Below are 134,156 nucleotides of genomic sequence, written 5' to 3'. Positions count from 1 at the left end.
TAAGCATCTAGACACTTAAAACTTTTAAGATAAGCTACTGCAGAGAGATGGCCCAGAGTCACCCATGGAACCGAGTTTGGGGTTTTTCTTAAAAAACTAGTTTGGGTGGGGGATGGTCTGCGCCTACAGATCTGTACACAGAATCTGGCGATCATCCAGGTCATCTTATTATATTTGCCTAACAGAAAAGGGATTAGGGACGCAGGTGGCGCTGGGGTTAAACCACAGAGCCCAGGACTTGCGGGTCGGCGGTTCGAATCCCCGTGACGGGGTGAACTCCCGTTGGTCCTTGCTCCTGCCCACCTAGCAGTTTGAAAGCACGTCAAACTGCAAGTAGATAAATAGGTACTGCTCTGGCGGGAAGGTAAACAGCGTTTCCGTGCACTGCTCTGGTTCGCCAGAAGCGGCTTAGTCCTGCTGGCCTCATGACCCGGAAGCTGTACGCCGGCTCCCTCGGCCAGTAAAGAGAGATGAGCGCCGCAACCCCAGAGTTGGTCATGACTGGACCTAATGGTCAGGGGTCCCTTTACCTAACAGAAAAGGGTCAAATTTTTGCTTTTCCGGGACATCAGGGAGCCTCACCAACAGGGATTTACTTATTTGTATATAAAATTCATATTCTGCTTGAGCGGGGAGGCTGTGTGTGCCTTGAGGGCCCTCCCCAGCGGGACAGGGAGCCTGTGGGGGTGGTGGAAGGGTCACAGAGCTGGCCGGACACCCCCACCCTCTTCAGCTCCAAAGAAAGGCTGGCTGCCCCACTCACCGTCAAAGTCGATCCGGCCATCGTTGTTTTTGTCTCCGTCCTTCATGAGCTCCTCGATCTCTTCTTCAGTGACAGACTCTCCGGATAACCGGAAGATCTCCACCAGCTCCTCTGCGTCCAGGAAGCCATCGCCATTCCTGTTTTGGGGTGGGGGGAGGAGAAGTGTTGAAGGAGGCAGCCCTGAGCTCCTGATCTAAAACCATCACTGCAGTCTGATCAGAGCCAGGTGGGCACCCCAGTTTAAGAAGGCTCTCGAACGGGGGGCAGGTGACCTGCTGGGTCCCTTCCAGCTCTATGGGAACAGCTGTGGGGACGGGGTTCTCCTAAGGGGGGTTATGGCTTCTCTGCTCTCCAATCCTTGGGAAGACCAGAGAAGTACTTTGAAAGGCAAGAAAGAGTCCCTAGCCGTTTCCTGCCAGGGATGAAAGAAGAAGAAGAAGAAGAAGAATGGAGGATGAAATTAATGGACTGTGCAGAGCTAGATAAACCAACAGGAAGGATTCGAAATCTGCGGGACCAGAAACTCACAGAAGACTGGTGTAAATTTACAGACTATTTGAAAAGTAATTGTGATGATCAGACTACGTTTGTAGGTTTGCAAGAAGTTTTGTGTGGTGAATTATTGGAACTATTGCACAAATGGATAAAGGGGAGGATGGTTAGTTAAGATAATTACAGGCAATATGAATTTGCATAAGAGGTGGTCAGAACGGTGGATCATCAGAGGTGCTGACGGAAGGCTAAAAAAAGATTGTATAAGTGGTGAAGTTTTGTGGTATGATAATTTATATGTTAAAATTAATAAAAATTGTTTTTTTTTAAAAAAAGCAGTCCCTAGCAGAGAACCTTCTGCAGATCTTAAAATGCAGCCAGCTTCATGTGGGAAGAGGTGTTCCTTCAGCCTTGACACCCTAAAACAGGCCCAGAAGACAAGAAGCAATGGGTGCAAATTGTTCTCAGAGTTGATATTCTCCCTGCCAGGAAGTCTCCTGCAGAAAGCATTGCAAGAGCCAAGCTGTCTCTCCAGGAGTGGCCCAGGGTGGCACAGTGGTGCAGAGGCCACCTGCCAAAGGCGATTCAAGGAGCACCCCCCAAGCTACGCTCCTGCTTCTTTGAGGGCAGTGCCACCCTGTCTAGAACAAGATGCCCCACCAGCGCCCAGATCGGAGAGCCGATCACCCACAGAGCCTCCGTCTTGTCTGGATTCAGCTGGTTTGTTGGCTGCACAACCGGCATGTGGGGGGGGGGACCGGGCAGGAGCCCCTGCCCCACTTCTCTGGGTGGAACCATTTGTGTGTTTTGGATGGGTTGGCCTGTGGCAGACTGGGGGTGAGGGAAGGCTACCCACTGGCGTGCCAGGATGAGACTGCATGTGGCCTTCTGATTCCACACAGGCACCCCAAGGGTTGGTGACCCCCAACTCTTCCTTCCCCTCCAAGCCTGGCACCAGCTGGGCAGGGACCAAGCAGTGAAGGGACATGGTGTCTGGGCAGGAGGAGCCCCTATCCCTTGTGCTTGGCATTCGCCTAGTCAGGCTCCTCCTTCCTCAAAAGCTGCCAGTGTTTGCCGGGAGGTGAAAAAGGAGACCGGACAGAATTAGCCTCCAGGTAACAGGAGAAGAGGCAGCTTCTGTGACAACTGCAGCTCACTCTCTGTTTGGGCTCTGGGTGCGAATGCCGGCTCTGGGAAGAGCTGCAAGGGGGGAAATCTCAGTTCTGTGGTGCCCCAGCTTGGATGGTTGGCGGTGAAGGAGGTAAGGCAGGGACAACAAAGGGTGCCCACCCCTTCCTGGTTTTCAGTCTTGACCAGGGAAACTCTCCTGCTCAAATCCGCATCAACAGACCCAGAGTCCCACAGACAGAACTGATTTGCTGACTGCATCTGTAGTCCACCTTTCTCCTCCAAGGAGGTCCAGGTGGCCTACGTTGGTCTGCTCTCCATCCCACAACAACCCTGTGAGGTAGGTCAGGCTGAGAGGCAGCGACGGGCTCAAGGTCACACCCAGGGAGCTTCACAGCAGAGTAGGGGGAGGATTTGAACCCTGGTCTCCCGGGTCCTCACCCAACACTCTAACCACTATACCACACCACATTTGTCTTGACAATAAGGGTCGTTTGATGGTGGAGTGGACTCTCCTTCACTGAAGGCTCTTGTGCAGAGTGGTCACCTGCCAGGGATGCCTTAGCTGCGGTTCCTGCGCTGCAGGGGGTTAGACTAGAGGACCTTTGGGGGTCTCTTCCAGTTCTGTAGTTCTGTGACTCAGTGCCAGTCCAGCTGCCATAAGGAGCTTTGAATGGGGGTCTTGGCAGAGCATAAATATCTCTGTGTGTGACCTGAACATTGCCCCAGCTGTTCAGGCCCCTCTCCAGGCAGGAGGGGCTTCTGCTGCCCCCCCCCCATCTCGGCCTCACCTGTCAAAGATGCGGAAGCACTCGGCCAGCTCCTCCTCGCTTTTTCCCTTGGCATCCTCTTTCATCTGGCGCACCATCATGACCAAGAACTCCTCGAAGTCGATGGTTCCGCTGCCTGCAGGGAAGGTCCACGGGAGAAGGGTGAGGGCTGCCCCCTCCGGACCCCTCTCAGCCTCCCTTCACCCCCCCCCCCCGATGCAGCCCCTCCTCACCATCCTCATCCACCTCCTCTATGATGGCGTCCAGCTCCTCTTTGGTGGGCGTCTGCCCCAGCATCCTCATGACGGTGCCCAACTCCTTGGTGCTGATGTCGCCGCCCCCGTCCGCGTCAAACATGTCAAAGGCGGCTTTGAACTCTGCAGGGGGGGAGAGCGGGGGGTTAGGGGGGTGAGCCTGTCAGGAACCAGAGCAAAGTTTGGGCTGACATCCAAGTCAACTCTGAGGTTTCCCAGATTCTGCAAGCCCTGAGTGGCAGGGGGTTGGGCTGGATGACCACTAGGGGTCCCTTCTGACTACAGTTCTGTTTTCATTCTTTCTAAAGGGCCAAAGGAGGAGAGGGGGAAATGGGCTTGCCAACGGGCTAAAAAGAATCATAGGAAAACCATCTGCCCACAATGCAGACCCCTCTGCATTTTAGCCTGAAGGTGTCATTCTATGGGAAAACTCATGGAGCTTCTGCAGGTGGAATCAGCTCCTTTGGTGGGAAGGACCCCAAAAAATCAACCCCCCCCATGCATGCACACAATCCCTGCTCTGCTCAGGCAGAGAATGGAATGGAGAAGGCCCTCGATAATGCTTCAAACCTCACACAACCCACATGCCTGGCCTTTGGTGTGGACTCACTCTGACCCTTATGTTTCCCTCCCCTTATGGTCTTCATTTATCGGCTACTTTAAAATGAGGCTGCATTTTAGATTGCATTTTAACCTGTATTTTAAATTGGTCTCTCCCCCCCCCCTTTCCCCCCTATTATGTTTTTACTGTGATCTTATTGGTGTTAGCCGCCCTGATCCTGGCTCTGGCTGGGGAGGGCAGTGTATAAATAAAATTTATTATTATTATTAATTATTATTATGCAGAGGTCGGAGGGAGTCCTTGGCCAGGGGAGGTCTAGGGTGGGGAAACTGCTAAGCACAAGGTCAGAACTGCAGGGGGCAGCAGGCCCACACTTAGGGGCAGCAGCAACTGCCTCTCTGCCCTGGACCCCGAGATTCCAGGCATTCCCCTTCTGTGTGTTCAGCTGGAGATTCAGCAGCCACCCAAATGAGAGGAAGACGGTTGCTTTGTTGCAATTTAGGGGTCCATTTTGGGAGGGCTTGGCAATATTTTGGGTGCCTCCCCTCCTCCCCCACCCATCATGGGATCAGTTAATCCTCTGAGCCTCCAAAGCCACTTGTGGAATGGCTGGGCAGGGTTATTAATTCTTACTAGTCTTACATTTATATCCAACCTTTTTCTTTCTTTCTCCAAAGAGCTCAAGAGGGTCTAAATGGCTTTGCCTCCCATTTTTATCTCCACATCAACCCTGTGAGGTAGGTCAAGCCGGGAGGCAGCGACCCAAGGCCACACCCAGGGAGCTTCATGGCTGCGTAGGGAGTTGTACCAGGTCTCTTCCAGGTCCTCATGCAACACACTAACCACTATACCACACTGCCTCTCAGGATGGCAGCAAATAAAGTACTAGTTTATGACGTTTTCTGGTTACCCCACCTTCCTCCCTAGTTGGCCCACATCCAACACAGCCCCTTGGCCCCTCGGCCGAGTCAGGGTGCCCGCTGTGCCCGTGCCGCCCGGGGATGCCCCTCAACTCACCCGCGATCATTTCCTCAGTGAGGAAGGACCGGGCTTCCGCCTGCTGGTCCGTCTGCAAGGCAAGGGGAGGAAGTCACCAAGGGAGCAGAGTCTGGCCCAGCCGGGGCCATGCCCAGGGATGCCCTCCCCACTTCTGCTACCTGCAGTCCACTCTGCCATTGCTGCTGCCATCTCCTCAGGTCTTTGCTTCTCTCCCGATACTTTCTTTCCCCAGCCCACAAAAAGCCCCTTCTCTTGGCATCACCAGAAGGGGGACTGCCAGCCACTGGTGCGCCAACCCAACCTTGGCCTTGGCTTGCTCCACCTGGCATTCTGCAGGTGGCACAGCAGAAGGGGACTCACGGCACCCAACCCTCCGCGGCTGGGGTTGCTAGTGCCAGGCGCTCGCGGCAGGGGACGGGAGGAGCGCTGGGATTCCCGTTGTGGCTCCTGCATTGCGCCGGGGTTGGTCTGGATGACCCCAGGGGGTCCCTTCCGATTCCGTAAGAGCATCCCTTGCTCTCGAGAGGCAGGCGGCCCATCTCCACAAAGGCAGTTGCTCCTTGAGCAGCCCCATGGAAGGCCGCTTGCAGTGCCAAGGTCCCAGTGCCCCCTGGCAGAGGCAGTCAGCTCTGGCCCCATGTTGCGCAGCAGCCCCAGGCTCCTTTGGACTTTGCCAGGATTCCTGGGTCCTGAGAGAGGGACCTCCCGGTGGCTGGCCAGAGGAGAGGATGGTGCTCCTTGACCGCCGGGTGCTATTCTTAGCAGCGCCCCCGGCTGCCTCCTTCTAGGGTGCTCAGCAGGCCGCCAGCCAGCTGCTCCAGCACCTGTCGGCTGGCGGATTGGGTTACTCCTTCGAGCCGGGTCTTGCAGCTCAGCGGCCGGCAGGCAGGCAGGGTTCCCGGCCGGTTCTCATGACCGGTGGCTTGGCTTTCTCCACGGCCATCCGGCGCCATCCTTCGTGTCCTTGACCAGGCTTTGCGAGGGGTGCAGTGCCCCCCAGGGCAGCCCACCACCTGCCCAGATCCAAGGAGATTCCCCATTTGCCCCCATCTCTCTTCCAGCAAAACCCGCCCCCCAACACCCCGAGCCACGGTTGACCTCTCTGCCCTCCCTCTCCACGGAGGCAGTAATAAAGAAGACCCCATCCCAGCCCTCGGTCTTTTGCCTTGCCCCCTCCCAGCCCCCCCCGTCTCCCCTGCAGCCTCAGCCAAAGGGCCACTCCTGCCCTTCGGCCCCACACAGGGCAGCTCCGCCGGGAGCCGTGCTTGTGTCCTGGCCACGTCTCCCGCCACGGTCTGTGCTGGTCCTGGGCCCCGGCGCCGGCCTGTCCCATCGGACGCGCGAACAACCAGTCCATCTCACCACCTGCGCACGATCCGCGGCCCGGTCTGGCATCCCGGGAGGAGATGTGTCTCCCACCGTCCTGGGCGCCGCCGTCAAAAATGGGCACACGTGCCCATGTCTTACCATGCTTACCATGTTGGCAGGAAAGACCCCACAGCAACCCACAGAGAGAAAGAGACCCGGCGCGTCCGCTCCACTCCACTCCCCGGCGGACGATGAAAGAAAGCTTCTCCGCGGCTCCTGGCAGGGCCATTTGTACTCTGCCCGCTGGGTGGGGCCCTGCCTAGGCCCTCGGCATTGGACGCTGCCAGGAGGCGGGTCTCCGGAGAGCCAATCGCCTCCCTCCCTGCCTGCTCATTGGCCGGCGGGCCATTTTAGCCAAATTTAGCCAAGCCACTCCTGGCTGCATCCATCCTGAGCTGGAGGAGGAGGAGGCGGGGAGGGTCTGGGTGCCCTGGGGGGAGAAACCCAACACTTCCCCGAGAGAAGGATAAGGAGCTGGAGGCAGGCTGCCCAGAGACTGTACATGCCCGTCCGCTGAGCGCACCTGCCCCAGGCCAGCAGGGGGTTAAAAATAGCAGGGACAAAGCCGTGGGTGTCCTCCTCCTTCTCCAGACACAGGCATCCCATATATTGAGGATGGAGGGAGGGCTGGGAAGTCTTGAAACACAGCCTGCTCTCTTGAGTATCCTCCTGGCCCATCCGAGTGGAGGAATGGCCTGTTCTGGGAGTGGGGCTCCCCTCCTGCCCCTCCCAGGTCTGCCTAGGCTGGGGGCACCCTTCTTCTTTTGCTAAGCTGCTGGGCAGCCAAGCAGGGGAGGCCCCCCTGCTGTCACTTGTTTATAAAGGGATCCAGTTTCCTCCATGGCTCTGAGGGAAGTCGTGTGTGAAATAGGACAAGGCGAAGGCCAGAGAGCAAGGAATCTGCTGGACCCTTTCTCTCTCCTTCCCACACTTCCCAGCCTCAGTCCATGGAAGGTCACTGACCACAAGACACATCAGAAGAGCCAGAGGCCCACCTAGTCCAGCATCCTGTTAAGGGTGGCTATTATGGGAAACCAGCTAGCAGGATCTGAGCAAGAGAGCAACTGCCCTGTCCTGTGGCTCCCAGCAGTAGGGATTCAGGATCATTTCTGTGTCCAGCTGTAGAGGCAGAGCAGAGCCATCCTGGCTAGGAGCTCTCCAGAGCCTTCTCCTCGCACGTGAGTCATCCCTGCGTCCTGCAGGAAGGAGTTCCAGAGTTTAATTTCCGTCCTGCCTGAAGAAGCCCTTCCTTTCATCTGCCCAACATTCAGCTTCATGGGAGAGAAGGAGAAAAGCTTTCCTCCGCCCCATTTCTCCAGGCTGGGCATCATGTTATAAACTCCTCTGACGTCGCCAGGGACCCACGTTGTGGAACGGTCCTCTCCTGACGGAAGGGAGCAGCTGGCTGCCCCCCCCCCCGTCCGCTTCCCCTATTAATAGACATTCCTAAGGAAAGCTGCTGAGGAGGCCAGCAGAGCAGCTTCCTAAATAAGGCAGAGAAGTGGCGGGGGGGGTCTAGTCTCTCCCTCCCCCCCAATACACCTTGAACCCTCACCAGACTGAAGGCACAACAAAGGAACCTGGCAGAGTTGCAAGGTTCTGGCACCAGAGGGGATTCGCTTGTTGGCTTATTGGAAAGGCGTTTTAAAAGTTTTCAGGACTGTCAGCCCTTGTGTTCTGGAAATGCCACCTCTCCCCCCCCCCCCCCCGCTCCTGCCATGTGCCCCAGAACAGCCCCTCACACTCACACACTGCAGGGGGCTCAAGTGTCAAAGCACTGGCAGCTTCCCCATGTGGCTCCTCCGGAAAGTTTGCTTACGAAAATTCTCAGGAAGATAGTTTGCCATCTTCTCCTCCGCCTCGAAGGCACCTGGGACGACCGAAAGCCTCTCCGGAAGGGCATAGAATAGTAGAGTCGGAAGGGGCTCCAAGGACCATCCAGCCTGACCCTCTGCAATGCAGGGGTCACTGCTAAAGAATCCCTGATGGGTGGCCATCCCACCTCTGCTTACAAGCCTCAAGTGAAGGCTTGGTTCCTGAATCACAGGGGTTGGGCTAGATGACCCTTGGGTCCCTTCCAGCTCTACAATTCTATGATTCTATGCAATAGGGCCCACCACCTTCTGAGTGTTAATGGAGAAATCTGAGGGCTCCCTTGGACAAAAAACAAGGACCCCAGCCAGGAATACCAGAGCAAAACAGCAGCCAGGAGGCTTGGTCTTGATTGAAGACTGTCGTGACAGGACTCCCACCTGCCACCAGGTGGAACAAGGTGGAAGCCGCTAACTGTATCCTAGTTCTGCTGGATCTCTCAGCGGCGTTTGATACCATCGACCATAACATCCTTCTGGACCGTCTTGAGGGGCTGGGAGCTGGGGGCACTGTCATACAGTGGTTCCGCTCCTTCCTCCTGGGCCGTGTTCAGAAAGTGGTGGGGGGGGTGAGTGTTCAGACCCCTGGGCTCTCACTTGTGGGGTGCCTCAGGGTTCTGTCCTCTCCCCCATGCTTTTCAACATTTACATGCAGCCACTGGGAGAGATCATCAGGGGGTTTGGGCTGGCTGTTCATCAGTATGCGGATGATACCCAGCTCTACCTCTCTTTCAAATCAGAACAAGTGAAGGTGGTGAAGGTCCTGTGTGATTGTCTGGAGGCGGTTGGAGGATGGATGGCGGCTAATGGATTGAGGTTGAATCCTGACAAGACAGAAGTACTGTTTTGGGGGGACAGGAGGTGGGCAGGTGTGGGAGATTCCCTGGTCTTGAATGGGGTAACTGTGCCCCTGAAGGACCAGGTGCGCAGCCTGGGAGTCATTCTGGACTCACAGCTGTCCATGGAGGCACAGGTTAATTCTGTATCCAGGGCAGCTGTTTACCAGCTCCATCTGGTACGTAGGTTGAGACCCTCCCTGCCCACAGACTGTCTCGCCAGAGTGGTTCATGCTCTAGCTTGGACTACTGCAACGCGCTCTACGTGGGGCTACCTTTGAAGGTGACCCAGAAACTGCAATTAATCCAGAATGCGGCAGCTTGACTGGTGACTGGGAGTGGCTGCCGGGACGACATAACACCGGTTCTGAGAGATCTGCATTGGCTCCCAGTACATTTCCGAGCACGATTCAAAGTGTTGGTGCTGACCTTTAAAGCCCTAAACGGCCTCGGTCCAGTATACCTGAAGGAGCGTCTCCACCCCCATCGTTCTGCCCAGACACTGAGGTCCAGTGCCAAGGGCCTTCTGGCGGTTCCCTCACTGTGAGAAGCCAAGTTACAGGGAACCAGGCAGAGGGCCTTCTTGGTGGTGGCACCTGCCCTGTGGAATGCCCTCCCATCAGATGTCAAAGAGAACAACAACTACCAGACTTTTAGAAGACATCTGAAGGCAGCCCTGTTCAGGGAAGCTTTTAATGTTTGATGTATTAGAGTATTTTAATAATTTTTTTGGAAGCCACCCAGGGTGGCTGGGGAAGCCCAGCCAGATGGGCGAACAAGACCCTGATGTTGGGAAAGATGGAGGGCACAAGAAGAAGGGAATGACAGAGGACGAGATGGTTGGACAGGAGTGCCTATTTAGTCGTTTAGTCATGTTTGACTCTTCGTGACCCCCTGGACCAGAGCACGCCAGGCACTCCTGTCTTCCACTGCCTCCCAGTTTGGTCAAACTCATGCTGGCAGCTTCCAGAACACTGTCCAACCATCTCGTCCTCTGTCGTCCCCTTCTCCTTGTGCCCTCCATCTTTCCCAACATCAGGGTCTTTTCCAGGGAGTCTTCTCTTCTCATGAGGTGCTCAAAGTATTGGAGTCACAGCTTCAGGATCTGTCCTTCCAGGGAGCACTCAGGGCTGATTTCCTTCAGAATAAAGAGGTTGGATCCATGGGACTCTCAAGAGCACCATAATTCAAAAGCATCAATTCTTTGGCGATCTGCACTTTTATTCAAAATCTAGTTACATTGGACAACAATTAGAAATGGATGAAATGAAAATTTAAGATGTGACATTAAGAGGAAGAGATGGACATATGTTTGCAACAGGAGTGGGAAACCTGATATTAAGAAACTATTAAATTAAAGTAATTCAGATGGATTTGTAATAATTCGGAAAACTAATAAAAATAATATAAAAACAAAATCCAGTTTAAATGATTTAGTTTAATTTCTTGGAACTTTGAAGTGTCAGGCATAGCCCTATTGGCTTTAGCCCAAACGTAGCAGAGTTTTCCTGCACAGCGAAGAAGCTAGTTGCGGCAGTAATGACTAGTCAGCTAGACTCAGAATAACTATTTACAGGATTTATTAAAAAGGAGAAAATAAAACCAGCAGAGTTTCTGCATACAAATAAAAGCAAAATAAATCCTCTCTTTCTCTCTCTCTCAAAACCATACACAGCACTTCTACTCCTAACACACCTCACATCAAACTGAGCTAGCAATCCCTAGTTAAGAGTTGAATGCTGGTTGTTAACCAATCAGAGTAGGCAGTTTCTAGGTCAAGCTGACCTGGGCTTTCTGCCAAGAGTAAATTGACACTGCCTTGAGTTAATTGTTTGAAGCCAGAATCTGCAAGTTTCCCATGAGAATCAATTAACAGAAACTGAACATAATTAATGCAGCAAAACGGATCACTTTGGTCCAGTGATATCAGCTATTCAAGGTCTGAATAACCTCCTGAACCCCTTGACCCTTAGCTCCCCTCTAGGTCATCTCAGTGAGCCAGAGGGAACCAGCCGGGGGGGGGAGGCAGGTGTGGAAACAGCTGGATGGTCCAGTTGGGTAAGATGCCAAATGCCCCTTCCTAATCCTTGCCTTGCAAATAGTTTGCAGGGCTGACTCCACCTCAACCTCGGGCTGGTGGTTTCCCAGATGGCAACCTGACCTCCCAGGCCCCGTCCCCATTCACACAACCACATCCCAACCTGGGTTAGAAGTCTTTCCTCTTTGGCACCAAGATGGCAATGGAGTGAGCGGCGGCTGCAGGGGGCCTTCCTGGGTGAGGACTGGTCCAGGTTGCTGACCCTCCCCACACCAGTGAGATGTCCACCCTGCAGATAGCAGAAATGTATAAAAGCAGGTCAAACATATGTTAGAAATGTAAAGAAAAAGAAGGGACTTTTCATCATATGTGGTGGGAATGTAGAGAAGTTTTTTAAAAAATTGGGAAATGATATACAGTGAATTGAAAAAAAATGTTTAAAATGACATTTGGGGAAAAAAGCAGAAGCATTTTTGTTAGGGATCGTAGGACAAGAGCTGCCAAGAAAAACAAAGACTTTATTTATGTCTGCTACAACAGCAGCAAGAGTCTTGATAGGACAAGGATGGAAGAATGGGGAAATCCCAAGGAAAGAACAGTGGCAAGAAAAATTGATGAGCTATGTAGAGTTGGCTAAAATGAGATACAAACTGTGGGACAAGGACAACTGTGGCTTTAAGGAAGAATGGGAACTTTACAAATTATCTTAAAAAACACAACAAAATGAATGGACTCCTTGGCAGTTTTTGAATAAACATTCACAAATTTATTAGTTGGTTACATGATAGATAAGGTAAGGATATGTATAATTTTATAACATGCAGAGAATAATATGTGCAGAGAAATCAGAGAGAGGAGCTGAGGGGAAAAGGGGGGAAATAACGTATGTGATAATATGGTTTGATAATTTGTTATGTTGAAATTGTTTAATAAAAATATATTTTTAAAAAGAGATGTCTGCCCTGTAGGGGCTTGCAATGCTCTCCCTTTTGCACCCAAGGAACTGAGCCTGCAGCCGTCACCACTTGGCAGCTGGTGGGTTCGAAGAAGCATCCTGGCCACAGGGATGAGATTTCTGTGGATTCCAGGTGCCTCTGCAACATCTGCTTATGAAGGTGAAGGCGCTCCCAGAAGCAAGCGCCATGCTTGCAAATCCCCAGCCTCAGATTCCCCAAGGAATGGGGGCTGATGGAGCCTCCATGTCCAACAGCAGTCTATCTCAGCATACCAGTTGCTGCAGAGAAACAGGAGAAAGGCCTCCTTTGCGGGATTCCTGGAGGCGTCTCTGCTTGGTCCCTATTTGAAAGAAGAGGCTGGAATTGGCAAACCTAACTCTGAAAATTAGAGAAGAGGTAGGCTTGAAGGAGGAGTGGAAACCTTTTGTTGAAGAATTGGGGGTTTTTTTAAAAAAGAGGAGGCTGTGCTGGGCCCTGCAGGGCTCTTCTGGGGGTTGTAACTGCATTCCAAGGATACTCTCACTCAGTTTGCAGGTCTCAAAGTGACTTACAACACGGGCTCAGCACTAAAACCAGTTGCCACAAACAGGAAATAAAACGCTTAAAAACACACCCATGCAAACAGAAGAAACAGAAGCCAGATATAAAAGAACACCAATGGAAGCTGGCTAAACATGAAAGCTTGGGAGCATCCACATCAGGCCTCATCCTGCGAACCCGTGCAAAGAGGTCTGTGTCCACAGTGAAACAGGATCCGACCCGCTGGCCTCAGCCTCCTTGGAGGCCAATGACATCTCAGCAAAGCTGCATCAGAGACAAAAGCAGACGCAGAACCACTTCTGTCCCAAAAGGCCCAAAGTCACAGGCAGAACAGGCGTCACACTTGCTATCCAATCTAAAACCTCGTCTTCTTACTATTAGGTTCCCAGAACCAAGTCACTATTTCATTTTCCAGCGTCCTCTAGTGCATAAGAGCAATTTCCTGCAGAAATTCGCAGAAGTAAGAGGACTAAAAGCAAAAGCAAAACGGAAAGGAGCTTTGTGCAGAAGGAAGGTTGCGCTCCAAGAATAGTCAGGGTGCTCAGAACTGCAGCCCAGTACCTAGAAGCAGCTCCTTGGTTGATGACTCCCTCCAGACAGGGACAGGGACAGGGACAGGGATAGCGGCACACAAATGCTTGGTCTGAGCATCCGACAGACTCAGGCTGATATGAAGGGCCCTCTGGCAAGGACAGGGATACAGTCCCTTGCCCCAGGGAAGGTACCGTATTTTTCACTCCATAAGGCGCACTTTTTTCCTCCTAAAAAGTAAGGGGAAATGTCTGTGCGTCTTATGGAGCGAATGCGTGGTCCCTGGAGCCGAATGGCCCGGGGGCAAAAAGCAGATTGTGCTCTTTTTTTTAGAAAGATGGAAGGGGGTCTGAAACGAAGCCGCTGAGCAGCTGATCGGCAAGCGGTCGGAGGGAGATAAGGGACGCTAGCGATAAAGGAGGCTGCCTGGGAGGGGGGAGGTAAAAGCCCATGGATCCTCAGGATTTTTGCATTGGGTCACCCCAAATTCTCCATCAGATCACATAGCATGTCCATGGCTACAGCCTACACCAAAAAAAATAACGCACCCACTGTTTCGTGGGGCCGCAATGGCGCAAAAACGTGGTTACAAAGCACGGATCCATATGGATTCTCAGGATTTTTGCATTGGGCTAACCCAAACTCACCACTGAATCACATATCATGTCTGTGGCCACAGCACGAACCACAAAAATCATACATCCACTGTTTCGTTCAGAATATTTTTTTTCTTGTTTTCCTCCTCTGAAAACTACATGCGGCTTATGGTCAGGCACATCTTATAGAGCGAAAAATATGGTATTCCTTGCATTCAGAAGGACAGTCTTGCTTCAGCAATCTGGTTTTCCCACGACTACCTTTACCTCCACAACCTACAGGGAGACCCAACTGCCAAAGCCTCAAGGCCAAGGAAGCACACACACAGCTGGGGGGAAAGTAACACCCATTTATTTCATTAAAGCATCAGTTCAGGGTTATTCAGAGTTTGGGAGAACGTTGTCAGCAATATGCAGGTGACACTCAGTTCGACTTCTCCATCAACTAGGTATTTGGCTGATTAACATGTCATGGCCTTTAAAATGTGTTGGGGGGGTCATTGGTTTGTTTTCGTTTTATTATGTATTTTGTGTTCTCATTTTTGATTTTTTTTTCCTGTTGTGAACTGCCCTGGGATCTTTGGATAAAGGGCGGAATGGGCATAGCCAGGATTTTTGTTTGGGGGGGCAGGACTTTAGTTGGGGGGGGCTGAACCAATGTGATCAGTCAGTTAGTGAAGCATTTCTATTGTTTTACTTGATGGGGGGGCAGCTGCCCCACGTGCCCCCCTTGGCTATGCCCATGAAGGGCGGTATGCAAATCTAATAAATAATAACCAATAATAGAGTGCTCTCCAATGGCTCCTCCTCCTCCTGGAAAAGAAATACGCAGTGTAAGGAGTCTCTATGGGAGTATATTGTATTTTAAAATGGGGTATCAGAGTTGTTTTTTGTTTGTTTGTTTTTTAAGGGATGCAGGTGGCGCTGTGGGTTAAAGCACAGAGCCTAGGACTTGCTGATCAGAAGGTGGGCTGTTCGAATCCCCGTGACGGGGTGAGCTCCCGTTGCTCGGTCCCTGCTCCTGCCAATCCAGCAGTTCAAAAGCACATCAAAGTGCAAGTAGATAAATAGGTACCACTCTGGCGGGAAGGTAAACGGCATTTCCGTGCGCTGCTCTGGTTCTCCAGAAGCGGCTTAGTCCTGCTGGCCACATGACCCGGAAGCTGTACGCCGGCTCCCTCGGCCAGTAAAGCGAGATGAGCGCCGCAACCCCAGAGTCGGTCACGACTGGACCTAATGGTCAGGGGACCCTTTACCTTTTTAACCCTTGCTATATTATGAAGATTTCATTTCCCTTCACAGATGTATACAATCGGGTCATGTGGACTGGACTTACATCAGCCCTGCTCAGTGTGAAATTAATGGGCAAATGAATATCCCAAAATTTGTGCTCGCTAAGGAAAACAGGAAGGGACGCAGGTGGTGCTATGGGTTAAACCACAGAGCCTAGGACTTGCCGATCAGAAGGTAAGTGGTTTGAATCCCTGCAACGGGGTGAGCTCCCATTGCTCGGTCCCTGCTCCTGCCCACCTAGCAGTTAGAAAGCACGTCAAAGTGCAAGTAGATGAATAGGTACCACTCCGGCAGGAAGGTAAACGGCATTTCCGTGCGCTGCTCTGGTTCGCCAGAAGCAGCTTAGTCATGCTGGCCACATGACCCAGATGCTGTACGCCAGCTCCCCCGGCCAATAAAATGAGGTGAGCGCCGCAACCCCAGAGTCGGCCACGACTGGACCAAATGGTCATGGGTCCCTTTACCTTTACCTTATCAGAGTTTTTAGGGGGCTAACCAGGTTGGGATAGCTGGGATAGCAGGCTGGTTGGGTTTTGAATGTCTTATGTAGATTTTTCAATTTCGTTGTTCCGTATGGGACAAATGACAATAAAGATTATCATATCATATCGTAAATGACCTGTGGGGTGGTGCAGTTCTTCTTGTTTTAAAGGAGTTCTCCACAGGAGGAAAGGAATCTTCCACAGGGAGTTAACCCCCAGCTCTCTTGCTGTGCATTGCTCACGCCCCAATCTGCTCCCCGCTGCTTCTTTTCCACAGGAAGGAAGGAAGGAATCTTCCCCTTGCCTGGAATTTGGGCCACACCCCCTGGCCTCCTTGGCTGCAGGTGTGTTTTGAACAAGCCAGGCTGGCCCGGCCACAAACGCCAAAGGAAATCAGGCAGTCAAGCGAGTTTGATGAAGAAGGTGGGTCCTTAGCGTCGCAGAAGGGCTCTTGTCTTGTGCACCAGGGAAATCAGGTCAGAATGTGCAGGGAACATTATGTTTCCATAACCGGAACTTGCACACAGCTCAGAGTTCTTCCCAAACGCGGGCGAGATGTTCTTGTCAAAGTGCAGTCAAGCGTACACCATATTTTTCCGTGTATAATATATTTTTTCCTAAACTGTGGAAGTTTAAAATAAGGGGTCATCTTATACATGGAGAGTGCAGTGTGTTTTCTTAAGTTTGAGTCCCAAAAAATAGGGGGCATCTTATACACGGGGGCATGTTATACACAGGAAAATGCGGTAATGCTTATTTCATTCCTTTGCTACTTTTCCACTCGCAAAAAAATAATGCTCAAAGAAGCATGCAGCAAAGAAAACCGAAATGCATTTCAACACCAAACAGTGCAAAAGGAATTTCCTAATGACCTATCAAAACAACTCAACAGCAAATATAATAACATGGTGGGAAACAATACTACAGAACTATAAATGTAACAAGATTGCATAAACAACATTCAGCATCCGGTAACAAAAATAGCAAGGGAGCTTGACAGTTTCCCCTTGGTCTGGAGACAGCCCCTGCCATGCTGTCACTCACAGCCCCTCTCCTGCAGCAACTTGCAAGGCTTCTAAGGGCAGCGGGTGAGGGGAGCTGGAAACACGCCTCCTTCCTTCCTTGGAGGTTTTTAAGCAGAAGTTGGATGGGCATCTGTCAGGGATGCTTCAGCTGAGATTCCTGCATTGCAGGGGGTTGGCCTAGATGACCTTTGGGGGTCCCTTCCAGCGCTATGATTCTATGATGTCTCTCCAGTATGAGGAGCTTTACAGATTTATGTAAGAATGTTAGAAGCTCCTGGCTGCATCCTCTTCTCACGGTGGCCTAGATGTTATTTCTGGGAAACCTGCAAACAGGAATGGAGCACAAGATCCTTCTCCCTTCCTCCAGTTTCCAGCTCACCAACTGTGGAGGCACAGCAGAGCCACCCTGGCCAGGAGCCCTCCAGGGCCCTCTCCCCCTCCACGAATTTGCCTAATCCTCTTTTAAAGCCATTCAAGTTGGTGGCCCTTGAAATAAAAAAAATTAAGGTCTTAATAAATGTTCATAAATGTACCAAGCAAACACGTACATAAATATATAACCCACATGTCTGAAGCAGCACAGGAAAACAGCCCTGGAACCATTTTTTATTCCCAAACTGACCAAATGTTTTCTCTGCAAGGTCAAGGAAAAGCCTCCCCATTGTCTTTTCCTTCACAAATCCTGTCTGTGTATGAATAGGGTGAGCCTGTGACTTGGATCAGGAACTAAGTATTTATCACTACAAAGGACTGGCCAGGCTCCCCAGGGTATCCAATCAAGTAAGCATTTAACAGGTAACCTGCCAGACAGGAGGTAAAGAATGCACTCAGATTTCTGTTGTAGACCAACCTTTCTGTGATGCAGGTATGATGTTTTTGGCGGTGGTCTTGGACTCCAAGGAGGGCAATGTAAAATGTCTATATAAGGGCGGACACACCTGGGTTCTGGGTCCTCCTCCTTTCCTGCGTGTGAGGGGAGCACCCTGTTGCAACAGTTCAATAAAGATCAGACTTACTAGCTGCTTTTCTTCTCAATATTCTCTGGTTGGCCTCTGTTATTTTCTCCGACTGATGGAGAACCTGCAAAGGACTCTATAAGGGCTCTTGTGTCCCCCATAAGGGAATAAGGGCAGATTTCCATTTATTACACCCTGATGACTTGCTTGTGGAAGCAAATCCCCCAGTTTAGCTCTGTGCTGCGTGAGGAGGTCATTCCTTTTCTCTTTCCTGAATCTCCTGATGTTCGCTGGGCGCCCCTCAGTTCCCGTGTCAGGAGAAAGGGAGGAAAACTTCTCTCTGTCCACAGCAGGAATTTGAAACTTCTATCATGCGGCCTCTGGCTCACCCTTTCCCTGAACGAAAAAGTCCCAAACATGGCAACCTTTCTGCAAAGAGGAGCCACTCCGTCCCCTTATTCAGCACAGAAAGATTTGGGGGGAGGGCAGGTCTTTATGGGAAATGGAGTCTTGATAGCACAAGGATAGAAGAACGAGGAAATCTCAACAAAAGAAGAGTGGCAAGGGAAACTGATGGACTATGCAGAACTGGCTAAACAGACATATAAATTGTGAGTTACAGACAGGTAGCCGTGTTGGTCTGCCATAGTCAAAACAAAAAAAATTCCTTCCAGTAGCACCTTAAAGACCAACTAAGTTAGTTCTTGGTATGAGCTTTCGTGTGTATCTGAAGAAGTGTGCATGCACACGAAAGCTCATACCAAGAACTAACTTAGTTGGTCTTTAAGGTGCTACTGGAAGGAATTTTTTTTATATAAATTGTGAGACAAGGACAACTGTGACTTCAAAGAAGAATGGGAACTTTTTTCAAATTACCTAAAAAGACAACAAAATGAATTTGACTCCTTGGCAGGTTTTGAATAAACATACACAAATTTATTGATTGTTAATATATTAGATAGATAACATAAGGTTTTATACATTTTTAGAGTATGCAGAGAACAATATGTGATGAGAAATCAGAGAAAGGAGCTGAGGGAAGTCTTGGGGAGGGACTTGATAGGGAGGTGGGAAAGAAAAGGGGGAAAAATAATGAATATGATATGTTTTGATATTTTGATATGTTGAAATTGTTAATAAAAAAAACTTTTTAAAAATTGAGACCATTTTCCACAGGGCCAATTCCAGGTTTGAGGAGCCCTTGGCAAGATGGCCTTCGTGGGGGTCCTCTAAGTCTGCGCCCCCTCCAGAGGCTCATCTTCAGGCAGATGTTTCTTGAAGGGCACCCGAAAACCTCTTAACATGGGCTGATTTGCATGTGTCCACTGTCTCTCAAGGCGTTTCTGGCCTTTCCACAGCCATCCCAAGTGCACCCAAAACGGAGGCAGAAGTTAAGGAGGGAAGGAGGAACCAGCTGAGTGACACCTGACAGGGAGGCTGGAGGCAGGAGGAGGCCACTCGGGGACAAGGTTGTTTAACCAACAGTGAACCTCAACATTCACAAAGGAAGTTGTACCAGGTGAGTCAGATCATTGTCATTGACAGTGTAAGAGCCTGCTGGATCAGGCCAAAGCCCCTTCTGGCCAGCCCTCTGGTCTCACAGCAGCCAACTCTTCGTCTATGTTATTCCAGATGCTGTAATAAATGGAAATCTGCCCTTATTCCCTTATGGGGGACACAAGAGCCCTTATAGAGTCCTTTGCAGGTTCTCCATCGGTAGGAGAAAAGAACAGAGGCCAACCAGAGAATATTGAGAAGTAAAGCAGCTCATAAGCCTGATCTTTATTGATCTGTTGCAACAGGGTCCTCACTCACCACACGCAGGAGGGAGGAGGAACCCAGAACAATGGCACACAAGGCCTTATACAGACATTTTAAATTGCCCACCCTGGAGTCCAAGACCACCCCCAGATACATCATACCTACATCACAGAAAAGGCGGTCTACAACAAAAATCTGAGCGTCTTGTTTATCTCCTGTCTGTTAATGCTTACTTGATTGGATACCCTGGGGAGCCTGGCCAGTCTTTTGTAATGATACTTTTAGTTCCTGAGTCAGGTTACAGACATACCCTTAGACAGGATTTGTGAAGGAAAAGACAATGGGGAGGATTGTCCATTTTCCTTTGACTGCAGAGAAAACATTTGGTCAGTTTGGGAGCCAAAATGGCTTCATGGCTGTTTTCCTGCGCTGTTTCAGACATGTGGTTTATATATTTATGTACGTGTTTGCTTGGTACATTTATGAACATTTATTATATATATATAAGACCTTTTTTTATTTATTTAAATGCACATGACAACTGAAAGGGAAGGGAGAAAAGAGCTCCCCTAGCTAGTAGCCACTAGGGAGCCTTATCGTCCTCTGTGAATTTGTCCACTTCTCTTTTAAGCCATCAAGTGGGCCATCAACACCTCCTATTGGAGTTCCATGGGTTAACTAGGAGCTGTGTGAACAATCACTTTCTTTTCTCTGTCCTGAATCTTCCAATGGACAGCTTCATTGGGTGGCCACGAGTTCAAGTTCCAGAGAAGCGGACACGGAGCAATGGATCCAAACTACAAGAAAGAAGATTCCACCTAAACATTAGGAAGAACTTCCTGACAGTAAGAGCTGTTTGACAGTGGAATTTGCTGCCCAGGAGTGTGGTGGAGTCTCCTTCTTTGGAGGTCTTTAAGCAGAGGCTTGACAGCCATATGGCAGGAGTGCTCTGATGGTGTTTCCTGCTTGACAGGGGGTTGGACTCGATGGCCCTTGGGGTCTCTTCCAACTCTATGATTCTAAGTGCCGGGAAGAGAAAAACTATTCTCCAAGCACAATATTATTTATAGAGGCTCACTGGTGTACACAGGAGAAAGGGAGGTACCCTGTTGAAGTGTGGTGAGGCAGCGTGGTGTAGTGGTTAGAGCATCAGACTAAGACCTGGGAGACCAGGGTTTGAGCCTCCATCAGGGTTTGAGCCTCCAAATATTAAAAGCCTCCATGAAGCTTTTAATATTTGATGAATCATTGTATTTAATTATTTTGCTGGAAGCCACCCAGATGTGTGGGGTATAAATACTAAATAATAATAATAATAATAATAATAATAATAATAATAATAATAATAATAAAGCTCATCAGGGGTGACCTTGGGCCCTCCCTCCCTTTCAGCCTAACCTACTTCACAGGGTTCTTGTGAAGATTCATCGAGGGGGGGAGACCCTCCTGGAGCTCCTTGGAGATGGCATATAAATGCAATAAGATAAATAAATTTAGAGAAAAACAATCCAAGGTTTAGGGCACTTCGAACGACCCATTTATTGCTGCGTAGGTTTTTGTGGACGACGGTCCGGCTCCCCGCCTCCCTGCCCTCCTGCCATAAGGAAGCTTCTGCTTCTATTTTCCAGGCGTCAAGAGAGAGTGACTAATCTTAGGGACAAAACACAGGTAAGTCGCGGAAGGTGAGCAAACGCATCTCGAGCCCCGGGGGTCCCTTCTTCCCATCAGGAGCGCCCGCTTGGCCCCGGGCCTGTGGGTGCCAGGCGGCGCGCACGGCCCTGGCACTGAAATCTGTGGGTGCCCGGCCCCTTGGTGGGGATTTTGGTGGGTGCTGGGGGCACCCGGGGAATCGCGCCTGAGCTTCCAGCCCTGCGGCTCCGCGCCACGGAATTCCTTTCTTGCCTTTGCGCTGCGCCCTCGTCCCTCCCCAAATCTCAGGGCGCGTCTGTGATTCCTTCGCCCCGTCTCCAAGGGGCGCCTCGGGAAAGGGAGCCCGCCGGGGCGCACGCCTCTCCGGCTCCCGGGCGCGGGCGGCGGGGGCGGCGCTTCCTTCCCGGCGCGCGGGGGGAGCCGAGGGAGAGGCCGGCCACGGAGAGCCGGGAGGCGGCGGCTGGAGGAGGAGGAGGAGGAGGAGCCGCCGCCGCAGCCCGAGCGGCCATCGCAGGAGGAGGAGGAGGAGGAGGACGGAGACGCCGGCGCCCCCAGCCGCCTTTGCCTCCAGGTGAGCGGCGCCCGGGGACCTGCCCGCTCGCCAAGAGCCGGGGGGGGGACCGGGCGGGGGTCCCCCAGATTGGGTCCCCCAGCCGGGCTTCATCCTCGGTGGGGCGAGCTGCAAGAGCGCTTCCTCCGGGCATGTGCAGAGCGCGCATCCCTTTGCGCGCAATCTTCCTCGCCACTGGGGAGTCCCCCCCGCCGAGCCCCCGGACCTTTTTCCCGGACGGGGCCGCGGCTCGGGCCTGCCATGGGTGGGGCTGCGCCAAAGGGCCCCCGGGGCATGTGCAGAGTGCCCCCTGCCGACTGACCCTACGCGCTTTCTGGGGCGGAGGGTTTCCAGGGCAGGGCTGCGCCCCAGCGCCTTTGGCAACGCCCTGAGCTGCTGTCCAAAAAAAGTGGGGCGGGGGGTGGCTTGCACCCCCCACCCACCCTCCTGCTCCCCTGTACCTGGTGGGGGAGAGAGGGCAAGGCCCGCCCTGGCACCTGCCGCCCCAGAGCAAGATGGGCTGGGCTTTCATGTGTTTTATTTACTGTTGATGACTTTTGATACGTTGTCAGCCGCCTTGAGCATTGTTTTAACTATGGAAAGGCAGCATGCAAGTAAAACGACGATGATGGGCTGGAAGAGCCGGGCGTGCCCTGCCCCACTTGCGGATGTCCTGGGGCTGAGGCACCTTGGCATCACGTCGAGGCCCCAGGTTGCCCCTCTGGGTGCTCAGTGCCCAGCTGCTCCCTTGGGACAAGAACCGCGAAACCTCTGGGGACGGGAGGGTGCTGAGTGCCAGCCTTGTTTTGCTCTTCCTCACTGGGTGTGCATGGGACGGGCATTCTCCCATGCCAGGCAGAATGCCTCAGGCTACCTCTGGCATGCAGCTGCTCCCTCTTCTCTCCCTTCCTTCTATATCCAGTACCCTCTGCAGAGAGGCCCTCTCTCTGGCTTTCAAAACAAAGGGCAGAAAAAGCCCCTTGGCAGCATTAAGAGAAATTAAACAGTGTAAATAAATTTTGATTGATGCAAGAATACTGAATGTTTTAGTTTTTGTAAAAACGCAGGGATTTATGATATGTAAAATAAACCATGGGAAGAGAAACAAAATATATAAATTCCTTCCAGTAGCTCCTTAGAGACCAACTCAGTTTGTTATTGGTATGAGCTTTCGTGTGCATGCACACTTCTTCAGATACCTGCATGCACACGAAAGCTCATACCAATAACAAACTGACTTGGTCTCTAAGGTGCTACTGGAAGGATTTTCTTTTATTTTGTTTCGACTACGGCAGACCAACACGGCTGCCTACCTGTACATGGAAAGAGAAGTTATTGATATCCTAAAAATGTAAAAATTAGTATTTTAAATTGTCAAACAGAAACTATAATGAGAGAGAGAGAGAGAGAGAGAGAGAGAGAGAGAGAGAGAGAGAGAGAAAAGCCCCACAAACTAAAGATTCATCATCTTGTTTCATTGCATTTATATCTCCAAGGAGCTCAAGGGGGGGTGGTCCCCCCCTCTTCCCTGTTTAATCCTCGCAACAACCCAGTGAGGCGGGTCAGGCTGGGAGGCAGCGACTGGCCCCCAAGGCGAGCTTCATGGCTGTATTGGGCTTTGAGCCCTGGGCTCTCCCAAGTCCTAGTCCAACACCCTAACCGGCACGCTGCACTGGCTCTAATTATTATGGGCTTTCGAAACCACATTTTAGGGCACAGTTGCCCCTCCAAAATGGTGCACAAGGCACCATGAGAAACACAAGGGTCACAAAATATTAAAAATTAAGCAATTGTCCAGTTAAGACCACGTGACACCCCCTTAAAATGGAGCAGCAATTAACAGCCATTATTAATAAAGCAGCAGTTAATGCAGAGCAGACTGAAATGAAAATGGTTTGCATATTCTTGTCAAAAACTTCCAAAACAAGGCCGGCGGGGAGGGTTGCACAAGAGCACCATTAAGTGCAGGGCAGCTGCTGCCACCCCCACGCCCCCCTCCAGACCCTGAGCCTCACATCTGGCAGCTTGCTTTCTCCTACAGGCAAGCCGGAGCACAGGACCTCCTTGGCCGAATGCAAAAGTCCAGGCAGGCTTCTAGGGGGCGCAGGGTGGGACAGGGCAAGCTGCAGCCCTCCAGATGTTGGCTGGGCTTGATGGGAGCAGGAGCCCAAAGAACATCTGCAGGGCCACAGAAGCCTCGCCCTAAAAGAGTTCAGGGCTTGAGAAGCCAAAATTTGAGCTTTAAATTGGGTCCCAAAATGAAGGAGGCAGCCCATGTAACTGTAGAGAATTGGTGGGGCGCTTGGCTCCAACCAGCACTCTCGCTGCCATATTCCTGCTGTGGACTAGATGATCCTTGGGGGTCCCTTCCAGCTGAATCTGTGACGTTGGTGTTTCCAAACTGTCTTCCAAGGCAGAGTGTCCGGAGTGGGCACAAGGTAAATCAGGATCTGCTGGTGGACCTTTGAGGGATTAACTGAGTTCTAATAGTATAAGCATAGCAAGTAAAAACTATATGAGGTCTATTCACTTTTCACCCCGTGTTTCTTTCCCGTAAAATATGAATGCCAATTAGCTGCCTTGTCTTGAGAGTTCTGCATTCCAAATCCCTGAGCAGGTTCAAGATTGGCAATTCTCTGTGCAGATAATTCCAGTGCATGGTTTATGGAGAACAGTAGCTAACTGGATCCATTCCCCCAGAGACCTTTTTGCAGCTGGCTCTGGTTGGTGGATTGAGGAGTTCTAGCAAAACCACGGAGCAGATCCCACATGCAGGAAGTCTGTCTAGCCCTGTGTTAGAGTCACCCAGCCTGGATGCACACAGAGCAGGTATCACAGAGAGAGAGTCCTGTTTTCTCCCTGGCCACTGATTCCTGCTCTGAAAGTACCAAATCCAGGACCATCCCCAAACCATGTAACACCCCCCATGCAAGACAGGTTGCACAACTCCATCCAGATCAGTGCACCCACATTAGTGGGTCCCCCCCCCATCCATCCCTGTCATCCATCCCCAAACAGCTCCAGAAACTTCTTGTTCTGAACTTCTATCACCTCCCTGACTTAACGGCAGAAACGAGGTAGAGCTGCTGGTCACCTGCTGACAGGTGACACCGCAGCCCAGCAAACCTCCAGATGACTCACTCAGCCGTTTCCTATAGGTCACTGGCCCCTCCGCTGGGGGGCTGGGGCATTACCTAGGGGTGCCAAGAGGCGAGGGAGCAGGCACCGGAGGCGGCGATTTAAGATGCCTGCCTGCTAAGAGACTTGAAACCAGACATTGGGAACCTGCGATCCCTTCATCAAGGCTACCCACCACATTAAGAATTTACTGAACAGTCGCTACTCCGTGTGGAACCTAAGACTCTTAATCTCTCTCAGACTTTGAAAAGCTGATCTCCCTGGATCAAGTTCATCAGTTTTGTTGAATCAATTGAACTAAATTTTGTCCCAAGACAAAAGCAGCTTCAGTCTTCCCTTAGCAAGTGTTTATACTCAATATGTTTATTTTGAGATCTTTGCACTGTCTTTTCCTGCATAAGGGGGTCATCTTACGCTTTGTGGGGACAGCTTGAGGAATCTGTTAGGGTTCCTTCCTTAGCTGCTGGCCACCACAGGCCAAGAGAGCAAGAAGACTGAGGTGGGTCACAAAGGAAGTGCCACAGAATGGCCTCTGGGCCAAGACCCCATACAGGTCTTTGTCAGTCCAACCTGGAGAGCTGTCTCTGAAGTTTGTCCATGGCTGCTGCCTTACGCCACAATTTCTCTCCTTTGTGCATCCAGGTACATCTTCACCATGTTGGATGGCAACTGTGTAGTTGGTACCTAGAAGCACATGCGGTGGGGCTGCTCAAACGTGGCTGAATTTTGAAAAGAGGTGTTTGCCAAGTTCTCTTGGATAATGAAACAAACTATCACTCCCATCTTTCCACCTGGCGCTTTGGAGCCTGCATGTGGAAACAGAACGGGATTCAAAAAGCACTTACTTTGCATCTCTTAACAGCAGGCTGGGAAGACCTTTAATCTTAATAGTTTGACTTGCTAGTATTCAAGAGTTTGGCAAATGGCCCTTCTTGAGTATCTAAAAGGCAGAGTTTGGATCACTGTAAAATGTATGGCATGGTCTTACTTCTTACAGAGATATTGCAGCATGTGGAAGTTCAGTGCCATCAGAACATGCATATGTCTGGCTCATTTAGGACTATGTAGAACCTTCATACCCAATAATGATGGAACTCGCAGGCAGAGAATACTTTTATTTTCATGAATCTTTATTATTTGCGAAGGGAATCTTTGTGCGAGTCAATACTTTTACTACCCGCCTTTCAAGCTGTGCTGGGTCTTTGTACTTTGTCCTTTTGGGGTGTGACGCTTTATGGGTTTAAATCTCTGTTTTCTTTTTGTTACATTTTCACTTTTCTGTGTGTGTTGAGAAGCCAATAGTATATATAAGGAAGTGTGAAAGAGGGAAGCAGAGAAACTGGGCTCCACTGGGGAAACCCCTGCCCCATGGCGTAGGGGGGGAGGCCTGCTGAGTGACCTAACTGCCTCTTCTTCCCTGCAGGGCTCCCCCCCCCCCCGGCATCTCCATGGCCTCCCGCATCCTGCACCGCCTGCGGCATGCCCTGACGGGAGAGGGCGAGCGGGACGGGCTGGCAGGCTGCAGCTCGGAAGCAGAAGAGTTCCCAGAAAGCTCCGAGCTGGAGGATGACACCGAGGGCCTCTCCACACGGCTCAGCGGGACGCTGAGCTTCACCAGCAACGATGAGGAGGAGGAGGGAGAGGAAGAGGAGGACGAAGACATTGGCGTGGCTGGGCAAGGGCAACCCCCAGAGCCAGACCTGCTGGGCGAAGACACGGAGGACGCTGGTAGGGCCCGGCAGCAGAGGGTGGTTTGCGGGCACATGGTCAGGTGCATAGGAGAGCACTTTGGGCAGGGGCTTGAACTGCCTGAACCCGAAACAGGAAGAAGCCAAGGGGCCCTCTCCATTATTATTATTATTATTATTCCTTGCAAGTATGTCGAGGGGGAAGGGGGCAGTGCCCGTCCTGTGATGCCAGCCATGGCTCAGCCCCTTCAGAAGCAACTAGATCACTCACAGGTGTGGCGCTACGGAGCACTGTGTACGGTTCTGGTCGCCTCACCCCCAAAAGGATGCTGTAGAGTTGGAAAAGGTTCGGAGAAGGGCAGCCAAGAGGATCCAGGGGATGGAGGGACTCCCCTATGAAGGGGCTTTTTAGAGAGAAGGCAAGCAAGAGGCCACATGACAGAGGTTTGTGGAAGTGATGCTTCCACAGGGAAATCAGATAGAGAAGAGTTTGCCTTCCTCTCTCAGAACACTAGAACTCGGGTGGCTTTAAAAGTAGATTAGACAAATTCAGGGAGGAGAAAGACTTGCTTCTGAATCCCAGGAGTGGAGAGTGTGGCTCTTGTGCTCAGATCCTGCCTGTGGGTTTCCTATAATGGGCATCTGCTTGGCCACTGGGAGAAGAAGATGGCCTGATCCTGCAGGTTCTTCTTCTGTGTTTGGTCCCAGCTCTTCTCCATGCCAGAAATAGGAGTCACCAAATCTTCAGCTTGAGCTCTTGCTGACCAGGAAGCAGGGACCCCCTCCCAGAGCTTGACATCTGCTTTCTTCCTTTTCTGCCTCCCCCCCCCCCCCCGCTGCAGAGCACAGCCCCCCGACGGAGCGCAGGGGCAGCAACCTGCTCACCCGGCAGCTGCAGGAGCTCTGGAGGAAATCGCGGGGCAGCTTCGTGCCCCAGCGCCTCCTGTTCGAGGTCACCAGCGCCAACGTGGTCAGCGAGCGGAACTCCAAGTACGTGGTGAGTGAGATGGGGGTGGGGGCAAAGGAAGGAACCCCCCCAGCCTGTAAAGAACCTGGGATTGGAGGGGCAGCAAAAACAAGACAGAAGAAGGACCCAACATCTAGAGGGAGGGATATTGTAGAGAGAAGCTGCCTCTCCTGGCCTTAAGTCAGCCAAACGCCTATGGACAGGTGTTCTTGGGGTCCCCCCTGTCCCTGAGGAAGTTCCAACTCTACGACCTGGAGAAAAAAGGGGGGTCAGACTTTGCCTGCCCCACCCTCCTCTGCCTTCTCGGTGGTGGCACCCGCCCTGTGGAACACTCTCCCATCGGATGTCAAGGAAATAAACAACTATAGTGGTACCTCTGGATGCGAACGGGATCCATTCCGGAGCCCCGTTCGCATCCTGAAGTGAGCGTAAAATGCATGGGTCCCGTTTCGCCACTTCCGTGCATGACGTCATTTTGAGCATCTGTGCATGGGTGGGCAGCGAAACCCAGAAGTAACGCGCTCTGTAACTTCCAGGTCGCCGCGGAGCGCACACCAAAAATATTTAAGCTGAAGCGTATTAATCCTGAGTTATGACTGTACCTGACTTTTAGAAGACATCTGAAGGCAGCCTTGTTTAGGGAGGTTTTTAATGTTTGATGTTTTATCGTGTTTTTAATATTCTGTTGGGAGCCACCCAGAGTGGCTGGGGAAACCCAGCCAGGTAGGCAGGGTATAAATATTATTATTATTATTATTATTATTATTATTATTATTATTATTATTATGACTGGAGTTGCCTCTTCTTGCACCCGCCATGCCTTATTGGGAGGGTGGGGGGTGTCTTGTAGGGTGCCTGGCCCTGACTATTTTCTCTTTTTCCTTGTGCTGCCACGGTTTGGGCAGAAGAGCCTCAGGTAACTTCCCCTTGGCTGCTGCTGCTTCACCTGCCTGGCTTTCCCAGCCCTTTCCTTGCTGCTTGGGGATCTGTCCGCGGAAGGGGGGGGAGGTAGGCTCACGCAGCGGGAAGCCAGGGAGAGGGGCATGCCTCCCTGTTGTCTTGCTGCGGGGTGGGGAGGGGGTTACTGGATTCTCTCCCTTTCTGGGCAGCCCCTCTCACTACTGCCCCCTCCCTGTCCCACCCCCCAGCTCTACACCGTCTACCTGATCCGTGCGGGGCAGTTCGACAAAGCGCCCGCCTGCATCTCCCGCCGCTACTCTGACTTCGAGCGGCTGAACCGGCACCTGCGCCGGCGCTTCTGCGGCGACATGGCGGGTGTCTCCTTCCCCCGGAAGCGGCTGCGGCGCAACTTCACGGCCGAGACCATCGCCAAGCGCAGCCGTGCCTTCGAGCAGTTCCTGTCCCACCTGCACTCGCTGCCGGAGATCCGGCGCTCGGCCGACTACCTGGAGTTCTTCTTCCTGCGCGACCTGCAGGCGGCGCAGAGCCTGACGTGCTCTGGGAGGTACCCAGAGGCCCTGGCCACCTGGGCCAATGCCCACCAGCTGCAGGAGAGGCTGGGCGCCTGTCGCTCGGGCCACTTCCTGCTGACGCTGGCTGGGCTGGCCGTCTGCCACCAGGAGCTGGGCCAGGCCGGGGAGGCGCACGCGGCCTGCGAACGGGCCCTGTGTCTCCTGGAGGCGCAGGACAGTCACCCGCTGCTGGCCCCCTTCCTGCAGGCCCACATCCGCCTCTCCTGGGTGCTGGGCAGGGACAAGCGCCAGGCAGAGGCCCGGCTGCAGCGACTGCAGGAGGCCGGCGGAGCAGAGATGCACCCGCCCACCCTGAAGGAACTGCTCATCAAACAGCCCCTGCCCTGAGGAGGCCGGCTGGCTTCACTCTGGATCGTGGGAGGGGAGCAGCCCAGGCAGAAACCGTTGTTTTAGGGCACGGTGAACTCGTCCCTCCCGAGGACCGCCGTGCCCCCGCAAGGAACAGCCGCTGGGGCTGTTTATTTGGGGCTCCGTAGAGGAATTAGATGCCTCCCTGGCTTCTGAAAGGGACTTCTTTGTAATGCTTGAATGCCTCTAGGAGGAAAGGGATAGCAGCATCCGCCTGCCGTCTTTGTCTGACACTAATAGCTGTTACGGTGGGCAGAGGGGCACAGCTCCTCCCCCCAAGGGGAAGCCTGGGGGTCTCCAGAGGTGGGTGATGCTGTTGCTGCTAGTTGGGGTTCCAGCCTAGTGGGGAGAGGGGAGCTGAGGTCCCACCCCCAGGCTGAAAAAGGGAAGATTTTAGAGTGGATTTCAGGGAAGAGGGGCTGCCTGCTCCCGCCTCTTGCAATGGGGCAGGGTGTCAAAGGGAAATCGGGTGGAAACCAGGTCCCTCCCTCCCTCCCCTTGCAGCCTCAGGAGACCAGAGCCTGGGAGGGAGGGGCTGCCGCCCCTTTATTAGTGACAGGGAAAGCCAAGGGCCAGTCTTGTAACTCCCTTCACCCAATAAAAAGGATGCTCGTCAGTGCTTCTGTTTGTGGGTCTCTGTGCAAAAGCCTCCCAGACCAGCTGGCTTCCATCTGGCTCGAGAGCTGCTGCCGTTCCAGCATGAGGCCTGCAGGGCCCGCCCAAGTCCACGGGGGCCGCGCCTCTGAGCAGAACCGCTCTCTTCCTTGCTACAGCTTGCTGCCGGAGGGCTGCTCCTTCACACGGATGACGCCTTCCTGGGCACAGCTGGCAGCCAAGACGCCGTCCCTGCGCCACAGACGCCCGTGCACGAGGCCCCGGGACCCCCCTGCGTGTCAGAGAGAGGAGGAGGAGGGCGGTGGCTGAGGACTGACTGCTGTGACGCAGAACAGCCCTCGGGCGTCTCTTCCCCGCACAGCCCCCCCCACGCTCCCTGCCTGGCACCTACCTGCCCAGGGGCTCTCGCACTCATACAGCATCCAGTGGTCGGCCCTGAAGGGGGCGTGGAACCACATGGAGTGGTCCAGGGAGACCATGAAGCTGACCCTGTAGTGCTGGTGGGGGAAGAGGGCCGTCTGCAGGAAGGCGTAATCCGAGATGTAGGCGGCCACACAGCAATGCAGCTTCATGTCACATTCACCTGCAAAACAGACATCGCTGGCTGGAGGAGAGAGCAAGGCGCAGAGGGGCGGGTAGCAGAGAGCCTGCTGAGGGGGCAAGATGGGTGCCAGATGCCCCTGTACGAGCTGGAGAGGAGATGGTGCAGCCCTAGGCAAACATTTGGGGAGACCGAAATGATCTCCCAAAGCAATTTCCTAGGCCTCATCATTGTGCAGCAATCTCTCCAGAGACAAAGTCCCCGGGCAGGAGCCTGCGTGTTCCACACATCCCTCCCCACCCCATAATTCTCCTCCCTTACCCCAAAATGTTTGTTTGGGGTTTTTTTCTTTATAAGATTCTGTAAATTGAATACTGATCCAAGTGAAAGGATGCAGGTTCACATTGATACCTGATTTAGAGGACTTTTCTGGGCCTCAGACCAATCCCTGGGATGCTAACGGGGGGGCGGGGCGGGGCAGGTGCCGAAGAGCATACCTATGTGGCCCCTGGCTCTCACCCACAAGAGCTGCTTGGGCTCCTGCGGTCTCCGGTGGAAGAAGTCTGGGGGGTTCACTGGCTTAATCTCAATGGGAACTTCTTGGGCCAGCATCTTGTTGAGCCCTTGCCTGTATCTGTCCAGAAGGTTTGGGTCCCTTGGAAAAAAGAGCAGACACAGAAGAAATGCGTAATTGAGAGGTAAATACGGATGATTGCCAGAGAAGCTGAAGGAAGTCCAAACAGAGTTAGTGAAAATTTGGATAAGATTGTATATTTGTGTTGAAAATTAATAAAAATTATTGTAAGAAAAAAGAGCAGACGCAAGCAGTGAGCTGGCTGGGGGCACAAGGGGGGCGCCATTGCAGGCGAGCAGGGAGCCTTTGCCCACGGGTCCCAGGCAGCCTGGGAAATGTCCAGGGATGGAGCTGCAGCCCCAACACCACTGGGAGGGTCTGGAAGAAAATGGGGACAGGGACGGTCTGGAGGAAAATGTTGGGCCTCATTCTCACTTGCTCAGCCAGGCATACCAACCAACACTGGAAGAAGCAGGGCTTTTTTCCACCAGAACTCACTGGAACAAGGGAGGTGTTCATGGTGAGCTCTGGCACCAGAAAAATAGCACTGGGTAGAAGCTGTCATGGGCTAAAGGCAGAGCCCTCTCCCCTCCTGCAGTTTCCATCCTGGCTAGTCGCCATTGAGAGCCCTCGCTTCCTGATCCTCTTTCCAAGCCACCCAAGTTGGTGGCCACCACTCCCTCTTGTGGGAAGGGGTTCCACAGACTAGCCTGGCCAACCCAAGTTTGCTGGAGCTGTGGCAGATCCAGGGGAAAGTTCTGAGCTCAGTGCAGCTGCTCCAGGAAAGCCCATTGCCCTCCTGGAGTACACACTTTTCCCACATCACAACTGGCTCCCTGGGCCAGGAAGGAGCCAAGGACAAGGCTGGTAACTTCGGCCTCAGGAAGCCTTCAGCTTCTCTATGTATATCGCCAAGCGGACGGTCTTCTGGAAGAGAGGTGGGGACCCCGTGCCACTCACTGCAGGTACTTCTGGATGAGCTCTTCCTGGGTCAGCAGTTCCTCTGGAAGGGGCACGTCCGGCATGTGGAACTGGTGCTTGACGGGGCTGGGCTGGTCCTGCTGGAAGGAGGCCTGGCAAATGAGGATGGGCTTTCCATGCTGGATGGCCTTGACCGACCGCACCGAGAAGCTCTTCCCGGTGCGAGTGCGCTCCACCTGGTACAGAACTGGCACCGTGGGGTCCCCTGGAAGCAGGAAGAGCCTTCGGTCAGCTCACTTGCCGCCCCAGAAAGGGAGAGCGATGGGAGCATTATGGCTGCTATGCAAGCAAGCACTCGCTCTCTTGGTTTCTTCTCTATCTCCTTTCCCCCCCCCCCATGCCAGAGATCAAGAGCAGTGCTCAGGCAGCATCTGGGCTGTGCCCCGGAATAACACTAGGAGCATGACAGTCAAACGGGGGTGGGCACGGCTGGACTGGTGGGAGCAGCAGCAGCTTCTGAAGTGGGCAGGGACAAGGTGCAGAATTTCCTCCCTCTGCTGTTTTCAGTCCCAGTCAGACCAAAAGTGGTGATGAACTGGGTCTGATGCCACCACCCTTACAGTTGCTTTTACACTTTGTCTGCTAAGATGTGGCCTGTCTGGGCCTGGAAGGAGAAGCAGGAGCGTCCCCCGGTGGCCAACAACACACAAACCATCATCCACTAAAAGCAGCAGGCTTAAGGCAAAAAAAAAGTAGGTAGTACTTAGATGCTGCACTGAGGAATTAATGGGAATCACAGCTACAATGAGTAATTGTATTTACTGGTTTTGGGGGGGGGAGAGAGAGTAAGAACGTAAGACAAGCCTGCTGGATCAGGCCAGTGGTCCATCTACTCCAGGAGTGGAATCTGTGTGACCAGAAACAGCCTCCCTTGGGTGATTAGATGCGGAGGCCCAGTGGCCACAAAGGGCCATCTCCGTCCATTACACCTTGCCTGTGAGCTTCCTTTGGACCTTTACCTGGCCACTGGTAACACTTTGGGTGTGGTTGTGTGAGTCATCACCTTCCACTGCCAGTTCTGCAGCTTACCAGGGTCTGCTTATAAGACGCTGCTCAAGAACTCCACCCTTCCCACCCCCTCCTTTCCCAGAACCTGTTATTACCTGCTCTCACAAAGTAGCAATGCAACGAATGGACTTGCACATCCTCACTCACAGCCTTTGCAGCTGCCACCAAGGCCTGGCCCACTATCTGCCCACCGAAGAGTCGCTGTGTGACTGGCACCCAGTAGTGCCTCCCACTAGGAGAAAGACAACAAAGTGAGGTTATTTCCCAAAAGATGACACCTTTCTGTCGGCCCTGATTCCTGTTGTTTTGGGTTCTTTTAGCATACTATAGGGTGGCCTGTGGGGACAAGGTGGATAGTGTGGAGTCAAGTCAGGCCCACATAGTTCTTGTTCTCTGCATTGCAAATCAGAACCTTGCAGCCCACTCTCACAACTATCTGGGGTCAGGGCCCAGGACATTTGAATTTCTCCCAAAAGCAATTCCCAGCACGAAGCTTGGCTTGTTTTCAGAAAAGACAGGGAAGCAAGAGAACCCATTTTGTTTCTTGTGTTATTCCAGACCAAGGGCCTGTCTTTCAAAGGGCAAAGCTGTCAAAGAGACACCTGTCAAAGAGACATACTTGGGCTTTGCCACTTTGTGTGAGGTGGCCATTTTTGTTTCATTTGTTTGCAAGACAGATATTGTCAGAGCTGCCTCTCGGTCCCAGCTCACAGAGGACCAACGCCAGGCTGTGTTTATGTACAAAGGTCTTTATTGAAGTTCAGTTTCCATTTCAAAGCCGCAGCGCGCAGCTCTACGTCCTAAACCCTAGACCGGCGAAGTCCCGTCTGAGTCTCCTCCCCTCTGACACCAGTTTAATATCCTAGCCCTGCTCCACCTTTTCCGCTGCTCTCTCCTTCTCTGGGTCCTTCTGCCCGTTGGGGCATTCCCCTTTCTAGACTCCTCTGACGCTGAGTCGCTTAGCTCCTCCCCCTGCCTCCGGCGAGCTTTGGGACCCGGCCCCAATCCTCATCCTCTACGGTCCCGCGCTCCTGTACATTTGAACTTGCTTCTCGCGCCAATCCAGTGACCTTCCTCCTAACCGTTACCCTACTACTGTCACTGCTTCCCTCTTCCGGAATACTGGCCGGATCTGACCTCCCCTCCGTTGTCCGACTCTCCGATGGAGGCGTGGTCAGCCCTGCCTCGTCTTCTCTCCCTGGTGGGGAATCCACTGGCCCTGATACTTGGGACTTTTCCCCCTCACTATGCTCTGGTGGGGAAGCTGGTCCTGATTTCCAACTGCTGCTCTGGGAGTCCCTGCTCCCCCCTTGCTCCTGGGGCATTCCCCTTGGGAACCCTCTACCCCTGGCCACTGGCGTCCCCTTCTGCGAATCTTCCGATTCGCTGGAGAGACTCATGGAATCCCTTGGGCCACTGTCATATTCTCCTACGCTCCCCTCAGATTCTTCCCCTTCACTCTCCATCTCCTCTCTTCCCTGTGCCTCTCCTCCTGAGCCTCTGACAGATATGAATCCATCAGCAAGACTTTTATTACATTGTTGCCTTTGTTTTTTCTTAATGCTGTGGAAATAGAAGCACAGTCTGGCTGCTGGATCACGTGAAAGAAGGCCCATCTAGCTCACTGTCCTGTTCTCACAGAGACCCCCAACCAAAAACATTAGAGCTTCAGTGCCATTTGGTGCTGCAAGATGGGAAAAAACCTTCCAGAAACCTGGAGAAGAGAAGATTGAGATCTCAATACGATAGCCATCTTCAACTATCTGAAGGGCCATCCAATGGAAGATGGAGCAAACTTGCTTTCTGCAGGGGAGCAATCAATCGATTCAAATTGCATGAAAGGAGATTCTGAATAAACCTCAGGAAAAGCTTTCCCACAGTAAGAACGGCTTGGCAGCGGCAGGATCTCCCTTGGGAAGGTGGTGGACTCTCCTTCCTTGGAGAGCTCTGTTTAGGGAAGTTGTTTATGTTTAATGCTGTATTGTGTTTTTAATATTCGGTTGGGAGCCGCCCAGCGTGGCTGGGGAAACCAAGCCTGATTATTATTATTATAGGTTTTAAAACAGACGTTGGACAGCCCCCTGCCAGCTGAGATTCCTGCATCACAGGGGGTTGGGCTTCGGTCCAATATACCTGAAGGAGTGTCTCCACCCCCATCATTCAGCCCAGACACTGAGGTCCAGCTCTGAGGGCCTTCTGGCGGTTCCCTCGCTGCAAGAAGCCAAGTTACAGGGAACCAGGGAGAGGGCCTTCTCAGTAGTGGCACCCGCCCTGTGGAACGCCCTCCCACCAGATGTCAAAGAGAACAACAACTACCAGACTTTTAGAAGACATCTGAAGGCAGCCCTCTTTAGGGAAGCTTTTAATGTTTGATGGATTACTGTATTTTGTTGGAAGCCGCCCAGAGTGGCTGGGGAAACCCAGGCAGGTGGGCGGGGTATAAGTAATAAATAATATATTATTATGATTGTCATCACTATTATTAATGACCCTGGGGGTCCCTTCCTCCCCTACAATTCCGAGACTCTTGGTCCGCATTCCCCAACACGAAGGGCCCGGCCTGTCTGGCTCCCTCCCGCTTCCCGGCCGCCCTCCTCCGCCCCCGCTGACCGAAAGAGGTCCAAGTCCAGCGGCTCCAGGCTGAGGACGCTGGTGACCAGGACGCTGCGCAGGTCGCCCTCCTGCGAGGCCTCCTCCCCGCCCGCCTCGCCCTTCGCCTTCCGCTCGGGAGCCTCAGGCCGGCCGGTGTCCGCAGGCGACGCCATCTTGAACCGTCACCTGACAGGAGGCCGCCGGAAGTCCGCGCAGCCGAACCCGGAAGCGCTCTCTCCCTCGCTCTCTCCCATTGGCTGCGAGGGGGTGGGGAGGCGTCGCCCCGCCCACTCGCTTCCTGACGCGGCGTCCGGAAAGCGGAAGCTCCCTCTCCGGAGGCGGGTCCTGCCTCGCGATTGGCCAATCCGCTGGCCGGTCGCTGGTCTCGCGGCCTCCCCGTTGGCCGAGAGGCTGCCCATCCTGCGGCGCGGCCCCTGATTGGTGGGTCTCGGGCGAGGGGCGGGCTCCGTCCCCTGTGGGATGCCGGCGGGCCGAGCGGGTCTCCTTCTGCAGGGCGGCCTGGAGGGAAGGAGCCGGAGGGGGAGAGAGAGCGGGGCGGAGCGGGGGGCCGCCCGGCCGGGAGAGCGGAGGAGGGAGAGGGGCTCTGGCGCGGGAAGGGTTAATGGGCCACACGCTCAGGGCAGAGGGAGGCCAGGCAGGAAGGGGTTAAGCTCCCCTCCAAAAAAAACCCCCATTATTTCCCCTCTCCCCACACGAAAGAAAGAGAAATCCTTATTCCCTTTGGGTGGGACTGGGTGGATTTTGGGAGCTTCCAGGCAGGAAGGGGTTAACCCCTCCCCATTCGGAACCTTTGTTCCCTTTGGGTGGGTTGGGAAGGGGGCCTCGGGGGGGCTCCCTTCTCCCCAGCCCTCCACACCCCAGTTCTCCTGAGGGGAGATGCTCCAGGGCAGGGATGCTCCTCCGGGCCTCTGGGTAGCATCCTGACCCTTTGCCCCCCTGGGCAGCCATGGAGCTGGGCTCCTGCTTCAAGAACTACGAGGACTTCCGGGAGTGCTTCAGCACCTACAAGAAGGAGAACCGGCTCCAGTACGGCTTGCGGAGCTGCGTCTCCATCCGCTTCCACAACCGCAAGAACGGGACCAACATCCGCGAGGACGTCACGTAAGGAGGCCGGCGCTTGAGCCTCTCGGGCGGGAAGGGGGGTGCCGTTTTTAGGATTGCCGCATCTAAGATACCTTTTGGAGGGACTTCTGCTGCGGTTATGAGGGGTTGGGCTGATGGTCCAGTAGGTTTATTCTACCGCTAATCGCGTATAGTAATCCTAGAATGATAATCTCAGGGAACTGTGGCATTATCTCATTGATTCTCCTGATAATCCCATTAGCTAGGCTGCTGGGGCGATGCCTGGCCCTCTTAACGTCCCCATTCCTCTTCCATTCACCAGGTTTATGCAGGTGAAGTTTGGCTGCTCCCGGTCGAGAGACTCCAGCAAGAAGAGGAGGCAGCAGACCAGCTTGTGCCCGGCCTATTTCGTCCTGCAATACAACGAGGAAATCGACCGACTGGTGATCAGCGAGCTGAATGGCAACCACGTCCACACAGAGCCCAAGGCTTCCTTGGTCAGCTCCAATGCCCTACCTGGGACCAGGATGGCAACAAAGCTGCCTGGCCCCCCCAAAGCTCCCGGCAGCCCCCCAGCTAAGCTGCGCAGAGAGGAGCCAGCGGAGGTCGAAGCCTGTGAAAGGGACAGTGATGTGAGCGTGGAGGTTGAAGTGGACTCTGACGAGCCTCCGCTGCTCCCGCCCTCCCCTCGCAAGGAAGCTGAGGTTCCTCCTCAGGCGGGGGAAGATGGCTCCTCCAGCTCTGCTTTCGTCCAAGTCGCCGAAGTGATGAAAAACTTCCTGCGGGTGGACATGGGCTCCTTGGCCTCCATCAGCGTTGGCAGCGACCAGGACCTGGAGAGGCTGAACTTCCAGACCAGCAAGATGAGGAGCCTCTTCGTCAAGTTCCCCGAGAGCCTTCTGCTGCACCGGGTCCAGAGCAAGAAGGGCCACATCCTGTATGCTTTCCTTGTGGAGAGCAAGGAGAGGGTGGGGAAGTTGGTCCACCTTGCCATCTTGAAGGAGGACACGCAGGAGAACACGCGGAAGATGTTCTCCGTCTTCAAAGAGTTCAACCCCGAGTGGCAGAAGGTCAAGGTGGTCTTCATGGACATGTCCTTCCTCCACCGGGCCAGTTTGCAGGAGCTCTTTCCTTCGGCACAGGTCCTCCTCTCCGTCTACCACACCGTGCGGCTCCTGGAGAAGAAGCTGAAGGAGTCCCACGCGTCTTTCTCCTTCAAGTACAACTTCAAGCTGGCCCTGAAGGACGCCGTCTTCTCCACCTCCACCTCGAACCTGGACGCGTTGTCCCAGCAGGTGAGGCACGTGGTGGACCAGGACTTGTACAAGTACCTGCGGACTAACTGGTTCTCCTGCGAGATGCTCTGGTACATGCACGCCAAAAAGGGCCTCCATTCCTGCAGCACCTACATCGACAGCTTGGACCTTGTCGCTCAAAAGCTGTCCCAGCTTTTCGGCACCCAGCCGTCGCTGGAGACCAGCATCCTTCGCTTTGTGGAGTACGCCGACAGCTTCAACACCAAAGGCCTGGAGAACCTGACCCAGGGCCTGGCGGAGGACAGCCGCAGCGGCCTCATGCAGGAGCTGAAAGTCCTGGCCCGCCCCGCCGTGAGACGCAGCTCCAGTACCGCCTCGCAGCAGCAGCCATTGCCCGGGAGCGCAGCAGAGGAGCCTCCGAAGCAGTTCACCAAATACAGCCCAGCCAAGCCTGTTGCCACCATGCTGTCGGCCGTGCGGGACAGCTGCACGGACGTTGCCTACCAGCTGTGTCTGAACGAGTGGGACGTGGTGCAGAAGTCTGTCCAGCTCCTGAGCTACGCCAGGTTCAAGACCACGGTGCAGCTGCTGGAGGACACCCACCAGGTCAGCAGGGACGGCAAGAGCTGCAGCTGCTACTTCCACTGCCGCTACCAGCTGCCCTGCCGGCACATCTTGTCCATGCTGCTGGCCAACCGGGAGGTGGTGGGGGAAGCCATGGTGGGCAAGCGCTGGCAGAAGGAATACCAGCACGTTTCCGTCTTGGGGGAGAACCTTCTTGAGTTTACAGAGCCCTCCGCAGGCCCAGTGGGGGCGGCCTCAGGGGAGCGGGGGGACAAGATCCAGTCTCTCAGCAAGGAACTTGGGAACCTCTTGCTGCAGAGCGAGGGGGAGGAGCTGGAGGAGCGCACCTCCACCCTCAAGATGATTGTCAACATCTGGACTAAGTGTTGCGAGGTGCAGGGCGGGGAGGGGCCGGAGAAGAAGCCCCTCAGCGTCCGGAACGTAGGAGACCTCCCCTTTCTCTGGGTGAAAAAGGAAGAGATGGAAGAAGTTGAGGTGACTTCAGGAATGTCCAGCCCAACCGTTGAAGACGTCCAGACTTCACTGGCTTGAAATCCACGCCAGCGTGGAGTCGTGAGCAACTGGAAGCAACCTTGACTGTGTTCCGAGCCCACCGTGGTTTTTCCCAGCTAAAGAAACTCAGGGTTGCTGCTCAGTTTTGCAGCAAGAAAGCAGACTCTGTTCTGGTCCTCCTTTGGTGGCTGCTCTTAATGAGGACTTGGCGTGCAGGTGGTGGGCACAACAGTTCCTCCTGACCTGTGTGCTACAAAGGTCCCCCTTGACTGACTCTGACGCACACACACACGCATTCTCCAGGTTTTGCAGCCCACGGCTGCAGGCTTGACAATCAGGACAGGTCTCCTTCCCACGGGGGGCCTTCTCCAGGGCATCTTCCTTGCCAAACCTTTGTCCGTCGCTCTTGACTCACACGTCTTGTTTCCTCTTTGCCGTCTCCCTTGTTTTTTCTTCTTCTTCTTTAACACAGGTCATTTTAAGAGTTGGAAGGAATCCCGAGGGCCATCCCCTCCTACCTCCTGCTATGTAGGAATCTCAGCTACAGGGCAGATGGCCGTCCAACCTGAAGACCTCCGAGGAAGGAGAGCCCACCTTCCGGGGTAGTCGTGTTTGGCTGCTTCAACGTGACGTGACTCTCTGGGCCTGATGCATGCAAAGAATTGCTGTCTTGGTTCTAGCTGTATTTTTACTGTAATGCTTCTGGGGTGGAGGCTGGCCCCCCCGCCTGGCTTCAGTGGCAGGGAAAGGCGATGCTGAGTTGTTGCTTTCTTTGTTTGTCCTGAAGCCTCTCCCAGCAGGGACTAGTTTTGCTGCTATGTACTTAGACCAAATTTATTGTTGGAAATAAAAGTCTAACCGTCCTCCTTTGGTACCTGAACATACTTTTCCGTTTACCTTGTGTTTCAATTCTCCTCTCTGTTTGCTGTTAAAAAGCAAAACAAAAGACCAGGTGGCCAGGATATCCTTGTAGCCAAAACTCCAAGCAGAACTCCAAAAGTGGGTTTGTGAAGCGCACTGTTTCTCTGCCTTTTGTGAAGGTAATCAGTTCAGAAAGCTGGGGCAACAGAGCAAAGGCTTTTCATTTAAGACTCACAGACCAGTTAAAGGCCTAAACTACTGCGCTGTGGGTTAAACCACAGAGCCTAGGACTTGCCGATCAGAAGTTCGGCGGTTCGAATCCTCGGGACGGGGTGAGCTCCTGTTGCTCGGTCCCTGCTTCTGCCAACCTAGCAGTTCAAAAGCACATCAAAGTGCAAGTAGATAAATAGGTACCGCTCTGGTGAGAAGGTAAACGGCGTTTCCGTGCGCTGCTCTGGTTCGCCAGAAACGGCTTAGTCATGCTGGCCACATGACACAGAAGCTGTACGCTGGCTCCCTCGGCCAATAAAGCGAGATGAGCGCCGCAACCCCAGAGTTGGTCACGACTGGACCTAATGGTCAGGGGCCCCTTTACCTTTACTGTGTGCAACCCAGCGATGTTTGATTTGCCAGAAGGATAGAAAAGGTTTTGGGAGAGGGTGATGAGAATGTGTGGTGGTACACAATACTTTCCCCCACTCGCAGCTTCTCTGCTCTGAATTGCACCTTTAGGGGCTATATTTCTCCCACCCACCTTGGGTTTCCACTTGTGTTTGCTAGGGGAAGGTGGTTGAGGCACCCAATGTAGAGCAGAGGTGTGGGGAAATACATAAGCCCCCTCTTCTCAAGTGACGTAAAGGAACGCCTGAAGAACAGGCAAGTGAAGAAGAGTTTGGATGTGATATCCTGCTTTATCACTACCCAAAGGAGTCTCAAAGCGGCTAACATTCTCCTTTCCCTTCCTCTGTGAGGTGAGTGGGGCTGAGAGACTTCAAAGAAGTGTGACTGGCCCAAGGTCACTCAGCAGCTGCAGTTGGAGGAGCAGGGAAGCGAACCCAGTTCACCAGATTACGAGTCCACCGCTCTAACCACTACACCACACTGGCTCTGTGAATAGAGGAGACTGTTCTCACACCTTGTGCTGAGAGCCTTCCTCTCTGCTCAGCAGCAGTTCAGCCCTTCTTGGGAGTTCAGTTCTGGACATCGCAGTTGCTAATTTCAGGCCTCCTGGACTTTTAGAGGTTGCCCCTTATACCAATCGATTGTGCTCCCTCTTCCACGTGACAGCCCTCGAGACCTTTGAAGGTGGCTACCACATCTCCCCTCAGTCATCTCTAGCCTAAGCACACCCAACTGCCTCAACCGTTCCTCATCAGGCTAGGTTTCCAGACCCTTGGTCACCCTCATTAGCAGACCTCCCAGGACATTTCCGCTGCCTTAATGGCGAAGGGCTATGGATGGTTGGCAGAGCACAGGCTGGTTCAGTGTTATTTCTCTAATTTATACCCCTCCCAAAAGAACCCACAATATCTAGACAGAGAGCTGGGAGACAAACACACACACCCCACACCCGTCTGAAATCCTGGACAGCCACTGCCAGTTAGTGCATGCCAGAGGTGCCCGAATTGTGCTCCGCCAATCGCAGCTTCGTGCTGGGGGTCCATGGCGTGACTCTGAAGAGTGACACACACAGAAGCGGCTTTGTTGCTCTACGGCTGTGAGGAAACTCCTCTGAGCTGCTTGAAAGGAAGGGCTGTTTGGCTCAGAATCATGAGCACCAGAAGGCTCTTTGGAGTTTGCTGACACACACACACACTTACAATATGATAATCTTTATTGTCATTGTCCCATACAGAACAACGAAATTGAAAAATCTACATCAGACATTCAAAAACCAACAAGCCTGCTATCCCATCTATCCCAACCTGGTTAGCCCCCTGAAAACTCTGATACCCCATTTTAAAATAAATAATTTGTCCTAACAAACCCTGGCTCCCCTCCAGGGAGCTCTCAGCTGCAGCATCTGCGCGCACCGCCATCTTTGAGACCTGCATGCCAAGCCGATGGTCCAGTCCTGCGCTACGGAGACCCCTAGCCTGCCTGGAAGGATGTGGGGCTGGTCTCCCTTGGGGAAGAAGGAGGGGAAAGGAAGATGCAGCCCAGCTGAGATCTGAGAGAGGAGCCTTCCCTCTTGGGAGGGGCCAGGTGGGGGTTGCCATGGTGACCAGGACCCACCCTCCTTTGTGACCTCTCTTGCTTCTCCAAAAGCCAACCGCTTTTGGAGAAGCAAGAGTCAGTGGCACTTGGTGGCGATTAGGAGAGGAGTTTGGCTTGTTATTTTTCCGGTTTGTTATTTTGATTTGATTTATGATTTTTATTTGATTCATTTGATTTATTTGATTTTGATTTATTATTATTATTATTTTACAATAATATTTTTATTAAGTACAAATTAGAAAACATACATATTCACAACAAAAGAAAATACAAAAGAAAAGGAAAATACATCTAACCAAGGGAAAAAATTAGAGAATATTTTGTCTCTTTTCATATTTACAGTTATTTATACTTCTATAAAATGCTATTCACATTCTTGGCAGTCAAATTAACCCCCAGGGCTAATTTCCCTTTCTTTCAATAAGAAAGGGTTGAAGAGCAAACCACAAAAGTTCTGAAGAAGCGTCTGTCTTCTAGAGCAATTGGGGGAAGACTAAGCCCACCAGAAAGGCCCAAGGATGCTCAGATTGGGGACAGAAATCAGCTCCAAACTGTTGTAGACTTAGTCAGCTACTCATTCCTAGAATTAATTAAGTGAATAGAAAACCAAGAGGACGCCCTATTTGTCGATTGAATAACACAGAGAGGTGAGAGATTGTGAATGGTCATGAAAGAACTGATAAAACCAGGCTGGATGAAGAGGTCCAAAAAGCACTAACATTATTTTGCCTGAAAAGATCTCACGGATTTATGGCTTTTTCAGTTCCTTAGGATATATCATCTACTCCCTGTGTAACTCCTTGCGTCTTGGTGTCAAGCTGATTGAAGGCGGAGATGGATGCCCCCGTGGGATGCCCACAAGCTGTTATGTACTGAAGTTCTCACCCTGGGCCAGCAGGGGGAATACTGTAGATAGTTTTCACTCAGGTCCACGTCAGTTATTTTAGGTGGGAAACCCTGGGTTGTTGTTGCTACAATGTTGACAGCCGGCTGCCTATAAAAGCAGGCCGGCTGAGCTGTTTGCTGTTCAGTTTTCTGTTCCAGCTTACAAAATAAAGAGTTGCTTTGGAGAAATCGCTGTGTCGTCAGCCATGTCTACCCACTATTCAACACAAGCGGCTCTCCCCTCCCAGGGGGTTCCAGCAACTGGTATTCAGAGGCATACAGCTGTCTCCTCCTCCTCGCCCCTGCCAGACCTTCTTTTTAAGGCATCCCAAGATGATGGACGACTCAGGCTCCTGCAGCAGAGAGTTCCACTAGTTAACTGTGTGAAGGAGTCCTTGCAGAATCCTTGCCCGGTGGAGTCGGGAGGGGTCCCAGGGTCATCTAGTCCAACCCGTGCAATGCAGGTGTCTCCGCTCCCTGGGCAGCCTGGCCCGGAGCCTTCCTTGCCCGGAGGCCATTCCTCTGGGATGGGGATCAAGATCCCACTTTATCCCTTTGACACGTGTTGGGGGGCTTCCTTTGGCCCTTGCTTCCCCCCTGCATTTTGCGTCTTCCGCGCCCCGAGATCTCCAGCCGGAGGGTGCAAAGCCCATTCCAGAAAGAAAACCATGGATCAGGCACAGGCAAACTTTGCCCTCCAGATGTTTTGGGACTACAGTTCCCATCATCCCTGACCCCTGGTCCTGTGAGCTAGGGATGCTGGGAGTTGTAGTCCCAAACCAGCTGGAGGGCCTGCCATGAGCAAGAACTCAATGGGCGCCGCCACAGCGCCCTCTGCCGGGCCGCCTGGGGCGGGAAGGGCGGGCGGGTCACGTGAGCGCCGAGGGCCCGCCCCTCGCCCGGCAGAGCCCCGAACGTCACGCGTTTCCTTGGCGACGCGCTTGGTGTGGAGGCGAGGGGCGGGGCCTGGCGAGAGCGACGCGGGAGGCGGCGGCGAAGGCAAGATGGCGGCGCCCGGGGACGGTGAGGGGGCGCCGGGCGGGGGGCCAAGGCGCTAGTCCTCGGGGCGGGGGGGGGGAGAAGCGCCGCCTTGGGGGCCCGAGCCCGCCCGCCCGCCTCCTCCGCCAGTGGGGCTGCAGGGGAGAGAGAGGCTCCGCTGCAGCCGGGGAAGGAGAGGGGGGAGGAGCCCGGCTTCGCGGGGGCGCCAGGGAGAGGCTGCTGCTTCCGCTGCTGCTGCAGGTCCTCCTCCTCCTTCTACGTCTTCCTCTTCTCCTTCGTATCTTCCTCCTCTTCTTCTTTTTCTTCTGCATTGCCCTTCTTCTTCTCCTCCTACTTCTGTTGCTTCTTCTGCATTGTGCTTCTTCTTACCATGGTACCTCGGGTTACAGACACTTCAGGCTACAGACTCCGCTAACCCTGAAATAGTACCTCGGGTTAAGAACTTTGCTTCAGGATGAGAACAGAAATTGTGCAGCTGCAGCGGGAGGCCCCATTAGCTAAGTGGTGCCTCAGGTTAAGAACTGTTTCAGGTTAAGAACGGACCTCCGGAACAAATTAAGTTCTTAACCCGAGGTACCACCGTATTCTGCTTCTCCTCCTCCTCCTCCTCCTCCTCCTCCTCCTCCTCTCTGCGCTCCTCCCTGCCACCATTCCTCCTCTGCTCGCTGCTGTGGCTGCCCACCTAGAGAAATCAACTCCAAGAGGAAAGGGCACCCCACCGGTCCCCCCCCCTTGCTTTTAATGCCTCTGTGGCGGCAGCACTGGCCTGACTGGTGGGCCATCCATCCATCCGAAGTAGCTTTCACTTGTCCTGGGCAAGATGAAGCCACAGACCAATCCAGAGAGTAGTGAAGATAAGGTTCTAAGTAGGAGCCTAGGAAGCTGGCCTTCCGGGGGGGGGGCTTTATCCCCACCCAGCCCTCCCTGGGGTCAAAGCCGGGGCCTCCTGCGCACCCGCTTTTCCCACTGGGCTGCAGCGAAGCCCCTTGTGCACATTGCCCGCATGTCGTGGCAGAAGGCACTTGGCTGCCATTTGTGGCGCAGGAGGATGTGTGAATCCTGTTTGGTGCTGCTTTGTAGAATACAGTCATGTGATGCCACTGTTTTGTTCAATTTCTGTGCAGGAGGCTACGCTCTCTTCTGTATAGCTCCCAAACTTTCATATATGTAAAATAAAATAAAAAACACTTAGCCCTACAAATAGACATATAAATAGCCCAACTGAATGGATTGCCTAAGCAGCTTTGTATTTCAGCAGAAGAAATAGATGAGGCCCTGGTGACATTTTCTCCACCTTCCCGTTGCACCTCAGTGCCTCTGATGTCATTGGGAGAACAAGTTGACCTAACTGGGCCTTCTCCTGGCTCTGTGTGGTTTTCTGTTAACCAGATCCAGCTGCTTTGTGTAAACCAAAACTCTTTGTAAGCCAAGTTTGTAGAACACACTGAAAAATATAGATGTGAAGCTTGACTCTAAAAATACATTTAAAAGAAAAAAATGGGAAACACAATGGACTCCATTTTAAAAAATCCCACACAATGTGCCTTTTCCATTGCTACTGGTACAGCATCTTCACTCTCTTTGGTGGGTTAAAAATGTTGAATTTGTCACCTTCTAGATCTCATAAGAAGATCCCTTTACACACCAAAACAGAAGCACCAATCGGGAGAACTGACTTGGCTTCACCCTTTTCTTTCACTCTAGGTCCTTCGGTCTGAGACAAACCTTGGCCACTCTTGACCCCGGCGTAAGAGCAGCAGAAACTTGAACTCTTTCCCTGCCTCCCTGGGAAAAGCTCTCCAAGGCAGACGTTCAGGAGGAGAGTGCACAATGGCCCTCGAAACTGTGAAGGAGCTCTTGAGCTTTGACTGCGGCTTGCTGGTGGCTTACCAGGTGTACAAAAGTTCCCAGCTGGAGTCCATCAGCTTTCAGACCAGCCAAATGAGGGACGTCTTCTTACAGCACCCTGAGGTTGTGCTCATTCATCGAACCCACAACCCATGGGGCAAGGCCCTCTACACCTTCATGGTGGACCAGCCTTTCATGCAGCTGGAAGGGGAGATGACCAAGGTGATCCACTTCGCGGTCCCCACCAGGGAGTCGGCGGAAGGCCTGGCTCAAATGTACCGCACCTTCAAGGCCTTCAACCCTGAATGGAAGCAGATCAAGACCTTCCTGGTTGACCCGCGCTTCCGGTGGCTGCCAGCGCTGTCAGAAGCGTTCCCCTCTGTGGACGTCCAGCTGTCAGTCTTCCACATATGCAAACACTTGCAGCACAAGATCCAGCAGGTCTCCCTGGAAGCCCACACAGAAAGGCTGGTTCTGAGCGCCTTGAGGAACGCCATGTGTGCCCCCAGCGAGAGCAACTTGAGGAAGCTGTACACCATCCTGTGTGGCTTTGTGAAGCCAAACCGCTTGCCCCAGCTCCACAAAGAGTGGCTGCTCAACGAGAAGATCTGGGCCTTTCACCGCTGGCGGACCTGGGGCCAGTGCAGCCAGTATTTCAAAGATCTGGAGATGCTCACACACAGCTTAAGCCAGATCTTCTGCATAGGACCCTCCCTGGAGACCTGCATCACCAAAATAGCAAAGACTTACCAGAAGGTCCAGAAGAGCTCCGTGGAGTCTGCGCCAGGCCCAGGCCCTTTGCTCAGTGACAACGGCTCCTCCATCCAGAACCTGCTGGTTCTTCGCTGCTCCGCTGCAAACTCTCAGAGGTTTCTGCTTCCAAGGGATTCTGCTCCGACCGCCGCGCCGACTCCCCTGAAGCCGGCGGCAGGGGGTGCTGCTGAAGAGTCGGCTCGCGAGGAGGAGGCAGAGGCGACTTCCAGAGAGGCTGAGGAGCGGATCAAGCAGTCCTTGAGCGACATCTGCACAGAGCCGGCGGCCAGGCTGTGCTTGAACGAGTTTGCGGTTGTCCAGAGCTCTGCGCAGTTGATGGGAAACAATGGAGAGGTTGCCAGCATACAGATCCTGGAAGACGCCCAGGCCGTGCGCCACAAGGGCCTTAGCAGCTGCACCTGCCACTTCAGCCAGACCTTCCAGCTGCCCTGCCGGCACGTCCTGGCTGTGCTGAACTCCGAAGGGAAGGATTTAGAGCCTGGCAGGATCCCAGCGCGGTGGCGCAAGGGAAACAGCACATCCCAAGAGGGACAGAGCAGCACCGACGGGCTGCTGGAGGTCCTGAGTTGCTCGTGGGACAAGTTGTTGGACAAGTACCTGGCTGTGTCGTTTCTCACTGCGGAGATCAGCCGGCTTCTGAGCCAGTGCAGTCACGAGGAGTTTGATCGCAGGTACAGCACCCTCCGCGAGCTGGCTGACAGCTGGATTGGGCCTTACGTGCAGGTGAAGTTGTAATTGAGTTCAGGGGCGCTACTGGGAGCAGACCCTTGGGCTCGGCCGGAGACTTGAGGTTAACATTTCATTCAGCTCCAAGTGTCTGTGGGGCTCCTCCTTTGCGGGGGGAGCTTTGATGAGCAGCCCAAGACTGTGCACACAACTGCAAACCTGTGCTCTTGTCTGAGACTTTGCCAGCAACTCAGTGGCGGCTCAGGGGTGCCTGACATGACCTACTGTCCCGTGAAGTGTGTATCCCTCAGGTCCTTTTTTCCTCTCCCTCTCCCCCCCCCCCCTTGATTATTGAAATGGGCCCCCCTGCACCCAGCGAGAGCAGGACTTCTCTTTCGTAAATGTCATCAATAAACAAGTCTTTCCTGTTTGTCATTTCTCAACATCAGCCTTTAAATACCATTCAAAATCTCATTAAGAAACAGGGCAGGGCTTCTCTGCTGTGGCTGTGCCAGGCGACTGGTACCGGGCTCAGTGGAAGCGCTCCGTGGGCGTTGTGTCAGACTGGAAACACTGGTGACAGAAGGACACGAGGGGAGAGGAGCAAGAGCTCCAAGAAGCAGCTGCCGTTTGGGCTGTTATGCAGAGAGCTGGGTTATACCTTCCACTTGGTCCCAAGGAGCCAGGCTGGGTAACTCCTGTGGCAGTGTGGGAATGGGAAGGAAGGGCTGCCTGGGGTCCAATCCAGACAGGTGTTTGGAGGCTTGGGCAGAGGATCTGGCCAACAACCTGCTTACAGAAGCAGAAGCACGGACATAAGCAAAGAGCCTCGCTTTTGACAAACCCTTTATCTTGGCTTTTCATGGCAGAACTAAGCATTTCCTCCCCACTGCTCTCACTTCTCCAGCTGGGCCAGGAACAGGGGCAGGAGGCTCCTGTGGGTGGCCCTCTTCCTCTGCTTGTCCCCCCTCTTGCAGGAAGGCCCCAGGCGCTGCATGGCAGCCCACCTCCTCCTCCGCCTCTGTGCTGCCTCCCCTTGCGCGGTGCCAGGCTCCAGGTTCTCTGCCACAAAGCACTGGGCAGCGTGGACCATGTCTTCCTCCCGCACGCCCGGCACGGGCACCGTGGGAATGCCGGCGATCATCATGGCCAGGGTCAGGATGCAGATGTTGGGGGGCAGGTGCAGCGGGGGCTGGGCCTCTCTGTCCTTGCCAAACTTGGCCGACATCAGGAAGACCCCGCTGGGCAAGAATCCCCACCTGGCCAGTGCAAAGTCTCCGCCAGAGCTGGCAAGGTCCTTGGGGGGCTGGCTGAGAGGAAGGGGCGGCGGCACAGAGGAGAGGAAGAGCCACCGGTCGCCTGTCTGCTCGGCGGCATATTCCCTGTCCGGTCCCTGAGGGCACAGCTTCCTGCAGCAGAGGCCTTGGTGTGGCTCCCACCTTTCTGGCGCCCCTTGCCCAGGTGTGCCCGGTGACCAGCAGGCTCCTCCGCAAGGCGGCTTGGCGTCCGGATCCTGGAGCAGCTGGGGGCCGCTGAGCTGGTGCGGAGCCCCCTGCTTGGCTTGCAGCTTCCTCCTCAGGAGCCCGATGGCAGAGGAGAGGCCCCCCGAAGCCGGGGTCTCCCTTGGCATCCCAGGGTAGAGGCTCGACGGGCCACTCGGTGCCATTTCGACCTCTCTGCTTCCCGATTCTCCTGTCCAAAATAAAGGCGTGTGTGTTGGGGGGGCACCAACTGGAGTGTCTGGGGCAGAGGTGGATTGGCGGGGAGGGTGTGTGAGGAGGACAACTTGGGGACTCTGGTTCTCAGGCTAGATTGAAGGCGGGGTGAATTGAGGGTGCTAAATTCCTTCCCTCGATACCAGTTTCCATTGCCCACACACTCACTTGCCTCCTGGTGCTGAGTAATCTCTTTCCCAAGAGGAAGATAAACCGGAGCAAGAGTCGAGCTGCAGCTGCAATTTTCATTCCATGGCTTCCCACTCCGCCCCAGAAGCAACCAGAGAGCTTAGGAGATGGTTCTGTGTGGCCCATATCAGCTGCCCCCCCCCCAGGCCTGCCTCTCCCTCGGGCCTCATCCCTGTAGCAGTGGGGCCTGTTCTCTGGCCTTCTCAAAGAGGTTTGGGCAGCGGAATGGACCACCTCAGAAGGGGGTGGATTCTTGTCCATTGCAGGTTTTCATCCCTGGCCATCTGGCTGTGATTCCTGCATTGTTGGGGGGGGTATGGATCAGATGACCGTTGGGGGTCCCAACTCCACTTCTGTGAGTCTAAGAAGACAGCCACCCATCTCTGGGGTGGCATGAAGAGCTCCCTCCACACACCAATTCAGCTGGGGGGGGGGAGGAAAATGTGTGGGGCCACACAGAGGAGGGCATTGTCTGCACAAAACACCTCGGGGGACGAGAGGGGAGCCGTTACCTGGACTTGGAGGTGGAAAGAAGCCTGCGGAAGGTTTCCCCATCCCATAATAGGACATGGTGACGGCTGAGAGCTTGCCTGTGGCTGCCTCAGTGCTGTGCCTGTCCTGAACTCTCCCCATTCTAGAACCAGCGTCACAGGACTTGGCCCTTACCTCACACAGAGCCCCTGGGCAGCCTTGCCCCTCGGCTGCTCCAAGGAGTTGGGGCCACTTGGCTCAATGGCAGAGGAGGGGGGAAGTCTGGTGAAGCCGGCAGGTTGCTAAGCCTCTTCCGGCCCCTGACATTTGCCCCCCCCCATAAGGAGAGCCTCCTGAATCAGGCCAAGGGCCCATCGAGTCCAGCCTCCTGTTCTCACAGAAGCCAACCAGATGCCCATTATGGGAATCCCAGAAGCAGGATCCGAGCACAAGAGCAATTTTCCCCTCTTGCGGTTTCCAACAGCTGGCAGTCAAGCAACGCTGCCTCCTGTGGGAGCGAGTTCCATGGGTTATGTGCTGTGTGAAGAAATTGCTTATTTTCCCTTCCCTGAGTCTTCATGGGATGCCATGGGGAAAACCTTTTCTCTCCTTTTCTGCATGCACAATGCCTCTTCCCTGCGTTTTCTCTAAGCCAGCCTTTCTCAACCTGTGGGTCCCCAGATGTTGTTGAACTACAACTCCCATCACCCCTAGCTAGCAAGGCCAGAGCTCAGGGATGATGGGAGTTGTAGTCTAACAACATCTGGGGACCCACAGGTGGAGAACCACTGCAAAAGTCCCAAACACTGCAGCCGTTCTCCACCCACTTGATTGTTTCATTGCCATTTATGTACTGCAGTATCAGGGCAATAAAACCGAGCCTCCCTTGCTTGGGAGTCTGCTGCTGCATAACCAGGAGGGAAAGGGAGCTGAGGTTGCGGGAAAGGGACACTCCCAGGACTTGTTGCTGTTCTAAGGCAGCTTTTATTGAACTGGCAGGACTTCCATGAAGCCTAGTGTGCCCCCCTTTCCCCATAGCAGCAACACCCTCTGGGCCCCGGAGTTCACGTCACAGAAAGGTCTACATAGTGCATTTCCTCCATGAATGCACCACTGTGACGTCAGGTCAGAGCAACAGTGGGCCGCTGGGGTACCCACAAAAGTGGAGCCCGTGGCCCTACAAACTTCACACGCTTGCGTAGAGCTGCTCCCTCGCCTCAGCTTTACACATGTGTAGAAGTTAAGTCACCTTCTCGGAGGGAAAGCATGCCTTTGTTCTGAGAGCTGGATCAGTGAGAAAAATAGGGCACTTCCTTGCTTACCAGACTCGTGCAAGGCTGAATTTTTCCTGCAGAAACATTCTTGGCATGTTCCGAGTAAGCAGATTCCCTTAGTGATATTTTTTTTAAAATCTCTTTGCATCTGGCTGTCTGTCAGAGCATATTCTGTAGTTCCCAGTATACCTAGAAACGGGGCAGTTGTTCCAGTTCATTGCTACATCTTGCAGTCTGAAAATCAAATCCTCCCTTGGACTGTTCCTGCTATTTCAGGGTCCTGCTGTTGTTTGGAGGGCTGCTGCTGGTGGTCTTGCCCCTTCAGTGAGTCTTTCGCTATATACGTGGCTCCCCAGTGGCTACGTTGGAAATGAGGCCCATAAGGCTGGCATTCTGGGGACAGAGCAAGGATGAAGCGCGGCTTCACTGCTCTCGGCTCCTTCTTGCGGACCCTCCATCAAGTCTCTTGGGCGGGCGACTCATGCAGGCGAAGAAGAAGCCTTGGTCACTTCACTCGTATTTGCAGAAGTTCTTCAGCGACGGAGGGAGGTCGAGCCCATCGATGTCTAGCCGGTGGACAATGTGCTTCTGGATGGCCAGCCGGCAGAGGGTCTGCAGGGAGGGGACTGGGAGGAAAAGAAGAGAAAGAAGGGGACTTGGCAGTGAGACAACCTCAGCATGAGGATTGGGACCCATTCCCCTTGTGGCGCCTCTTTCCCGGCCGCCAATTCTCGGGCCTCGGACTCTTGGCCTGGCGCCCCTGAGAGCCCGCGCCCGGGTGCCCTGCACCCCTGGCGCTTATGGTTAAGACGGCCCTGGGCTTGTGAATGTTTTTGTTAAGATGAAGGCTTGATACTTACAAGCTCATGGAGGGCCAGCCCGTGGGGTGGCACCACGCCACTTTGGCATGGGGAACCTCACCCACTTTGCCAAAGACAAGCTGCGCTCACACCTTGGGTGAAAACCTCCCTTTGGCTCCCTGTCAGAGGCAGCGTCTCACTCTTCACCTCCCGGTGCTTCCAGACATAACTTCCATGTTCCTAACACAACAATCGGGCTTGTTTTGCCAACGCCGCTGCCTCCCTTTCAACGCCCTAAAGGCTCCTGAAGACTGAAAAACACCAAGCGGCCTGTCACTCTGCTAATACACTTGGACTGCTTTCGAGGTGTGAGCTGAGTCCTCTGGCAATGCAAGACTCTGTGGTTTGGTTACCATAAGGTCTGCTGTATCAATTGTGACACGAAGGCTTGCAATATCAACCCCATTGTGTGGGAATCCTTTGCAGATGACCGCGGTGCCTGGAGGCAGACATTCATAGCAGGAAGCAGAGGAGGAACGACCACTGGGAGAAGCAAGGAAAGGAAAAAACCGCCCTGGCGCAGCTGTAGCAGCACAACCGGATGCCTACCTTTGCCCCAGCTGCAACAAAACATGTCTCTCCCATATTGGTCTTTGCAGCCACAGAAGCCGCCTTGTTTGGACAGGTCTCATCCAGAGGTGGGGGGGAGGCTGAACTGAGGTGGGGCATCAACCCTGCCTTGGGCTTACTGCTTCTTGCATGCCTTTCCCAGGTTACCAGGAAGCAGAGGGGGGAGGAATTTGCATGCCAGCCAAAGAGGAAATTGGCAGACCTCTCCAAGGAGGTTTGTTCACAGCATGACATCCCAGAGACAAAACAAAAAAGGCCTTTGCGGAACTAGACCCAGTTCTCAGCATGTTTTGGGGGAACTCCTTGAGAAAGAATGCGGTGGAAGTCTTTTATAATATTTTAACTAGGATTTATATATTGTAATGTTTGAAGTATGAATTTGGAATAATTGATTATGAAAAGTACTTTCCCCCCTTCATTCTTTTTCTTGTTTCTTTCTTTTACCTTTTGTCTTTCTTCTTTTCTAGTCTGCATTCTGGAAAATTGTGTAGATGAATGTTTTACTGTATGGTTAGGTATTGTTTCTATTCCTTTTTTTCCTTTCCCTTTTTTGGGTAACATTTAATAAAATTTAATAATAATAATAATAACAATAATAATAATAATAATAATAATAATAATAATAATAATAATAATAATAATAAAAGAAGGAAGCTGCGCTGCAGCAGAACATTGTTGCTAAGAGGCATCAGATATTTAACTTGAAAAATTGATGCTCAGAAAGGCATACTCAGTTTTTTGACTGCAAAACGGATGCCCCTCCCCGTTTCAAGAAGAAATGTAACCTCCAGATATCTTTTAAAGACCACCCTAAAAGGCGGAAAGGAAACGCTCCAAGTTACTCGGAAGCTGCTCTCCTTCACTGGAGGTTTTTAAGCAGAGGTTGGGGGAGGGGCTTGTTAGGTGTGATTCCTGCATGGCTGGGGGTTGGTCTGGATGACCCTGAGGGATCCCTTCCAACTCTGTAGCTCTGATTCTGTGGTTCTATATTCCCTGGATCCAGCAAATCTGTGGAGCCTCCCACTGCTCCCACACATGACGCTGAAAGTGCCTTTTGTCTCGCACCCTCTCTGTGTGAATGTCAGCTAGAGAAGGAAAGGGTCCTTTCTGGCCAAGGAAGGTCTTGCATTGCAAGAGGATTGCCACACATCCCAGCTCATCTCTCTTTGCACTGTCATGGGGCACAGCTGGCAAAGCCAGGCAAGGACCTCCGGGAATTGGCGTTGGGCATGGAATGGCCAAAACCTGGAGGAAGTGGAGCTAGCCTTTCTCTGCAGCACAATGAGCCCTCGTGCCTGGCCCTTCGCAGCCTCTCTCTGCAGGGCTCGCTCTCTTTTTAACATGTTATTATGGTCTGTTAACACCAGAAGAGCCTGCTGGATCAGGCCAGGGACCCCTCCAGTCCAGCATCCCAGCCTCACAGAGGCCAACAAGATCCAAGCCCACAAGCAGGACCCGAGTGCCAAAGCGTTCTCCAAGGGTTGTTCCCCATAATCTAGTGTTCAGAGACAGACTGTCCCTGGGCCTGGAGGTGCTGCTATCACAACAAGCCTCCATAGGAAGAGGGTGCTGGATCAGGCCCATGGCCCGCCTGGCCCAGCATCCAGTTCTCACAGTCGCTGAGCAGAGAAACACTAAAACAGGATTCAGGCACGAGGACATTGTGGAGGCAGAGCAGAGCCACTGAGGTTGGTAGCCACCAGTAGCTTTATTTTCTTCTATGAATTGGACCAATCCTCCTTGAAAACCAAAACATCTTGGAGGTCCCAGGCCACAGGGAGGTTAGGCTGGCCTAACCAGAGCCAGGGCTTTTTCAGCTGTGGCCCCGATCTGGTGGAACGCTCTGCCATAAGAGACTAGGGCCCTGCGGGACTTGACATCTTTCCGCAGGGCCTGCAAGACAGAGCTGTTCCGCCAGGCCTTTGGCCAGGGCATCGTCTGACCCCCTCCTTTGGTAATTCTCACAGAACTCTAGCCCAATGGTTGCCATGAATTTGATTATGAATTGATTTTAGAATTAATTGATTTTAGAATGCTGTGTTACTTTTATTGTTGTTAGCTGCTCTGAGCCCAGCTTCAGCTGGGGAGGGCGGGATATAAATAAAATTTTATTATTATTATTTTATTATTATTATTAGGTTGATGGCCATCGCTGCCTCCTGTGGAAGGGAGTGAGGAGATTTCACCCCTCCCATATCCAAGAATCTGCTGATGTTCTCTGCTGATTCTCCAGAGAGGAGGGGGCGGTTTCTGCTCTCTACTTATTCCGCTCCAGTCTCACATCAAAGAGAGAGAGAGAGAGAGATAGAGAGAGACTGAGTGTTAGAGAGAGATCGTGTGTATAGATAAGGTTGCTGCTAAGAGCAGCTGCAGACACTCAGTGCAGTTCAGCATTTTCCTTTAGACCTCATTTAGCTCTGTATATAGTTGTGTATTATAGTTGTGGATAGAATAAAAGAACATATTCTACAGAGCTCCTCTTGAAGTCGTTTATGCTCTGCTCTACTCTGCTGTGTGACGACTGTCTTCTTGTGGAAGTGAATCCGGTGCTCACAACTCTAAGCTGTGAGTCCACAGCACTTTGACCTGTTCCTGTGCAGAAGGTGGTCTCTGGAAGTGCTACCCCAGTTCGCCTGGCCCAGTTGGGGCTGAAGTGGATGAGTCCAGTCGGTGGCACTGGCTCAAGGGCGATGCTGACGGGGAGTTCCGTAGGTTAACTACTGAATGCCACATGCAGCTAAGCCACAGCAAGCCCCATGGGGTGGTTGCATTCCATGGCCTCCCCGAACCCCGCACCCAGCCCACCACATTCCTCCTTGCCCAGGCAGGAGAACCACTGGCCATGAAGGCAGGGACAAGGGATTTGCCAGTGCGGCAGAGAAAACAAACCCTCCCTAAAAATAGATCCCTTGCACACATGGGACTGAAGAGAGCGGCCAGCGCGGGATGCTTGCTAATTATACCCCTGCTCTGTTTGCCAACAGATAATGCAGAGCAGAAACACCTCCTGGATCTCCTTTAGCCCCGGAATTCAGATTACGAGAAAGGAGAGCCTGACTAATCCTTAGGAAGATCTTTCTGGCGGCAAGAGTTGTTGGCTTCCAGCCTTGCAGGGGGCTGGGCTAGATGACCCTTTGGGGTCCCTCCTCACCCTGGGATTCTGCGATCCTCTTTGTCAGGCTCCCTCCTGGATCCGTGCCTCTATAGCTCCGCTGCCTCCTGGTCTCTCTGCTCCCAAGCGATGGGACCTCCCGCTGCCGCCGCACAATTTCTGTTCTCATTCTGAAGCAAAGTTCTTAACCTAAGGTACTATTTGTGGGTTAGCGGAGTCTGTAACCTGAAGCGTTTGTAACCCGAGGTACCACTGTACTTACACTAGCTTTAGAAATTGAATCAGTATCATTCCCCTAGTGCGGACTGAGGGAGCAGGGGCTTAGGTCTCCCAGTGACAAGAATCGCACCTGGAACATCCAGAGTTATTGCTCCATCTCATTCCTGCCACTATGCTAGACCAAACTGCTATGATTCCTGCATGGCAGGGGGTGGGACCAGAGACCCCTTGGGACCCCTCCCAAGTCCACAATTCCAGGATTCTCCTGCCAGCCTCTCTTCAAAGTGCCTTATTTGTATGGACAGTGTTAAACCTCCCTCTCCTCCTGCCTTCTTATATCAGCTGCAGACCCCTTTGGGGCAAGGCTCACTTTCCCTGTCCATCGCCCCCCACCCTTCCTAAGACGACCCAGCAGCCAGCTGCCTGCTTCTGGACTTGGCCTCCTTCTCTCTCCCTCTCCCCTTCACCCCACTAGCCCACCCAGCTGTTGCCTTGGGGCCATCAGGATCCAAACCTCCAGAAAGTCTCCCTTCCTGTGACAATGCCAGCCACCAGCTCTGATCTTCCTAGCAAGCTGCATCGTGCAGTCTGGCCATTGGTCTATCTAGCTTAGTACGGCCTACACTGGCTGGCAGCAATGCCCCTCCAGGGTTCCAGGCAGGAGCCGTCTCTCCCAGCCCCACCGGGAGAGGCTGCCATGAGGCTGCTCCACCTTTGAGCTACGGCCCTTTGCCCCATGGTCCGGGGGCCATGCCAGTTTGGGAGCTGGGAATACCTACATCCGTATTCCACCTGGATGAGGCGGACGCTCTTGGTGGAAGCGAAGATGTCGACCACGGCGTAAAGGGGCCGGGAGCCCGGGAGACCCCTGGCGCTGGGACCCATGTCCTCGCCGTTGATGACAATGTGCATGTCGGCTGTCCCGTCCGGCTGCGGGGCGAACAGCACCCCGATCCTGCTCCTCCGGGCCGTGGCAGGGAGCACGTTGGTCCTGTACAGGTCATCCAGGAGGTGGCTGTAGCGGCCTGGCCTGCTGCGGCCCACCAGCTTGTCCCGAGGGATCCTGACCTTCTCGATGAGCAAGTAGGGGTCAGAGAGGAAGCCCCTCACCCGGGCGGAGGCCTCTTCCCCGGCAGCGTCTGGGGCGACCCGGTTGTGGTTGCGGGTGATGGCGAAGACCCAGCTGTCGCCCAGGTTGACCAGGTCTGGCAGGGAGTACTCGGGCACCGTCTCCAGGCTGTGAGGGTCATGGGCGGTCAGCCCCACCCGCAGGTGGCCGCACCAGCCCAGCTCCTTCTCCTCGATCTCCACCAGGAAGATCTGCCCGGGCGCCAGGGGCTCCCGGCTGAAGCAGACACCGTTGGCAAAGCTCTCCACGCGGGTGGCCTGGGTGCCCGAAGGGTCGACGCAGACATTGGCCCCATGGATTCGGTGGAAGCGGGTGGGCGGGTGGCCTGCAGCACTCATCCCTGGGCTTCTCGCGGGCAGGACTGAGGCTATTTTAAGGGGGCTCCGAGTCAGGGCAGCTGCTGTTGCCGGACACACAAGGTCTCCAAATAGGGAACGGTGTGGGCTGGTAGGAGCCAGTCAGGTCCTAATGCCCTGTGAGTTGCACGGAAAGGGCAGCCTGGCCTGCGACAAAATGGAAGCCCTGGGCATCAGGGTGGCACAACGGAGGGCAATGTGCTGCTTTTGGGTGTGGGCAATGCCAGCTTGCTTCACCCAGTGTATAATTATTTGATGGAGGGCAATGCCATGAGGTGTGGTAATAATAATAATAATTTTTAATTTATACCCTGCCCTTCCCAGTTCAAAAACCGGGCTCACAACAAATTTGACACACCTAATTGTAAAAGCAGCATAAAATACAGTATAAAAACATGAATAACAATAAAATTCAAAGTTCAGAAATCAATTTAGGGGAAATCCATCTAATAAGCATTAGATAATCCCCAGGGCTAGCTGGCTGAATTAGTCCTACTTGGGCCAGCGAGGAGACCAGGGGAGAATTAGCTGTGGGGTCTCAAAAAATGGGGAGGGGGAGGGAAGAGAAGGGAAATAAAAGATCAGGCTGAATTCAAATTAAAGGCCAGGAGCTCTGTCTTACAGGCCTGAAGGAAGGAGGTTAAATCAAATTAATAAATTGAAGGAGGTAATGGGCACTAGCTTAGATGGGATGAAGGGGGACAGACAAATTAATGATGGTAGAGGAGGATCAACATGGAGCAGATTTTATTTATTTAATGAATTTGTTAGATTTGTATACCGCCCTTCATCCGAGGATCCCAGGGCGGTTGACAGTATAAAAACACAGAAATGTGTACTACAATAACAAACAGAAACAACCCCCTGCTCCCTCCTTTAAAAGCTATAGATAGTTTAACCAGCCTAAGGCCTGAGAAAAGAGGAATGTTTCTGCCTGGCACCTAAAGAGATGTAACGAAGGCGCCAGGCGGGACTCCCTGGGGAGAGCATTGCACAAGCAGGCAGCCACCACAGAAAAGGCCCTTTCTCATCTTTCCACCCCCTGGACCTCTCGTGAAGGAGACACACAAGGAAGGGCCTCGGAGGATGATCTCAGGGTCTGGGAAGGATCATATCCTGAGCTGTTTAAGGCTTTATAGGTCAAGAGCAGCACTTTGAATTGGGCCCGGAAACTAACCACCAGCTGAAGTTTCAGGAGCAGCTCCTCCTTAAATATGGAACTCCCTCTTGCAGGTGCCAGTGACGGCCACCAACCTTAGTGGCTTTAAAAGAGGACTGGCTAAACTCCTGAAGGAGAGGCTCTCCATGGCTCCTGGCCAGAGGCAGCAAGGCTTTTGAATACCAACTGCAGGAAACAGCAGAAGGAGAGAAGGCTCTTGTGCTCGGATCCTGCATGTGGGTTTCCCTTTGGGCATCTGCTTGGCCCCTGTGAGAGCAGGATGTTGGGCTAGATGGGCCCTCATTGGCCTGATCCAGAAAACTCTGCGGATGTCACAGCAGCTAGCCATGGCAGAACATCCATGTTCAGGGGCAGTCTATCAGCGGATCCGCTTGCTTGGAAGCAACCACGGGGTGAGCTTGTTGCCTTTATGGCCGTTTGTGGGCTTCATGGAAGCACAGGCAGAACTTTGGGACTGATCCAACCGGGGGACTCCAAAGTCTTCTTCCTAATACACTGTTTGGTTGTGAGGAGACACAAGCAAGAGAGGCTCAGAAAAATTATTGTGCGTGAAAAAAGCTGCCAGCGTGATGAGCTGTGATTCCTGCGCTGCCCGGGGTTGGACTCGATGAGCCTTTGGCTCCCTTCCAGCTCTCCATGAAGTACTTTGCACTGCCCAGGAACTTGCCAGGCGCGATGAGGTTGCCTTGGGGCAGGCCGGGCAGCCAGCCGGTGACGCAGCAATTGCCACATCGCCCAGAGGTGCATCCCAGGAAGTTGCTCATGAATGAACTAAACAAAGGACCTGTTGATGGCATTTTACCATTGCACTGAGGAGAGTGTATTATGGTCTGTGCATGTGGTTTGGGAGCTGCACGGCCAGGGAAAAAACAATGCTGTCCAGGGTTGTAAAGACTGCGGAGAGAATAATTAGGTGCCCTCTTCCCACCTTGGATCAAATCTATGCTGCCCGTTGCCATAAGAAAGCTGCAGAGATAGTGCAGGATAGTGCGCACCCCGGAAATGATCTCTTTCAGCTTCTGCCTTCTGGAAGAAGGTCCAGGGTCCTGAGAAACAGTTTCTATCCAAATGCAATTTTGGTTTTAAACGCAGTGTAAGGAGTTTCTGTGAGAGTATATTGTATTTTAAAATGGGGTATCAGAGTTTTTAGGGGGCTAACCAGGTTGGGATAGCTGGGATAGCAGGCTTGTTGGGTTTTGAATGTCTTGTGTAGGTTTTTTTCAATTTCGTTGTTCTGTATGGGACAATGACAATAACGATTATCGTATCGTATAACAGCAGCAGCCAGCAGCTGTTGCAGGAGTGGAGAGATTTAGCAGGACACACATTCTTCTTTGGCGGTCCCTCATAGCCGAGTAAGATTGTCTTCCATGAACATGGTTTTAACAGTGAGTCCGTAAGTGACTGTGGAGGCCAATTCTGGATCCACACGTCCTTCCACAGTGGGGACATTGGTTTCCGGACAGGAGCTGATCAGGCTGTAGATTTGCCAAGTGTGCCTTCCTCCTAGCACATTTCTCCCTTGTGTCCTGAGTTTGAGTGGTTTCACAAGAGTCTGGCTTGCAAGGGATCCTCCTCCCTTGCCAAAGCCCGGCTTATCATGCTGCCTGAAGAGCTCAGAGGAGGGAGGAGGGAAGGAAGACTAAAATGAAGAAAATGAATTTCAATAGGGACAATCAAAGCTCATGTTCTGCACTCAGGAATCCTCTGATGCACAAATACAGGTGGGGAGGGGCACCTGTTTCAAGTAGTAGGAAAGAATTGGGGGGGTTCTTTGGAGACTACCAGTTGAACAAGAGGTGGGGGTCCCTGATTTTTAAGCAGGGGTTGGGTGGCCATCTGCCAGGGATGCTTTCCCTGTGGTTCTGGCATTGCAGGGGGTTGGACTAGATGACCCTTGAGGAAGAGTTGCCCCACAAAAGGACTTCCCCCTACATTAGTGTATCTTTCATCTTTGTTGGAAGCCGCCCAGAGTGGCTGGGGAGACCCAGCCAGATGGGCGGGCTACAAATAATAAATTATTATTATTATTATTTCTGGGATTCAGCCACCAGAAACAGTGTCTGGCCAGATTCTGGCGTATTTCCTTTAAAATAGCTCAAAAACTTCTTTTCCTTTTGCTCTGGCGCTTGGATCCTGCTCGCGGGCTTCCGACAATAGACATCTGGCCGGTCCCTGCGAGAAGAGGGTGCTAGACTGGATGGGCACCTGGCCTGATCCAGCAGTCTCTTCTGATCATAGCTGTCAACTTACAGATTTGAAAATAAGGGAGCAGCAGCCTCGAAAATAAGGGATCAGCAGCCAAAATAGGGGATTTTTTAAAAAAAAGATATTTATTGAAGTTTTTTAAAAAATATATATACAAAAATAAAGAAAAAAGAACAATAGCAAAAACAACACACAAACACAGAAAAATAACATATATAAAAAAGACAAAATACAAAACTAAAAACAATTTAAAAACAAATAAGGTTTTGTTCCCTTATTTTCTTATAACTTACTTCCCCGACCTCCTCATACCTCCCCTTTCTGTATTCCAATTTCATTATTAATTCAACAAATCCTCTCCCTTAATTTCCATTTAATTCTTTTTTATCCTTTCTTTTCTTTTTACTTAATCATTACAGCTGAAAACCACTTAATTTCTAAACCAACATCATTCTAGCATTCATTAATTTTGCAATATTTCCTAAGATAGTCCTTAAATTTCTTCCAATCTTCTTCCGCCGTCTCTCTTCCCTGGTCTCGGATTCTGCCAGTCATTTCTGCCAGTTCCATGTAGTCTATCACCTTCATCTGCCATTCTTCCAAGGTGGGTAGATCTTGTGTCTTCCAATACTTTGCAATGAGTATTCTTGCTGCTGTTGTAGCATACATAAAGAATGTTCTATCCTTCTTTAGCACCAAAATAGGGGATTTTCCGGGCACAGGTATGTTCAACTTCTGAGCTCCTCGGAGACAAAGGCAGAAAGCCCAGCCAGCAGCCAAACGAAGCCTCAAGTGGTGGTTCCCACAGCGCAGCAACCTGGCAAAGGGGATGCAGCAAGGAAAACCACCGGCACCTCTCTGCTGGGAAGCGCTGAGCAAAGGCGAGTCCCCAGGCAAGGCGGCCGATTTGATCGGCACAAGGCAGGCAAGCTCCACCCCCCAGTCGTTCTTAGACTCCTTATTGGGTGAGCAACGCATCCAAGCAACACAGTTGGAGCCTCCCTTCTCCCTGGCCGGCAGGGAGGGAGGGAGAGGAGCTGCTTCCTTTGAAATTTAAGGGACATAATTTAAGGGACATCCATCAATAAGGGACAGCAGCGGGACACGGCGCTGGGATAAGGGACTTTCCCACCATATAAGGGACGGTTGACAGCTGTGCTTCTGATGCTCTCCAGTTCTTACATCAATTCTCTGGCGCATCAGGCACCTGGAAAGCAGTTCACGAGCCACTCTCCCTCAGAGTTGGGGGGCAAAGAGTGCTGTGGAACCCGATAAACTGACAGGCTTAGTCATGATGGTGATGATCTTCTGCAAGGAAGAGTATCCTTTCAGCAGATGGCCTGAGGCAACTGGCCTGGCCAGTCTCCCCATCACGATCCCGTGTCCCTCACTGGGGAATCTCGTGATTTGAGTTCTGTGCCCAGAGGAGGAAGTAACTCTTCAAAGAACAGCAGGTGCTTCTTGTGTGGGCGGAGAAGAGGCTCCCTGAAATGGCGACATTTGCATCTTGCGAAGCTTGCACAACAGGGATCAGCTGCTTGTGACCCAACGGGGAAACTGACGTCACACTTGGGGTTTCAGCCACAAACGTCCTTCCCTAAAAACCTTCCTTCCTTCCACCTGCTCTCAGACAGCTGAAGTCAGTTGAGATGGCTGGCGGGCTCCCCAAGGAAGGTCTCCAACTGGCCATTTTCTTGAATCCTCAGCCATTCTGTTCAGGCATGTCCAACCAGTAGATTGCTGAAGGAACCAGTAGATTACTGCTGGGTGTGGAGCACACTTCTGAACATCATGACCTCTATCTAACCTTTGGCTTTCTTAGGGGTCTGCCATGCCCTGTCTGTGACCTTTGCCTCCTTCGTTATACATTGTTCAAGGGGAAAATGATGCGGTGGAAACAGGTGCCAAAATAACTTTGTACCACCCCCAGAATGTATCTGACTGATTTTGCATATCGTGCTAATAAAAAGAGCCTCAGCGGAGCTAGCTGGCAGCTTGCTTGTGCACAGCTCCTGCCTCATGTCCTTCACTTCAGATCGCGATCTCCCAGTAGATCCCCAGCTGATCCTGGTAGATCGCAGGACCCTTACTGATTGTGGGATTAAATAAAGTTTACCAAAAGTTAACCAATAAAAGCTGAAGAACTCTGGGCTATCCTACCCCCAAAAAAGCTCAACAGCTCTGGAACTCTAGGTAATCCACCCACCTTCCTCCCTCCAATGACAATGGATAGATCCCTGCCAGGTTTTTTTTATACTGGGAGCAGATCGCAGTCTCTTGGGAGTTGGATGTGTCTGGACTAAAGAAAGCTCTCCCCAAGGAAGTTTGCCTGGTGCCTGCATTGTACACCTTTAGGCGCCAGGCAAAAACGTTCCTCTTTAACCAGGCCTTTGGTTGATTTGATCGACATCCTATGCCTTTTTAAAATATGGGTTTTTTTGGGGGGGTTATTGGTTTGTTTTCATTTTGATTATATATTTTGATTTCGTCCACTGAACCACCCTGAGACCTCCAGGTACGGGGCGGTATATAAATTCAATAAGTGATAATAAAAATAAAGTACTCCCAGCGTTATTTGGAGGCTCCTGAGAAGAGGACACTCCCCACTAAAAATCAGAATGTTTTTTTTTTTAAAAGCAAATCAATTCTTTATTGGAACATTCAAATCTTCTGGCAGAGGAAAATTGTCTTACATTTCAAAACTCAGTCTCTCCAAAATGTTAGACAAGGGATATCTTAACAGAATTCTGGTTAGCTTTGGACCCTCCACTCTGTGTAAGTGGTATTTTTTTATTTTTTATTAAAGATGTTCTTGGTTTACGAAAGTGTGTGCAATTTCTCTCTCTCGTATTTCCCTCCCCCCCCCCGTGTGACATTTTTACAAATCAGTTTCATTTGTTGAGACATTACAAACATCAGAATGTTCACAGTTAACACGGTTTCGTTTTATTTATGAATGAATGCCTCCAACTCTGGAACTGGGGCTCAGTTTTAAAAATGTTGCTGTTGTTTAGTCGTTTAGTCATGTCTGCCTCTCCGTTACCCCTTGGACCAGAGCACGCCAGGCCCTCCTGTCTTCCACTGCCTCCCGCAGCTTGGTCAGACTCATGTTTGTAGCTTTGAAGACACTATCCAACCATCTCATCCTTTGTCGTCCCCTTCTTCTTGTGCCCTCTATCTTTCCCAACATCAGGGTCTTTCCCAGGGGGTCTTCTCTTCTCATGAGGTGGCCAAAGTCTTAGAGCCTCAACTTCAGGATCTGGCCTTCCAGGGAGCACTCAGGGCTGATTTCCTTCAGAATGGAGAGGTTTGATCTTCTTGCAGTCCATGGGACTCTCAAGAGTCTCCTCCAGCACCAGAATTTAAAAGCATCCATTCTTTGGCGATCAGCCTTCTTTAGGGTCCAGCTCTCACTTCCATACATCACTACTGGGAAAACCATAGCTTTTACTATACGGATCTTTGTTGGCAAGGTGATGTCTCTGCTTTTTAAGATGCTGTCTAGGTTTGTCATTGCTTTTCTCCCAAGGAGCAGGCATCTTTTAATTTCGTGACTTCTTTCACCATCTGCAGTGATAATGGAGCCCAAGAAAGTAAAATCTCTCACTGCCTCCATTTCTTCCCCTTCTATTTGCGAGGAGGTGATGGGACCAGTGGCCATGATCTTAGTTTTTTTGATGCTGAGCTTCAGACCATATTTTGCGCTCTCCTCTTTCACCCTCATTAAAAGGTTCTTTAATTCCTCCTCACTTTCTGCCATCAAGGTTGTGTCATCTGCATATTTGAGGTTGTTGATATTTCTTCCAGTGATCTTAATTCCGGCTAGGGATTCACCCAGTCCAGCCTTTCGCATGATGAATTCTGCATATGTTAAATAAGTAGGGAGACAATATACAGCCTTGTCGTACTCCTTTCCCAATTTTGAACCAATCAGTTGTTCCATATATATTACTAAAAAGGAAACAAGCTACACAAGTAAGGGTTCTGCTGCATCAGACAAGTGGCCCTATAGCAGGTCCCATAGCCTGCAACTCATAGGAGCCACCCAGATGCCTCTCCCCCCCCCCCCCGGAGGAAGGAGGGCAACAGCCCCCCCCCTATGTTGCTCACCCTGCTATCCCAGCATATTAGGAACATGCAGGAAGCTGCCTTTGGCCGAGTCGGACTCCATCGACCATAGGAGCCAACTCCGAGGGGCTGAGGTCCCTTCAGGGCCCCCAGTAAAATATTTGAGCCCCACCCCAAGTTGATGGGCATTGCCATTCAGATGATGGGCATGTGCACCCAAGTTTGGCCAACACGGGGTTACTGCTTTCGGTTTGATTTAATATGTTGTGATTGCCCTGAGACCTCTATAGGGTGGCGTATAAGTTGAAGAAATAATAATAATAATAGTGCTTTTTTCTTAAGAAATATATAAATATTTAGGGATGCTCTCATTTTGAGTCTAGAAATCATCATTTTATAGTTCAAATGGGATGGGGGGAATACAGGAGACTGCAGTTTTTAAAGTCATAATTAGGAAAAATTCTAATAATCCCAAATAAAAGAAACAGGAGGCCATTGACAGGATAAAGGAAGTCTTTAATTTTAGCTTATGTTTTCTTTCTGTAAGGGGATAGGAGTTTGATTTGAGAATGAAATGGTGGTGGTGGGTGGGTCTGTTTGATTGTCTGTATGAGTTGTTGTGGACTATGTTGTAAATAAAGTATAAATAAATAAATAAATAAATACAGTAAATGGACAAAAGTACAAAGATTTAGAAAATGTTTAGGGGTATGCGTCCCCTTGCATCCCCCTAGAAAAAAGCACTAATAATAATAAACAAATAATAAATAATAAATAATAAGCAATACATAATGAATAATAATATAATTTATTATAATATAAATAATAATAAGTAATAATAAGTAATAAATAATATAATAATATAATATAATAAGCAATAATATAATAAAAATAATACTGACCGTGAAGGGCCCTTGCTCTGTCAGGAGGTCGGCGATGTAGCTAATAAGAATAATAATAATTTTGTAAATAATAATCATTATTCTTCTTTTTCTGTTTCTGGCGCGCGCTGCTCCGCGCAGGAGATTACGGTAGCGAGGGCGCGTCGCTTACGGTGAATACGGCCCCGCGACGGCGGGGGGGGGGGCGCTGCGCGGCTCCGATTGGCCGCCCGTCCCCGGGGCCCCGCCCCTCTCTTCCGTGTCGTCAGGTGACCCGCCCGGGCCATATGAGCGCGGGTCACGCGCGCGCTGCCCAGTCGAGCCGCCGCGTCGAGCCAAGGCAAGCGGGGGCGCGCCCGGGAGGGAGGGAGGCGGGCGGGCGGGCGGGCGGGCGGGTCAGGCTGGATGCCCTCGAGGGGTCCCGCTGGCAGAGGTCCTTGCGGGGTCCCGGGCGCGCTCTCATCTCTCTCTGCTTGCAGATGCCGCCTCTCCTCGCTGCTGCCTCTCCGCCGCCGCTGCTGCTGCTTCTCCTGTTCTGCTGCGCTGCCCAAGCGGCGCCCGCCGGGCACGAGGTCACCTACCTGCCGGGCCTGGCCAAGCAGCCCGCCTTCAAGCACTACTCGGGCTACCTGGACGCCGAGAGCGACAAGCACCTGCACTACTGGTAGGTGTGGCGGGGAGGGGGGCTTGCACCTGGGTCCCACGGGGACAGAGCAGTCAGCTTTCAGATTTGAAAAGAAGGGATCCGCAGACTCAAAATTAAGGGATCCGCAGCTTCAAAAATAAGGGATCCGCAGCCACCAAAATAAGGGATCAGCAGACTCAAAAATAAGGGATCCGCAGCCTCACCTGTCCCAGGGACAGTCTACGGGATACAGCGGTACCTCAGGTTACAGACGCTTCAGGTTACAGACGCTTCGGGTTACAGACTCCACTAGCCCAGAAATAGTGCTTCAGGTTAAGAACTTTGCTTCAGGATGAGAACAGAAATTGTGCTCCGGGGGCACAGCAGCAGCAGGAGGCCCCATTAGCTAAAGTGGTGCTTCAGGTTAAGAACAGTTTCAGGTTAAGAACGGACCTCCGGAACGAATTAAGTACATAACCAGAGGTCCCACTGTATCTAACAATCCAGGATAGCAGGGGATTTCCCGCAAAAAAAGGGGAGGTTGACAGCCATGCCTGGGGCTGCTCACCTCCTTCCGCCTCCCTTGCAGGTTCGTGGAGGCGCAGGGCAACGGCGCCGCAGACAAGCCCCTGGTGCTCTGGCTGAACGGCGGGCCCGGCTGCAGCTCCATCGCTGGCCTCCTGACAGAGCATGGGCCCTTCACGGTCAGTATCCAGGACTGATGGGGGGGCGGGATCTGGTGGGCCAGGAGATCCCTTTTCCCTGGAGCAAATGGGGAAGCTCTGGGCACTTGCCATGCCAAGGTGGGAGAGAGCCAGGCATGGAAATCTGCATCTCTGTTGCAATTGGTTTTGGAGGTGTGATTGCTGCCTTGAGTTCCTTTTTTGGGGGGGGGGAGAACAGCAGCATATGGACAGTTGATGGTAATAATTTAATTAAAAAAAAAATTATTAGCTATCCAAATTTATAACAAACAAATAGAAAGAAAACATCCTGCCTATAATAATTCCACTTTTGTTAACATTGTTGTGTGCCTTCCTCGAATCCCCCTGGCTGAGTTTCCCTATAAATCATTGCAGCAGTTTTCCAAAACTATTTTCACATAAAATTTACTTGGTCGATTAACATCTTTCTCCATAGCAATAATTTAGAAGAGTTCAGCTGGATCAGGCCAAAGGGGCCCCACAGCCCAGCACCCTGTCTTCCCAGGGGCCAACCGGGCCCCCCCTGAGAAGCCCGCAGGCAGGGCCACAGTGCAACACAGCCTCCAGCATCTGGTTTGCAGAGGCCTGTTGCCCCTGACGGGGTTAGAAATTCAGATATATATATATATAAGGTGTCCCCAAATGGCTCCTTAAACCAAGGTTGCCGTCGTCCCAATGGAATGTCTAGTTGCCATTTGGGGCCAAGGTGGCTCTAAAGTCTCGTTTTTCAAACGATGGACTGACTTGTGATTCTCAGTTAAACATCCGGCTAGTTCAGAGGACAGTCTTGAGCCGGGTTAAGAACTTTGAGAACCAAAAAAAGAAAAGTCGCTTGATCCAGAGACAGCCCACCCAAATATTGGCCTATTCCGACCTCTTTCTCTGAATGGTGACTGTTCCTGCTCAGGCCGCACAGAAAAAGCAGTTTGGTTCCTGAATGTTTTAGTGATTGTACAGCTAAAATGTAGCGGATTGAATTCTACAGAGTGGGGTAATAAATGTGTTTAAACGGTCCAGATCCAAGGCAGGCTCATTTGAAACACACAGGGGAGATTCCGTATATCTCTCTTGACTAGTAGCCATTGCTAGCCTTATTCGCCTCTTAAGAATTTGTCTAACCTTCTTGTAAAGATGTCCAGGTTTGTGGCCCTGGCTGCATCTTTGAGGCTGGCCTAGCGGTTCCTTGTTCCACAAGCTGTGGCGCTTTCGGGGTGGGAAGGTGCAGGCCAGCCGTGGGTGATGAGAACTCAATCAGCGTTTATGAGATCAGCCGCCCGCCTGCGCTTGGCTTGTGACGATTATAATCTCTTGAGAGCCTGGAAGTGCAAATGTTTTCCAGTATCACTCATCGCAAATAATGGCCTGTCAGCTCCCTTTGCAAAATAAATAATTCCAATTGGAAGTTAATTGGGATGATGCACCAGGTGGTGACTCAGATTCGAAACCTGAATGTGTGAACTTTCTCACCGTGAGGCCGGTTGCCTCCTGACGTGCCCAGGCCTGCTCCGCACAGAGCCTTGAAATAAGGATCTGCTGCGATTTGGGTCGCAGGAGAAGGGAATCCCCTTGCCTTGTGTCGCAATAACAGCCCCTTCTCCCTCCCTTGGCAGATTCAGCCTGATGGATCCACTCTGGGATACAACAACTATGCCTGGAACAAGGTGAGGCCTCCTTCCTCCCCCATCCGTCAAGGGGGTCCCTAAGAAATGCTTGCTGGAATTCCTGGCTCTTTCTGAAAGGGCAGTTGCAGCAAAGGATCCCGTTGCCTGTCTCTGGGCAGCTAGAGAGCCAGTCTGGCGTGGTGGCTGGAGTGTCGGAACAGGATCTGGCAGACCAGGGTTCCATTGGCTGTGACCAGTCAGTGCCTGCCTCACAGGGTTGTTGTGGGAATAAAACGAGGAGGGGGAGAATCGTGGAGGCTGCCTTGAGCTCCTAGGAGGAAAAAGGTGCAGTGAAATGAATGAAACCAAGCGCTTGAGGGCACCAGGTGCATGTCGCCCCCGGTGGGTGAAAAGTGACTTGCTGTCCCCGTCTCTTTCAGCTGGCCCACATCCTCTACTTGGAGTCCCCCGTTGGGGTGGGCTACTCCTACTCCGATAGCCAAGACTACCGGACCAACGACACCGAGGTGTGTAGGGTGGACTGGGAGGGGGGCCCTGGGGGCTCCCGTTCCTTCACCCGCCGTGCGCTCACTTTGCCCCTCCCCCCGGCAGGTGGCTCGCGTGAACTACCTGGCCTTGAAGGAGTTCTTGCGCCTCTACCCGGAATACAGCAGCAAGGACCTCTTCCTGACCGGGGAGAGCTACGGCGGCATCTACATCCCCACGCTGGCGCAGTGGGTCATGCAGGACCCCAGCCTTAACTTGAAGGTGTGTGTCTGCGGGGTCCTCTAGAGGGAGGAGGAGGAGGAGGAACCTGGGCTGGGGATCGGGGCCTCTGCAACCTCCGCTTGACAAAGGAGGCGGCTGCCACTCACCTGCTCTGGAGGATTTCAAAATCCTGGCGCTGAGCCCGCGCTTGAAAGAGTCGTGGGTGGCAGCCGCGTGCCGAGGCTCCTCAGAGGCCGCCTGCTTCATCTGTCCCAGGAGCTCCAGAGGAACCAGTCTCAGCTGGCAGCTCCTTCCAGAGGAACAAGAAAGGACTCCCTCGCAATGTGGCGGCCTCGCCTTCCTGGGAGGTTTTAAGCAGAGCTTGGAGGGCCATCTGTCAGGGATGCTTGAGCTGAGATCCCTGCATCGCCGGGGGGGTGGGCTGGATGACCTTGGGGGGTCCCTTCCAACCCTGCAGTCCCGTGATTTTGATTCTAGAAGCTGCTTTAGCTTTGGGGACGAGGACGGAGAGAAGCGCACAAAGGTTTGACTCTCAGACCGCTGGGATTTGAGGGCACCCAGTGGAATCTCTGGGTGGTTCACTTCACGGCAACGGTTGTGATGTTTAAGGCAGCTTTTGCTGGGTCAGAGCCTCATCAGCCGCTGGGGAAGCCACAAAAAAATTGGAGGCGGCCGGCCTGTAAATTGCAGAGGCATTTTCTCGCCTTGACATGCCTGTGGAAATTAAGTCACAAAGAAGGCAGAGTTGCCATCAGGTAGCTAAGCAACAGCCTGGTTGGGCAGGCAAGAAGGAGATCCCAGGCTCAGAGCAAGAAGCGTCAGGGCCAGAAACTACTTCACTCGCGTCTTCCTAAGACCTTGCGGCTCCTTTCACAACAGCCCAGGGAGCAAGCTTGAAGAACTTTCTGATGGGAAGAGTTGTTGGGCAGTGGAACGGACTCCCTGGGAAGACAGCGGACTCTCCTGCTCTGGAGGGTCATAAACAGAGTTGGGGGGGAAATTTTCCAGAGGGTTGGACTAGATGACCCTCGGCTCCCTTCCAGCGCTATGATTCTGTGGTTTTAACGCTATAAGCTCTCTCTTGGTGAATATACATCTGCACGTTTTCCACGGCAGCAGACTATAGGAGAGCTCAGCTTTCCAAATGTCAGAGAAACATGCCGCATCTTGTGAGGGCAGCCCCTTCTCGCTCGGGTGCCAAGGGGTCTTCCTCGCTGATGGGGCTGTGCCTGTGTTTTCCAGGGAATCGCAGTGGGCAACGGGCTCTCCTCCTACGAGACCAACGACAACTCGCTGGTTTACTTCGCCTACTACCACGGCCTCTTGGGGAGCAGGTGAGAATCTGCCGGCTTGGGGTGGGGGCTGCGTCCTTAGGGGCAGAAGATGGCGGTCTGGATTACTGTTCAATTGGGCCTTATCAGAAAGACTTGTTTGCCACGCAAAGGTTGCAAAAGGGACTTCCCTCGTGTTTCTTACATCGGGGAATGTGGAAGCAATTTCCCATTGCCTCTGCACAAACAGATCTTCAGAGAGGCTAGCTCAGCAATTAAGTTCCTAAATGCAGAGACAAGAGCACACTTGGAACGTTTTAGTCATGGCGAATGCGCGGTGCAAATATGTGATGCCGGAAGGACAGCAGTTTATGTTTCTGCATTGTCAAAAATTGATAGAATTAAGTTCTTTGATGGAGAAGATGGGCAGTGGGGAGGGAGTGGAAGGGGAGAAACGGGGGTCTGCTTTGGCTGGGGGGGGGCCGTGGCAAAGCCCAGGGCTTTGGTGTGATGATGGTTCTGGCTCTGCCTCTTCCTGCAGGCTCTGGTCGGACTTGCAGGCCTCGTGTTGCTCTGGCGGGAAGTGCAACTTCCACGACAACAAGAACCTGAACTGCACTCTTGGGGTGAGTGGAGGGCGGCTGGCCAGGGCGTCTCCCCCTGCCCCCAAACCCACTTGTGGGGCACTGCCTGGGCAGAGGAGTGGGGCTGGGCCCTCTCTTTCTCTCTCTCCATTTCCTCCTGGCTGGATCCTTGCATTTCCCTGCGTCTCGTTGCAGATGGCAGAGGTGATCCGTATTGTGGACGAGTCCGGCCTCAACATCTACAACCTGTATGCCCCGTGTGCTGGCGGAGTGCCTGGAAGCTACAGGTAGGCTCGGCTGCTGGCAGGTTCCCTCCCCAGTGAGATGGTGGGGGGGACGACTGCCTTATAAGCCACGCACAACTTCAGCGCCCGCTGCCCTGCCCTGGGTGGGTGAGAGGGTCAGAAGGTGCCAGAACATCAGGCAAGAGCTGAAGCTCCGGGATTCTTCAGCTGTGGTCCCTGTGTGGCAGCGGGTTGGGCTGGATGACCCTTGGGGAACCCTTCTGGCTCTCCAGTGAGGTGACACTAAGCGGGACCCTTCTTTGGCTTCCAGGTACAATGATGGGATGCTGGTCAGCTACGACCTGGGCAACAACTTCATTCGGCAGCCGCTTCGTTCCTCTTGGAGGGAGGTGAGAGCAGCTCTCTAGAGGTTGGGGGGGGGCATGATTCAGTCTCCAGTTCTGCTTGGCATCAGGCTCTCTCGCCTCAACCAGAGGCAGGGCCTTTTCAACACTGGCCCCGGCCTCTTGGAACGCTCTGTCTCATGAGACCAGGGCCCTGCGGGATCTGATTTCAGAGTTGTTCTGCCTGGCCTTTGGCTTGGAATCAACTTAATGCCCTCCCCCTCTTTCTTTTTCCCTTTTCCCTTCTGTAATGGAACTCCTATCTGGGGACTTCCCTGGCTTTTTCTGGCCCACGTAGGACCAGTCTGGATAGTTGGCCTTGGTGAAGATTTGACGTTTTCATCCCCAAAAAAGTTTTTGATTGAGTTCCACTGAAATGAGGCTGCATTTTAATGTTTTAATGTTGTGTTTTAATCTTGTTTTTAAAGCTGTATTCTAATCAATTGTTTTTATATTTGGTGTTAGCCATCCTGAGCCCGGTCTTGGCTGGGGAGGGCGGGGTATAAATAAAATTTATTATTATTATTACTATTGTAGAGGCAGAGGGGGCAACAGGCCTAGCCCAATGCTTTCCACTTGGGCAGACCCAGAAGAGAGAGAACTTGGGGGGGGGGTGCCTTGTGAGAGGACACCTGTATCCATCACCACCAAAAAATCGCCCACCCCCCTCCCTCAGCCGTCTCTTCCTCCAGTGGCCTAGCAAACCTGGGCACGGAAAGACTTGTGCCGTCTTGGCAGGGAGGGTCAAAGGGCTGCTTCTAGCAACCAGAGCAGCTGCTGGCACCTTCAGCATACTTACTTTGAAATATGTTCACCCCCCCCCCCCCCAGTTCCTGCTCACCTTGCCGGTCGCAAGCAACAAGGCTCGCCTGGACCCCCCCTGCATCAACACCTCGTCCCCCACCACCTACATGAACGACCCCCAGGTGCGCAAGGCCTTGCACGTTAAGGACAACGCCCCGGAATGGCAGATGTGCAGGTGAGAGAGGACAGGTGGGGGGACGACACAAAGGTGGCCTCTGGAGGGGAGGAGGCCTTGACCTGGCCTGGGACTGTGCAGCTTCATCCCACTCCTCCTAACGCTCCTTGCCCCCCCCCTCCAGCTTCCCCGTCAGCCGTGGTTACAAGCGCATCTACATGACGATGAACGACCAGTACCTGAAACTGCTTGGCACCATGGTGAGTCCGTGGAGGGAGGGAGCCCCCGTGGGACTGCTAGGCCCTTGGGACCCCTCCTCAGGACTTGGGGGTGGGGGAGACATGGGGGGGCTGCCCCAGAGGGCACCAGGGGGCTCGACTAACTCCAGACTGGCCTTCCTGCAGAAATACCGCATCCTGATCTACAACGGCGACGTAGACATGGCCTGCAACTTTCTGGGGGACGAGTGGTTCGTGGACTCCTTGCGCCAGAAGGTGGGTTGAGCCAGGAGCCGTGGGGGGATGCATGGAGGAGGGCGCCCCCCACGGTCCCCTGTGCCTTTCAGCCAGACCCCTTTCCTCCAGGGCCACTGATGGACAGAAGGACTTCCGAAGGTCCTGGGCGCTTCCTCCCCTTCAGCTGCAGGTTCTGCTGGAAACTAGGCATCCAGAACCTTTGAAAAGGAGGGAGCCAGTTTGCAGGGCTGGAGTTCCCTTGGTGTGAACTCCCCATCCTTCTGGAGGTGGGGGGGGGGCGACGTCTGGCTACTGCTCCCTGGAGACTGGGCTGGACTGAGGCTGAGTCTGGTGTGTGCATCCTGGCAAATGCCTCAGCCGCTTCTGCAGTGAACCACAATGTCTTTCACACAGTGCCTTGTCACACTGTGGAACTCACTGCCACAGAACACCACCCTGGATGGTTTTAAACAAGGATTAGATATCATCATCATTTATTTATTTATACCCCGCCCATCTGGCTGATTTTCCCCAGCCACTCTGGGCAGCTCCCAATCGAGTGTTAAAAACAATACATTGTTAAATATTAAAAACTTCCCGAAACAGGGCTGCCTTCAGACGTCTTTTAAAGATAAGATAGCTGCTTATTTCCTTCACATCTGAAGGGAGGGTGTTCCACAGGGCGGGCGCCACTACCGAGAAGACCCTCTGCCTGTTTCCCTGTAACTTGGCTTCTCGCAGTGAGGGAACCACCAGAAGGCCCTCAGAGCTAGATCTCAGTGTCCGGGCTTGATGATGGGGGTGGAGATGCTCCTTCAGGTCTACTGGGCCGTTTAGGGCTTTCAAGGTCAGCACCAACACTTTGAATTGTGTTCGCAAACGTACTGGGAACCAATGCAGATCTCTCAGGACCGGTGTTATGTGGTCTCAGCGGCCGCTCCCAGTCACCAGTCTAGCTGCCGCGTTCTGGATTAATTGCAGTTTCCAGGTCACCTTCAAAGGTAGCCCCACGTAGAGCGCATGGCAGTAGTCCAAGCGGGAGATAACCAGAGCATGTACCACTCTGGCGAGACAGTGCGTGGACAGGTAGGGTCTCAGCCTGCATACCAGGTGGAGTTGGTACACAGCTGCCCTGGACACAGAATTTACCTGTGCCTCCATGGACAGCTGTGAGTCCAAAATGACTCCCAGGCTGCGCACCTGGTCCTTCAGGGGCACAGTTACCCCATTCAGGACCAGGGAGTCCTCCACACCTGCCCGCCTCCTGTCCCCCCAAAACAGTACTTCTGTCTTGTCAGGATTCAACCTCAATCCGTTAGCCGCCATCCAACCTCCAACCGCCTCCAGGCCGATGCTGGAAACCACAGGAGGGAAGAGGGGCTCTTGCGCTCGGATCCTGCTTTTGCTGGTTTCCCACAGTAGGGGCACCAACTTGGGCCCCAGGTTATGGGTGCCCAATGGCACCTGTGCCATAATGTGACGTCATGACTTCACGGTGCCTGGCAGGACCTTGGGCGCGATCTCCGAGGCCTTGCAAGACCTCCAACCTGACTCCCACCCTGCGCTGTGGGTGCCTGGGCCCCCTATAGTTGGCACCTATGTCCCACAGCTAGAACAGGGTGCTGGACTGGGTGGGGCCCCACTGGTCTGATCCGGCAGGCTCTCCTCAAGGTCTTACAGACCCTAATTGGGAAACCCGGAATGGAAGAACTTGGAAAGCTGGGGGCTGCCATCTTCCATATTTGTGAGGGGAATTCTTCATTCCTCTTTCCTCCTGTTAACCCAAACATTCAAATGTTGCTTCGGGCCCAGTCTGCTTCCAGGGACGGAGGGGCGAGAGGCTTTGCACTTGCTTTCTGTTCCACGTTTTCTCTTTCGGTTCTGCTTTCCCACATGGGAGAAGTGAGCCCCTCCTTGCATGTTTTGAGGAAGCCGGCTGGTTTTAATTTAACCTCAGCGCCACCAGGAAGCTGGCAAGAACCTCTCCTAACCCCCAGCCAGCTTTTTGCCTAAGACAGTAAGAGCAGACTCTTCTTCCTTGGAGGACCTTAAGGTCCATGAACAACCACAGTTTAGAGGTCCCGGGCCCTAAGGAAGTCAGACTATCCTCCACCAGGGCCAGGGCCTTCTCAGTGATGGCTCCGACCTGGTGGACTGCTCTGTCCCAGGAGACCAGGGCCCTGCAGAATTTAACCTCCTTCCGCAGGGCCTGTAAGAAAGAGCTATTCCACCTGGCCTTTAATTTGAATTCAGCCTGATCTTTTATTCCCCTTCCTTTCCTCCCTCTCCCCTTTTTATGAAGATTGCCTGCTCTGGGATCCCACGTCTAATTCTCCCCCGGTCTCCTCGCTGACCCAAATAGGACTAATTTAGCCAGCTGGCCCTAGTGATCATCTAATGTTTATTGGATGGATTTTCCCCATAAGTTGATTTTTAATTCTGAATTTATTGTTGTTCACGTTTTATATGGTATTTTATGCTGTTTTTTTGTTGCATGAATTAAGTGTTTTAACTTTGTTGTTAGCCACCCTGAGCCTGGTTTTCTGAACCGGGAAGGACAGGGTATAAATAAAAAATTATTTATTAAAGCAGAGGTTGGGTGGGCATCCGCCAGGGATTCCTGAGGTGCGATTCCTGCCTTGCAGGGGGTTGGACTAGATGGTCCCTGAGGGTCCCTTCTGGTTCTAAGAACAGGGTCTCTGCTTGGCAGGTGCAAGTGGCCCGGCGGCCCTGGATCTACACCGATGAGAACGGGCAGGACCAGATTGGGGGCTTCGTGAAGGAGTACACCAACATCTCTTTCCTCACCGTCAAGGTAAGTGGTCCAGGTGGGTCTGTGGCTGGACTCCCGGCCAGGGCATCATTTCTGCCCCCTGGAGACCCTCGGCCACCCCTAACCCCCTCTTTCCTTTCTGCTTCTGTGATGGAACTCCTATTTGGGGACTTCCCTGGCTTTTTCCTGGCCCATGTAGGCCCACTCAATAGTTAGCTTTGGCAAAGACTTGACATTTTCATCCCCAAAAAAGTTTTTGATTGAGTTTCCACTGAAACGAGGCTGCATTTTAATATTTTAATGTTAATCTTGTTTTTTAAAGCTGAATTTCAATCAATTGTTTTTATGTTGGGTGTTAGCTGCCCTGAGCCTGGTCTTGGCTGGGTATAAATAAACATTTATTATTATTATTATTATTATTTATTATTATAACCCTGCCATGTTCTCCCATCTCTGACCCACAGGGCGCAGGTCACATGGTGCCTTCGGACCGCCCAAGACCCGCCTTCAACATGTTCCAGCGCTTCATCACGGGGCAGCCCTTCTAGCCCTCGCCTCGTGGCGCCCTCTTCCGCCTCCGAGGGGAACTGCGTCCTCCGTGCTCGGCGGGCCCTTCCGCCCGCACCTCCTGTGCCAAGGTGGCAGCTGGGACCTCCCGCAGGGCCGCTTGCCCCCGTTGCCAGGCGCTGGGGAGGCACAAGGACTCTCCCGACCCTCTGCCTTCCGGCCGCTCTCCTGGGCTTCCAGGCTGCTCTGGGGGTTGGGGTGGGGTCCGCCGGGGCCCCCTCTTCCTCCTCTCCTCCTGGGGCAGCCCCCCTCCCTCCCCAGCACTGCCTGTGGGGATTTTGCACTGCCTTTGGGGAGCAGGGTGAGACCTGCCCCCCTCTGCCCCCTTGCACCCCTAACGGGACCACCTCTCTCAGCCTTAGTTCTCGGTCAGTCTTGACGAAGGGATCTGAATCACTGGTGAAAGAAAAGCCACTCCTGGGCTGCACCCACGTCGATTAAAACTTATTTTTCTAAGGGGACTGGAGTTCTGTGTCTGTCTCTGGAGGAACCTGGGGGGGGGGGCTGCTCACCTGGCTCTGCGGCTTCCCTCCCTCTTTCCTCCCCCTCTTGCTATCCTCTGCGTTTTGGGAGGAGGGGTGGGGGCTAGAGGACTCTGCCTGCCCTTCTCTTCCCTGCTCCAAATGGCAGAACCTGGAGGGGAGAGTGATTGACGGCTGCCAGCAATGATAGCCAAGCCCCTTCCCCACAGCTTCAGCCAGCAATGCTTCCGAATAGCGCTTGCTCGAAACCAAAGGAAGGGAGATTTCTCTTGCGGCCGGATCCTGCTTTGTGGGTTTCCTACAGGCCTCTGTGGCAATGCTGTTTTTAAATGGCCTTAGTCGAATACGCAACAGGAGGAAGTGCATTTGCCTGCTTTCTCTCCCTTCCCTTCTTGCTCCTTGGCCATTTCTAGATGCTGGAGGAGGTGATGACTCAGCCGAGGCTCATTATGGGATGGCTTTTGTAGGTTGGGCCCATTTCCCCTGAGCTCCGGCTCCCGAACTTTGCCTTCCAAGAGCTGCCTCGGGTGGGGCTGACATGCTCAAGCATGCATCTCTGCAGAGGTGGCTGCAGGTGTGTCTTTTACCTGGTGGGGGGGCGGAGCATTTGCACCAGCTACCTGTGTCTCCCAATCTCACCTGTCTACAGGCACTGGAAAATGCCTGGCATCCTGAATCCAATGCAGTGAATCTGCCTGCCTTCTGGCTTTGTCATCTCAACACATTTTGGGGTCATTCACCAAATGTTGAAGCTCAGAAACGAAACAGCTTCATTTTTTAGTCAACATCAAAAGTCTTCCGCTAGATGTCTAAGGCCATAGTAACAGCATAAAGAAGGAAGTGATGGTGCGGATGCAGGTGATGCGCTGGGCTGCGCAGGTGCCAAGTGGGTAGCAGTTGTTCCAGGCCTGTGGGCATGGAGGGGGGCACTGCTTGCCCTTCCACTCTGGGCTGATTTTTCTCCCCTGCATATCAACCCACATATGGAAATAATAAGGGCTATCCATCTCCGTGGCTTTGCCTTTCCAAAGAGGGGAATTCAGCCACGCTGTTTGGGCCAGAGTGCCTGCTCTGTGGCAAAGCCCCCCTGGAGGCCTGGCGCCTTCCTGCCAGACGCTGCCCCTTGGCACAAGGCCCTCAGCAGTCCTGGGCTGAGCCACAGAGCGGGCAAAGCACCTCCGCAGACTGGCACACTGGGAATGGAGCAGCCCCGTCCCCACAGAAGACAGCAGGCAGGTCTCCAAAGATGAGTGGTTTTGACCTGTTTTATTGGTTCAGGTTCCCAAAGCGGCAGCAGCTGCTGCCGCCGCCTTGTCCTGCCCTGCTGGTGATGATGCTGCCTGCTTGGTCCTGCCGTGAGCTGGCGGAGGGCAAACCAGGGCAGGCAGGCGCTCTGCCCTTCAGAGGGGGGGAGGCCAGAGGAGGGGCTACTGGTGGAGCCCCTCAGGCGGCCACGGAGGTCGGCGGTGGGCCCTGCGGGGTCCTGTACTTCTCCACCACCTCTCTCAGGCCTTTGGAGAAATGGAGGTCTGCGCCAATGGTCAGGTAGCCCTGCAAAGGAAGGAGAGAGAGGTGGGCAAAGTTGGGGCAGGATTGGAACTCCGGCTGCTGCCACTTCCCAGGGGAGGGAAGACGCGGGAGCTCCTGGAAAGGGGAGGCGGAGGCGGTGACAGCAGCAGCACGGCCGCATCCTGCCAGAGAAGTTGGACTCTTGCTCTTTTTGCAAAAGGAGGCTCTAAAATGCATGGCGGAAAAAGGCTGTGAGGCAGCTGACTCGGTCTCTGCCTCTGTGGCTGGAAACAGTGAATGCTTCCGGAAGCCCCAAGAGGGGAGGGCTCAGATCCTGCTCATATCCTTATGCCTACCTTGTGGTAGGTGACCACTTCCTTCATGAAATCCATGCCTTCGGGGAGTGGGATCTGCACCCCCTTCTTGGTTCTCTCTGCAAGAAAAGGAAAAGAAAGAGTTGAGGCAAGAGTTATGGAGGAGAGGCCTCTCGGGGGCCACTAGCCCCTGCTGCAGGAACTTATGTACAGGTTGGGGGGGTTGCCCCTCCAGCAGATATCATGCACGTGCAGCCCACTACCAAAACCAGCACAATCACTTTTGTGACTTGTGTGGTTTGTCCCCACAAAACACTTCATCACACTTTCTTCCTATCTATTCAAAAGTCCTCTGCTGCACAATACCAAATGTAAGAATTCACTGATCAATGTATCTCCGTACTGGCTCACAGGGAAAACTCCAGAAATTCATCTAGACCTGTGAGCTCAGCTCCTCAGCAGCCCCTCTGCCTGAGTGATAATCCCTGGCATCCTGATACCTGAGTGCCACACAGGCTGCCATTCCAGAAATACCAAACCCAGATGAAGACAAAAGGGTGGGATTAACTTGGCTAGGGAAACAGGGAAATGTAAAAACAAAAAAAATTCCTTCCAGTAGCACCTTAAAGACCAACTAAGTCAGTTCTTGGTATGAGCTTTCGTGTGCATGCATCTGAAGTGTATCTGAAGAAGTGTGCATGCACACGAAAGCTCATACCAAGAACTGACTTAGTTGGTCTTTAAGGTGCTACTGGAAGGAATTTTTTTTGTTTTGACTATGGCAGACCAACACGGCTACCTATCTGTAAAAGGAAATGTAAAGATCTCTTTTGTTCCACTTGATGCGTTTTTGGTGGAGGGCAAGGAGAACCATGGGGCAGGGTCCAGGATGCTCCCACCAGACCTCCCCTTTCATGATGTAACCGTGATGTATGAGTGATGTAGTTTGGGGGGGGGTGTAACATGGGAATTAGCAGCTAATAAAAGTTTGGGGGCTCTTTTGTTTGGGGCTTCCATCTTGTTCCACCTGGTGGCAGGTGGGAGTCCTGTTGCGAGAGTCTTCAATCAAGACCGAGACTCCTGGCTGCTGTTTTGCTCTGGGATTCCTGGCTGGGGTCCTTGTTTTTTGTCCAAGGGAGCCCTCAGATTTCTCCCTTAACACCGCAATGGCTCTACTCTGTCTCCACAGTTGCGGGCAGCAATGCTTCTGAAACACCAGTTGCTGGAAACAGCAGGAGAGAAGAGGGCTCTTGGTGGGGGGGGCACAGAGTGACCACCCTGATGCCCAGCATTTTGTCCCGTTCCCCCCCCCCCCCGCTGCCCCAGTTCAACAGAGAAGAGAGGAAAGCTCTCGTTCTTGGCTGCGGTGGCCAGGCTGAGTCAGAAGTCGGTCCAGTGCCTTTTCCCGGGCGCAGAGTCATGCCACGCCTCTTACCGTTGATGATGGGCATGATGGTCAGTTGCAGCAGAGTCTTCAGGGGCCCTTGCAGAGGGATCAGCTGGGGAGGGAGGGAGAGAGAGAGCCATAGAAGATTCGTAGGGTCAGAAGCCCAACCCCTACAACACAGAAATCGCCACTAAAGAGTTCCTGACAGGTGGTCACCCGGCCTCTGCTTAAACAGCCCCAGTGAAGGAGAGACAGCAGCCTCAGTTTCCCCTCTGGCTCTTCAGGATGGCAGGAGCAGGGAGCTCTTTCCAGGTCCTTTTGGGGGGAGACACGGGAAACGGAGCCCAGCACTCTTGGGCACACGGCAAGGCACGGGAGGTGACCCCATTCTGAGCTGCAGCCCTGCCTTGCCTCTCCCAGGCCGTCTCCCCCAGGCCCAGCCCCCAGCACTTACGGCCAGGGATTCCAGCGCCGACTGGTTGGAGTAGATCCGGAACCTGAACAAGGTAAAGAGAGAGGAAGAAGTGAGTGACAGCCGTCCGTACTGGGCCATGGCTGCTCCTTCTCCCCATCCTGCGACATCTTCCGGTACCTTCTCAGGTCCATCAGCACCTGCAAAGTTTTCTTGCGCAGAAGCACCTTTGCGCTCAGCCGAGCTTCCTGGAAAGGAGATGAGGGGCAGCTCAGTTTCTTATTTTTTCTTTTTAAAAACTTTTTTATTGTTTATTTTCATATAACAAATTATTTCAACAATTGTATTCCCCCCCCATTTCCCCCCCACATGCCCCCCACGACTTCCCTCAGTTCCTCGTTCTGATTTATTTGCATATATTGTTCTCTGCATGTTACAAAAGTGTAAGGATCTCTACATTTCCCATCTATTATGTTAACAAAGAAATTGTGCACGTTTATTCAAAACCTGCCAAGGAGTCAATTCAAAGGAGCAGGTCAGTTTCAAAGGAGCCCGACATGGGGGACGGGGGCGACGGCCACCCTTTGGCTTCCCAACAGAGACAGAAGCAGCAGTTGGAGGCCAAGAACTGTCACGGCCTCCTAGAAGAGCTCTTTGACCATGAACTGGGACCCTCAGGGCCCTAATCCTGTGACAGCAGACCCCCACCCCAACAGCACTGCTCCCGGACAGTCCGCCCTCCCAGCCTTTGGGGCTCCAGAGTTATGCTCTTCTACAGGCAAGGAGCTTGCTGTGGAAACAGCTGCAGGTGACTCAGGTGAACCACGCCACAGGGAGATGGAGGAGGAGGAGGAATCGTAGAATTGCCGAGTTGGAAGGGACCCCAGGGGCCATCTAGTCTAACCCACAGCGATGCAAGAATTGCCGCTGCAGGAGGACAAGGGGTCGCAGGAGAGTCAGCAGCTCCTTTGAGCTGGGGGCAAACACCTGAGTGAGCAGGAGAAGAAGTTTTGGCCTCACTCAGAGATGCCCTGAGGGTCCCCTGTGCCCTTGGCAAAGAGCTGTATCAGCACACAACCACCCCTGGAAAAATCAATTTATTGCAATAGCTGCATTAGAAATTACAGCTCTGGTTACCGGTATCTCCCGCTTGGACTACTGTAATGCGCTCTACGTGGGGCTACCTTTGAAGGTGATCTGGAAACTACAACTAATGCAGAATGCGGCAGCTAGACTGGTGACTGGGGGCGGCCGCTGAGACCACATAACACCAGTCTTGAAAGACCTATGTTGGCTCCCAGTATGTTTCCGAGCACAATTCAAAATGTTGGTGCTGACCTTGAAAGCCCTAAACGGCCTCGGTCCAGTATACCTGAAGGAGCGTCTCCACCCCCATCATTCTGCCCGGACGCTGAGGTCCAGCGCCGAGGGCCTTCTGGCGGTTCCCTCATTGCGAGAAGCAAAGCTACAGGGAACCAGGCAGAGGGCCTTCTCGGTAGTGGCGCCCGCCCTGTAGAATGCCCTCCCTTCAGATGTGAAGGAAATAAGCAGATATCCTATCTTTAATAGACATCTGAAGGCAGCCCTTTTTAGGGAAGGAAATAAATAATATAATATAATAATAATAAAAATAATGCCACCCAAGTCCTCAAAGGGTCCGCAGAGAGGAAGGGCATAATAATTATAATTATAATCTATTTATTTATACCCCACCCTTCTGACTGGGCTTCCCCAGAAGAATTGCACCCCCTTGTTCTGTGGTGTGAGAAGGAGAGGAAACTTCTTCTGGGTTTTATCTTGCTGCGACAGTGGTGGCCCCTTGCCACAAACATCTCTGCCCTACACCCCCCAGTCTGGTTTTTGTGCCCCCCCAGGAGCTGTGTCCCTGGCAGGGGCCGGTTTCCCCAACCTCTGGCCTCGCCTGCACTACTCACCATGGTCATGCTGGAAAGCTGGACCAGGGGCTGATCCACGGGCGCCAAGAAGATGTTGAGGGTGGCTGTGACGGAAATGGACATCCCCGAGGCCTTGATGGCGCAGCTGGGCGGTGAGGAGACCCGCAGCCTCAGCATCAGAGGAGCATCCACCACGGAGGGGTTCTGGAGGAAAGAAGGAGGGACTCCAATGAGGAGAGCCTGCAGGATCATGCCAAATCTAGCGCAGCATCTTCCTCTCACAAGAGCTGGACTGTTGCCTATGGGAAATCTGAAAGCAGGATTCGAACGCAAGAGCCCTCTGCCCCTCCTGGGATTCAGGAGCCATCTAGGCCATCACTGCTTCCAGTGGGAGGGAGTTCCACAGTCTAGCTGTGCACTGCATGGAGAAGGGCTTTCATTTCAGCCAAGGAGGACCAGGGAACGGGCTTGGGGTGCCATGGGCTTTTCCAGCTGGGGAGCCTCATCCCTTTGGACTTCAGCCCTGGGGGCACAGTCCCTCTTGTGCCTGAGCCCACCCAGCTCTGTCCAGCCCTGGCCTGGAGCCCAGGCACCCTTCTTGCGACAGTGAGGCTGAAGGAGATCCCTTTGACTCCAGCTAGTTCCTGGAGAAATCTCTGTGCGGGACAAGAAGCGGGAACAACTGTGCGGGATCAACTGATGGGTTCAAACTTGGGAAAGGAGTACGGCAAGGCTGTATACTGTTTCCCTGCTTATTTAACTTGTATGCAGAATTCATCATGCGAAAGGCTGGGCTGGATGAATCCCAAGCCGGAATTAAGATCGCTGGAAGAAATATCAACAACCTCAGATATGCAGATGACACAACCTTGATGGCAGAAAGTGAGGAGGAATTAAAGAACCTTTTAATGAGGGTGAAAGAGGAGAGTGCAAACTATGGTCTGAAGCTCAACATCAAAAAACCGGAGATCATGGCCACTGGTCCCATCACCTCCTGGCAAATAGAAGGGGAAGAAATGGAGGCAGTGAGAGATTTACTTTATTGGGCTCCATGATCACTGCAGATGGTGACAGCAGCCACGAAATTAAGAGACGCCTGCTCCTTGGGAGAAAGGCGATGGCAAACCTAGACAGCATCTTAAAAAGCAGAGACATCACCTTGCCAACAAAGGTCCGTATAGTTCAAGCTCTGGTTTTCCCAGTAGTGATGTAGGGAAGTGAGAGCTGGACCATAAAGAAGGCTGATCACCAAAGAATTGATGCTTTTTAATTATGGTGCTGGAGGAGACTCTTGAGAGTCCCATGGACTGCAAGAAGATCAAACCTCTCCATTCTGAAGGAAATCAGCCCTGAGTGCTCACTGGAAGGACAGATCCTGAAGCTGAGGCTCCAAGACTTTGGCCGCCTCATGAGAAGAGAAGACTCCCCAGAAAAGACCCTGATGCAGGGAAAGATGGAGGGCACAAGGAGAAGGGGAGGACAGAGGACGAGATGGTGGGACAGTGTTCTGGAAGCTACCAGCATGAGTTTGACCAAACTGCGGGAGGCAGTGGAAGACAGGAGGGCCTGGCGTGCTCTGGTCCAGGGGGTCACAAAGAGTCGGACACGACTAAACAACAACAATTTCCTGGGGCGGAGCTGAGGGAGACTATCAGATCACACACAGAGAGAGGTGGAAGCCTCTCTTGTGCCCCTTTGCCCACAAGTCAGCATCTCTCCCAGAGCTCTGCTGCCCCTCTGGTGGGTGAGAAGCATGGAGTCTGGATGAAGGAAGGAGGGAACTGGCCCAGCGCAAGCTCCTTCCCTCCCGCCGCCACTCACCATCATGACGATGCTCCCGAAAAACGTGGCTCTCAGCAGAACCTCCAAATCCTTTGGCACCTGGAACGAGAGCAAAGGGTTCCAGTGGGTCAGAGCAGTGGCTGTGGGGTCCCTGGCCTCTGCCCGCTTGGCATTGCTTTTGATCCTCACCCACCCACCCGCCCCGTGGCTTCTCTGCCCAACAAACCTTTTCGTCGGCAATCTCCATGCTCAGAACGTCAGCCTGGAAGTAGGAGAAGAGGGCGGAATCGAAGAAGTACTCAGAGACGGCCAGGTACACCATGCGCTCCGTCTCCAGCACGACAGGCTCCACGGCCAGGTTGGGGAGGGTCTTGTTCTCGTCCCCCAAGTAGTAGAATTTGCCCTGTGGGGGGAGGGGGACAACCCCGGTCAGACCCAACTGCCAGGAGCCACCTGCTCGCAGCTCGCCCGTGCCCCAATCACGCCTGCCTGGGACCACAGGGTGGGTTTAGACTCCCCAAATATTCAATCCCTTGCCCGCATCTTGCTGCTCCTTCTGACGCAAGCTGGATACCTCCCCGTACCAAACCTCTAGGATTTAAATATTGGCAAAGGCTTCTTCCAGGAATGCAGCCGGAGCACACATCAGTCCCCGGTTCCTTGGGCTCTGCCTACCACCAATCCCAGGGAGCAAAGACTTCTCTTGTCCCCCTTGGGCAGATGTTGGGCACAGCCTGTTCAGCTGCTCCACCCCATGTTTTTGTTAGGATATAGTTCCGTTCCACCTTAAAAGGGTACAGGCACGACTTGTGTGCCACATGCCTGTTTACTTCCAGCACAGTCTGCTGGGAACTTCCGTTTGTATATAGCTTTTGTGTTTTCTGCTGTTTTGCTGGAGACGAAGGGAAGCACACATGTTTTCCTTTGTTCCTGAACTATGCTGAATAAAATGCTGTAACTACTGCTTACACATGTCTCTGTCTGCCTCTTCCGTTGTGAGAAAAATTATTCATTCTGCTGATAGAGTGTGCATGAGTCTCTAAATGTATCTGAGGCTCGTGTCGCTGATTGATGCTGACCAGGAACCGGAGTGTCGCCCGGCTGCCGGCCGGGGGCTGGAGACAGCTGGGGGCCTGCCAAAGGCCCCCGTCTCCCCGGCAGTATCCCAACAGTCTTCAGCCCTCTTCCCTGCCCGGGACCCCCACCCAAGTCCCGGTGTTCCCCAGCCCTGGGCTCTGCTGCAGGAGGCACCTCAAAATCCATGTCCATGGTGTCAGACGTGACAACGGGATTCTTCAGCAGGGAGTAGTCTATCCCAATGTGGTCGTCCACCGGGTTCCGCACTGCAGGGCAGGGGGAGAGAGAGTGAGTGAGCGCAGCTGATGGCCACAGCGTCCCTTGCCTGAGCCACATGGCCATGTTCCACCTCCACGGTCAGAGTGAAGAAGCCTCTGAACCCCAGTTGCTGGGAATTGTGTTCAAATCCTGCTTGCAAGTTTCCCACAGGCCTCTGGCCGGCACCTGTAAGAACAGGCTGCAGGACTCGAAAATGTTCCAATTAACATTTGTAAAAAAAACCTGAAGCCTTTCTGTTAGGGATTATAGGAAAAGACCTGCCAAGGAAACTGAAAAACATTTTCATGTATGCGACAATGGCGTCAAGAGTCTTAATAGCACAGGGATGGAAGAATGAAGAAATCCCGACTAAAGAACTGTGGCAAGAGAAACTGGTGGACTATGTGGAATTCGCGAAACTGACATATAACGTATTTTTCACTCTATAGGACACACTTTTTCCCCTCCAAAATTGAAGGGGAAATGTGTGTGCGTCCTATGGGGCGAATACAGGCTTTCGCTGAAGCCTGGAGAGCGAGAGGGGTCAGTGCGCACCAACCCCTCTCGCTCTCCAGGCTTCAGGCAGCTATCCGCAAGGCTTCAGAGCGCTCCGAAGGCTTGCAGATAGCAGCTGCAGCCTGAACCCCGCTGCGCTCCCCAGGCTTCAAGCAGCTACCTGCAAGCCTTCTGAGCCCGGCGGGAGTTCCCACCGGGCTCCGAAGGCTTGCAGATAGCAGCCTGTTCTGGTGGCTGGTGTCGGGGCAAGCTCGGGCTTCCCCTGTCCCAGCCCTGCGGCTATAAACAAAGGCGCGTGCAGCTTCTCCCGGCTGGAGAGGTTGCGCGTGGCTAAAGAGGAAGCCAAGACAGCCAGCGGGATAATTTCCCCCCTTTATTTCCCCCCCTAAAAACTAGGTGCGCCCTATGGTCCGGTGCGCCCTATGGAGCAAAAAATACGGTAAACTATGTGATAAGGACAACTGTGATTTTAAGGAAGAATGGGAACCCTTTACAAAGTACATAAAGAAATAACAAAATGAACTGGATTCCTTGGCAGGTTTTGATTAAACACTCACAAACTTTTCATTGATAATAGCCCATCAGATAAATAAAGGATCTATATAATTTTGTAACATGCAGAGAATAACATTAAGGGGAATTAAGGATGATATGTTTTTTGATAACATGTTTTGTTGAAATTCCTAATAAAAAATATTATATATAAAAAAGAACAGGCTGCTGGACTTGATGGGTCATTGGCCTTCTCCTACGTCCCCCCACTATTGACCCTCCAGCTCAGGCAGGCAGCAGGGGCAGAGTGTGGGTCGCCTTGCCCTGCCTTCCTCACCTGGCACCGTGTCCAGCAGAGAGTTGATCAGGACGAGCCCCGCGTGGTTCAGCACCGGGCAGATCTGAAAGCGAGAAAGGGAATGGGGGAGTCTGCGGGGAGCAGGAAGCAACGCGGAGGGAAGGGAGGTTCTCTCCCCCTCTCCTCTTTGGGACCTCTTCCTGCCCCCTGCCGGCGAGAGGGGCTGCCAAAGGTCCCCTGCCCCATCTACCTCTGGCTTGGTGGTTCTTACCTGCTGGTTGAGAAGGTAGCGCATCCCCGTGGTGAGGAACGTGCCGAGGAATTCATACACCTTTCTGGAGAGAACGCAAAAGCGTGAGAGTGGAGCCCAGAAGGGATAAAAATCAACGGTTTTCTTTAAAAAAGTTTTTTTTTATTTAAATCAGAAATATTTATAATAAAATGCTTTTGGAGGAAAAATCTTTCTAAAGATAGTTTTCTATTTGTTACATTATAGTTCAAAGGCTATTCATCAGGAAATAAGGATTTGTTTTAAGTTTTTCATATGTGCTAGAACTCAGTCTAAGTTTTTTGTTTGTTTTTAACTGTTTAACCACATCAGTTAACAAACATGGATACGTATGCTATAACGTTTTTGTGTTAAATAGTTTAAATTGTTATTAAGGAAATGATTGTTTTTCTCCTTCCCATAAAGTACAGCAGAAAAGTTGTCCGAATATAAACAATAATTTCATAATTACCTGTCTTTGTATTTCTAATAGTATAACCAAATCAGTAATTTTTGATATAACTGTAAAAACTACTCTGAAAATGTATTATTCCAAAAATGAAACCTTCATCTGGTTGTATATATTAAGAGTATACAAGCAAGAATGAGTCTGTCTGTAAAATAATAATAATAATAATAATAAATTAAATAAAAAATTGAGTCCTACTGACTAGTGATTTAAATCGATTTGATTTAAATCAAAACCACCTTGGTGGAGCCTCTTGATCCTTTCCAAGGGGAACTCCCAGAATGCCCCTCCCCCCCTGTCGCAGCATCTCCTAACACAAGGCTTTGTGGACCTTCAAGGATGCTGAATGTCGGAAGGTGAGACACATACTTAAACTCCCTCCCACAGTAGGTGGCCACCACCCTAGAAGCCTTAAAAGAAGATTGTAAAGAGCTATCAAAAGCTGCTAGCCAGGAGGGCTGTGCTCTACCTTCCCCTGGAACCCACAGGAAGGGGGAGAGTTGCTCTTGTGGTCAGATCCTGCTTACTGGTTTCCCACTGAGGCATCTGCTTGGTCACTGTGAGAACAGGATGCTAAATTAGACGGGCCATTGGCTTGATCCAGCCAGCTCTTCTTATCTATTCTGCCCAGTGGGCATGAGCCACCCTAACTCCTTGCTGGACCTTTCAGCCACTGCCCCCAAAGCATCCTCAGCCACCTTGGGCTCCTTTACTGCTGCCATGAGCTCCCTCCCGCCCCTTCCAACCATGCCACCATGATGCCAACTTAGTTGCCAGCACCCTTCGGCAGTCCAGCCTGGTCCCTGAAGCAGCTCCTGGGGACTCCCCCCAAAGCAGCAACCAAGGAGGAGTCAGGGGCCAAGCAGGAGTCAGGCCTACCTGAGCGTGCCGCTGAATCCGGCATGCATGCGGGCGATGGAGGCATTGCAGCTGAAGTTGGAGATCTTGAGGCGGCCGCTGTTGTCCTTGGAGAGCTCCAGCTGAGTGTGGATGTGGACCCCCTCGGCCGAAGTGTTAATGGAGCCGATGTCATAGCTGGGGCGGAAAGGGTTACAAGTAGGCATGGGGGTGGGGAGGCTGACTCTCCAGGCGTCCCACAGGAGGCCAACCCCCAAGTCCTCATATTTTGCTGGAAGCCGCCCAGAGTGGCTGGGGCATAAAGAATTAAATGATGATGATGATGATTAGGCCAGCAGCCACACAATTCAGCCACAAAGGGAGCCCACCACAGGGCACTTGGAAGCCCAGGCCCAGCCTTTGATGCCAGGATCAGGCCAGGGTCTCTGCAGAGAGAGCGCTGAGGACCAGGCTGGGAGGGCACAATTGGCCCATTAGAGTGACAGAGGTTTCTGTGGGAGATTGCAGTCAAATATAATAATGCATAAATACTAGTTAGTGCATGAAGGGGTTAAGACTACAGAGTCCTTTTCCTAGACTCAGCTAGGTCACGGCTCCTCTTCTCTGAAGAGGGAGGAAGTTAAGCCTTCTCTTCCTGTTCCCTCTCTCTGATCAAGGAAGACGTGCCTAAACAGACTCCAAGCTTAGAGCCCGTGCGATTGAAGCAATCTTTCTGCATTTTCTACCCAACAGTATTCTGCCTGTGCTCTCTTTGCCGCTGCTTGGATAAATGCATTAATCCGACTTTTGGAACATTTTGTAAGTAAAGCATTTTAAACTTACTTAACAGTGTGTGGTCTGTTCATTGCAAAGGGGTAGAAAGAGGGGAGTGCTTTGCAAACAGACTAAATGAGATATGCAAGCCGCTTATATTCCTCTCGCTTCACTGAGCTGCTTTGTGAGTTTAAACTCTGGAACTGAGGGCTCTCCCTTGCTGGAAGGTGAGCTTAGCCCCACACTTTGATTCCAGGCACCTACTTAATTCTTTTGTTATTTACCCCCCACACGTGGGTCACAGGGATTCATATTTGCCTCATTCCCATGCATGATACATGCTATCCAGGCAGACTCATCAAACTGTAGAGCTGCAAGGCCAGCTAGTCCAAGGCTTTGCAATGCATGAATCCCAGTTAACAAGAGGTCTTGCCACTTCAGGGCTCACAGCTCCCTTGCAAGGACCCTCTGCCTGTGGTGGGAAGGAGCTGGCTCCCCGGGGGCTTAATAATAATAATAATAATTTATTTATACCCCACCCATCTGGCTGGGTTTCCCCAGCCACTCTGGGCGGCTTCCAATAAAATATTAAAATACAAAAGTCTATTAAACATAAAAAGCTTCCCTAAACAGGGCTGCCTTTGGATGTCTTCTAAAAGTGGGGTAGTTGTTCTCTTTGACATCTGGTGGGAGGGCGTTCCACAGGGCGGGTGCCACCACCAAGAAGGCCCTCTGCCTGGTTCCCTGTAGCTTTGCTTCTCGCAGTGAGGGAATCTCTAGAAGGCCCTTGGCGCTGGACCTCAGTGGGGGTGGAGACGCTCCTTCAGGTATACTGGATCAAGGCTTAGTTACCCCCCTCCCCAAGCCGGCCTCCTCCAAGGCTCCCTGTTTGGGCTGGTGCCAGAGGCTGGGCTGGGGCGAGAGTGGAGTGCGAGTGACTCACAAGAACCAGTAGAGCAGCTGGCGGCGGAAGCGCAGACTGATGGACCCGTTGTTGATGTTGAAGGCCAGGTGTTGCTTGGGCTCAAAGCGCAGGTCGGAGGCGGACAGGTGGAGATGGGTCACTCTCACCCTGCGGGGAGAGGGAGAGACGCAGCCTAGTACTGAATTGCAGAGTTACAGCCTGCAACTAAACTATGGAACTCCTTGCCACAGGAGGCGGCCACCAACCCAGGGTGGGTGATTGGTCCCTGGCCAAGCACAGCATCTTCTAAGCTAGGAAGCAAAGCCCCTGTGGGGCAGCCCCTCCCCCCAAATAAACTCACTTGCTGATGTTGTAGTGGAACTGGCCCTCCTTGCCGTGGAAATCAGCGATGGTGATGTTCTCCAACTCTTGTTCCACAAAGCGGAGCCCCTCCTGCTTCACTGCAAAAGCCCCCAGAGGCGTGTCACCGCCAGCTGCTCCCCTCGCAAACCCAGGAGGGGGGTCAAGCAGCCCCCCACATCCCTTGGGGGCAGAAGGTGCCGGCCAAGAGACCCGCCAAGACCCCTTTGGCAGGCAGAATGGGGCAGGACCCCAAGGCCAGAGGTGTCCTTGGCAGGAGCAGTGCTGAGGACCAGGCAGGTACCCCAAAGAGAACCGCTTTGCAGGATCCCCTCCCCTTGCCCCCCGCCTCCTTACCCAGGTCCAAGCCCTTGGCTGTCATCCTGATCTTGAAGCCTGGAGTGGCAGCGGCAGCCGCTGTGCCCAAGAAGGGCAGCAGGAGGAGGAAGAGGAGAAGAGAGTGGCACAGGACCATGGTGGCACTTGCGCTGCAAGAGGTGGTGGAGGAGAGCAAGTCGTTGGCCCTAGAACATAGTTCATGCAGGAGCACATCGTTAAACTGTGGAACTCCCTCCCACAGAACTGGACAAAACCGATTTTCTTATGATTAAAGAAAGCTCTATGTGCTTTAACCGTTTCATACCACAAATACGTTGTAGATTCTGGGGCTACATTTCATCTTTGATGCATGCCAACCAAAACTACTGTTGTGACCTTCAAGGTCTAAAACATCAGTATCCATTCCCTTGTGCTCAAATCCCACTTGTGGGTTTCGCATTGGGTACTGTGAGGACAGGGGGCTGGACTGGATGGGCCCTCTTTGGCCTGATCCAGCTGTAGGTGCGTGGGCAGCAGCTCCCTCTCTTTCCCCGCCCCCCTCCCTGGCAAGGGATGTGTGCCAGGGGCTGCGCGGGACACAGAAGTGGCACCAGTCCCTCCCCCAGTGCTGAGGGCCAGTGATTTGATGGGCACTTGGCCATCTTGAGCGCTATTCACTGCGCACAGTCCTCTGAGGAAACCCTCCTCCACATTACAGGCAGAGCAACAGAAACCTCAGCTCCTCGGCGCTGGGGGGGGGGATTTGAATGCAACTGGCTCTGTGCCAGTCTAAGACGAGAACTTCCTGGGCCCAATTCAAGGTCCTCAGCTGGAAGTGAAAGTCCCTGAATGACCTGGGGCCCCAGTTCTCAAGAGAACGCCGCCTCCCTCCCCAGCTGGGACTCTTCTGGGGGTCTCCATACTAAACTGCGGGTGGGGCCTGTGGGACAGAACCTTTTTGGTGGGGGCTCTGTGCCTGTCAAATGACCTCCCCACTGAAGTGCTTCTCCTCCCAACCTTATCGTCTTTGAGGTGCCTGATTTAAAAAAGAACTTTTTTCTCATGTTCTTAAAGGCTGGTGTGTTGATGATGTTCTTTATGGGGCATGGTAATTTGAATATTTCTATGTCTTTATGTGATCTATGGGCTACTTTAAAAATGAGACTGCACTTTAAATTGCATTTTAACCTGTATTTTAAATTGGTTCTCCCCCCCCCCCATTATGTTTTTACTGTAATTTTTACTGGTGTTAGCTGCCCTGAGCCTGGCTCTGGCCCGGGAGGGCGGGGTATAAATAAAATTTATTATTATTATTGCACATTACACTTTTACAGGATTTATTTTTTGAAATTGTTTACCGTATTTTTCCATGTACAACACGACCCCTCTTTTGGGGGACTCAAATTTATGAAAATGGATGATCCCTATGTATAAGACGGCCCCTGTTTTTTAACATTATTTTAGAGTAAAGAAACCTAGTCTTATACACAGAAAAGGACAGTATTTATTGAATTTATCTCCTTCCTTGGAGAGGTCAGATGGCCCTCTGTCCTGGAGGCTTCAGCTGAGATTCCTGCATTGCAGGGGGTGGGACTGGATGACCCTGGGGGGTCCCTTCTGACTACCATTCTAGGGTTCTGGGGGTTTGTCTCCCACTCTTCCTCTAGAAGGAGCCTTGTGAAGAAAGACACAAGTGAAGAAAGACCCAAAGCTCCTTTTGCCCAGAGTGCCCGTCCGGTGGGTCACGCTGAGAGGGCTGGAGAAGACGGGCCTTAGGGTCAGAGCTGGTGGGCATTTTCTTCAGAGCCCGGCTTACGTTGTTTCAGATGGTCACACTCCTGCATTGCAGGGGGTTGGAGTACATGACCTTTGGGGTCCCCTCCAACGTCACAGTTCTAAAACTCTGAGCTTTTTAAAGATGGACAGGAGGCCAGACCCAGTTCATGGGGTGAGGATCACAGGGGTCCTTGCTGGGAAGGAAGAAGGATCCTCTCTGGAGCTCAGCCGGAGCTTCTAGACGGGACCCCACCAAGCCCCCCCTTTCTCTTCTCTCCTCCTCCAACAGCTGCTACCCTGAGCGCTCAGCAGAGCCTCCATGGTCAGAGGCAGCTATCCGCTAACTTCCAGAGGACGGGCAATGCGCACCAGGGACGCAAAGGTCTGGCCAACGGGACTGTGTGGATCTGGCCGCTGGCCGAGAGGGCTCTGCGAGGGAGGGGGCAGTCCAGCCTGCGGACTCTTTCTTGTGCTTCTCCTTTGTGTGTGTGGCGGGGGGGGGGGTGTCTGGCGAGCTGCTGGAAGATCAGGAGTTTGAGGTCAGGCTGGGGCCAGAGTTTTCCAGCGGGCTCCCTTCTCCTCCACTTGCGCGCAGCCTCGGGCGCAGCCCCGCCGGCCGCTCGCTGCACACTGCGCGGGAGCGGGACTGGGGGTGATACAGCCCCCCAAGAAAGAGGAGCTCCACCGGGCAGTCCCGGGGATGAGGGGCAGCTCTCTCCAGCAGCCCCCTGAGTTTCCCCCACCCCAGCTCGGGCTGCCTGGTTCCTGAGCCGGAGCACCCCCCTTCTCCAAGCCAGACCAGGACCCGGGGGCGCAGACGAGCCTGGCCCTTGCCCCCTACCCAGCCCCGCGCAACTGCCCCCGTCCCCGAGACCCCGGGGCGCTGCCGGTGGGATGCCAGTTTCCCGCCCCCCTCGACGCCCCCCCCCACTCTCCATGCCCCCTGCTGGGAAGGGGCCTCTGGAAACCCGCCTCCTCCTCCTCCTCCCCCCCCCCATCGCGGGCAGGTCTGGGCCGGTGGTGCCCGCGGCAGACGCCCGGAGGCTCCTTGCCAGACGCGCATCACGAGCCCCGGCTCCGCGCTTCCCCTTCTCAGCAGCTTGGCGGGCGACGCCGCGCTTTGTCTCTTCCTCGCGGGGAAGGGAAGGCTCTCCCCCTCACACGCGTGTTGCCCGCGACCGTGTGAAGGCGGCGGGGACCCAACGCTCCTTTCTCCCCCGCCCCCTCCCGCTGCAGAGATCTCGTGACTTGCGGACGAAGCCCGCTAACTCCCCTCCGTCCCCCCGAAGCCCTGGCCAAGCCAGCAGCCTCCCGGCGCATCCCCGCGCGCGCGCGACGGAGAGAGGGGAGATGGGGGTGGTCGCTTCCCAGCCGATGCTTCCACCCCCGCAACCGGAATCCCGGCGGAAAACGGAGAGGGGAGCTTGCTTGCAGGACCAGCTGGGGCCGGGGGGTCCTCGCCTGCCCCCCACCCAACGAGGGGTTCCCCGGGAGGCTGGCGAAGGAGGGTCCTGCAAGCGGGAGAAGCGGCCCCCCTCTCCAGCCCTGCTCTGCAAACCGGGAGAGCGGCAGGCGCCGCGCACTTGCCGGCTGCGCTGGTCCCTCGGCGGCGTCTGCTCCGGCCTCTCCTCGCCCCGCGTCCCGGCTTGCCCGCCTGCGCGCCCGCCCGGCGCCTTTATACTCCCTCCCGGCGCTTCCTCGCCCGCCCCAGCGGAGGAGGGGACAGCCCGGGCGGGAGAGGCGAGGCCACCCGGGCCGGGCAGGCAGGCAGGCGAGGGGACGGGGCGCAGTTGCTCCGGGGTTGGCGCCCCGGGGTGTGCAGAACAGGAGCCTCGCTGCGCGCATCCCTCGCCGCGCCCCCAGGAGCTGGCCTGAGGCTCTCCGGACCGCGCCTGGCTTGCCCCACCGGCGCCTGCTTCGCCCCGGAATGAGCGCTGGGAGGCCAGCGTTGTCAGCTCTGGCCGGCAGCAGCTCTCAATCCCAGAAGGGCCTCCTTTCCACCGCCTGGCCCTCCTGCCTGCTGGAGCTGGAGCAATGACCTTCGTGCCCCTTCCATTCCCTTCCCAAAGCGCCTTGGGGGTTTCTCTGACTGGGTTATCTTCACAACAACCCTGTAGGCTGGGTCAGCCTGAGCCAACGTCGCCCACGGAGCAGGGAGCCGGCCCTTGCTCTGCCCCACCCCGAGGCTGCATCAGGAGAGCCCTTGTTTGCACAAAAGAAAGAAACCAGATTTGCTGTGTGAAAAATGAGTTGCTTCTTGCATTCCTATCCCAACTTTTTCTTCCAGGCAGTCTACATGATTCTTCTTTCCCTCCTCATTCAGTTCTCACAACAGCCCTGTGAGGTAGGCTAGGCTGAGAGGCAGTGGTTGGCCATTGAGCTTCATGGCCGAGGGCAGATTTGAACCCAGGTCTCTTCCAGGACCTAATCCGGGTCTCACTTTTGATGCCCGGAGAAGCAGAGTCCAAAGAGGCAACAATTTAGAGCACAGGAGGTCCCATAGCAGAGAATCAGCCCCCACCCACAGAGGAATTGAGGCAGGGGTCTTTCTCTTGTTCTTCCAATCTGGAGGTGCTTGAGATTTAATCTGGAGCTTCTTGCGGGGTCAACCATTGAACTTCTCCAGTTCAGTGTGACTCAGCCATCCTGACGGGGTCCATAGCCTTCTCTGGATTCAGAGAAAGCAGCAGACTCCTCTCCTGGCCCCATCTTCCCAGGGCGCTCAGCTCCCCAGGTGACCTGGCCGACCCACAGAGGAAGGCCTTGAAGGGTCCCTGGAGCCCTGGGGAGTTCCAGACACGAGGTGTGGGAGGGTGTTACTTAGGAGTAGCCGGACTACAGCATGGGAAGGGCATGAGAGAGGACACTGAAGGGCCGAGGTCCTTGTGGGTTGAGTCCCTGTGCTTCCTGCCCACCCCTTTTCCTGCTTCCAAGCTGGATCCCACAGGTTTTGCTCCTGGGGGAGGAGGGGGACCTCAGCAGTGCCCCCCGACCCTGCCGCTAGCTGGGCTTGGCCCTCCTGCGCTTTGATGAATGCCACATTGAAAGGGGGGGGGGAGCCCTGTGTGTTTCCACAGCAGGTTGCTTCCCTCCTGCCATTGAAACCACTTATCAAAGCAGCTTCCTCAAGGAGCCCGGCCTTCCTTCCTGTCGCCTCCCAGGCTTCTGATGCGACTGCAAGCACGTCTCTCTGCATGGAAGAAGCCGCAAAATGCCGGCTCTCTGCCTACCAGCAGCAAGTCAACACATAAAGCTGGATCAGACCAATGGCCCATCTACTTCTAGAAACCAGCATGGCGTCGTGGTTAGAGTGTCAGGCTAGGGCTCAGGTCAGCAGAGACTAGAGTTCAAATTCCCACTTGGCCACGAAGCTCACTGGGGGCCTGTCATTGCCCCTCAGCCTAGCCTGCCTCACAAGGTTGTTGTGGGGATTAAATGCAGAGAGGAGGAACCACATACACCGTACGAAGTTCCATGGAGATAAAGGTGCAAACAACCAAGGAGTTGCCATTGACAGACAAATTCATGGAGGCCAAGGCTGTCTCTTTTCCTAGGTGCAAAACTGGTATGTTTCTCTTTTAAAAATAAGTTTCTCTTCCGTGCTGCCAGTGCCCATGATATGTTTGGGCTGGTATCAGTCTCGTGAAGTTAGCCAAAGCAAAGGGAGCAGGAGAGTTTGAACAGAGACTTTGCTGGTTCCATTATGGCAGTGGCGTGTGGTCAGTGGACTGGGGGACTAGGCCAGCCCCCTAAATGTTCCCAGTAAATTAGAGTGCAGTGGTACCTCAGGTTACATACGCTTCAGGTTACAGACGCTTCAGGTTACAGACTCTGCTAACCCAGAAATAGTGCTTCAGGTTAAGAACTTTGCTTCAGGATGAGAACAGAAATCGTGCTCCGGCGGCGCGGCAGCCGCAGGAGGCCCCGTTAGCTAAAGTGGTGCTTCAGGTTAAGAACAGTTTCAGGTTAAGTACAGACTTCTGGAACAAATTAAGTTCTTAACCTGAGGTACCACTGTATTAAAGTATTAAAGCCTGGAGCCTCCTTCCCAATGCCTGGAAGCTTCTGGCCGGCTTAGGGAGGGAGGCGTGATGCTCACGCGTGCAACGTCACAGGCACAACATTGCCGCCCCCATTGCCCTTGCAAGCTGGCGCCTCTGGCCCTAACTGACCCCCTATGAAAAAATTCACCGCATGCCACTGCATGATAGTCCACCTGAAAGGGAGGGAGCGAGATGTCATGGGGGCAAACCGGGCTGGGAAACATGAAGGGCATCTTTCTGGCTCCAGCACCATCTCCGAATCACACCCAGCAGGAAACGAAGGAGAGCAAGAAAGCTCCCCAGGCACTGGAAAGAGCATCTCTCCCTGTTCTGCTTCTTCCTCATTTTGCTGCTAACCTTAAGAGACAACCCCATCATCCCTCCCAGACTGGAGGTTGGGGCGAAAGGCGTCACTGTGCGGCTCTGCATTCCAGAGATACCACTTGGGAGTTTTCTGTGCTGAAATCCGGTGCCTCTGAAATGCTCCCGGGCTCAGCCTCCGATGCCCGCCTTTCTGCTTGGCACCCAAATGCCAGCGCAGGTCCCTGCAGGAGCGACACACCTTTCCTATGATTCACTGCGGGGGAGGCAGTGCGGTGGGAAATCAGCAGGGCTTATCTGACCCCTCTTTTCTTTCTTTTTTTGCAGCCAGGGACAAAATAAGAAAGAATAGAGCCTCCTTTGAGGGCTCTTGTAGGTCACCATTATTCCCATTTTACACCTGGGGAACCGAGTCCAAGTGGGTAATTAAAATGCCTATCTGCCAGATCCAATCATGGATTTGGAAGGGAACCCCAAGAGACATCTGTGTTCAGGGCAGCTGTCTCTCAGCTCCATCTGGTACGTAGGCTGAGACCCTCCCTGCCTGCGCACTGTCTTGCCAGAGTGGTGCATGCTCTGGTTATCTCCTGCTTGGACTACTGCAATGTGCTCTAAGTGGGGCTACCTTTGAAGGGGACCCGGAAACTACAACTAATCCAGAATGCGGCAGCTAGACTGGTGACTGGGAGTGGCTGCCGGGACCACATAACACCAGTCCTGAGAGATCTGCTCCCAGTACGTTTCTGGGCACAATTCAGATTGTTGGTGCTGACCTTGAAAGCCCTAAATGGCCTCGGTCCAGTATCCCTGAAGGAGCGTCTCCACCCCCACTGTTCAGCCAGAACACTGAGGTCCAGCGCCGAGGGCCTTCTGGCAGTTCCCTTATTGTGAGAAGCAAAGCTACAGGCAACCAGGCAGAGGGCCTTTTTGGCAGTAGCACCTGCCCTGTGGAACTCCCTCCCACCTGATGTCAAAGAGATAAACAACAACCTGACATTTAGAAAACATCTGAAGGCAGCCCTGTTCAGGGAAGTTTTTAATGTGTGACATTTTTATGTATTTTTAATCTTTGTTGGAAGCCGCCCAGAGTGGCTGGGGAAACCCAGCCAGATGGGCGGGGTACAAATAATAATAAATATGAATAATATTAATAATTATTATCTAGCCCACTCCCTGCAATGCAGGAATGACAGTCCCTAGTCCCAGTTTCATCCTCCCCTCATGGCCTTATGGCTCTGCCTTTGTCTCCTGCTCCATCCCTCAGTGACCCTTCCAATGAGCCTGTGGGGGGGGGGGGAGAACGTGAAGAAGGGTTAACGCTGGGAATCCCTTTCTTAGCATGTTTGTGGCTCCGTGTGGCTCCGTGGCAGCAGGAAAGCGGCCTGGCCTGGCCGGGCAATTGCCCCTTCTTCCTCTCTGTGCCTCTGACCGGCAGCGGCTCCATCCGCAACTAATCAGCTAATCTCTGCTAGTACTTTAAGCAACCCTGGAATTTGTTCTTGCAAGGGCTGTTATGCAAGGCTTCAGCCGCAGAGTGCGTCTGGTTTGCAGGCAGGTGGTCCCCGAATCATTCCCCAATGGCATCTCCAGTGGGGGCTGGAAGGGCTCCTTTGCCTGAAACCTGGGAGAGGAGCAGGCAACGCTGAAATGGCCGGGCCACTGCTCCAACGCAGCGCAAGGCAGCTTCCTGAGCCTCCTGTGCTCTTGAATGGTGTCTTGTTCTGAAGGGTGAGAAATGGGCTTGGCAGTTTATAAGGTTCCCCTCTCTGCCACTTTACTTCTCCAGTGTGGAGAGCCAGGGTGGTGTAGTGGTTAAGAGCGGTGGACTCGTAATCTGGGGAACCGGGTTCGCGTCTCCGCTCCTCCACATGCAGCTGCTGGGTGACCTTGGGCTAGTCACACCTCTCAGAAGTCTCTCAGCCCCACTCACCTCACAGAGTGTTTGTTGTGGGGGAGGAAGGGAAAGGAGAATGTTAGCCGCTTTGAGACTCCTTTGGGTAGTGATAAAGCGGGATATCAAATCCAAACTCTTCTTCTTCTCCAGCTCCTTTCACTAAGTTTTGAAGAGAAATGGGAGGCAGTGATGCCTGCTAACTTGGATGACTTTAAAAGAGGGTTGGACAAAACAATGGAGGAGGCGAGGATGGCCATGCTCCTGTCTCCACAGTCAGAGGCAGCGATGTGTCTGAATCCCAGTTGCTGGAAACCGCAGGAGGGGAGAGTTGCTCTGGTGCTCAGGCCCTGCTTCTGTGCTTCCCATGTGGGCATTTGCTGGACCCTGTGAGATTCAGCCGTCATCTTCTGTGCCAACTTTTAAATGCTTGCTGAAAACTCCTATTAAGGACAATATGAATTAAAATGTAAATTACAATCAATGTAACTAATTGTATCTGTAAATGAATATAGACAAACAACAAGACGTGTATATACAGAAAGATTTATTTGTATATAGACACTGTATGGATAAAGTTGAATAAAGAACAACAATATACAAAATCAATAAAGACAATGTGAAAAACTATGCAAGACGACATAAAAAAGCCAGGAGAAAGGAGGGAAGTCAACTCTTAGGAGTAAATGTAAAGTAATGTGTATATGTATTGTATGTAATCATAAAATCAATAAAGATTATCTTCAAAAAAAGAAAAGAAAACTCCTATTTCTCCAGGCCCGTGTAGGTGACTAAGAGCACATCTCCCACAATTGGTTTATTGATGCTTTTAACCGCTTTGCTTCTTAAAATTGTTTTTAATACTTTTATTGTATGGTTTTTACATCTTTAATGTTGTAAACCACTTTGATACGTTTTGTGATTGAGCGGTATATACTTTTATAAAAGAATAATAGGTAACAGACTGGCCTCATCCAGCAGGCTCTTCTGAAATAACTCACTAAGCATTAGCAAAAAAAGGGCTAATGCTATTCTAGGCTGCATCCTTGGCACTCCCCCCCCCCCAATTGCTGCACTGCTGGTCTCCTCCTACCTCTAGGGAAGACCTACAGGATTGATTTGATTCCACACCTTGTTCCCAACGCGGATCATCTTCCCTGGTGGGAGAGGGAATGTGCCATTTTGTGGTTAACCTCAAGTGCCAAAATATCTTGGGGAGGCCCTGCCTTGGATGGGGCTTGTGAGATCAGAGTAAATATTGGGGGGGGGGACAAGACTCCAAAACTTTTGATGACAGCCCTATCACAGGTGAGAAGCGTTTTGAAATGGTAGCCAGATGATTCTCCAGCAATTATATGGGTCAGCCAACATGCTAAGAATAGTGCAGATAAACGAGATGTCGGGGCTGACAAATGTTTGCTTCCTTTTAGTACAAAGCTGAAATGGGACGTTAAAAAATGTCAAAGTGAAAAGTGGCCTCCCCCAGCAGTTTTGGGCTCCGATCAGCCTCAGCCAGCCGAGCTTGCAGGTGCTGCTCAGGTGTTCTTTGCTTTGAGCAAGGCCTGTGTGCTTCCTTCTGTGCATCCAAACCATCTGCTCAACTCATTCAAGGATTCCCAAACTTTATCTGGCCTCACCCCCTTGGTTAAACTCATCCCTAGTGCCCCCTACCCTATTAAAAACATTATTCAGAATAGTGGTTTGCACGACCCACCAGGGAAGACAATAACATTCAAAACAGTAACAGGTAATTGCACGTTAATTAAAAAACCAATGAAAGTGATTTAATTAATTCAAGAAAATTGACGAGCTTGAGTTTTTCCTGCCACTTAGTGTCCCCCCCCCCCAGGTATTCCCTCCACGAACCAGTGGCACAACTGCCCACCTTGGAAAGCACTGCTGCTAGTTCATTACAAGCAAAAATACACCATCACCACCAACGGCTTATTGCAGACAGTAAAGATCCCCAGCACTGTGTTTTCACCAAAGCAAAACTCCTTTTTGTCCCCTCCAACTTTTCAGTGGCCTTTCCGCCTCGGGGCTTTAGCTCAGCCTGTGGCAGATTTAGCCCAGGAGGTCTACGGTTTGGACAAGGCTGAGCGTGCCAGAGGCCCCCGCCCTGGAAAGTACTGGCCAAGCCTGGAGCGTTTTCTTGAGGGCTGCCCTTCTGCAAGACGGCCTCCAGCTGGAAGAGATGCAGGAGGCAAAGGAGAGCCCAAGGCAAACCGGCTGCGGGTGCAGGGACCACAGCAGGGCAGAGAGATGAAAGGCTCTGCAAACCAAAATAGCTGTGGACAAAATGACTCACTCTGGGAGTGGGGGACCAGCCCAGTCTCACCAGCCTTGCTCTGACCACAAGAGCCAGATTTGATGCAGGTGGGTCCCCGTGGGCTTCCATTTCTTCATTTGAATGCAGCAACAGGGAGGGAGGAACCACTGCGGATGAGGCTGAGCCAGAAGCAAAAGAGTGGGGAATTAATGGAAGCCATTTCCCCCATCAAAACCCCCACCAGCTGATTTACACCCCAAGGAGGTGGTGGAAGAGATACTAGACTCCCATTATTATTATTATTGCTTGGGTTGCGAACGTGATCCGTGTGGGATGCACGTTCGCAACCTGCACATATTATTATTATTATTATTATTATTATTATTATTATTGCAGGTTGCAATTTGGCGCTTCTGCGCATGCATGACCTCGTTCCTGTACTTCCAGGTTTGGGAGTGTTCATAACCTGAAAAAACGCAGCCTGAAGTGTCTGTAACCCAAGGTATGACTGTATTATTACTATAACAATTTGGGGATATAGCTTTTAGGCAGAGGGCTAAGCAGATTCTCTGCCTCATGGCTGCCCCAAGCAAATTTCAAAACCCACAAGGAATAATAATAATAATAATAATAGGGAGAGTTTTCTAAGTCACATCCAATGTTGTAGCTCTTTTGGAAACACCTTTAGCAGATTGCAGAGCAGCGCACACAGGGGGATGCAGCCCCAAAGTTGGATGCTTTCAAAATGCCCCCTTAAAGAAGGGCCCTTGCAGCTCAGGGGCAAAGCATCCACTGCCAGCTGAAGGTCCCGGTCCGTGGCATCTCCAGACAGGGCTGGGCAAGAAATCCTGGAGAGCAACTGCCACTTCCATGTAGACAATCCTGAGCTGGATGGGCCAATGGGTTTGACGCAGGTGAAGGCAGCGTCCAGCGTGCCTGAAGAGCAGCAGCAGCAGCAGCAGCTGAGAAGGGTCAATATTTTCTCCCTCTTCCTAAAGTAACTTTATTACTACTGGGGTATGACCATTGATTCATTAATCTCCTTCTAAGCGCCCATCTCTCAAGGCAGTTTGCATCCATCAAAAACCCTTTTGCTTTTAAATTATTTTTATTTTTTCATGCTTTTATTTTTTGTAACGTCGTAAACTGCTTTGACGGGTTTTGCGATTGAGCAATACAGTATAGAAACGCCTTTATAAATAAAGTAAGAGGCAAACAATAAATAGGCTTCTAGCAAGACTAAAACCCTGGCCAGAGGACCCGCTTATTCAGCCAGGGAAACCTTTTGGAACAAAAATGTCTTCAATTGTTTCCCGAAACTGCAGGCTGTGGATGCCGGAGGCTCCACAGAACAGGGGCAGCTGCACTACAAGCCCTGCTAAAGACTGGGCTTCTGACATCTTTGGCAGGGAAGCCTCTCCTGCCGGCCGACTGCAGTGATTGACTGGGTGTATAAGGGACAAGGCAGTATCTCTCTCTCTCTCTCTAGCAATCAGGTCCTGAGCTGCATAGGCACTTGAACTTGACAAGTAGAGTGCACTGACAGCCATTGCAAATCCCGCAAGTAGGGAGTTATATGCCTCAAAAGATTCCATCAAGGGTGTCTCCGAAAAGTTTTACACATCACTTGGGAAGACAGGCGAACTAATGCCAGTGTACAGGAAGAAGCAAAGATCACCAGTGTGGAAGCAAAGATTCTTCAACATCAACTTTGTTGGACTGGTCATGTTGTGCAGATGCCTGATGATCGTCTTCCAAAGCAACTGCTCTATTCCAAACTTAAAAATGGAAAGCGTAATGCTGGTGGTCAACAAAAGAGGTTTAAAGACTCTCTCAAGGCAAATATAAAAAAATGTAGTATAAACACCGACAACTGGGAAACACTGGCCTGTCACGGGCTTTGAAGACACTCAAACTCAGGACGCAAGGGAGAAACATGCTAAGAAGAAGGCACGCTTGGCAAATCCACACCGTGATCAACTCCTACCCAGAAACCTACGTCCCCACTGCGGAAGGACGTGTGCGTCCAGAATTGGCCTCCACAGTCACTTAAGGACTCATTGTTAACACCGTGTTCATGGAAGACAATCTTACTTGGGTATGAGTGATCGCCAAAGAAGGAGAATATGCTGGCGGTAATCCCGCCCCCCCCCCCGCTAACTGTTGTGTTCCGCACCAGCTGCAGCCTCCAAATCAAGCCCAAGGGTAGCCCCACAAAGAGCACAGTGCAGGAATTCAACCATGAGGTTACCATGCAGGGCAAGGTCAAGCTATGGGTAGGCAAACTAAGGCCGGGGGCCGGATCTGGCCCAATCGCATTCTCAATCCGGCCCACGGACAGTCCAGGAATCAGCATGTTTTTACATGAGTAGAATGTGTCCTTTTCTTTAAAATGCATCTCTGGGTTCTTTGTGGAGCATAGGAATTTGTTCATCCCCCCCAAAAAAAATATAGTCCGGCCCCCCACAAGGTCTGGGGGACAGTGGACCGGCCCCCTGCTGAAGAAGTTTGCTGACCCCTGCCTTAAGCTATCGTGACAACGGGCAGGGTCCTGGGAAGGCTTTGCCCACATCTCGTATCTTGATTTCTTTTCGTCAATAAACAGAAACCAAGAGCTCCGTGACTCCTGGACTGTTTACTGACCTGAATATAAACAGACTGTGGAAGCTCCGCTTTTTCTGCCAACTTGCAGTCCGCCTGCAGCTGTTCTTTCCTCGAGGACAACCAGGGTTGCAACATTTAAAAGCCACCCAGACTTTTGCTCCCGTTAGCAAGTTCCAAATCCGTTTTTTCTAAGGGACGGCCCTGCCTCTGAGGGAGGAGGAGGAGGAAAAACAGTTCCCCCTCCTGGGTATCAGGAGCAGCTTCTTCAAAGGGTTCCGTAAAAATGCCCTATTGCCCTCAATTTCCTTTTGCACAGCAAATGTTCATGGCCTCATCTGAACACTGAGGGAGAGACAGCGTATAAAAATAAGGTGTCCTTCTTTAAATCAACAGGGGGCCCCCAATGAAATGAAACTGCCATTCGGATGCAGGAAAAAGCTCAGCCATATTCATCCATTTATTATTTCATAAAATGTATACACCTGTGATTGTAAAAAAGCCCCCTCAAAGCAGTTTATTGGGGGGGGGCATAAAATGATCCCTGAAAAAACCAAAAAAAAAACCACCCCACCTTTCCATAAATTCCGGTAACACTAGGGAAAAGCTCATCTACATTCATCTATTTATAATTTCATAAAATTTATACACCTCTTGATTGTAAAAGCTCCCCTCAATGCAGTTTATATTAAAAAAAAACACCATAAAATGATCCCTGAAAAAACTAACAACATTAATGTAAGGCTTACTAAAAGTTAAAATAACACTGGACTAAAACAGATTAAAACTCGCATTAGCTTTGTAAATATTTGGGCAGGCATGTCTAAACAAAAATGCTTTTTGCAGGCGTCAAAGGGAGTGCAGTTGAGTGTCTGGTGTCATGAGGCAGGGAGTTCCAAAGTGGAGTTGTTGTTGCTGCTGTTTAGGGGTATAAACAATAAATTATTATTATTAATGAAAGGTTGAGTTCTTGCCCAGGCGTACGGGGTATTAAGGAGCCCCTTCTGCAGGAGGCGCTCAAGGGACCGTCGGTGGGTCAGGCCCCCTCGCGGGTAAACCGCTCTCTTGGGGGGGAGTGGTGGTCCCCAACCTCTTTCGCGAATCGAATTATTTTCTGAGCTGCGCCACCCCGGACGGGATTCGAACTCGCCACGCCGGGCGACCCAGAGCGCCTTTTCGGTCTGCGCCTGCGCGCGCGGCGCCGCGCCTCTCTCCCCCCCCCGCGAGCCTCGCAGTGCGCCTGCGCCGCCCCGCCGCGCCCCCCGAGCGGCGCCTGCGCAGTGGTCCCGGCGGGGTGTGTCCGGCGCCTGCGCGCGGCTGGCCGCGGGTCCCGAAGACAAGATGGCGGCGGCGGCTGCCCGGGTGAGGCGGCGGCGGGAGGGCGGCGCAGAGCGGAGAGGCCCCCAGCAGCCCGGCGCCCCGGCCCCAGGTGAGCGCGGCGCGGCGCGGCCCCGGGGGGCGGGAGCGCGCGCGCGAGGGGGCGGGGGCGCGGCGGGCGGGGGGAGGAGGGGCCGCCCAGGGCGACGCCGCCGCCATCTTGGAAGGAGACGCGCGCGCGGCCGAGAGGGGCGGGAGCGCGCCTGAGTGTGTGTCTGCGCGGCTCCCCCTCCCTCCTTCTCCGGGGCGAGACGCGGCAGCGCCCCCTGGCGGAAGAGCGGCGGGGCTGCGGCTCCTCTCGCCCGCCCAGAGCCGCCTCGGCCTCGACGGAGCCCCCGCCGCCCTCCGCCCCGCGGCTCGGCCTCCTCTCCCGGCGCGCCTGCCGGGCGGGCGCCCGCCCTCCGTCCTGCTCGCCCGCCCGCCCGCCCGCCTGCCTGCCCCGCTCTGGCTGCTGCGCTGGGCGGCCCAGCCCCCGACCCACCCTCCGCGGGCCGCCCAGCCAATGGCTTCTCCAGCCCGCCCGCCCCTCCCGCCCTCTCGCTCACCGCCGCCTCCTTGCCTTGCAGCCCCGTTGCAGCGCCCCACCGCCGGCCCAAGGAGCCCCCAGGAGACCTGGCCCCGGCGCCCCGCACCAGCCGCCGCTAGCCTCCTCCGCCGCCGCCGCTAGCCGCCCAGGATCGTCGCCGCCCTCGCCGCCGCAGCTTCTGGTTCCTGGCGGAGGCCGCCCCCTGTGGGTATCTCCTCCTCCTCCTCCGCCCATGGACCTTCCTGGTGTCTCCCAGGCGGCTGCCCTCCCATTAAAACGGGGCCTCCAGAAGCTCCTCCCGTGTTCTGTTTTTCCTTCTTGCCGGCAGATCCGTGCCCTCCGCTGCTGTGGTCGCAAGGAATGGAGGCTTAGGCCAAGCAGATGCCCCGCAAGGGGCGGCTGAGCACCACAAGCAGCACTCGCCCCACTTTGGGGTCTCCCCGTAGCCCATGTTCAAAGGCCTTTGCTGCCCCCAACTAAAGCCCCTTACAGATTTCCCCCCGTGTACAGAGTCGCCCGACACACAAGTCAAGGTGCCTTTGCTTCTTCTCCCAAGGAATCCTGGGCGCTCCGGTTTGGGAAGGGTGCTGGGAGTTCTGTGTTCAAGGCCCCAGCACCCTTTCCAAACAGCAGTTTTCTCAGTTTCCGGGAGGAATCCTTCTGCATCCCAAATAATTCCTTGGACTGGTCGGGCTCCAAGCTGCTGCTCCCGGGGCCCATTTCCACACTCCAAATGGCTTCTCCACAGAGCAGGAAGCAGGAATGTTTCTCTGCCGTTGCCGCTTCTAAGCTGTAAGCTCCTTGGGGGCACAACCTGGATTTTCAAAACATTTGAGACTCTTACCATACTATGGGCCATGTACAATACTAGGTAGCTGTGCCCTGGTGGCAGTTCAGCCTTGTGAATAAGCCCACAAAAGTTACGAGCTTTCTAAATAAACACATTCTGGCTTGCTGGGGTGTAGCAGAGGAGGGATCGAGGCCACCTGCATTTCTCTGCTGTGTTTCTGTGCAGGGGCAGAGGGAGGCTTTCATCCATTAGCAGCCCACGTGGTTCCTTTGCTGGGCACAAAGGAGGGCTGAGTGCCAGCCTTGCCCCTCTTCCATTGCCACACTCCTTTGCCCACATACAGTTCCTTTTCACCTCTGTCTGCCGGGCAAGTTCATAAATACAGAGTTATGCTAATCCCTTTGGGCCCTAAAGCAGCAGGGGATTCTGGGTGTCCGTTGGCATAATTCTCTCTGTATCCTGGGGACCAGGGGTATAACAGACTTGGGCACAAAGAGTGCTGGCTGGCGGAATGTGGTTGGCGTTAGATATGTGATCAGACGAAACCTTACGTGCTTAGGTAGCCCAAGGGTGTCCTCTGGCCTCAGCTCCTGTCATTCCTGACCTCGCTGCCTGAGGCTGCTGGGGGTTGGAGTCTGCAGCAGGTTCACTCCGATTCAGCCCTACATGCACAGTGCTCTGTTCTGACTGTTAAACTTGGAGTGAGTTGATGGGAAGGGGCAAACGAGAGAGCATAAGGTCACCAATGGTGCAGGTAGCCTAATGAAGCTGTCCCTCCTCCCCGCCCAACACGGGCTTGCCTGTGTCTTAAGTGGAATCATCACCTAGCTGCCTGAGCAGGTGTCTTGCGCAACCAAGCAGAGCTATTGAAGTTGCCTGGAGATCTGTAGTGGAACTCCTACTCTGTTCTGCTACAACCAGGCTTCAAGAGCAGGCAAGTTCAGAGGGAAGCCCAGCTGGTAGCCATGCTGAGTCATTTTCTTTTGGATGCTGTTTGGACAGCAAAAGCGGGCTCCCTGGGCTGCCCCCTTGAGGGACTCCTGCTCCCTCAGACGGAGCCTAGTGTCATACAGGCAAGGCAGATGCAGACAGCCCACCCGCCTGCCCTGCAGTGCACACTCATGCCTTGCAGTGTGCCCACAGTCTGGCTGGTGTTCCTGGAGCGTGGCTTAAAATGATCAAAGGCTCTCAAGGCTTCCAAGAGAACTTTTCCCGTGTGCCTCCAGATTGGGTTGGCCCCAGCCCAGGACTCAGTAGAAGGGATTTCGTGGAGAAGATGGTATCTTGGTGATGCTTTAACAATAGGGAAAGGAGTCAGGGTTGGCGTGGCACGCAGGACTCTGCAGCTCCTGCTCCAGCAGAATTCAGCAGCAGAGAGCGAATGGGCAGGAAGTGCATCCCCAAGGGAGATGGCCTGGGGAGGGCTGGCTGGCACCTCTTGATCTCCACCACTTCATTGCGTGGGGCTCTGTGTCCTCCAGCCACCCTCTTGGTTGCTCATCCTGGCTTGTGCACAAATAGCCATCCCACAGGCAGGGGGGTTTGCGGCCCGGAAGCTATAACTAGGGTGTCCCCTCCCCTTTGTGCTAGTTGCCCTATTGGTCATGAATGACCCTGCCGCCCTCCAGATGTGCTAACAGCCATCTTGGCTGGGGCTGATGGTAGCTGGAGTCCAGCGTCATCCAAAGGACCAGAGTTTAGTTAGCTTAGTCTGCAGGGTCTGGGCAAATAAATGCTCTTGTGGGTTTTGTGGTGTTCCCTGTCTTTGGGGCACATGTGAGGTTTGCCTCTGGACCCCCAAAACTCAGGTGTGCCTGCCTGCTTTGCCAGGCAGGCCAAGAGGGCTGCGCCTGCAGGAGCTCTTCCGGTCTGGATTAGTGGCTGTGCGAACAGAGCATTTTGTGACAGCGTTTCCTTCTGTCTCCTCCAGTGCAAATGGTGAGAAATGGCCCATGAGAACCACGGCAGCTCTGGGGAAGAAGCTGCTCTGATGAGCCACTCGCCCAGCACCTCCCACCAGAACCAGCCCAGCTCCCCCAAACCTGTCCGGCAGGTCCAGGATTTGCCAGGTACTTGCTGTGTTTGTGAATTAATTCTCATTCGCTGTTTACAATACAAAATTAGAAAAAACACCAATTGCATATCCATATACAGAGATTCCTTCAGATCTTGGGACTTCCACCCACCCCTTCCCTGGATCCCATTTTGATCATATAACGCTGCATCTTCTCCAAACTCTCTTATATTAATCCATATTTTCCATGATGATTGTTACGCTACAAGTGAAATCAAAATCCTGCCCATGTTTCCATCTGTTTACAGTGGCCTCTGATTTGCCAGGTTCTTGTTGGCTGTTAGGAGAGCCCTGCGTGGCACGGGGTTGGGGAGGGGGGCAGAAAGCAGGAAGGAAGCTGCATGTGGGCGCCCAGCCCCCTCTCCCCCAGCCAAGCCTTTCTGACCCATGGCTCTAGGGATGCAGCCTGTCCTGGATGGGGTAGCACTCCCCCCCCCCCCCGAGGACACAAGTTTGCCGCTTGGGCGTGCTCCAGGATTGAGCCCTCAGGTTTGTGCTGTGGCCAGGAGTGCATGTGCACAGTTGAAGCCAGGCTGCCAGCTGCCCTCGTTCCTTGAGGTGCCTGATTTGGCCACCGTGAGACACGCCTCTGTGGCATCCCTTTTAGATTGCTATAATGTGCTCCATGTGGGGCTGCCTTTGAAAAGGGCTCAGAAACTTCCAACCGGCTCAAAGAGCTGCAACCAGATTGCTGGCCAGGGCTGGTTATAGGGAGCAGGCGACTCCCTTGCTAGAGCAGAACCACGGGCCTGTTTCCAGGCACAATTCAAAGTGCTCATTATGACCTGTCAAGCCCTGCATGGCTCAGTTCCCCCTGGGTGGGGGCCTTCTCTGTGGCGACTGATCCAAGATTCTGGGACTCCCTCCCGGGAGAAGCTAGACCAGCCTCCTCTTTGCTGTCCTTCTGCTGGGAGGTGAAGACCTCCTTGTTCCAAAAGGCTTTGCCTGCTTTTTAATGAAAGGCCTGGTGCCATGCTGTTTTTATCGCAATTATTTGTACGTTTTAAACAGATTTCATGCATGTATATAGTTCTATTAACGTTTAATTGTTTTTTATTTCTTGCTTTTTTGGTTTTTAGCGATTCTTGTTTTTTATCTGTAAGCAGCCTTGAGTCCTGGGGTATAAATGAATATCTAACAATAGTGATAACAGCTCTTCTTCTGCTGTCCCTCAGATGAGCTGGTGCAGGCCGGCTGGGAGAAGTGCTGGAGCAAGCGGGAGAGCCGCCCCTACTACTTCAACCGCTTCACCAACCAGTCGCTCTGGGAGATGCCGCTTTTGGGGCAGCACGACGTCATTGTGAGTTGGCTGTCGAGCGGGCAGAGAGGGGAGTCCGCAGCCAGAGGGAGGCCTGGCCGCCTGGAGGCTTTCGAGAAAGGAGAGCTGCCTGCATGGGGGGGGGGTGGAGGGCTCCTGGTGGCCTAACTCTTCTCTTTCTGGGCTTTCTAGTCTGACCCTCTGGGCCTGAACGCCACCCCGATGCCTGCAGAAGGGGGAGTTGGCGATGCGGCTGCTGCAGCTACTGCTGCCGCTGCTGCCGCCGCCGCTGCCGCTGCTGCTGCCGCTGCTGCAGCCACTTCTGAAAACAAGACGCGAAAGCGGAGACTCTCTGAGGAGGTTCAGCCCAGCGGCAACAGCGTGAAGAAGCCCAAGGTAGGCCTGGTGGGCACCGAAGGCTCCCCAGGTGTGGGAGGAGATTGCCTTTGGGGAGTCAGAACAGAGGCTTAAAGCAGATTCCCACTTGGCCAGACTTCTCTTCAGAAATGCATCACCGGGCAGAGTCCACAAGGGCCTCCATTAACACACAGCCTATAAAGGAAAAGGGCATCATCCTGGCTGTTGATACTCCTGGCAGCCCCCTCCTGACACCCCAGGACCTCCCCCCACGCAACCTTCCAAGTCCATGGAAACACTTACTCAACCCAAGCCTTTTTGCTGTACATGCAGAGCCCTCCTTGCATCTTATCTGGGGCTGTTTTTCATGCTTCTAACACTCTGCCTTAGGCTCCTGCTAAACCGGTTCTTGCCAGTTTTGTGGCCAGGCCGCACTTCTGCCTTCCTGATAATGGGTTTGGCAGAATTTCCACACCAGTCAAACTGAAGCTTGAACGGCGTTTCTCCCCTAGGTGGCAGGCAGGGCTGCTTCCGTTTCTTGCAGAAACTTTCAGAGCAGAGGGAACTTTCAGAGCAGATGGGTGTGGCATGTTCCCCGGAAACTGGGGCTGGCGGACTGGCTGGCTGTTCAACTTCTTGGCAGGAAGCAGCTGTCTGCAGACACGTCTCCCTGTGGGTTGAAGTCGTCAGGGGCAACTGGGCATCCCTGGCGTGAGCACCTCCTCTTCTTAATATTTATTGGTATCCAAATTGGCCGGGTGCCTTTCTGCTCCCTTATTGTCCTGCCCTTATCCTATTCCTTGTGGGAGGAACCAAGAGATCTCTGGTAGCGATTTTGATTCAGTTCCGTCCCCTGCAGTAAGAGGAGAGATGGGTGTTGCCCTGGCCAGCCTGGCCTTGGCGCTGCCCCCTCTCCCAACGTGACCTGGCGTTTCTCACTTTCAGGTGGATGTCCCGGCAAACGCCCCTACTCAGCCAACACCCAACTCCTCCAATGCCCCTGGGGCGGCTCTGCTGAAGATGTTTGGTGTCTCTCCTGAAGACAAGCAGGCGGCTCTTTTGCGACCCACCGAGTGAGTCATGTCCGCCTGCTCTGCCCCCGGAGGGGACTGGCGTGGAGGTGGGCTCTGGGCAAGGGACTTGGGAGCTGCTGAGCCCCACCCACAGCGACCAGGCAGTTCACAGCCTGTTGTTCTCCCCCCCCCCCCGCAGAGTGTACTGGGACTTGGACATCCAGACCAATGCCGTGATCAAGCAGAGGGCGCCCTCGGAGGTGCTGAGCCCCCACCCGGAAGTGGAGCTCCTCCGGTCCCAGCTGATGCTGAAGCTGCGCCAGCATTACCGGGAGCTCTGCCAGCAGCGAGAGGGTGAGTTCTGCCTGCAAGCTTCCCGCCCCCTTTCCCCTAGACGCCTGCCTCGTGCTGGGCGCTTCTTCCCAGAGCCCACAGCCTGCCTCCCTCCCCTCCCCAGGGATCGAACCTCCGCGGGAATCCTTCAACCGCTGGATGCTGGAGCGGAAAGTGGTGGACAGAGGGACGGATCCTTTGCTGCCGAGCAACTGTGAACCGGTCGTGTCTCCTTCCATGTTCAGAGAAATCATGAATGACATTCCCATCAGGTACTGCTGGCAGGTGGTGCTCCTAAGGTGGGAGGGAGAAGGAGGGTCCCTGGGAGTCTCCTCCAAATTCTTTGTTACGCAAAGGCCAGTTGCTGAAAATCGAAGGAGGGGAGAGTTGCTGTTTTGCTCAGCTCCTGCCTCAGGTGGGCCCTTGGCCTGATCCAGTCGGCTCTCCTTAGGGCATTTGTGCTCAGGGTTTCCCTACCCCTGTCTTCGCAGCAGTGGCTCTCTGGGGCTGGACTCCGATGGACTCTCCTTCCTCGGAGGTCTTCATGCAGAGGTTGGGTGCCCCCCTGCCTGGGATTCTTCAGCTGTTGTTCCTGCATTGCAGGGGGTTGGGCTAGATGACCCTTGGGGTCCCTTCCAACTTCACCATTCTGTGATTCCACCTTCTTACGTGTCCTGCAGATTGTCCCGCATCAAGTTCCGGGAGGAAGCCAAGCGGCTGCTCTTCAAATACGCTGAGGCTGCAAAGAGGCTCATTGAGTCCAGGTGGGAACCTTGGCATTCCTGTCCTTGTTGTCATTAGGAGAGTATGAAGCTGAAGAGGGCAAGAGGGGGAGGGGGCCAGGGTCTGGCGGGTTTGCAAAAATCAGTGCAAAATGGGTGAGGCTGTGAAGGAAAGCAAGCAGCGTAATTAAAAGGAAGGAGAGTCAGGCCACTCACCAGAAACTGTGCGGTGGAGGAAGGTCGCAGGGAAAAGGGAAGTAGCCAAAAGGCGGAGCACTGAGAGGGAGAGAGCAGGATGTGCTTAAAGCTGTTGCTGAGTCCTTGTTCAGTTTTAAAGGCGGGGAGAAGAGTTTGGTGCTCTGTTGGCCACAGGGTTCAGTCACGTTGCCCTCTGTGTGCTGCAGGAGCGCCTCCCCAGACAGCAGGAAGGTGGTGAAGTGGAACGTGGAGGACACCTTCAGCTGGCTGCGACGGGACCACTCCGCCTCAAAGGAAGACTACATGGTCAGTTGCCTTTTGCAGGGGCAGAGCCCCTCTGGGTATGCTTGTCCCCCTGTCTGCACCTGGGGGCACTCCAGCATGTGTAACAGCCCCCCCTCCGCCCCCCCAGGACCGCCTGGAGCACCTGCGCAAGCAGTGTGGGCCCCACGTGTCAGCGGCAGCCAAGGACTCGGTGGAGGGCATTTGCAGCAAGATCTACCACATCTCTCTGGAGTACGTCAAGCGCATTCGTGAGAAGCACCTGGCCATCCTCAAGGAGCACAACATCTCTGGTAGGCGCAAGCCCGGGTGGTGTCGTCGTCAAGAGCGTTGGATTCAAATCCTGTACTTGGCCCTGAAACTCACTGGGTCACCTTGGCCCAGTTGCCTTCCCTTAGCCTGTCCTCCCTTGCAGGGCTGTTGCTATTGTGAGGATTAAGTAAGGAGAGGGAGAGCCATGAGTGCCCCCTTGGGATAAACAATAACAGCAAATCCGTCCTAAATCAATCAGCCGCTTACCCTGGCTGAGGCTGCAGACTCCCGGCCGCTTTTTGTGTTGGGGGGAACTGGGTCAGGGGTACTTGGACTGGGGTGGGAGCTGCCCCTCGCCCTGCTTCCGCCAGCCGGCGTGGGCGTGGCCTGGGTGGCACTAACTCCTCCCCTCAACCTGCAGCGGAGGCAGAGACTCCAGAGGTGCAGGACCGGCTCGTCTATTGCTACCCGGTGAGGCTGGCCGCCCCTTCCCCCCCGCTGCCAAACGTGGAGATCCACGTGGAGAACAACGTGGTGTGCGTCCGCTATAAGGGAGAGATGGTGAAAGTCAGCCGCAGCTACTTCAGCAAGCTGGTAGGTGGCAGCAGGGAGAAGAGAGAGAGACCGGGGGGGGGGGCAGGGCCAGGGTCAGGCCACCCACCTACACCCCTTGCATCCCGGCATCACCTTCTCCCCCTCTGCTCTTCTTCAGTGGCTGCTTTATCGGTACAGCTGCATTGACGACTCGGCCTTTGAGCGCTTTCTGCCGAGAGTGTGGTGCCTCCTCCGCAGATACCAGGTATGCCCTGCCCTGCTGAGCTTGGGCTGATGGGGGCAGGTGGGGGGCTGTCTCTCCAGGCTGGTGGGCCAGGTGTCCCCTCAGTCGGCTGAGGTGCTTCCCTGGGCAGATGCCTGTGACCCTGGCGAGACCACTGGGCCCTGGGCTCTTGCAGGCCTTAGGGGCTCGGAGCAGGTGGCTCGGCGTTTCACTTTAAGGGCGATCCAGTAATGAACACTCTCCTTTGCTTTCCCCGCAGATGATGTTTGGCACCGGGCTCTACGAGGGGACCGGCCTGCAGGGGGCGCTCCCGGTGCACATCTTCGAAGCCCTGCACAAGCTCTTTGGCGTGAGCTTTGAGTGCTTTGCCTCCCCCCTGAACTGCTACTTCAAGCAGTATTGCTCGGCCTTTCTGGACACAGACGGCTACTTTGGCTCGAGGGGGTGAGTGCCAGAAGGGGGCTGGCGGGAGCCCAAAGAGGCTTGGGGTGCCGTAAGGGGGAGAGGAGGAGGAGGAGGAAGGACAGACGGGGGTCCCTGCCTGCTGTGTTAGACTGAGGTCGCCCATGGTTTTGGTTGTGGGTTCGGGGGTTGGGTATACCTTCCCCCAAGTTCTTTCTGCCTCCCCTTCCCTCATGGGCCCTGCTGCATCTTTCTCCTTCAGTCCCTGCCTGGATTTCTTCCCCATCAGTGGCTCGTTTGAGGCAAACCCTCCGTTCTGTGAGGAGCTGATGGATGCCATGGTGTCCCACTTTGAGGTATGCTCCCCCCTTGGGGGTGTTGCTTTGCTACAAGGTCACATCGCCTCCCTGGTCCATCTTTCTGGCTTCCCTGTCGGGTGGGGTCTTCCTTTCTCCCCCTGCCCTGCCCCACACATCTGGAGCGCCACCCGCCCCTTGCCCACGAGGCTGAGGGTGCTTCTTCTTCTCCGCTGCCTTAGAAGCTGCTGGAGGCCTCCAGTGAGCCCCTGTCCTTCATCGTCTTCATCCCAGAGTGGCGGGATCCTCCCACGCCGGCCCTCACGCGCATGGAGCAGAGCCGGTTCAAGCGCCACCAGCTCATCCTGCCCGCCTTCGACCACGAGTATCGCAGCGGCTCCCAGCACGTCTGCAAAAAGTAAGCTGGGAACCCCAAGCCTGCCCCTTCTTTCTCCCCTGTCCCCGTCACCCAGATGCGGTGAGCGATCAGAGAACAAAACGGAATGCAGTCTCTTTAGCACAAGAAGTGCAAACTGGCAGTAGAGGATCTGAAAAGAATTCCAGGAGCGCATTGCTAAAAACGTAGAAGACCAGCAACAAAACAAACCTTTAAATACCTTAGTAGCAGGAGGCTCATCAAGGAGGCAGTGTAGACCTTTGGAAGAAAGGCCACTGAAGGGGGCAGAAGTAGGTTGCAGAGAAGCGTTCTTTGCACCTGTCTTCCCTGCCGAATCTGCAGGCCCAACTCCTGTGCCTGAGCCTAACCTTCACAGCAAGGGAGTCGTGAGGCAGGATCTGGATGGTGGCAGAGAATTCTTAACTCAAGTGTGAAATCGCTGCTCTTAATAATAATAATAAATTTTATTTATATCCCGCCCTCCCCAGCCGAAGCCGGGCTCAGGGCGGCTAACAACAATCAAATAATCAAACAGTCAAATAATCACACATTCTAAAAATATTTCATTATTAAAATTAATTAAAATCAAATTGATGGCAACCGATTAAGCAAAATTCTGTGCAGGTTGCCAGAGGAGGGAGTCAGGCTGCGCCCTGACCAAAGGCCTGGTGGAACAACTCTGTCTTGCAGGCCCTGCGGAAAGATGTCAGGTCCCGCAGGGCCCTAGTCTCTTGTGACAGAGCGTTCCACCAGATTGGAGCCGCAGCCGAAAAAGCCCTGGCTCTAGTTGAGGCCAGCCTAACCTCTCTGAGGCCTGGGACCTTGAGGATGTTATTATTTGCAGACCGTAGGTTTCTCTGTGGGGCATACCAGGAGAGGCGGTCCCGTAGGTATGAGGGTCCTAGGCCGTAAAGGGCTGTAAAGGTTAAAACCAGCACCTTAAACCTGATCCTGTACTCCACCGGGAGCCAGTGCAGCTGGTATAGTACCGGATGAATGTGATCTCGCAGCGAAGACCCCATAAGGAGTATCGCCGCGGCATTCTGCACCCGCTGGAGTTTCTGGGTCAGTCTCAAGGGCAGCCCCACGTAGAGCGAGTTACAATAATCCAGTCTGGAGGTGACTGTCGCGTGGATCACAGTGGCTAGGTCAGGGCGAGAGAGATAAGGGGCCAACTGCTTAGCTTGGCGGAGATGAAAAAATGCCGCCTTTGTTATAGCTGTAATCTGCGCCTCCATAGAGAGGGAGGTATCGAAGATTTCACCCAAACTCTTTTAACGGACGGTGCTGGCACTAATTGCACCCCCGCAAGAGATGGGAGTTGCCCCCTCAATCCCATATCGTCCCGCCCCAGCCAGAGGACCTCTGTCTTCGAAGGATTTAACTTCAACCGGCTCCCACGTAACCATCCAGCCACAGCTTCCAGACATCTGGTCAGTGTGTCTGGGGCCGAGTCAGGATGGCCGTCCATCAACAGATAGAATTGGGTGTCTAACAGCTATGTAACTTGTCCCCTAAGATTGGCCTCTGTGGCCGAGGACTAATGAGTTACCAATGCCACACCTTTTTTAAAGGGGTTGCAAAGAGGGGGAATCTGGTAAATTAGGGGCTAGTTAGCTTTACATCTGTTCTGGAGACTCTGGTGGAAAACGCTAAAGGTAGGATTGCCAAGCATACAGAAGAACAAGCCTTGCTGAAGAAGAATGAGCATGGCTTCTCCAAGAGCAAGTCTGCTCTCACTAGCCTTTTGGAATTGCTCAAAACTGTCAACAGGCCTGTAAACAGAGGCGATCCAGTTGGCATCGTGTACTTGCACTTTGAAGAAGCTTTTGACAAAGTGCCTCTTTGCTAATAGTTGTTGTTGTTATTTTGCTTATACCCCGCCCATCTGGCTGCTTTTCCCCAGCCACTCTGGGCGGCTCCCAACAGAATTAAAAGCACAATAAAACATCATACATTAGAAACTTCCCTAAACCGGGCTTAGAAGTCATAGAACACCAGGCAAAGTCAGCTTGTGGATCAGGAACTGGTTAACCCACAGAAAGCGGAGAGCAGGGGATTCTGAGCCCCCTTCCAAGCTGCAGGCCATTATAGCGAATGTGGGCTCTTTTCAGGGGTGCTTCACCCAGCAGCTCTTCTCTTCCCTGAGGTGAAGGCGCTGGCTGCCCCCGCCAGTTGGCCACCGACAGAAGGTCTGCTCTGGCCATCTCTCCTCCAGCCTTGTCACCTGAGATCCCTTTGACAGCAGGTTTCAGGGACTGAACTGGATGTTCTCCATGCAAAACGGGGAGTAGCGAATCTGTGAGGCCAAGCTGCATCTCCCATCATCCCTGGCTGTTGGCCGGGGCTGATGGGAGCTGGAGTCCAGCTCTGTGTCCTTGTTCAGTTGCTGCATTATGTCCCAGCCCTCGTCTCCTCCGGGGGCAGCTTTGACCGCCTGTCTTCTGTTCCAGGGAGGAGATGTACTACAAAGCTGTGCACAACACCGCTGTCCTCTTCCTGCAAAACAACTCCGGCTTCGCCAAGTGGGAGCCCAACGCCGAGAGACTGCAGGAGCTCGTCACGGCCTATAAGCACTCGGGGCGGACCCTGGCTTCATCTGCCTCCTCCTCCTCCTCCTCGTCTTCCTCTTCAGCTTCAGAGAAGGAGCGAGAGACAGTTCAGGACCAGAGCACCAGCCGGGAGACCACCCCGAACTAGCGCACTCCTGGCTGGCTGACGGGCAGCGGTGGTGGGAGAGGACTCTGCTCCCAAGGGAGGGCGAGGGGGCTGGCCCCACAGTGCTGGAGGCGGGGATCAGCTCCTCTGCAACGTCTGCCTTCCTCTCCAGCCCCGCAGGCCCTTCCTCCTCCCTCCCTGGGGGGCGTTCCCCCGCCCCCGTATGCTCCATGCAGCAGCAGGACCGGCTCCTGGCCTCCTTGAGGTGTGCTGGGCGAGGAGGTGCCTGCCGCCCACGTTGTAGCTCCCCTACGGATCCCATGGGGCAGGTGGGACGGACAGCGGGGTGAGGGTCTGGCTGCCTGGCCTGCCGTGTTGGAGGCCAAGGGGTGGCCCAGTGCTGCAGCCGGACGTGGGCAGTCTTCTGCGAGGGGAAAGGAGCACGAACAGAGGGAAGCCCCGTGCCCTGGGGTGTCCTTTGCGCTGCTCCAGCCGTGTGTCTATACTGTAAATACATGTCCGTGTGGCGACTCCGCGCTCCGAAAGGCCATGCCGCCTCCTCCCTTCTCTTCCTCCCCAGCTGTACCAGTTGCGTGTTTTCACCGAAGCTGTTTACTGTAACCTGTGGGGCAAGGCCGCCCCCCTTTGTGTGTGTACAGAGGTCTTGGCTGCCATTTTTGTAGTCGTCGCAGTTTTTATCCGAGGCTCCGGGCTTCCTTGGAGACCAGCAGAGGGGTTTTGTGTTTTTTAAAGGATTTTAATTTAACAGTGCTAACCATTTTATTACTTTTATCAAAAGAGCAAAGGAAAAGTCTATTTTTGATTTTGTTTCCCAGTTCTTAGGAACATTAAAACCAGCATTACGGTGCCCCCCAGGCCTTGGCTGCTTTTCCTATGTTAGGTTGAGTTCGGGAAAGTTAGCTCACAAGGTGCTGATCCTGTAGAGTTGAAACCAGGGGAAGCTTGGAAGAGGGAAAGGTGTCTCTTGTGCCTGCTAGATGAGAGGACAGGCTGTGTGTTTGTGTGCGTAAAAGGGGGGGGGTACCTCTTGTTCTTCCTGCTCCTCCTGCTCAGCTGACGTGCAGGAATTGCTTTGATGCTGTGGAAAAGACAAGGGTGTGTGGGTGTTGGTGTAACTGACACTAGCATCCTAAGTGGCTCAATACACAACCTCTCTTTCGGTCCAGAGACCAGGATCTCTTTCACATGCAAAGGTTGTTAATGTCTCCTCCTCTGCTCAGCTTCTGCATCCAGCAGCAATAAGTTTGGGAAGGTTTTGTTTTGTTTTTTGCTTGAACCATTGAAACCTGTTAGTGGGCAGCCCCTCAAGCCCTGCTTGGCAATGTCTAGACGGAAGACTTGTTGACTGCAAACACAATTCAGGCCTGCAATGATTTTGAGAGCAAATGTCAAGCTCTGGGCTTTGTGACCGTCTTGAGCAGTCGGGTGCTTCCCTCTGAAGGCTTGCCCTGACTCTTGGCGTGCTTTTGCAAGGCGGCAAATTCTTTTTTTCAGCCAGCTGCTCGCCGGATATGAAAGAACCCCGCCTCTCCCCCCACCCCAAGTGCTGGAAATAGCATCCTGGCTGCCCCAGAAGTGCTTCCGGGCAGGGGGGTTTTAAAGCCTCCCCTCCCACCCCGTCACTCTTGTGTAGTCATAGTATCATAGAGCCGTGGAGTTGGGTCTCTGAGGGTCATCTAGCCCAGCCCCCTGCGATGCAGGAATCTCAACTAAAGCATCAAGGCAGATGGCCATCCAACTTCTGCTTTATTTTTATTTTTCTCAATAGTTTTTATTAAACTTTACATTTTTATATTCAACACAATCATCATTATTACAAAAAAAACCTAAATGCAAATTCCAGTCTCCCCCCAACCCCTGACTCCCCTCAACTTCCTCTTCTGGTTCTCCAAATATTTGTTTCTTCTGCTTATTTTGTTCTAATAATAATAATAATAATAATAATTTATTATTTATACCCCGCCCATCTGGCTGGGCCCCCCCAGCCACTCTGGGCGGCTTCCATAGAAACCAGGAAACACTAAAATATCATACATTAAAAACTTCCCTGAACAGGGCTGCCTTAAGATGTTTTCTGAATGTCAAGTAGTTGTTTATCGTTTTGACATCTGCTGGGAGGGCGTTCCACAGGGCGGGCGCCACTACCGAAAAGGCCCTCTGCCTGGTTCCCTGTAGCTTTGCTTCTCGCAATGAGGGAACCGCCAGAAGGCCCTCGGCACTGGACCTCAGCGTCCGGGCAGAACGATGGGGGTGGAGACGCTCCTTCAGGTATACTGGGCCGAGGCCGTTTAGGGCTTTAAAGGTCAACACCAACACTTTGAATTGTGCTCGGAAACGTCCTGGGAGCCAATGTAGGTCTTTCAAGACCGGTGTTATGTGGTCTCGGCGGCCGCCCCCAGTCACCAGTCTAGCTGCCGCATTCTGGATTAGCTGTAGTTTCCGAGTCACCTTCAAAGGTAGCCCCACGTAGAGCGCATTGCAGTAGTCCAAGCGGGAGATAACTAGAGCCTGCACTACTCTGGCGAGACAGTCTGCGGGCAGGTAGGGTCTCAGCCTGCGTACCAGGTGGAGTTGGTAGACAGCTGCCCTGGATACAGAATTGACCTGTGCCTCCATGGACAGCTGTGAGTCCAAAATGACTCCCAGGCTACGCACCTGGTCCTTCAGGGGCACAGTTACCCTATTCAGGACCAGGGAGTCCTCCACACCAGCCCGCCCCCTGTCCCCCAAAAACAGTACTTCTGTCTTGTCAGGATTCAGCCTCAATCCATTAGCCGCCATCCATCCTCCAACCGCCTCCAGGCACTCACACAGGACCTTCACCGCCTTCACTGGTTCTGATTTGAAAGAGAGGTAGAGCTGGGTATCATCTATTACCTTAGTTTGTAATCCTTTAGCTAAATATTATTGCATTCACATCATTTTTATTTTTTTTTAAAATAATTTTTATTAAGGTTTTCCAAATTAAAACAAATAAAATCCAATTCATAAACTTTTTCCAATATCTAGGACTTCCCCTCCCCACCCCCTCTTGTGTTCCAAATCTTCCAAAAAAGCGATAATATTCAACAAATTCTTATTCCCAAAATACACTCATCATCAATAACTCAATTTATCCAAATTTCCATCCCCTAAGGTCGACCTATTCCCTTCCACGAGTTCCCCCCTTTCAAATATAATACAGATGAAAATAGAATAAAAACAAACAATAATTTTACAACCTTTGGATTCCAAATTTCCCTCCCCTCTTTCCCTGTTGCGTTCCTCCTATCCCTCCACTTCTAATGTCTTCCTGATGAACCCACATTTCACTAAACCCACATCCCTCTGGTTCTTTACCGGTCTTTTTTTTTTAAATTACAGATGTCCAATCATAGAAGGAGTCTATCAAAGGGGGCCCATTTCTTCTATCCAGATTTTTATATCCAGGAGTATAAACTCCAATTTTATATCCATAAGCTTGTCAAATCTGGATATCCCTAATGTTCCCACTCCAGTTCTGTCCAGTTCTTGTTGTTTCCTTGTTCTTGTCAATCACTCTCCTCCTTTTTACTTCCCTGTTCCCTCACAGAAATGTTCTTTTTCCAAAGGCTTCTAGTGTCTCTACAGAGGCTTGTTATTCAGGAGCAAAACATTACATCATGTTCCTTTCATTTTTCAACAGATTAATCCATTGTTTCCAGTAAAGTGTAGGCCTCTGTAGACAAAATAATGTTCCATTTCTGCAGTTTCCCAGGAGATTAAAAGTTCTATCCAACTGTTCAAGTTTCCCGTCGAAAACACATGCAATGTCCCTCAGCTCCTCTAGGTGGATCATAACAAAGTTCCCTTCCAGATCACATCCGCCAGTCCAAATAACTTATAAATCCTTATTTGAAACAATTTATCTCCAATTTATAACAAATGTAACCGGCAAAGTCCTCATAACAAAGTCTCAATTTCATTCTTCCGTTTTGACAGCTCTTTGACAGCTGTCAAAACCTCCGTTATTCTTCTCCAGGCATTTTCACGAATCGCTCCAGGGATTCCGGGGGGGTTGCTTTTTAATCCGAATTCCACTTTTCTCCTCCAGCTCAATCTTATAAATTTCCCTCGCGAAGTTGCTAGTTCGGCAAGATAAGGTTCCTCTCGATCTTAGTTATCCAGTCCTTTGTTTTGGCTCTTCTACAATTTGGGGGGGGGCTGACTTCCTTTTTTCCACCTCCCCCGTTCGCTCCAAATTCTAAAAATTTATCCCTCTTTTTAGTCCATATTCCAATTACTCACGGGTTCTTCTTTTGGGTCCAAATTTTCAATAGAAGAAGTCAGCGCTCTCCGCCGGATGGCATGCGGCTGCGCTCGGCAGGGATAGCAGAGGACTCAAAGCACCACGCTCCTCCCCGGCACCCGATCCGTAGCCTTTAAAAAGGCTCCTTCACGAATCGAGAGGGCGCTAACGGTGCCAGCCGAGTCTCCATGTCCACGGCCTCCGTGGCCGTGGTTTTTAAGGGTCCCCGCATCGCCGGTGCGGTAGGACCCAGCCCCTGCCGAGCAGGCTCCCTCCGGAGCTCGGAGGGAGCCCGCCATTCGGCGATGGCGCCGACCCGGAAGTGCATTCACATCATTTTTATACCGTATTTCCCAAGTTACATCTTACGCTTTATTATTTTCCCAATTATTGCCTCTTAACTTTTATGCTTGTTTTCTTAATCGTGAGTGCTTAGTCAAACCCTGCTAGTGAGTCTACTTCTTTACAGTGTTTCTGTAGGTACATCATAAATGGTTTCCAGTCTTTTTTAAAATCTCTATTGCCTTTGTCTATTGTTTTCCAGTAATCTTCGCCATTTCAGCATAATCCATCAGTTTTACTTGCCATTCTTCTTTCATTGGTATCTTGTCGTCTTTCCATTTTTGGGCCAGTAATATCCTAGCCGTTGTTGCAGCATATGTGAATGGTTTCTTCTACTCTTTTGGCAAGTCTTGACCTGTAATGCCTAGCAAGAAAGCTTCTGCCCTTTTAACAAAAGTTATCTTAAACATTTTTTTCATTTTATTGTAAATCATTTCCCAATAGCTTTTGATTACAAGTCCACCACATGTGATAAAACACGCCTTCCTTCTCTTTACACTTCCAACACTTATTGGAGCTTGTTCTATACATTTTTGCCATTTTTACAGGAGTAATATACCATCTATACATCATTTTCATGTAATTCTCTTTAAGAGCTATACAAGCAGTGAATTTTAAATTCAATTTCCATACTTTCCCCCCATCTTCCATTTGTAAGTTATGTTCTAAATCTTGAGCCCATTTAATCATTACACAGTTAACCTCTTCATCTTTGGTTTCCCACTCTAACAGTAGACTATACATCTTCTTCAGTGTTTTTGCGTTATCTATAATTTCTCTTTGAAATCTGGATAAAGTATAGCTAAACCCTTTCTTACTATCTTCTTTAAATATCTAACTTAATTGATACCACTGCAGACAATCATTTACATATTCTTGAATATCCTCAAGCTCTTCCAATTTTAATTTCCCTTTTGTTTCTATTAAAATATCTCTATATGCAGGCCATTTTTCTTTCCTGCTTACTTTCCTTATTGATGTTGCTGCCATTGGTCACCACCACCACGGGGTCTTCTGTTCCGATAGATCTTTATAGCTTTTCCCAACCTTTAAAAGTGATCTCCTAACTATATGGTTATAAAATCCTTTATGTACTTCCCCTTTGTCATGCCACAAATACGCATGCCATGCAACTCCAGCTTTGAAACCTCCAAGGAAGGAGAGTCCACCTTCCGAAGGAGTCCATTCCACTGTCCAGCAGCTCTTACTGTTTGAAAGTTCTTCCTGATGTTGAGTCGGAATCTCCTTTCTTGTAAGTTGAAGCCAGTGGTTCATGTCCTCCCCTCCGGAGCAGAAGAGAAGAAGCTTGCTCCATATGTGGGATGGTGGGGAGTTGTGAAAAGGAGCCACGAGGTCTTCTGAAGATGCGGGAAGTCTTTTCCTGTTGAGTTTATGGCGGTGGTGCTTCCTCTGTGTGGCAGCCCTAAGATACTTGAAGGTGAACCTCATGCCTCTCAGTGTCTTCCAGGCTAAACATGCCCACCTCCCTCAGCTGTTCCTTATCAAGCATATTTTCCAGACCCCTTGATCATCTTGCTTGCCCTCTGCGCACATTCCAGCTTCTCAATATCCTTGTTAAATTGTGGTGCCCTGAAGTGGGTCCCTTCCAGCTCTTAACCATTCTGTGATCCTAAGTGGGCACGAAACTCTGAGGACGGGGGCCTGACCAAGGCAGAACAGTTAAGTCCAGTCCAAGGCGACTACGGGGTTGCAGCACTCTTCTCACTTTCAGGCCGAGGGAGCCAGCGTTTGTTCACAGACAGCTTTCCGGGTCATGTAGCCAGCAGGACTATACTGCTTCTGGCGCAACGGGACACCGTGACGGAAACCAGAAACGCCGTTTAGCTTCCCGCCACAGCGGTACCTATTTATCTACTTGCGCTGGTATGATTTCAAACAGAGCAGTCCAGACCACTTCTAGCGCAACCTTGGTCTGCCCAGCTGTGCCTTCGTGTGGAATCTCACTGAATTGCTTATCGCATCCTTACTCCAAAGACATCACGATGGTCTGGGCTTATTCTGACTTCATGAGAACCTGGAGGGGGAGAGACGGGCCAAAGGCCGTGTCTGATGGGCCTGAGCCCAGCTTCTGCATCCCCTGTGCCACCCTTGCCCCTTCCCCTAGGATTGATTGAGGCCACCCAAGGGTCATCTAGCCCAACCCCTTGCAATGCAGGCGTCACAGCTGAAGAATCGCCATCAAGTGGCCCCCCAACCTCTGCTGAGAAACCTCCAAGGAAGGAGAATCCACCAGCTTCTGAGGAGCACGGAGTGTGTCTGAAGTGTAATTCAGTATAAATCGAGTAAATAAAAAGCAAGGGTCGCCATCCAGTTTTGTTTGGTGTGGAGGTTGCAGGCCACATAGGAAAAAATAATTTTGTTTTCTTATATCGCCTATATTTCAGAAATAATTTTATCTAAGGTGTAAACGGAATGCAACCATGATTGTGCATCTGTGTGGCCTAATTCCACAGGCTGCAGAAATGTAAGTTCATCTGCATCTCTGCTTCCATTTTATTTTTAAAGCAGGTTACTAGTCCTTAGTATGCCTGCAGAAACATGTCAGATGGGTGGTGAAACCTGCGGGAGCTTCAGAAGCCAGAGACGTGCCTGAATAATACTGGGGGGGTGGTGGGGTGAGTAGTGCAGCATCCTTCCTCCATGACTAAGTCTACCAAATGCCAGAAACAGGAATAAATTATGGAAAATAAGAAAGGACGCCAGCGGGAAATGACGCAAGTGCAGAATTATTTTGTTTTGCGAAGGTTCCTCGCATCCCTCCATGAAACATCAATGGCTTTGCTGCTGCACATGGAGGATGGAGAGGTAGCCAGTGTCCGCCTTCGCAGGGCTGCTCCCTGGTCAGTGGGCAAGCAGGTGACCTCAAGACCTGCCTCTGGCCCATTTTCACTGAGAAAGCTAATGGTGGTTGGCTGACCGTTGTGCCATCCTTCTCTGGAGGCCCAGAAGCACCTCGTCGTCTTTGCCACGTCTCTCTGGCAAATTCCTTGGGTATGTGAAGGACTCCCTCTTGTCTAGCCTGAGTTGCCATCTTCCCAATTTCATTTGAGCAAAACTCCCTGAACCCACCCTTCCTTAATTTTATATCTCTCGGGCACTTCTGGACAGATTTGCTCCCACAAGTCTGTAGTGGAGAAGTTCCTGGCTTGTTGGTTTGGTTATTTTATTCTCCATTTATATTCTGCTTCCCTTCCAAGGAACCCAAGGTTCCTTGCATGCTTCCTCCCTCCAGTTTCCTTTCCTCATGACAACCCTGCGAGGAGGGCCCCCCCCGTCCTGTTGGCTACCGGAGGTGAAACAAATGTGCTGCCCCTTGCCCCCCTTCTGTCGCTGGTGGAATGCCCCCCTGCATTTGGCAAGAGCTGGGGTGCCGCTTCTTGTACTTCTGTCGCCTGAGACCGGTGCTTCACCCTGCCTAATCAGTGGGCCGGCTCTGCTGTGAGACTGGTGGGGCGTAGAGGGGTGGTGGGGAAATGGCCATGGTCACCCAGGGAGCTTCAGGGCACAAGTGAGGACTTCAACTCTGGTTTTCCTGACCAATACTTTCCGCTGACCAAATCACCCACATATGTCTATTTTGATTTTCTGTGCAGGTAAACGGACCCCTGACCATTAGGTCCAGTCATGGCCGACTCTGGGGTAGCGGCACTCATCTCGCTTTATTGGCCGAGGGAGCCGGTGTACAGCTTCCGGGTCATGTGGCCAGCATGACTAAACCGCTTCTGGCGAACCAGAGCAGCGCACGGAAACGCTGTTTACCTTCCCGCTGGAGCGGTACCTATTTGTCTACTTGCACTTCGACGTGCTTTCGAACTGCTAGGTTGGCAGGAGCAGGGCCTGAGCAACGGGAGCTCACCCCGTCGCGGGGATTTGAACCGCCGACCTTCTGATCAGCAAGTCCTAGGCTCTCTGGTTTAACCCACAGCACCACCTGCTTCCTTGTGTGTGCGTGTAGGTACAGACAAATAGATTGCAGCACCTATTGTACCTCGAAACCAATGGATGTAAGTTGCCATGACTATTGGCTTCAATAGGTTGAGGGTGCACTCAGAAAGAGGTCTGATAGGAAGCAAGTCCTGTTGAATTCAATGGGGCCTAATCCCAGGTAAGTAATAATAATAATAATAATTTTTTATTTATACCCCGCCCTCCCCAGCCAAGGCCGGGCTCAGAGTGGCTTACAAGCAATAATAAAAACAAGATGAATGATTACAACTTAAAAACAAAAATAAAATACAACATTAAAATAATGGAACATTAAAATATTAAAATGTAGCCTCATCGCAGGAGGAGAAGGAAAAGAAAGGGAAAAAAGAGAGGGAGGGAATCAAATTGGCTCCAAGCCAAAGGCCAGGCGGAACAACTCTGTCTTACAGGCCCTGCGGAAAGAAATCAGATCCTGCAGGGCCCTGGTATCATGAGGCAGAGCGTTCCACCAGACCGGAGCCAGAGTTGAAAAGGCTCCGGTTGAAGCCAATCTAACTTCTTTAGGGCCTGGGACCACTAGGGTGTTGCTATTTATGGACCTTGAGGCTCTCCGTGGGGCATACCGGGAGAGGCGGTCTCGTAGGTACGAGGGTCCTAGGCCATGAAGGGCTTTAAAGGTCAAAAGCAGCACCTTAAATCTGACCCTGTACTCCACCGGGAGCCAGTGCAGCTTGAAAAGCACTGGGTGAATATGCTCCCATGGCAGAGACCCCGTGAGGAGCCTCGCTGCAGCATTCTGCACCCGCTGGAGTTTCTGGGACAGCTTCAAGGGCAGCCCCGCATAGAGCGAATTACAGTAGTCAAGCCTGGAGATGACCGTCGCATGGATCACTGTGGCCAGGTCGGGGCGGGAAAGGTAAGGGACCAACTGCTTGATGCGGCGAAGGTGGAAAAATGTCGCCTTGGCTGTTGCTGTAACTTGCGCCTCCATGGAAAGGGAGGCGTCAAGGATTACACCCAAACTCTTAACGGAAGGCAATGGCACTAATTGGGCCCCCGCAAGAGAAGGGAGTTGGTCCCTCATCCCCATGCCATCCCGACCCAGCCATAGGACCTTTGTCTTCGAAGGATTTAGTTTCAATCGGCTCCCACGAAACCATCCAGCCACAGCTTCCAAGCATCTGGTCAGTGTGTTCGGGGCCGAGTCGGTGTGGCCATCCATCAGCAGATAGAGCTGAGTGTCATCAGCATATTGGTGACAGCCCAGCCCAAAGCTCCGGATAATCTGGGCAAGGGGGCGCATAAAGATGTTAAAAAGCATTGGGGAGAGAATTGCGCCCTGTGGCACTCCACACACCAAGGAGTGGCGCGACATTTCCCTCCCTAGTGCGACCCTCTGTCCCCGACCAGAGATAAAAGAGCACAACCAGTTACGGGCTATGCCCTGTATCCCCACGTCTGCGAGGCGGTGGTTCAGAAGATCATGATAGACCATGTCAAAGGCTGCTGACAAATTTAAAAGGATCAGCAGTCCTGACCCGCCTCAATCCAGTTGTCTACGGAGATCATCTGTTAGGGCAACCAGAGCCGTCTCCGTCCCAAAACCAGGACGCAAACCAGACTGAAATGGATCTAATGCCTTGCATTAGCATGTGGCTTGCAACCTTAGACGCTCCCTTTAATTGGCAAGGCCAAGACTGAGATTAGAGGGGGGGGGGGTGCAATCTTGCATAATAATGAGAGAAGGTGCTGGGGGTATTTTTTTTGGGGGGGTATTTTCTCTGGCGTCTTCAGGCGTCCTCTTCCACCAACCAACCCCTTTCAGTGGGTCTCCCACCTTTCCTCTGAGGCGCACAGGAGGGCGCCCGTGGCTCCCCCCACCCCGACCTGCAATATTTTCTGCACCAGCCAACCAGGTAGGGCAGGCAGGCAGAGAGTGGCCCAAGGCCCCCCAGGAGCACAACGGCGGGCAGCGCCACCATGGCGCCATTGTTACCACGGCGAAGCGGGGCAGCGCCCTGCGAAGGATGCGCAAGGCCGCGGCCGCATCTTCTGCGTCGCCTCTCCCCTCCCCAAGCAACTTGGGGGCCTCTGGGGGAAAGGATGGGGTGCGCTGGGATGGCGGGACCCCCAGCTGTGCTGCTGAGTGGGGGGGGCCTTGATCCCCGCATATCCGCGGAGCTGGGGGTGGAATCAGGCCGTACATCCGGGGAGGGGGAAGCGGGGGGGGGCGCCTGAGCCTGACCAGCCATCAACACCCTCTCCATCTCCTCCTCCGCCTCCTCCTGCATCCCGGCTCTGTTGCCATGGCAACGGCCAGGCGGTGGCTGCCGGCGGCCCGCGCGAGCGTCTGCCCGGGGCTGCAGCAGGAGCCGGAGCGGGCAGCGCCTCTCTGGGAGGCCGGCGGGACACCCCCGGGCGGGACGACCCCCGCCCGCCCCTCCGCGCACCAGGTAGGGAGAGGGATGGGTTACCTTGAGCTCTGGGGAAGGAGGGGGCGAGGAAGGACTCCACCCGGTGCTGCCTGGGGCCCGGCCAGGCTCTCCCAGCAGCGGTACCGACGGGGGGGGGGCGCGATCTGGGCGAGGGGGTCCCCGAAGCCAGCAGCTGGGCAAGGCAGGAGAGAATCCTCCCTCCCCAACCCCGGGAGGAAGGGCCGCGAGCTTCTCACAGGGTTGCATGGATGGTGGTTTTGTGTGTGTGTGGGGGGGGGGGGGTCCTCTGTCTTCTGTGACCCTCCCTGAGCGCGCTGGCTGGGGCTGAGGATGGGAGCTGGAGCCCAGGCACGTCTGGAGGGCCACAGGTGCCCCCCCGTTCTTGGCAGCAGGTGAGGCGCTCTGCTTCTCAGCCAGCCTGCGCGCAATTGCGCGCGTGTGCCCAGAGGCCAGATGCGTCCCGCTCAGCAGCCCAGCCAAGACGGGGGGGACGGGGGGGGGCTCAGGCCATTGCTGGACGCCCAGCCGGAGGAGGCCGTGGGGCTCAGCAACCTTTCCAAGGGGGTTAGGCGGATTCAGGGAGGCGGAGGAGGAGGAAGAAGAGAGGGCTCTCGATGGCTCTGCCTTGCCTCCCCAGTGGAGGCCGGAATACCAGTTGCTGGAAGCCACAGGAGGGGAGAATGGGGCTCTTGCATTGGAATCCATCTAGTTGGCCCCAGTGAGAAGAGGGTTGGGGACTAGATGGGCCCCCGCTTTGGCCTGATCCTGCAGGCTCTTCTTATGGCCTCCTGAGACAGCGCCCTGGTGCCCAGGCAGGAGCCTGGATGTGACCCAGCCAAACCAGCGATGGGAAGGCCCAGCAGTAGAGACAAACCGGGGAAATGAAGAATATATTTCCACTTCAGAATATGCAGACCTTCCCAGAGTTTCTTCAAGGGGAGAAAAGGGACATTTTCCTTCTTATTAATTTATTGTAGTGTATGGACCCCCCACCTTTTACAAGCCTCTGGGGTAGATTAGGCTGAGGCAGCGACTGGCCCCCAAGGTCACCCAGTGAGCTTCATTTCCGAATGGGAGATTTGAACCCTGATCTTAGTCTGACACTGTAACTATTATTTTTGTGTTTTTTTTAAACACCGGAGCTCTTCTAACCTTCTTGTGTTGTGCTCTTTCTGCCCCCCGCGCAGCCAGGCTCCCCTCCTCCAAGGCCGCCATGTCCCCTGGCAAGGCCAAAGCGGTGGCCCCCCAGCCGCTGGTCTTCGCAGCCCACGAGATGGAGTGCAAGATCTGCTACGAGCGATTTGACGGCCGCAGCCGCCGCCCCAAACTGCTGAGCTGCCGCCATCGCGTCTGCGCCCGCTGCCTGCGCAAGATGGTAGAGGTGGGCGAGCCGCCCGGGACCCTCAGCTGCCCCTTCTGCCGCCAGGAGATGCCCCTGCCTCCGGACAGGGACGTGGGGCGCTTGCAGGACGACGGGCAGGTCCTGGCTTTGCTGAGCTGCCGCGAGAGGGCCCGGAAGCAAGGAGGGGGCGCCAGGGCTGGGGGGGCGGCCCCCTCCCCGGAGGTGCTGCTGTGCCCCAGCGTCCTGGAGCCCTTTGCAGAGGGCGGGCACAGCTCCTCCTCGGACTGCCTGGTCATCACCCTCCTGGAGGTGCCCGAGGACATGGCGGCCCCCGAGGGGGTGGGGGTCCTGGACGTCATGCGCCTCTACCGCCCACCCAGCCTGACCTCGCTGCCCTGCTACGGCCCCCTGGGCAAGTGCCAGCCCTGCGCCACGTGGCGCGCCTTCCCGCGCTTCCTGGTGGGCGTCCTCTGCCTGGTCTACTTCAGCTCTCTGCCCTTTGGCATCTACCTCCTGCTGGTGGAACGTCTCAACCTGGGCATCGTCCTGGTGAGCCTTGTGCCCTCCACCCTCATCCTCTGCGTCTTCTACAGCCTCTGCCAGTGCTTCTGCCACGAGATCTTCGACTTGCCTTCTTGAGTCGGGCAGTGGGGGAGATCCAGAGGGCAGAGGGCAATGCCAGCCCCCCGGAGCCTCCCGCCAGCACCCAAGAGACAATTCGCCCTCCTTGTCCTCCCTGAATCTCGTGCCATTCCAACCGCCCTTCCTGGAAGCAGATTTCAGCAGCATTGCCCTCCTCTTCCTGCAACGGCCTGGTTGCGGTCTGGTCGCCAACCGAACCAAGGGCAGTGCCAGCCTTGGAAGAGAGCCCTCCCGTGTTTCAGAGCTGGAAAGGCGATGATGTGCTTCTTCAGACATGGACGATGGACTCTTAGGATGGCGAAGGATTGGCCAAGCATTCATGAGAACTATGTAGCAACCTGGCTGTCTGAGAAATTTATTTGTCTCCAAAGATATTTGCAAAGGCAAGAATGCCGTAATTTCACACATAGATGTTTGTTTGTCAGAGATCTCGGTCCACAAGTCATAAGATCTTCAAATCCGATTCATTCTGACAAAATTAGGAGTTCTCAAGTACAACCACATTGAGGCAGCCGGATGATTTATAGCTGGCAGGTGGTTCAAATTTATTGCTCACCGGCCCCCTTCAGGAAGGAGCAGGCAGTTCTCTGGAGGAGGAAGAGGAGGGAGGGGCCTTTCAGGCGCTGTTGGCCACACGGCTAAGTAGAACCTCCATGTGCCAGGACAGTGTTCCTGTCAACAGCAGTTGGAAGAAGCCCATTGCCTCCCTGCCTTGCCCTTTCAGCTTCCTGAGCAAGCTGAGCTGGGGGGGGGTGTGCCTTTGTCTCTGCTGCTCTTTTGGAAAACAGATTCTGCCCTGTTGAGAAGCTGCCTCATTGGTGGGGACCCTGGGGGGGGAACCCCTCTGCCACGTGTCTCTGGTGGAACTGGGAATGGCAGGGGGACAGGATGCGGCCCCCACCCCAATGAGCAACTGGGCCTGGGGGTGATGTGGGAACAGCCAACAGTCTTCTGCTGGCCCCTGCTTCTTATATATTTATTTTATTTTATTTCTTGCCTTTAGGGGCCACGTTTTTCCTCCAAGGGGGTCAAGGGGGCATATATGGTTCCCACCCCACCCCCATTGTCACTTAATCCCCACAACAACCCTGTGAGGTAGACCAGGCTGAGAGGAAGTGCGACTGGCCCCCAAGGTCACCCTGTGGGCTTCACGGCCGAAGTGGGGGTTTGAACTCTAGTCCCTCCTGGATTCTCGTCCGGCACCGAAACCACCGCACCACGTTGGCTCATCGCATGTCCTACTGTGGCAACCTGCCAGCCCCTTAATGTAGAATCCCAGACTTGTATGGTTGGAAGGCACCTAAAAGGTCCACTAGTCCAACCCCTTGCACATGGGCAATTTCCCCAGAGGGGAGAGCATGCTCATTTCAAAAGCCAGAGAGACTCCCTGCAAGTTCTGCAGAGCATGCTTAGCAACCTGCGGGCTCAAGGGGCAAGCCTGAAGGGGCAAAGGGGGAAAGGGTGTCCCACCTGGGGGAGTCAGACCCCTGGCCTTCATCACATCCTTCTCCCCCTGAGTGCTCAGTGCCAAGTCCTGGTCTGCTCATGTCGTGACACTCACCAAAGGGTTAAAGGAAAAGCTGCTTATTTTGGTTTGCAAGTCCCGGTGCCTGGTGAAAACTGGCAGAACAGCACCTCCTGTTGTCTGTGTCCTCCGTTGGTTCAGAAATAAATGAAATAAAACAAAACTTGCCAGTATTTTAATGCCATTCTGCAAATCTATGGCGCAACCGCATGAGGAGTGAAAGTGTGCAGTTCCGTTTGCTCACCTCAAAAGGGCTGGGAAAGGTTTGGGAAAAGTCTGCCCAAATTATCAAGCGGGTGGAGAGACTCTCCTATGAGGGGCGGTGTTTGGGGCTTTAAAAGGCGAGTGAGAGATACACGTTTCTACAATGATGCCTTGCAGGGGGAAAGTGGATGGAGAAAAGTTTGGGGACATAAAAAAGGAAGTGCTTCTTCCCAGAGTTAAATGGGGTTTGCCAGGGCAATGGAGGGAGATTTAGGGAGCTGATATCCTGTTGGAGAGTAGGTTTTCAGGGGTCAGCAAACTTTTTCAGCAGGGGGCCGGTCCACTGTTCCTCAGACCATGTGGGGGGCCGGACTATATTTGGGGGGAAAAAATTAAATGAATGAATTCCTGTGCCCCACAAATAACCCAGAAATGCTTTTTAAATAAAAGCACACATTCTACTCATGTAAAAACACGCTGTCCGTGGGCTGGATTTAGAAGACGATTGGGCCGGATCCAGCCCCCGGGCCTTAGTTTGCCTACCCGTGGCTTAGAGGAACCTGGAGCTGCCACGACCTTTTCATCCAGTAGAGGTCATGCAGAGCTAGTTTTCTTTTTCCCCAGGGATGTTTGCAAATTTTCACTTCCTCCCTCTTGGTTTAACCCCACAAGCTGCTCTGTGTAGGGCACTTTTTAGCACCGACACAAACGGTCAAAACAGAGCCCCTCCATCCTCACACATCTCAGGACGAAAAAGTATGCAACTCGGTCCTCTAAATCTGCACCCCGTCCAGAATCTAACCCCCCACCTTGCCGGAAACTGAGCCTGGTGAGGAGCTGTTGAAGGAGCTGGGCGTGTTTAGCCTGGAGAAGAGGAGACTGAGAGGAGATCTGAGAGCCACCTTCACATATCTCAAGGTCTGTCCCATGGAAGATGGAGCAGGCTTGGTCCCAAACTAATGGAATCCAAATTGCAACAAAAGAGATTCCAACTAAACATGAGGAATAACTTTCTGACAGTACAAGTTGTTCAGCAGTGGAATGGACTCTCTTGGAAGGTGGTGGGTTCTCCTTCGTTGCAGGTTTATAAGTAGAGTTTGGCCACTCATCTCTCAAGGTTCCTTGAGCTGTCATTCCTGCATTGCAGGGGTTGGACTAGTTGATCTTTGGGATCCCCTCTATTTCTATAATTCTAGGATTGCAGACTTGGTTGTAAACAAAATATGCCCTTATTCCCTTATGGGGGACACAAGAGCCCATATAGAGTCCTTAAGTGGGTTCCCTATTGGTAGGAGAAAATAACAGAGGCCAACCAGAGAATATTGAGAAGCAAAGCAGCTAGGAAGCCTGATCTCTATTGATCTGTTGCAACAGGGTCCTCACTCACCACACACAGGAAAGGAGGAGGATCCCGAACCCAGGTGTGCTTGCCCTTATATAGACATTTCAAATTCCCTGCCATGGAGCTCAAGACCACCCCTCCATACATCATACCTCCATACATCACAGAAAAGGTGGTCTACAACAGAAATTTGAATGTTGTTTTTCCTGTCTGCCAGGTTATCTGATAATGCCTTATCTGATTCCCTTTCCTGGAAGTCTGGCCATTCCTTTGAGATGGTGATTTCCCAATTCCTGAGACAATGGGAAGGTTCCCTCACCCGCTCCCTCTTTGCAGAGAAAACATTGGGTCAGTTTGGGGAGTCAAAATGGTTTCTGGACGGTCTTCCTGTGCTGCTCCAGACGTGTGGTCCCCATATCTATGTACGTGCTTGGTTGGTACATTTATGAACATTTATTATTTATATATAAGACCTTAATTATTTTTATTTCAACTTGGAAGGAATCCCAGGGGTCATCCAGTCCAACCCGGTGCAATGCAGGACCCAGAGCTAAAAAACCCCTGGCAGGTGGCCACCCAAACTCTGCTTGAAAAACAAAGGAGAGCTGACTATCCCAGCTACTTTCAACTGTATCCACACGATGTTTTAATTATTGCAAGCCCCTCTGGGACCTTAGGCTGAAGGACAGGCGAAGAACAAGAACAACAGCAGCAGCAGCAGCTCTTCTCTTCCGCTTCCCAGGGCTGCCAGGGCTCCTCCTTCCCTAGCTGGACAAAGGGGTCTCCTCTCACCCCGCAGCTCCTCAAAGAGCCCCCCTGCTGGGCTGGGTGCTGGTGGCCAGTTCAGCCACACGCCAGATCTTGGGCTTGGGGGGCAGCTCCTGCGCCTCAGCAGTGGCCGGGGGAGGAGGCGCAGGCCAGTCTTGCCACCGCCCGGCCGTCAGCCAAGGGGCGGCTGTTTCTGCCAGGGAGCCACTCTGGGGGAGCTTGGTCCTCGGCGGA

General features: G+C 53.1%; 11 protein-coding genes and 1 pseudogene across 18 annotated transcripts in view; 6 read left to right on the top strand and 6 right to left on the bottom strand.

Annotated features, from left to right (window-relative positions):
- TNNC2 (troponin C2, fast skeletal type) overlaps positions 1 to 6,594 on the bottom strand; it is a 7,479-nt gene extending 885 nt beyond the window's left edge. The window contains exons 1-5 of one of the 2 annotated variants that reach the window (XM_081914706.1): positions 6,445 to 6,594; positions 4,987 to 5,038; positions 3,387 to 3,530; positions 3,175 to 3,289; positions 764 to 900 (exon numbers count right to left, since the gene is read on the bottom strand). In XM_081914706.1, the coding sequence (XP_081770832.1) occupies positions 764 to 900; positions 3,175 to 3,289; positions 3,387 to 3,530; positions 4,987 to 5,038; positions 6,445 to 6,447 (451 nt within the window). In that variant the 5' untranslated portion in view covers positions 6,448 to 6,594. Of the gene's footprint in view, positions 1 to 763; positions 901 to 3,174; positions 3,290 to 3,386; positions 3,531 to 4,986; positions 5,039 to 6,435 lie in introns of both variants that reach the window. The other variant, XM_081914705.1, reaches the window with a different exon arrangement.
- Positions 6,595 to 15,887: 9,293 nt separating this feature from the next.
- On the top strand, positions 15,888 to 29,671 carry SNX21 (sorting nexin family member 21). The gene is made up of 5 exons (XM_081917184.1): positions 15,888 to 15,902; positions 20,774 to 21,442; positions 25,983 to 26,287; positions 27,090 to 27,244; positions 28,363 to 29,671. Exons 3-5 carry the CDS (start codon positions 26,008 to 26,010, stop codon positions 29,032 to 29,034), a joined length of 1,107 nt encoding a protein of 368 aa, XP_081773310.1. The 5' UTR covers positions 15,888 to 15,902; positions 20,774 to 21,442; positions 25,983 to 26,007; the 3' UTR covers positions 29,035 to 29,671.
- ACOT8 (acyl-CoA thioesterase 8) lies at positions 29,580 to 35,562 on the bottom strand. Its single transcript, XM_081917212.1, has 6 exons — positions 35,385 to 35,562; positions 32,870 to 33,006; positions 31,746 to 31,971; positions 30,709 to 30,866; positions 30,062 to 30,253; positions 29,580 to 29,941 (listed from the first exon to the last, which is right to left on the bottom strand). Exons 1-6 carry the CDS (start codon positions 35,537 to 35,539, stop codon positions 29,823 to 29,825), a joined length of 987 nt encoding a protein of 328 aa, XP_081773338.1. The 5' UTR covers positions 35,540 to 35,562; the 3' UTR covers positions 29,580 to 29,822.
- A 268-nt stretch (positions 35,563 to 35,830) lies between these two features.
- ZSWIM3 (zinc finger SWIM-type containing 3) lies at positions 35,831 to 39,645 on the top strand. Its single transcript, XM_081916817.1, has 2 exons — positions 35,831 to 36,488; positions 36,772 to 39,645. Exons 1-2 carry the CDS (start codon positions 36,334 to 36,336, stop codon positions 38,819 to 38,821), a joined length of 2,205 nt encoding a protein of 734 aa, XP_081772943.1. The 5' UTR covers positions 35,831 to 36,333; the 3' UTR covers positions 38,822 to 39,645.
- Positions 39,646 to 43,683: 4,038 nt separating this feature from the next.
- On the top strand, positions 43,684 to 47,324 carry ZSWIM1 (zinc finger SWIM-type containing 1). Of its 2 annotated transcripts, none has more exons than XM_081914695.1 (2): positions 43,684 to 43,768; positions 45,449 to 47,324. In XM_081914695.1, exon 2 carries the CDS (start codon positions 45,575 to 45,577, stop codon positions 47,099 to 47,101), a length of 1,527 nt encoding a protein of 508 aa, XP_081770821.1. In that variant the 5' UTR covers positions 43,684 to 43,768; positions 45,449 to 45,574; the 3' UTR covers positions 47,102 to 47,324. The 2 variants fall into 2 exon arrangements, with proteins under 2 accessions (XP_081770821.1, XP_081770822.1); XM_081914696.1 differs by lacking the exon at positions 43,684 to 43,768 and adding an exon at positions 44,806 to 45,328.
- Positions 47,325 to 47,861: 537 nt separating this feature from the next.
- SPATA25 (spermatogenesis associated 25) lies at positions 47,862 to 49,584 on the bottom strand. The gene is made up of 2 exons (XM_081914694.1): positions 49,449 to 49,584; positions 47,862 to 48,724 (listed from the first exon to the last, which is right to left on the bottom strand). The coding sequence occupies exons 1-2, from the start codon at positions 49,567 to 49,569 to the stop codon at positions 47,928 to 47,930; spliced, it is 918 nt and encodes a 305-aa protein (XP_081770820.1). The 5' UTR covers positions 49,570 to 49,584; the 3' UTR covers positions 47,862 to 47,927.
- A 784-nt stretch (positions 49,585 to 50,368) lies between these two features.
- NEURL2 (neuralized E3 ubiquitin protein ligase 2) lies at positions 50,369 to 56,943 on the bottom strand. The gene is made up of 2 exons (XM_081914526.1): positions 56,222 to 56,943; positions 50,369 to 51,307 (listed from the first exon to the last, which is right to left on the bottom strand). The coding sequence occupies exons 1-2, from the start codon at positions 56,907 to 56,909 to the stop codon at positions 51,192 to 51,194; spliced, it is 804 nt and encodes a 267-aa protein (XP_081770652.1). The 5' UTR covers positions 56,910 to 56,943; the 3' UTR covers positions 50,369 to 51,191.
- An 8,785-nt stretch (positions 56,944 to 65,728) lies between these two features.
- Positions 65,729 to 76,581, top strand: CTSA (cathepsin A). Its single transcript, XM_081917035.1, has 14 exons — positions 65,729 to 65,928; positions 66,479 to 66,593; positions 68,204 to 68,254; positions 68,635 to 68,721; positions 68,807 to 68,962; positions 70,166 to 70,257; positions 70,736 to 70,820; positions 70,974 to 71,065; positions 71,334 to 71,412; positions 72,237 to 72,385; positions 72,510 to 72,585; positions 72,730 to 72,819; positions 75,491 to 75,595; positions 76,018 to 76,581. The coding sequence occupies exons 1-14, from the start codon at positions 65,744 to 65,746 to the stop codon at positions 76,099 to 76,101; spliced, it is 1,446 nt and encodes a 481-aa protein (XP_081773161.1). The 5' UTR covers positions 65,729 to 65,743; the 3' UTR covers positions 76,102 to 76,581.
- Positions 76,582 to 77,841: 1,260 nt separating this feature from the next.
- Positions 77,842 to 94,202, bottom strand: PLTP (phospholipid transfer protein). Of its 3 annotated transcripts, none has more exons than XM_081915336.1 (16): positions 93,807 to 94,202; positions 90,512 to 90,642; positions 90,156 to 90,255; positions 89,834 to 89,962; positions 88,159 to 88,314; positions 86,814 to 86,877; positions 86,582 to 86,645; positions 85,153 to 85,244; positions 84,128 to 84,304; positions 83,941 to 84,000; positions 82,159 to 82,323; positions 80,405 to 80,472; positions 80,267 to 80,309; positions 79,861 to 79,924; positions 78,468 to 78,544; positions 77,842 to 78,153 (listed from the first exon to the last, which is right to left on the bottom strand). In XM_081915336.1, the coding sequence occupies exons 1-16, from the start codon at positions 94,091 to 94,093 to the stop codon at positions 78,046 to 78,048; spliced, it is 1,785 nt and encodes a 594-aa protein (XP_081771462.1). In that variant the 5' UTR covers positions 94,094 to 94,202; the 3' UTR covers positions 77,842 to 78,045. The 3 variants fall into 3 exon arrangements, with proteins under 3 accessions (XP_081771462.1, XP_081771461.1, XP_081771460.1); XM_081915335.1 differs by having other exon boundaries at positions 93,832 to 93,913; XM_081915334.1 differs by lacking the exon at positions 93,807 to 94,202 and adding an exon at positions 92,618 to 93,398.
- Positions 94,203 to 105,340: 11,138 nt separating this feature from the next.
- Positions 105,341 to 117,960, top strand: PCIF1 (phosphorylated CTD interacting factor 1). 2 transcript variants are annotated; one of them, XM_081916825.1, is made up of 16 exons: positions 105,341 to 105,480; positions 107,997 to 108,135; positions 109,316 to 109,440; positions 109,591 to 109,794; positions 110,701 to 110,828; positions 110,968 to 111,122; positions 111,226 to 111,373; positions 111,782 to 111,865; positions 112,228 to 112,327; positions 112,434 to 112,596; positions 112,977 to 113,149; positions 113,268 to 113,354; positions 113,593 to 113,777; positions 113,998 to 114,091; positions 114,274 to 114,449; positions 116,882 to 117,960. In XM_081916825.1, the coding sequence occupies exons 2-16, from the start codon at positions 108,012 to 108,014 to the stop codon at positions 117,126 to 117,128; spliced, it is 2,193 nt and encodes a 730-aa protein (XP_081772951.1). In that variant the 5' UTR covers positions 105,341 to 105,480; positions 107,997 to 108,011; the 3' UTR covers positions 117,129 to 117,960. The 2 variants fall into 2 exon arrangements, with proteins under 2 accessions (XP_081772951.1, XP_081772952.1); XM_081916826.1 differs by lacking the exon at positions 105,341 to 105,480 and adding an exon at positions 105,676 to 105,809.
- Positions 117,961 to 125,699: 7,739 nt separating this feature from the next.
- LOC309373086 (E3 ubiquitin-protein ligase RNF182 pseudogene) lies at positions 125,700 to 131,436 on the top strand (annotated as a pseudogene). 2 transcript variants are annotated; one of them, XR_014173490.1, is made up of 2 exons: positions 125,700 to 125,842; positions 129,287 to 131,436. The product of XR_014173490.1 is annotated as an E3 ubiquitin-protein ligase RNF182 pseudogene (transcript). The 2 variants fall into 2 exon arrangements; XR_014173491.1 differs by lacking the exon at positions 125,700 to 125,842 and adding an exon at positions 127,799 to 128,117.
- A 2,521-nt stretch (positions 131,437 to 133,957) lies between these two features.
- Positions 133,958 to 134,156, bottom strand: part of LOC309372168 (uncharacterized protein) — a gene marked incomplete at its 3' end in the record, with an annotated part of 1,187 nt that continues 988 nt past the window's right edge. Inside the window, exon 2 of the mRNA XM_081915469.1 lies at positions 133,958 to 134,156. This exon is cut by the window's right edge and continues 711 nt beyond it. Within this exon, the coding sequence (XP_081771595.1) occupies positions 133,958 to 134,156 (199 nt within the window).

Source organism: Podarcis melisellensis (genome assembly GCF_964234715.1).
Source record: "Podarcis melisellensis genome assembly, chromosome: 6".
Lineage (NCBI taxonomy): Eukaryota > Metazoa > Chordata > Lepidosauria > Squamata > Lacertidae > Podarcis > Podarcis melisellensis.
This window is presented reverse-complemented; position numbering and strand designations above follow the sequence as displayed.

Coding starts and splice junctions, on each gene's coding strand:
- ACOT8 (XM_081917212.1), bottom strand. CDS start 35,539: ATGGCGTCGCCTGCGGACACCGGCCGGCCTGAGGCTCCCGAGCGGAAG. Junction 33,007..35,384: donor CTGGACTTGGACCTCTTTCG/GTCAGCGGGGGC, acceptor TCTTTCTCCTAG/TGGGAGGCACTACTGGGTGC. Junction 31,972..32,869: donor TTGCTACTTTGTGAGAGCAG/GTAATAACAGGT, acceptor TCCTGCTTCCAG/GGGACCCCACGGTGCCAGTT.
- PCIF1 (XM_081916825.1), top strand. CDS start 108,012: ATGGCCCATGAGAACCACGGCAGCTCTGGGGAAGAAGCTGCTCTGATG. Junction 111,123..111,225: donor GCTCTGCCAGCAGCGAGAGG/GTGAGTTCTGCC, acceptor TCCCCTCCCCAG/GGATCGAACCTCCGCGGGAA. Junction 112,597..112,976: donor CAAGGAGCACAACATCTCTG/GTAGGCGCAAGC, acceptor CTCAACCTGCAG/CGGAGGCAGAGACTCCAGAG.
- ZSWIM1 (XM_081914695.1), top strand. CDS start 45,575: ATGGCCCTCGAAACTGTGAAGGAGCTCTTGAGCTTTGACTGCGGCTTG.
- CTSA (XM_081917035.1), top strand. CDS start 65,744: ATGCCGCCTCTCCTCGCTGCTGCCTCTCCGCCGCCGCTGCTGCTGCTT. Junction 65,929..66,478: donor GACAAGCACCTGCACTACTG/GTAGGTGTGGCG, acceptor CCTCCCTTGCAG/GTTCGTGGAGGCGCAGGGCA. Junction 71,413..72,236: donor TTCGTTCCTCTTGGAGGGAG/GTGAGAGCAGCT, acceptor CCCCCCCCCCAG/TTCCTGCTCACCTTGCCGGT.
- NEURL2 (XM_081914526.1), bottom strand. CDS start 56,909: ATGAGTGCTGCAGGCCACCCGCCCACCCGCTTCCACCGAATCCATGGG. Junction 51,308..56,221: donor CATCCAGGTGGAATACGGAT/GTAGGTATTCCC, acceptor TTTTCCTCCCAG/TCCCCTCCCTGCAGACCCTC.
- PLTP (XM_081915334.1), bottom strand. CDS start 93,246: ATGGGGGGGGGGAGGAGGAGGAGGAGGCGGGTTTCCAGAGGCCCCTTC. Junction 89,963..90,155: donor TTCCACTACAACATCAGCAA/GTGAGTTTATTT, acceptor CTCTCCCCGCAG/GGTGAGAGTGACCCATCTCC. Junction 86,878..88,158: donor GGATTCAGCGGCACGCTCAG/GTAGGCCTGACT, acceptor CGTTCTCTCCAG/AAAGGTGTATGAATTCCTCG.
- SNX21 (XM_081917184.1), top strand. CDS start 26,008: ATGGCCTCCCGCATCCTGCACCGCCTGCGGCATGCCCTGACGGGAGAG. Junction 26,288..27,089: donor CGAAGACACGGAGGACGCTG/GTAGGGCCCGGC, acceptor CCCCCGCTGCAG/AGCACAGCCCCCCGACGGAG. Junction 27,245..28,362: donor AGCGGAACTCCAAGTACGTG/GTGAGTGAGATG, acceptor CCCACCCCCCAG/CTCTACACCGTCTACCTGAT.
- ZSWIM3 (XM_081916817.1), top strand. CDS start 36,334: ATGGAGCTGGGCTCCTGCTTCAAGAACTACGAGGACTTCCGGGAGTGC. Junction 36,489..36,771: donor AACATCCGCGAGGACGTCAC/GTAAGGAGGCCG, acceptor TCCATTCACCAG/GTTTATGCAGGTGAAGTTTG.
- SPATA25 (XM_081914694.1), bottom strand. CDS start 49,569: ATGGGGAGAGTTCAGGACAGGCACAGCACTGAGGCAGCCACAGGCAAG. Junction 48,725..49,448: donor CTTTCCACCTCCAAGTCCAG/GTAACGGCTCCC, acceptor TATTTTGGACAG/GAGAATCGGGAAGCAGAGAG.